Below are 121,066 nucleotides of genomic sequence, written 5' to 3' on the forward strand. Positions count from 1 at the left end.
CTGGTACTAATTAATGAGGGCAACCTATACTGGTACTAATTAATGAGGACAACCTAAACTGGTACTAATTAATGAGGACAACCTAAACTGGTACTAATTAATGAGGACAATATATACTGGTACTAATTAATGAGGGCAACCTATACTGGTACTAATTAATGAGGACAACCTATACTGGTACTAATTAATGAGGACTACCTATACTGGTACTAATTAATGAGGACAACCTATACTGGTACTAATTAATGAGGGCAACCTAAACTGGTACTAATTAATGAGGACACACCTATATACTGGTACTAATTAATGAGGGCAACCTATACTGGTACTAATTAATGAGGACAACCTATACTGGTACTAATTAATGAGGACAATCTATACTGGTACTAATTAATGAGGACAACCTATATTGGTACTAATTAATGACTAAATTATATAATTCATCCTTCTGAATTTATATCTTAAGCTTCAAGATTCCCTGCTGAGTTAGATAGCATATACATGTATGGTGTATCAAAAATGTCTCAAAATGTCCTTTTACACATGTATGATTATTCTTTGACAAAGATTTACCATGCGTTCTATTTGAGGATTCGTACCAGTTGTACTAAAGTGATACAGCACTGCAAAATGGAATGTGTTTGGATTTTTCCATGATGACAGCGCCCATATGAAAGATACACTTCGAATATAAAAGCTTTTTAAAGTTTCTATGGTGTTAACAAGAAAATTGATATAAAATTAATACCTAAATAGTTTTGGAATACATTGAAATAAATAATCCATGTTATTTTATCGGATTTATATGATATCTGTCTTGTTTTCAATAAAGAAACATTTTGATCACAAATGAAAAATCTGGAGTCCGCCATCTTGGATGTAAGCGGTACGATTCTGAAAATAAACCACTTGTACCGATACGGTTCTTTTGGTACGGTGCATTCCATTTGAGATACAACAGATTCGTATTGATACAACTGGTACGAATCTGCAAATGGAACGCACAGTATAAGAACAGTACATGGTTAATATGAGTTATCTCCCCTTTAATTACCTTTCTTTATCAATAGTCTTTGAGACAATGACAGTCAATCAGTTATTGATTATGATAAAAAGAAATTGGTCAAATACTTAAGTCCTGGATAAATAAATATTGTCCTGGATAAATAAAATACTAGTCCTGGATAGATAAATCCTAGTCCTGGATAAATAAATACTAGTCCTGGATAAATAAATACTAGTCCTGGATAGATAAATCCTAGTCCTGGATAAATAAATAGTTGTCCTCATGGATAAATAAATACTGGTCCTGGTTAAATAAATGCTAGTCCTGGATAAATAAATCCTAGTCCTGGATAAATACATTTGTAAAAACTAGTCCTTGGTAAATAAATACTGGTCCTGGAAAAATACATTTGTAAAAACTAGTCCTGGGTAAATAAATACTGGTCCTGGAAAAATACATTTGTAAAAACTAGTCCTAGCTGGGTAAATAAATACTGGTCCTGGAAAAATAAATACTGGTTCTGAATAAATAAATACTAGTCCTGGATAAATAAATAGTAGTGTTGGATAAATAAATACCAGTCCTGGATAAATACTGGTCCTGGATAAATAACTACTAGTCCTGGATAAATAAATACTGGTCCTGGGAAAATAAATGCTGGTCCTGAATGAATAAATACTAGTCCTGAATAAATAAATGCTGGTCCTGAATGAATAAATACTAGTCCTGAATAAATAAATAGTCCTGGATAAATAAATACTAGTCCTGAATAAATAAATAGTCCTGAATAAATAAATAGTCCTGGATAAATAAATACTAGTCTTGAATAAATAAATACTGGTCCTGGATAAATAAATACTAGTCCTGAATAAATAAATAGTCCTGGATAAATAAATACTAGTTCTGGATAAATAAAACAAAATATTCTAGCTAACAGGTAAAAAGGATGTTGTGAAATAGGGAGCATGTGGCTCCCTTGAATAATTGATGAATTGACCTAATTCAGATCACCCTATCACTAGTAGATCCTAGTGGCTTGTTACATATTGTATACATATCTCTACATTAAAACATGGCTGTGATGTCATCTATTGTTATAGCTTGAGGTATAGTTGGAGCAAAAAAATATTTAAAAATATATCACAAAGGCATTTTTAGTTATTTTACCAATAAATAATTCCAAAAATTGGGAATAGTTTTAAAACAACTATGTATGATTGTTTGTTCTTGTGACAGGGCAAAACTAGTGCAATGAGACAATGTACAGCTAGCAGGATGGCCCACCTACATCTTTGTATTTACTATCAAACCCTGTTACCCATGGCAACTTCTCAGAAATGCTGGCCAGTAGAATCTATCATTATTATTATTCGCTTTATGGCTCTCTTTATAAGGTCTTTAAAAAGACACAGGTAGTTGTTGTGTGGCATCTGACAATAGTAAGTTTTAGTTTGAAAGTCCTAAGGCAACAAACCTTTTTCCCAAGATAGGAATTAGCAAAGGTTCTTGAAAAAGAAGGAGGATTTGATTAAGGAGAAATTAGTAAAAACTGGGGGTTCAGGCCTGAGGGATGGGACTCATGGGGAAATTCATTATCATTAAAAACGATTTAAAGTTATATGTGCCGTAACTGGGCGAAAAATTCTGGCATGTTATTTCTTCTTAATAAATCTATTGAAAACTATGAGGTTTGATGAATTTAGTTTGATGAAAATAATTCAAATGGCTTCAGATGCCTAAACGTTAGTTACAACACATAGGGGACGCGGTGGCAGAGTGGTTAAGATGTACCGACATATTACCACATGCCCTCCACCTATGGGCCGCGAGTTCGAGTCCCATGTGGGGCAGTTGCCAGGTACTGACCGCTGGTCGATTGTTTTTTCTCCGGGTGCTCCGGCTTTCCTCCACCAACAAACCTGGTACGTCCTTACATGACCCTGGCTGTTAATAGAACGTTAAACTAATCAAACCAAAAAAAAGTTTCAACACAGAAATTATGTACTGTAGTTATTTTTTTTATGCCTGATGTATGTTAATTAGATGGAAATATTACTGTACTAATAACACTATAAAAATGTGAAATGAAATTGTAGACCACAATTGGGCTTCATGGTCTGACCATAGGTACTTATCTTGCTTCACTATAGATGTACATATAATATCTATGGCAGTACTAAAAACCATTTTCTGCTCTATGTTGTCTTTGTAAAATTAAAACCAATGAATCGAAAGGACTGTAATTTTTAAAATGCTGGAAACTTTTGGTGGTGAATAACATATTAAAAGCTTATCTTGATTCATGAGTATGAAAATACTGCACATATAACTTTAAGAACTAATGAACCTGGAATGAGAGAAATTATTTTGATATAAAGGTTAGGTTTTTGGCCTTGGGACTAAGGAAGGATAGGGCTAAAATAGTGTAGATTCAGATTCAGATTTCTTTATAACGCTCTGACACACTTACTTGTGTAACAAGAGGTCAAATCAGTGTATTACATTTTGACATGACGGACAACAATCAACATAGCATTAGTATAATACAATCAACACAACATAAGTATAATACAGAATATAATGGACTTAATTAATCTAATTATTACAAATAAATTTCTCTTATTTCTCAATAAACCTGCTAAGTTGCGAAAGAATACTTAGTTACACAGTGAGATTAGACCTTTCAGTTTTGTTAGATTAGGGTTCGTAAATAATATTTTGGTATATGTATTTGCCTAATTTGATGAACTGATATGTGAGTACAATTAAATAAGTAATGAAATTCGTCACCAATACCGTCAGAACAAAGGGGACAAATTCCTTCATTGCGTGGTATATTAGCCCATCGTACCGTTTCTATGGGCAAATGTAAATTAGAAGTACGAAATTTAACATTATTTTTTCTATCTTTTTCATTCAATTTCAATAGATAATTTTCCATTTGAAAATCATTTTTAGAAACTGAAATTCATATCATTAGAGATGGTTGGATTTTACCACAGTCAGAAAAGGAAGTCAATATTGTATAGATTCTCCTATAGGACTTTTACCTGTCTGTTTCATTGGTGTTGGAGCGTCTGGGTCACCCTGGGAGGGGTTGAGTTTCAATTTAATAGCGCAATATATTCTTTTGGTAGGCAAAATTTGTTAAACAAAATGAAGAATTGAACCAGTATAAAGATCACATTATTATTTGATAATGGAAAAGGCTATCATTATTTGTGAGTAAAAAGTTTAATCATTTGTGCTAAAATTTCTATACAATATAATAATTTTCATCTGTTGAAATAATTAAGTTACCTAAGTGTGACATTTATAAGAAAAAAACTTCAGTTAGACGGGCACACATATTTTTTTTTTATTTTACAATATAAGACCAAATGTTCTGAATTTTGAATACCCCAATCTCCATGAAAATATTTTAGCAAGAAATCCTACAGGAATGTTAAAGTGAAGCTAGCCCTGCTGTTATACTTAGGGTCTCGGTGAAACACCTGTAGCGCTCATTCTCACCTGTAAGTTTGACGTCTGACTATTGATTAGTACCATACATTGATTCTGCCAATTTTCCACTGAAGCATAAATTATTCAGGCCGATCTGGCCCCACACCTAACATTGTGGTCCAGAATTTCTCCATGTATATTTTATTATTCTGAGTCAACTCACATAATGCTCATCACATTGTTTGGTGCTTACAGTAATTACAATGTATTGATATCTTGATTCCAACACCAATTTTTTGAAGACCTTGAATAGGTACATATGTATTTTGTGATGAAGTATGTAATGAATGACCTATTTTTAGGACTCAAAAGTCAAATGTGTTGAAATATCATACTTAGCCATGTTGCCATTACATATATTAGCCAGTTAGCATACTTTCAGGTGGTTGGCTCAAACTAATAACGTTGATCAAGTTGAAGATGACGATGATCCATTTTTTAATCACATCTAAATACTAGATAATTATATTTCATTGAAACCGTAAGCAACAGGACTACAGACTTGCAAATCCAAAAGGTTTGGAAAAGAAGGTCTGTTATATTGTGTGTCCATAGCCTCATATTAACATGGATGCCCCAATTAAAATAAGATGTGATGAATGTTTGTAAAATGACAAAAAAAGCATGTAATATCAGATATGAAACAGACAAATGTTGGTCCCCAGGACTCTGTTAGAGAAGGTATCCTCCAGTACACAGGAGACTATCCTGGGACTCCAGATATCAAAGCTTGGCATCGAATTCACCTTCAGGAGTGCTGCAGGGGTATCCACAGTGTCACTACAGGAAAACCTACCTCAGAGGACATGGATACACATAGCTATACAGGTATGTATCCAGGTACACCTAGCTATACAGGTATGTATCTAGGTACACATAGCTATACAGGTATGTATCCGGGTACACATAGCTATACAGGTATGTATCCAGGTACACATACTATACAGGTAAGTGTCCAGGTACACATAACTATACAGGTAAGTGTCCAGGTACACATAGCTATACAGGTATGTATCCAGGTACACATAGCTATACAGGTATGTATCCGGGTACACATAGCTATACAGGTATGTATCCAGGTACACATACTATACAGGTAAGTGTCCAGGTACACATAACTATACAGGTAAGTGTCCAGGTACACATAGCTATACATGTATGTATCCAGGTACACATAGCTATACAGGTATGTATCCGGGTATACATAGCTACACATGTATGTATCCAGGTACACATACTATACAGGTATGTATCCAGGTACACATACTATACAGGTAAGTATCCAGGTACACATAGCTATACAGGTATGTATCCAGGTACACCTAGCCATACAGGTAAGTATCCAGGTACACATAGCTATACATGTATGTATCCAGGTACACATAGCTATACAGGTATGTATCCAGGTATACATAGCTACACATGTATGTATCCAGGTACACATACTATACAGGTATGTATCCAGGTACACATACTATACAGGTAAGTATCCAGGTACACATAGCTATACAGGTATGTATCCAGGTACACCTAGCCATACAGGTAAGTGTCCAGGTACACATAGCTATACATGTATGTATCCAGGTACACCTAGCCATACAGGTAAGTGTCCAGGTATACATAACCACACAGGTATGTATCCAGGTACACATAGCCATACAGGTAAGTATCCAGGTACACATAGCCATACAGGTATGTATCCAGGTACACATACTATACATGTATGTATCCAGGTACAAATACTACACAGGTATGTATCCAGGTACACATAGCCAAACAGGTATGTATCCAGGTACACATAGCCACACAGGTATGTATCCAGGTACACATACTATACAGGTATTATCTAGGTACACATAGCTATACAGGTATGTATCCAGGTACACATACTATACAGGTATGTATCCAGGTACACATAGCCACACAGGTATGTATCCAGGTACACATAGCCATACAGGTATGTATCCAGGTACACATACTATACAGGTATGTATCCAGGTACACATAGCTATACAGGTATGTATCCAGGTACACATACTATACAGGTAAGTGTCCAGGTACACATACTATACAGGTATGTATCCAGGTACACATAGCCACACAGGTATGTATCCAGGTACACATAGCCATACAGGTATGTATCCAGGTACACACACTATACAGGTAAGTATCCAGGTACAAATACTATACAGGTATGTATCCAGGTACACATAGCTACACATGTATGTATCCAGGTACACATAGCCATACAGGTATGTATCCAGGTACACATACTATGCAGGTATGTATCCAGGTACACATACTATGCAGGTATGTATCCAGGTACACATACTATACATGTATGTATCCAGGTACAAATACTATACAGGTATGTATCCAGATACACATACTATACAGGTATGTATCCAGGTACACATACTATACTTGTATGTATCCAGGTACACATAGCCATACAGGTATGTATCCAGGTACATATACTATACAGGTATGTATCCAGGTACACATACTATACATGTATGTATCCAGGTACAAATACTATACATGTATGTATCCAGGTACACATAGCCATACAGGTATGTATCCAGGTACACATAGCTATACAGGTATGTATCCAGGTACACATAGCCATACAGGTATGTATCCAGGTACACATACTATGCAGGTATGTATCCAGGTACACATACTATACATGTATGTATCCAGGTACAAATACTATACAGGTATGTATCCAGGTACACATACTATACAGGTATGTATCCAGGTACACATAGCTATACAGGTAAGTATCCAGGTACACATAGCTACACATGTATGTATCCAGGTACACATACTATACATGTATGTATCCAGGTACAAATACTATACAGGTAAGTATCCAGGTACACATAGCTATACATGTATATATCCAGGTACACCTAGCCATACAGGTAAGTGTCCAGGTATACATAACCACACAGATGTATCCAGGTACACATAGCCATACAGGTAAGTACCCAGGTACACATAGCCATACAGGTATGTATCCAGGTACACATACTATACATGTATGTATCCAGGTACAAATACTACACAGGTATGTATCCAGGTACACATAGCCAAACAGGTATGTATCCAGGTACACATAGCCACACAGGTATGTATCCAGGTACACATACTATACAGGTATTATCTAGGTACACATAGCTACACAGGTATGTATCCAGGTACACATACTATACAGGTATGTATCCAGGTACACATAGCCACACAGGTATGTATCCAGGTACACATAGCCATACAGGTATGTATCCAGGTACACATACTATACAGGTATGTATCCAGGTACACATAGCTATACAGGTATGTATCCAGGTACACATACTATACAGGTAAGTGTCCAGGTACACATACTATACAGGTATGTATCCAGGTACACATAGCCACACAGGTATGTATCCAGGTACACATAGCCATACAGGTATGTATCCAGGTACACACACTATACAGGTAAGTATCCAGGTACAAATACTATACAGGTATGTATCCAGGTACACATAGCTACACATGTATGTATCCAGGTACACATAGCCATACAGGTATGTATCCAGGTACACATTCTATGCAGGTATGTATCCAGGTACACATACTATGCAGGTATGTATCCAGGTACACATACTATACTTGTATGTATCCAGGTACACATAGCCATACAGGTATGTATCCAGGTACATATACTATACAGGTATGTATCCAGGTACACATACTATACATGTATGTATCCAGGTACAAATACTATACATGTATGTATCCAGGTACACATAGCCATACAGGTATGTATCCAGGTACACATAGCTATACAGGTATGTATCCAGGTACACATAGCCATACAGGTATGTATCCAGGTACACATACTATGCAGGTATGTATCCAGGTACACATACTATACATGTATGTATCCAGGTACAAATACTATACAGGTATGTATCCAGGTACACATACTATACAGGTATGTATCCAGGTACACATAGCTATACAGGTAAGTATCCAGGTACACATAGCTACACATGTATGTATCCAGGTACACATACTATACATGTATGTATCCAGGTACAAATACTATACAGGTAAGTATCCAGGTACACATAGCCACACAGTGATGTATCCAGGTACACATAGCCACACAGGTATGTATCCAGGTACACATAGCCATACAGGTATGTATCCAGGTACACATACTATTCAGGTAAGTATCCAGGTACACATAGTTATATAGGTATGTATCCAGGTACACATACTATACAGGTAAGTATCCAGGTACACCTAGCTATACAGGTATGTATCCAGGTACACATACTATACAGGTAAGTATCCAGGTACACATAGCTACACATGTATGTATCCAGGTACACATACTATACAGGTATGTATCCAGGTACACATACTATACAGGTAAGTATCCAGGTACACATAGCCATGCAGGTATGTATCCAGGTACACATAGCTATACAGGTAAGTATCCAGGTACACATAGCTATACAGGTATGTATCCAGGTACACATACTATACAGGTAAGTATCCAGGTACACATAGCTATACAGGTATGTATCCAGGTACACATAGCCATACAGGTATGTATCCAGGTACACATACTATGCAGGTATGTATCCAGGTACACATACTATACATGTATGTATCCAGGTACAAATACTATACAGGTATGTATCCAGGTACACATACTATACAGGTATGTATCCAGGTACACATAGCTATACAGGTAAGTATCCAGGTACACATAGCTACACATGTATGTATCCAGGTACACATACTATACATGTATGTATCCAGGTACAAATACTATACAGGTAAGTATCCAGGTACACATAGCCACACAGTAATGTATCCAGGTACACATAGCCACACAGGTATGTATCCAGGTACACATAGCCATACAGGTATGTATCCAGGTACACATACTATTCAGGTAAGTATCCAGGTACACATAGTTATATAGGTATGTATCCAGGTACACATACTATACAGGTAAGTATCCAGGTACACCTAGCTATACAGGTATGTATCCAGGTACACATACTATACAGGTAAGTATCCAGGTACACATAGCTACACATGTATGTATCCAGGTACACATACTATACAGGTATGTATCCAGGTACACATACTATACAGGTAAGTATCCAGGTACACATAGCCATGCAGGTATGTATCCAGTTACACATAGCTATACAGGTAAGTATCCAGGTACACATAGCTATACAGGTATGTATCCAGGTACACATACTATACAGGTAAGTATCCAGGTACACATAGCCATGCAGGTATGTATCCAGGTACACATAGCTATACAGGTAAGTATCCAGGTACACATACTATACAGGTATGTATCCAGGTACACATACTATACAGGTAAGTATCCAGGTACACATAGCCATGCAGGTATGTATCCAGGTACACATAGCTATACAGGTAAGTATCCAGGTACACATAGCTACACATGTATGTATCCAGGTACACATAGCTATACAGGTATGTATCCAGGTACACATACTATACAGGTATGTATCCAGGTACACATACTATACAGGTAAGTATCCAGGTACACCTAGCTATACAGGTATGTATCCAGGTACACATAGCTATACAGGTATGTATCCATGTACACATAACTATACAGGTATGTATCCAGGTACACATAGCCATACAGGTATGTATCCAGGTACACATAGCTATACAGGTATGTATCCATGTACACATACTATACAGGTAAGTATCCAGGTACACATACTATACAGGTAAGTATCCAGGTACATATAGCTATACAGGTATGTATCCAGGTACACATACTATACAGGTAAGTATCCAGGTACACCTATCCATACAGGTAAGTATCCAGGTACACATAGCCATACAGGTATGTATCCAGGTACACATAACTATACAGGTAAGTGTCCAGATACACATAGCCACACAGTTATGTATCCAGGTACACATAGACACACAGGTATGTATCCAGGTACACATACTGTACAGGTATGTATCCAGGTACACATACTATACAGGTAAGTGTCCAGGTACACATAACTATACAGGTATGTATTCAGGTACACATAGCCACACAGGTATGTATCCAGGTACACATAGCCATACAGGTAAGTATCCAGGTACACATAGCTATACATGTATGTATCCAGGTACACATAGCCATCCAGGTGTAACAGGTGTATCTAAATTTTTGTAACAGGTGTATCTAAATTTTTGTAACAGGTGTATCTAACTTTCTGTAACAGGTGTATCTAACAACCATGAGTATCTATCTGAATGGAACAGGACCAGCCTATACTGCAGCAATGACCGTAGATTTGGGTAATGCCATACTGGACGGTCAAGGGAAGGCTAGAATCGGCCAGACTCTCTCAGGTAATTACATTGACCTTGGTCATATCAATTAATTGCTGTCACTTATTTTATCAAATATGGATTTATAAATATCAATCACTTGTTTCAGTTGTGACTTCTTTTCCTTGATACTGTCAGAGATTACTCAAACATAGGTCGCCATAGCTACTTTTCATTTTATATGCTTTCTGTAATTCAGGTAATTTAATTAACCTTTAGTCATGTCAATATGTCATTCAGGTAACCAAATATAGTTCAAATCCAATTTGAGTTTCAAGTGTGTGACTACCTAATCGTTAAATGTTGGTGTGTATTTGTAGGTACAAACCAGTTTTTGGGGAGGATACAGGATTTTGTTTTCTTTGATGTAACCCTAACTAACAGAGAGATTGTACAGTTGTACACAGGAATGTTACCCGACACACGAGCCCAGGACGAATGTCTCTGCCCCCCATCACATCCTCGCATCAAACCAGACCAAGAACACTACTGTATCCCAAACGGTGTGCCTGACAACCTGAGTGACAAAGTACGACGCCTCAACGACCAGTCACACAACCTCCAGTTTATAAATGATGGAGACAGTCGCTCAATCTGGATATCAAAGTTTCAGGATAGCGTCAACATCACAGTGGATCTTGGGGATAAATTCCAGGTAGGGCTTGTCTATTTGGAGCTGACTAAGGAGTTTGGTATGAAATCTAGTTTTGTTGACATTACATCAGGAATTAAGAGATTTTACTGCTGTCGGTCAGTTTATAAATCTAAGAGTGCTCATATGATCTCCTACCTATTGGTCCTGTGGAGGTAAGATAAAGCACGCTGTGGAGCTATCTCACCAGTCACGCCCAGTATCTGTAACGAGAACATGTTAAAACCTTCGTTGAATGATGAAGGATATTTATTTTGCTAGATAATCCCTTCCTGTTACAGGTTTTCTACATTGAGCTCCAGTTCTACAGCCCTATGCCGAAGGCTGTGTCGATAGAACGCCAGCAGAACCTGACCTCCTCTTGGGAGATGTGGCAGATGTATGCTGAGGACTGTTATGCTTACTTCAAACAACCAGACAATGGACCTTTAACTTCGTCTACATCTGTCAACTGTATCAAGTTTGGCTCGTAAGTCTCACAGTACTTAGTACTATCTGATGTTGGTAAGGTTGGTGACCTTAGATATAAATGTGTCGATCGGAACATTACTTTGTGTGTAAATGTTGTGTGTTAATCTGAACATTACTTTGTGTGTAAATGTTGTATGTCGATCTGAACATTACTTTGTGTGTAAATGTTGTGTGTTAATCTGAACATTACTTTGTGTGTAAATGTTGTATGTTAATCTGAACGTTACTTTAAGTATAAATGTTGTATGTTAATCTGAACATTACTTTGAGTGTAAATGTTGTGTGTTAATCTGAACATTACTTTGAGTGTAAATGTTGTATGTTAAATCTGAACATTACTTTGTGTGTAAATGTTGTATGTTAATCTGAACATTACTTTGAGTATAAATGTTGTGTGTTAATCTGAACATTACTTTAAGTATAAATGTTGTATGTTAATCTGAACATTACTTTGAGTGTAAATGTTGTGTGTTAATCTGAACGTTACTTTAAGTATAAATGTTGTATGTTAATCTGAACATTACTTTGAGTGTAAATGTTGTGTGTTAATCTGAACATTACTTTGAGTGTAAATGTTGTATGTTAAATCTGAACATTACTTTGTGTGTAAATGTTGTATGTTAATCTGAACATTACTTTGTGTGTAAATGTTGTGTGTTAATCTGAACATTACTTTGAGTGTAAATGTTGTGTGTCGATCTGAACATTACTTTGTGTGTAAATGTTGTGTGTTAATCAGAACATTACTTTGTGTGTAAATGTTGTATGTTAATCTGAACATTACTTTGAGTGTAAATGTTGTATGTTAAATCTGAACATTACTTTGTGTGTAAATGTTGTATGTTAATCAGAACATTACTTTGAGTGTAAATGTTGTGTGTCGATCTGAACATTACTTTGTGTGTAAATGTTGTGTGTCGATCTGAACATTACTTTGTGTGTAAATGTTGTGTGAATCTGAACATTACTTTGAGTGTAAATGTTGTATGTCGATCTGAACATTAATTTGTGTGTAAATGTTGTGTGTTAATCTGAACATTAATTTGTGTGTAAATGTTGTGTGTTAATCTGAACATTACTTTGAGTGTAAATGTTGTATGTCGATCTGAACATTACTTTGTGTGTAAATGTTGTGTGTCGATCTGAACATTACTTTGAGTGTAAATGTTGTGTGTTAATCTGAACATTACTTTGTGTGTAAATGTTGTATGTCGATCTGAACATTACTTTGTGTGTAAATGTTGTGTGTCGATCTGAACATTACTTTGTGTGTAAATGTTGTATGTCGATCTGAACATTACTTTGAGTGTAAATGTTGTATGTCGATCTGAACATTAATTTGTGTGTAAATGTTGTGTGTCGATCTGAACATTACTTTGAGTGTAAATGTTGTATGTTAATCTGAACATTACTTTGAGTGTAAATGTTGTATGTTAAATCTGAACATTACTTTGTGTGTAAATGTTGTGTGTTAATCTGAACATTACTTTGAGTGTAAATGTTGCGTGTTAATCTGAACATTACTTTGAGTGTAAATGTTGTATGTCGATCTGAACATTACTTTGAGTGTAAATGTTGTATGTTAATCTGAACATTACTTTTGTGTGTAAACATTGTGTGTCGATCTGAACATTACTTTGAGTGTAAATGTTGTATGTCGATCTGAACATTACTTTGTGTGTAAACATTGTGTGTCGATCTGAACATTACTTTGTGTGTAAATGTTGTGTGTTAATCTGAACATTACTTTGTGTGTAAATGTTGTATGTTAATCTGAACATTACTTTGAGTGTAAATGTTGTATGTTAATCTGAACATTACTTTTGTGTGTAAATGTTGTGTGTCGATCTGAACATTACTTTTGTGTGTAAATGTTTATGTCGATCTGAACATTACTTTTGTGTGTAAATGTTTATGTCGATCTGAACATTACTTTGTGTGTAAATGTTGTGTGTCGATCTGAACATTACTTTGAGTGTAAATGTTGTATGTTGATCTGAGTGTAAATGTTGTGTGTCAATCTGAACATTACTTTGAGTATAAATGTTGTATGTCGATCTGAACATTACTTTGAGTGTAAATGTTGTGTGTCGATCTGAACATTACTTTGAGTGTAAATGTTGTATGTTAATCTGAACATTACTTTGAGTGTAAATGTTGTATGTTAATCTGAATATTACTTTGAGTGTAAATGTTGTGTGTCGATCTGAACATTACTTTGAGTGTAAATGTTGTGTGTCGATCTGAACATTACTTTGTGTGTAAACATTGTGTGTCGATCTGAACATTACTTTGAGTGTAAATGTTGTATGTTAATCTGAACATTACTTTGTGTGTAAACATTGTATCTTGATCTGAACATTACTTTTGTGTGTAAATGTTGTGTGTCGATCTGAACATTACTTTGAGTGTAAATGTTGTATGTTAATCTGAATATTACTTTGAGTGTAAATGTTGTATGTCGATCTGAACATTACTTTTTGTGTGTAAATGTTGTGTGTCGATCTGAACATTACTTTGTGTGTAAACATTGTGTGTCGATCTGAACATTACTTTTGTGTGTAAACATTGTGTGTCGATCTGAACATTACTTTGAGTGTAAATGTTGTATGTCGATCTGAACATTACTTTGAGTGTAAATGTTGTATGTTGATCTGAACATTACTTTGTGTGTAAATGTTGTATGTTAATCTGAACACTTTGTTTTTCCTGTTTTGTAGGAGATTAGAAGATGTACCATATTCTAAGGGAAACATCACGATGAGTCTGCTGGCCTCGGAGCCTGTGGCACGACCAGGATATACAGATTTCTACAATACACCAGAACTACAGGACTTTGTGGAGGCCACACGCATACATCTGCATTTCAAGGACCATTACTATGTAGATACACTGAGACACGAGTATTACGGAGTGTATGACTTCAGCGTCACAGCAAGGTCATTTGATATCAGTCATGACAAAAATTTGTAAATCATGATTCTGAGATTTTCAGAACATTAGATAAAATCAAGAACAGTTTTAAATTAATGTTAAATTATATAAAATGTTCGAAAACTTAATATTAGCATAAAATCATGTTAAATAGGTATACAAAGACTATTAGTTCAGTAAATAGGGAACAGTTTTAAATTAATGTTAAATTATATTAAAATGGTGTCCTTGTCACAAACTTCATTATATCTTGTGATTGTAGATGTGAATGTTATAATGAATCTGTGACTTGTTATTGTAGATGTGAATGTAATAATGACTCTGTGACTTGTTATTGTAGATGTGAATGTAATAATGACTCTGTGACTTGTTATTGTAGATGTAAATGTAATAATGACTCTGTGACTTGTTATTGTAGATGTAAATGTAATAATGACTCTGTGACTTGTTATTGTAGATGTAAATGTAATAATGACTCTGTGACTTGTTATTGTAGATGTAAATGTAATAATGACTCTGTGACTTGTTATTGTAGATGTGAATGTAATAATGACTCTGTGACTTGTTATTGTAGATGTAAATGTAATAATGACTCTGTGACTTGTTATTGTAGATGTGAATGTAATAATGACTCTGTGACTTGTTATTGTAGATGTAAATGTAATAATGACTCTGTGACTTGTTATTGTAGATGTGAATGTAATAATGACTCTGTGACTTGTTATTTAGATTGTAGATGTATTAAATGTAATAATGACTCTGTGACTTGTTATTGTAGATGTAAATGTAATAATGACTCTGTGACTTGTTATTGTAGATGTGAATGTAATAATGACTCTGTGACTTGTTATTGTAGATGTAATGTAATGTAATAATGACTCTGTGACTTGTTATTGTAGATGTGAATGTAATAATGACTCTGTGACTTGTTATTGTAGATGTGAATGTAATAATGACTCTGTGATTGTTATTGTAGATGTGAATGTAATAATGACTCTGTGACTTGTTATTGTAGATGTGAATGTAATAATGACTCTGTGACTTGTTATTGTAGATGTGAATGTAATAATGACTCTGTGACTTGTTATTGTAGATGTAATGTAATAATGACTCTGTGACTTGTTATTGTAGATGTAATGTAATAATGACTCTGTGACTTGTTATTGTAGATGTAAATGTAATAATGACTCTGTGACTTGTTATTGTAGATGTAAATGTAATAATGACTCTGTGACTTGTTATTGTAGATGTAAATGTAATAATGACTCTGTGACTTGTTATTGTAGATGTAAATGTAATAATGACTCTGTGACTTGTTATTGTAGATGTAAATGTAATAATGACTCTGTGACTTGTTATTGTAGATGTGAATGTAATAATGACTCTGTGACTTGTTATTGTATGATGTAAGTAATGTAATAATGACTCTGTGACTTGTTATTGTAGATGTAATGTAATAATGACTCTGTGACTTGTTATTGTAGATGTGAATGTAATAATGACTCTGTGACTTGTTATTGTAGATGTAAATGTAATAATGACTCTGTGACTTGTTATTGTAGATGTGAATGTAATAATGACTCTGTGACTTGTTATTGTAGATGTGAAATGTAATAATGACTCTGTGACTTGTTATTGTAGATGTGAATGTAATAATGACTCTGTGACTTGTTATTGTAGATGTAATGTAATAATGACTCTGTGACTTGTTATTGTAGAATGTAATAACTCTCTTGTAATAATGACTCTGTGACTTGTTATTGTAGATGTAAATGTAATAATGACTCTGTGACTTGTTATTGTAGATGTGAATGTAATAATGACTCTGTGACTTGTTATTGTAGATGTAAATGTAATAATGACTCTGTGACTTGTTATTGTAGATGTGAATGTAATAATGACTCTGTGACTTGTTATTGTAGATGTAATGTAATAATGACTCTGTGACTTGTTATTGTAGATGTAATGTAATAATGACTCTGTGACTTGTTATTGTAGATGTGAATGTAATAATGACTCTGTGACTTGTTATTGTAGATGTAATGTAATAATGACTCTGTGACTTGTTATTGTAGATGTGAATGTAATAATGACTCTGTGACTTGTTATTGTAGATGTAATGTAATAATGACTCTGTGACTTGTTATTGTAGATGTAATGTAATAATGACTCTGTGACTTGTTATTGTAGATGTGAATGTAATAATGACTCTGTGACTTGTTATTGTAGATGTGAATGTAATAATGACTCTGTGACTTGTTATTGTAGATGTGAATGTAATAATGACTCTGTGACTTGTTATTGTAGATGTGAATGTAATAATGACTCTGTGACTTGTTATTGTAGATGTGAATGTAATAATGACTCTGTGACTTGTTATTGTAGATGTAAATGTAATAATGACTCTGTGACTTGTTATTGTAGATGTAAATGTAATAATGACTCTGTGACTTGTTATTGTAGATGTAAATGTAATAATGACTCTGTGACTTGTTATTGTAGATGTAAATGTAATAATGACTCTGTGACTTGTTATTGTAGATGTAAATGTAATAATGACTCTGTGACTTGTTATTGTAGATGTAAATGTAATAATGACTCTGTGACTTGTTATTGTAGATGTAAATGTAATAATGACTCTGTGACTTGTTATTGTAGATGTAAATGTAATAATGACTCTGTGACTTGTTATTGTAGATGTGAATGTAATAATGACTCTGTGACTTGTTATTGTAGATGTGAATGTAATAATGACTCTGTGACTTGTTATTGTAGATGTAAATGTAATAATGACTCTGTGACTTGTTATTGTAGATGTGAATGTAATAATGACTCTGTGACTTGTTATTGTAGATGTAAATGTAATAATGACTCTGTGACTTGTTATTGTAGATGTGAATGTAATAATGACTCTGTGACTTGTTATTGTAGATGTGAATGTATTTATGACTCTGTGACTTGTTATTGTAGATGTAAATGTAATAATGACTCTGTGACTTGTTATTGTAGATGTGAATGTAATAATGACTCTGTGACTTGTTGTTGTAGATGTGAATGTAATAATGACTCTGTGACTTGTTATTGTAGATGTAAATGTAATAATGACTCTGTGACTTGTTATTGTAGATGTGAATGTAATAATGATACTCTGTGACTTGTTATTGTAGATGTAAATGTAATAATGACTCTGTGACTTGTTATTGTAGATGTAAATGTAATAATGACTCTACTGTGACTTGTTATTGTAGATGTAAATGTAATAATGACTCTGTGACTTGTTATTGTAGATGTAAATGTAATAATGACTCTGTGACTTGTTATTGTAGATGTGAATGTAATAATGACTCTGTGACTTGTTATTGTAGATGTAAATGTAATAATGACTCTGTGACTTGTTATTGTAGATGTAAATGTAATAATGACTCTGTGACTTGTTATTGTAGATGTGAATGTAATAATGACTCTGTGACTTGTTATTGTAGATGTGAATGTAATAATGACTCTGTGACTTGTTATTGTAGATGTAAATGTAATAATGACTCTGTGACTTGTTATTGTAGATGTGAATGTAATAATGACTCTGTGACTTGTTATTGTAGATGTAAATGTAATAATGACTCTGTGACTTGTTATTGTAGATGTAAATGTAATAATGACTCTGTGACTTGTTATTGTAGATGTAAATGTAATAATGACTCTGTGACTTGTTATTGTAGATGTGAATGTAATAATGACTCTGTGACTTGTTATTGTAGATGTAAATGTAATAATGACTCTGTGACTTGTTATTGTAGATGTGAATGTAATAATGACTCTGTGACTTGTTATTGTAGATGAATGTAATAATGACTCTGTGACTTGTTATTGTAGATGTGAATGTAATAATGACTCTGTGACTTGTTATTGTAGATGTGAATGTAATAATGACTCTGTGACTTGTTATTGTAGATGTGAATGTAATAATGACTCTGTGACTTGTTATTGTAGATGTAAATGTAATAATGACTCTGTGACTTGTTATTGTAGATGTAAATGTAATAATGACTCTGTGACTTGTTATTGTAGATGTAATGTAATAATGACTCTGTGACTTGTTAATAGATGAATGTAATAATGACTCTGTGACTTGTTATTGTAGATGTAAATGTAATAATGACTCTGTGACTTGTTATTGTAGATGTGAAGTGTAATAATGACTCTGTGACTTGTTATTGTAGATGTAAATGTAATAATGACTCTGTGACTTGTTATTGTAGACTCTGTGACTTGTTATTGTAAATGTAATAATAATGACTCTGTGACTTGTTATTGTAGATGTGAATGTAATAATGACTCTGTGACTTGTTATTGTAGATGTAAATGTAATAATGACTCTGTGACTTGTTTATGTATATGACTTGATGTAGATGTAATAATGACTCTGTGACTTGTTATTGTAGATGTAATGTAATAATGACTCTGTGACTTGTTATTGTAGATGTGAATGTAATAATGACTCTGTGACTTGTATGTAATGTAAGTAATATGACTCTGTGACTTGTTATTGTAGATGTGAATGTAATAATGACTCTGTGACTTGTTATTGTAGATGTGAATGTAATAATGACTCTGTGACTTGTTATTGTAGATGTAAATGTAATAATGACTCTGTGACTTGTTATTGTAGATGTGAATGTAATAATGACTCTGTGACTTGTTATTGTAGATGTAAATGTAATAATGACTCTGTGACTTGTTATTGTAGATGTGAATGTAATAATGACTCTGTGACTTGTTATTGTAGATGTAAATGTAATAATGACTCTGTGACTTGTTATTGTAGATGTGAATGTAATAATGACTCTGTGACTTGTTATTGTAGATGTAAATGTAATAATGACTCTGTGACTTGTTATTGTAGATGTAAATGTAATAATGACTCTGTGACTTGTTATTGTAGATGTAAATGTAATAATGACTCTGTGACTTGTTATTGTAGATGTGAATGTAATAATGACTCTGTGACTTGTATTGTAGATGTGATGTAATAATGACTCTGTGACTTGTTATTGTAGATGTAATGTAATAATGACTCTGTGACTTGTTATTGTAGATGTGAATGTAATAATGACTCTGTGACTTGTTATTGTAGATGTAAATGATGTAATAATGACTCTGTGACTTGTTATTGTAGATGTGAATGTAATAATGACTCTGTGACTTGTTATTGTAGATGTGAATGTAATAATGACTCTGTGACTTGTTATTGTAGATGTAAATGTAATAATGACTCTGTGACTTGTTATTGTAGATGTAAATGTAATAATAATGACTCTGTGACTTGTTATTGTAGATGTGAATGTAATAATGACTCTGTGACTTGTTATTGTAGATGTGAATGTAATAATGACTCTGTGACTTGTTATTGTAGATGTGAATGTAATAATGACTCTGTGACTTGTTATTGTAGATGTAAATGTAATAATGACTCTGTGACTTGTTATTGTAGATGTGAATGTAATAATGACTCTGTGACTTGTTATTGTAGATGTGAATGTATTTATGACTCTGTGACTTGTTATTGTAGATGTGAATGTAATAATGACTCTGTGACTTGTTATTGTAGATGTGAATGTAATAATGACTCTGTGACTTGTTATTGTAGATGTAAATGTAATAATGACTCTGTGACTTGTTATTGTAGATGTGAATGTAATAATGACTCTGTGACTTGTTATTGTAGATGTGAATGTAATAATGACTCTGTGACTTGTTATTGTAGATGTGAATGTAATAATGACTCTGTGACTTGTTATTGTAGATGTAAATGTAATAATGACTCTGTGACTTGTTATTGTAGATGTGAATGTAATAATGACTCTGTGACTTGTTATTGTAGATGTGAATGTAATAATGACTCTGTGACTTGTTATTGTAGATGTAATGTAATAATGACTCTGTGACTTGTTATTGTAGATGTAAATGTAATAATGACTCTGTGACTTGTTATTGTAGATGTGAATGTAATAATGACTCTGTGACTTGTTATTGTAGATGTGAATGTAATAATGACTCTGTGACTTGTTATTGTAGATGTAAATGTAATAATGACTCTGTGACTTGTTATTGTAGATGTGAATGTAATAATGACTCTGTGACTTGTTATTGTAGATGTGAATGTAATAATGACTCTGTGACTTGTTATTGTAGATGTAAATGTAATAATGACTCTGTGACTTGTTATTGTAGATGTGAATGTAATAATGACTCTGTGACTTGTTATTGTAGATGTAAATGTAATAATGACTCTGTGACTTGTTATTGTAGATGTGAATGTAATAATGACTCTGTGACTTGTTATTGTAGATGTGAATGTAATAATGACTCTGTGACTTGTTATTGTAGATGTGAATGTAATAATGACTCTGTGACTTGTTATTGTAGATGTAAATGTAATAATGACTCTGTGACTTGTTATTGTAGATGTGAATGTAATAATGACTCTGTGACTTGTTATTGTAGATGTAAATGTAATAATGACTCTGTGACTTGTTATTGTAGATGTAAATGTAATAATGACTCTGTGACTTGTTATTGTAGATGTGAATGTAATAATGACTCTGTGACTTGTTATTGTAGATGTGAATGTAATAATGACTCTGTGACTTGTTATTGTAGATGTAAATGTAATAATGACTCTGTGACTTGTTATTGTAGATGTAAATGTAATAATGACTCTGTGACTTGTTATTGTAGATGTGAATGTAATAATGACTCTGTGACTTGTTATTGTAGATGTGAATGTAATAATGACTCTGTGACTTGTTATTGTAGATGTGAATGTAATAATGACTCTGTGACTTGTTATTGTAGATGTGAATGTAATAATGACTCTGTGACTTGTTATTGTAGATGTGAATGTAATAATGACTCTGTGACTTGTTATTGTAGATGTAAATGTAATAATGACTCTGTGACTTGTTATTGTAGATGTGAATGTAATAATGACTCTGTGACTTGTTATTGTAGATGTGAATGTAATAATGACTCTGTGACTTGTTATTGTAGATGTGAATGTAATAATGACTCTGTGACTTGTTATTGTAGATGTGAATGTAATAATGACTCTGTGACTTGTTATTGTAGATGTAAATGTAATAATGACTCTGTGACTTGTTATTGTAGATGTGAATGTAATAATGACTCTGTGACTTGTTATTGTAGATGTGAATGTAATAATGACTCTGTGACTTGTTATTGTAGATGTAAATGTAATAATGACTCTGTGACTTGTTATTGTAGATGTAAATGTAATAATGACTCTGTGACTTGTTATTGTAGATGTAAATGTAATAATGACTCTGTGACTTGTTATTGTAGATGTAAATGTAATAATGACTCTGTGACTTGTTATTGTAGATGTGAATGTAATAATGACTCTGTGACTTGTTATTGTGAATGTAATAATGACTCTGTGACTTGTTATTGTAGATGTGAATGTAATAATGACTCTGTGACTTGTTATTGTAGATGTAAATGTAATAATGACTCTGTGACTTGTTATTGTAGATGTAAATGTAATAATGACTCTGTGACTTGTTATTGTAGATGTAAATGTAATAATGACTCTGTGACTTGTTATTGTAGATGTGAATGTAATAATGACTCTGTGACTTGTTATTGTAGATGTAAATGTAATAATGACTCTGTGACTTGTTATTGTAGATGTGAATGTAATAATGACTCTGTGACTTGTTATTGTAGATGTGAATGTAATAATGACTCTGTGACTTGTTATTGTAGATGTAAATGTAATAATGACTCTGTGACTTGTTATTGTAGATGTAAATGTAATAATGACTCTGTGACTTGTTATTGTAGATGTAAATGTAATAATGACTCTGTGACTTGTTATTGTAGATGTGAATGTAATAAATGACTCTGTGACTTGTTATTGTAGATGTGAATGTAATAATGACTCTGTGACTTGTTATTGTAGATGTGAATGTAATAATGACTCTGTGACTTGTTATTGTAGAGTTAAATGTAATAATGACTCTGTGACTTGTTATTGTAGATGTAAATGTAATAATGACTCTGTGACTTGTTATTGTAGATGTAAATGTAATAATGACTCTGTGACTTGTTATTGTAGATGTGAATGTAATAATGACTCTGTGACTTGTTATTGTAGATGTGAATGTAATAATGACTCTGTGACTTGTTATTGTAGATGTGAATGTAATAATGACTCTGTGACTTGTTATTGTAGATGTAAATGTAATAATGACTCTGTGACTTGTTATTGTAGATGTAAATGTAATAATGACTCTGTGACTTGTTATTGTAGATGTAAATGTAATAATGACTCTGTGACTTGTTATTGTAGATGTAAATGTAATAATGACTCTGTGACTTGTTATTGTAGATGTAAAATGTAATAATGACTCTGTGACTTGTTATTGTAGATGTGAATGTAATAATGACTCTGTGACTTGTTATTGTAGATGTAAATGTAATAATGACTCTGTGACTTGTTATTGTAGATGTAAATGTAATAATGACTCTGTGACTTGTTATTGTAGATGTAAAATGTAATAATGACTCTGTGACTTGTTATTGTAGATGTAAATGTAATAATGACTCTGTGACTTGTTATTGTAGATGTGAATGTAATAATGACTCTGTGACTTGTTATTGTAGATGTAAATGTAATAATGACTCTGTGACTTGTTATTGTAGATGTAAATGTAATAATGACTCTGTGACTTGTTATTGTAGATGTGAATGTAATAATGACTCTGTGACTTGTTATTGTAGATGTGAATGTAATAATGACTCTGTGACTTGTTATTGTAGATGTAAATGTAATAATGACTCTGTGACTTGTTATTGTAGATGTAAATGTAATAATGACTCTGTGACTTGTTATTGTAGATGTAAAATGTAATAATGACTCTGTGACTTGTTATTGTAGATGTGAATGTAATAATGACTCTGTGACTTGTTATTGTAGATGTGAATGTAATAATGACTCTGTGACTTGTTATTGTAGATGTAAATGTAATAATGACTCTGTGACTTGTTATTGTAGATGTAAATGTAATAATGACTCTGTGACTTGTTATTGTAGATGTAAATGTAATAATGACTCTGTGACTTGTTATTGTAGATGTAAATGTAATAATGACTCTGTGACTTGTTATTGTAGATGTGAATGTAATAATGACTCTGTGACTTGTTATTGTAGATGTGAATGTAATAATGACTCTGTGACTTGTTATTGTAGATGTAAATGTAATAATGACTCTGTGACTTGTTATTGTAGATGTAAATGTAATAATGACTCTGTGACTTGTTATTGTAGATGTGAATGTAATAATGACTCTGTGACTTGTTATTGTAGATGTGAATGTAATAATGACTCTGTGACTTGTTATTGTAGATGTAAATGTAATAATGACTCTGTGACTTGTTATTGTAGATGTGAATGTAATAATGACTCTGTGACTTGTTATTGTAGATGTGAATGTAATAATGACTCTGTGACTTGTTATTGTAGATGTGAATGTAATAATGACTCTGTGACTTGTTATTGTAGATGTAAATGTAATAATGACTCTGTGACTTGTTATTGTAGATGTAATGTAATAATGACTCTGTGACTTGTTATTGTAGATTGTGATGTAATGTAATAATGACTCTGTGACTTGTTATTGTAGATGTGAATGTAATAATGACTCTGTGACTTGTTATTGTAGATGTAAATGTAATAATGACTCTGTGACTTGTTATTGTAGATGTAATGTAATAATGACTCTGTGACTTGTTATTGTAGATGTAAATGTAATAATGACTCTGTGACTTGTTATTGTAGATGTGAATGTAATAATGACTCTTTGACTTTTATTGTAGATGTGAATGTAATAATGACTCTGTGACTTGTTATTGTAGATGTAAATGTAATAATGACTCTGTGACTTGTTATTGTAGATGTAAATGTAATAATGACTCTGTGACTTGTTATTGTAGATGTGAATGTAATAATGACTCTGTGACTTGTTATTGTAGATGTGAATGTATTTATGACTCTGTGACTTGTTATTGTAGATGTTAATGTAATAATGACTCTGTGACTTGTTATTGTAGATGTAAATGTAATAATGACTCTGTGACTTGTTATTGTAGATGTGAATGTAATAATGACTCTGTGACTTGTTATTGTAGATGTGAATGTAATAATGACTCTGTGACTTGTTATTGTAGATGTAAATGTAATAATGACTCTGTGACTTGTTATTGTAGATGTGAATGTAATAATGACTCTGTGACTTGTTATTGTAGATGTGAATGTAATAATGACTCTGTGACTTGTTATTGTAGATGTGAATGTAATAATGACTCTGTGACTTGTTATTGTAGATGTGAATGTAATAATGACTCTGTGACTTGTTATTGTAGATGTGAATGTAATAATGACTCTTGTGAATGTAATAATGACTCTGTGACTTGTTATTGTAGATGTAAATGTAATAATGACTCTTGTGAATGTAATAATGACTCTGTGACTTGTTATTGTAGATGTAAATGTAATAATGACTCTGTGACTTGTTATTGTAGATGTAATGTAATAATGACTCTTGTGAATGTAATAATGACTCTGTGACTTGTTATTGTAGATGTAAATGTAATAATGACTGGACTTGTATTGATGTGAATGTAATAATGACTCTGTGACTTGTTATTGTAGATGTGAATGTAATAATGACTCTGTGACTTGTTATTGTAGATGTGAATGTAATAATGACTCTGTGACTTGTTATTGTAGATGTGAATGTAATAATGACTCTGTGACTTGTTATTGTAGATGTGAATGTAATAATGACTCTGTGACTTGTTATTGTAGATGTGAATGTAATAATGACTCTGTGACTTGTTATTGTAGATGTGAATGTAATAATGACTCTGTGACTTGTTATTGTAGAATGTAAATGTAATAATGACTCTGTGACTTGTTATTGTAGATGTGAATGTAATAATGACTCTGTGACTTGTTATTGTAGATGTGAATGTAATAATGACTCTGTGACTTGTTATTGTAGATGTAAATGTAATAATGACTCTGTGACTTGTTATTGTAGATGTAAATGTAATAATGACTCTGTGACTTGTTATTGTAGATGTAAATGTAAAAATGACTCTGTGACTTGTTATTGTAGATGTGAATGTAATAATGACTCTGTGACTTGTTATTGTAGATGTAAATGTAATAATGACTCTGTGACTTGTTATTGTAGATGTAAATGTAATAATGACTCTGTGACTTGTTATTGTAGATGTGAATGTAATAATGACTCTTGTGAATGTAATAATGACTCTTGTGAATGTAATAATGACTCTGTGACTTGTTATTGTAGATGTGAATGTATTTATGACTCTGTGACTTGTTATTGTAGATGTGAATGCAGTGGACATGCCTTTGACTGTGACACTTCTGTCCTTCCATACAAGTGTAACTGTACAGCAGAGAGTCACACCATGGGAGACAAGGTAAGCATGCAGATCTGATTTTTGTGTCTGACCATTCCCAATATTAGCTATCTGCATGACCATCAATGTGCCTGACCTCTCAGTTTTGGTTCAACATATTGAAGAATAGGAACTGTTAAACATTGTTATGATTCAATTTTGCTTGTTACAAACATTTTCATTGGCTTAAAAATTTACTTTAGCAGCCCATAAAGGAAAAAATGGCGTCTCCGTTTGTAACGTTGCTTCTGATTGGATGAGATGACGGTGTAATGATTTTATAGACAAAAGAGTCCCAAAATGAATTCTGAATATTGAAGAGATTATCTTTAGTGAATTGAATTATATGGATTAATTTGAATAGATTTTAGATGCTATGGAGATATAACACAAAAATCTGAGTGTATACTCTCATCATAAACTGCTTCGCGGTTTATTTAGAGTACATTCAGATTTTTGTGTTATATCTCCATAACATAAAAATCTATTCAAGTTAATCCTTAAATATTTGTATGGTCATATGGGTATAACCTTTAACCTGTATGCAACCTTTGACTTGTGCATAACCTTTGACCTGTGTGTAACCTTTGACCTGTGTGTAACCTTTGACCTGTGTGTAACCTTTGACCTGTGTGTAACCTTTGCCTTTCCAGTGTGACCAATGTGACCCACTCTACAACAGTAAACCCTTTAGGAAGGGAGACCAGATCACCGCCTATAACTGTAAGGCTTGTCAGTGTTACGGTCACGCTGACAGCTGTGTCTACGACAAAAGCCTTGACCTTTTCCCAGCTGACCATGACCTTGGTGGTGGTGGTCTGTGTATCAACTGTCAGCATAATACTGCAGGACGTTTCTGTGACACGTGTCTGCCTCAGTACTACAGACCTGTCGGCAAGAGTATGTTTGACGAGGACGTCTGTACTCTGTGTCTTTGTGATAGAACTGGTATTCTAGGCTTCAACACTGACTGTGAGAAGGTAAGACCTAGCTCTGTAGTATTCACTATAGTGAACTAATGATTGTTCACTTTTCTATTAAAGTGAAGAGGGATGAATGCAAATACGTAATTATTTATCCCCTGCTTACTGAAGAAACAAGGACTATTAAAACAGTAAGAAGTGTATTAAAAAAACTGACCACATTTTCTGATTACTTTTGTTATTGTTTGAACCAGGAGGGTGGCCAGTGCAGTTGTAAGCCCAATGTTGGTGGACGTCGCTGTGATGCTTGTAAAGCAGGATTCTATAGTCTCGATATCTCCGACCCCTACGGCTGTAAAGCCTGTAACTGTGACCTCCAGGGAACGATCGGGGCTAATCAGTCGTGTGACGCTATCACTGGGGACTGTTTCTGTAAACCAAACGTCAGGAGTGAGTTTCTTTATATCATATGTGTACCACATATAGAGACCCATTTATATCATACATGTATCTCATATAGAGACCCATTTATATCATACAGGTACCATATATAGAGACCCATTCATATCACACATGTACCACATATAGAGACCCATTTATATCATACAGGTACCACATATAGAGACCCATTTATATCATACAGGTACCACATATAGAGACCCATTTATATCATACAGGTACCACATATAGAGACCCATTTATATCATACATGTACCACATATAGAGACCCATTTATATTATTCAGGTACCACATATAGAGACCCATTTATATCATACAGGTACCACATATAGAGACCCATTTATATCATATAGGTACCACATATAGAGACCCATTTATATCATATAGGTACCACATATAGAGACCCATTTATATCATACAGGTACCACATATAGAGACCCATTTATATCATACAGGTACCACATATAGAGACCCATTTATATCATACAGGTACCACATATAGAGACCCATTTATATCATACAGGTACCACATATAGAGACCCATTTATATCATACAGGTACCACATATAGAGACCCATTTATATCATATAGGTACCACATATAGAGACCCATTTATATCATACAGGTACCACATATAGAGACCCATTCATATCACACATGTACCACATATAGAGACCCATTTATATCATTCAGGTACCACATATAGAGACCCATTTATATCATACAGGTACCACATATAGAGACCCATTTATATTATACAGGTACCACATATATCATACAGGTACCACATATAGAGACCCATTTATATCATACAGGTACCACATATAGAGACCCATTTATATCATACAGGTACCACATATAGAGACCCATTTATATCATATAGGTACCACATATAGAGACCCATTTATATCATACAGGTACCACATATAGAGACTCATTTATATCATACAGGTACCACATATAGAGACCCATTTATATCATACAGGTACCACATATAGAGACCCATTTATATCATACAGGTACCACATATAGAGACCCATTTATATCATATAGGTACCACATATAGAGACCCATTTATATTATACAGGTACCACATATAGAGACCCATTTATATCATACAGGTACCACATATAGAGACCCATTTATATCATACAGGTACCACATATAGAGACCCATTTATATTATACAGGTACCATATATATCATACAGGTACCATATATGGAGACCCATTTATATCATATAGGTACAACATATAGAGACCCATTTATATCATATAGGTACCACATATAGAGACCCATTTATATCATACAGGTACCATATATAGAGACCCATTTATATCATACAGGTACCACATATAGAGACCCATTTATAGTATACAGGTACCATATATATCATACAGGTACCATATATAGAGACCCATTTATATCATACAGGTACCACATATAGAGACCCATTTATATCATATAGGTACCACATATAGAGACCCATTTATATCATATAGGTACCACATATAGAGACCCATTTATATCATACAGGTACCACATATAGAGACCCATTTATATCATACAGGTACCACATATAGAGACCCATTTATATCATACAGGTACCACATATAGAGACCCATTTATATCATACAGGTACCACATATAGAGACCCATTTATATCATATAGGTACCACATATACAGACCCATTTATATCATATAGGTACAACATATAGAGACCCATTTATATCATATAGGTACCACATATAGAGACCCATTTATATCATACAGGTACCACATATAGAGACCCATTTATATTATACAGGTACCACATATAGAGACCCATTCATATCATACAGGTACCACATATAGAGACCCATTTATATCATATAGGTACCACATATAGAGACCCATTTATATCATATAGGTACCACATATATCATACAGGTACAACATATAGAGACCCATTTATATCATATAGGTACCACATATATCATACAGGTACCACATATAGAGACCCATTTATATCATACAGGTACAACATATAGAGACCCATTTATATCATATAGGTACCACATATATCATACAGGTACCACATATAGAGACCCATTTATATCATATAGGTACCACATATAGAGACCCATTTATATAATATAGGTACCACATATAGAGACCCATTTATATCATACAGGTACCACATATAGAGACCCATTTATATCATACAGGTACCACATATAGAGACCCATTTATATCATACAGGTACCACATATAGAGACCCATTTATATCATACAGGTACCACATATAGAGACCCATTTATATCATACAGGTACCACATATAGAGACCCATTTATATCATATAGGTACCACATATAGAGACCCATTTATATCATACAGGTACCACATATAGAGACCCATTCATATCACACATGTACCACATATAGAGACCCATTTATATCATTCAGGTACCACATATAGAGACCCATTTATATCATACAGGTACCACATATAGAGACCCATTTATATTATACAGGTACCACATATATCATACAGGTACCACATATAGAGACCCATTTATATCATATAGGTACAACATATAGAGACCCATTTATATCATATAGGTACCACATATAGAGACCCATTTATATCATATAGGTACCACATATAGAGACCCATTTATATCATACAGGTACCACATATAGAGACTCATTTATATCATACAGGTACCACATATAGAGACCCATTTATATCATACAGGTACCACATATAGAGACCCATTTATATCATACAGGTACCACATATAGAGACCCATTTATATCATATAGGTACCACATATAGAGACCCATTTATATTATACAGGTACCACATATAGAGACCCATTTATATAATACAGGTACCACATATAGAGACCCATTTATATCATACAGGTACCACATATAGAGACCCATTTATATTATACAGGTACCATATATATCATACAGGTACCATATATGGAGACCCATTTATATCATATAGGTACAACATATAGAGACCCATTTATATCATATAGGTACCACATATAGAGACCCATTTATATCATACAGGTACCATATATAGAGACCCATTTATATCATACAGGTACCACATATAGAGACCCATTTATAGTATACAGGTACCATATATATCATACAGGTACCATATATAGAGACCCATTTATATCATACAGGTACCACATATAGAGACCCATTTATATCATATAGGTACAACATATAGAGACCCATTTATATCATATAGGTACCACATATAGAGACCCATTTATATCATACAGGTACCACATATAGAGACCCATTTATATCATACAGGTACCACATATAGAGACCCATTTATATCATATAGGTACCACATATAGAGACCCATTTATATCATACAGGTACCACATATAGAGACCCATTTATATCATATAGGTACCACATATAGAAACCCATTTATATCATATAGGTACAACATATAGAGACCCATTTATATCATATAGGTACCACATATAGAGACCCATTTATATCATACAGGTACCACATATAGAGACCCATTTATATTATACAGGTACCACATATAGAGACCCATTCATATCATACAGGTACCACATATAGAGACCCATTTATATCATATAGGTACCACATATAGAGACCCATTTATATCATATAGGTACCACATATAGAGACCCATTTATATCATACAGGTACCACATATAGAGACCCATTTATATCATATAGGTACCACATATAGAGACCCATTTATATCATATAGGTACCACATATATCATACAGGTACCACATATAGAGACCCATTTATATCATACAGGTACAACATATAGAGACCCATTTATATCATATAGGTACCACATATATCATACAGGTACCACATATAGAGACCCATTTATATCATACAGGTACAACATATAGAGACCCATTTATATCATATAGGTACCACATATATCATACAGGTACCACATATAGAGACCCATTTATATCATATAGGTACCACATATAGAGACCCATTTATATCATATAGGTACCACATATAGAGACCCATTTATATCCTATAGGTACCACATATAGAGACCCATTTATATCATACAGGTATCACATATAGAGACCCATTTATATCATATAGGTACCACATATATCATACAGGTACCACATATAGAGACCCATTTATATTATACAGGTACCATATATTTCATACAGGTACCATATATAGAGACCCATTTATATCATACAGGTACCACATATAGAGACCCATTTATATTATACAGGTACCATATATATCATACAGGTACCATATATAGAGACCCATTTATATCATACAGGTACCACATATAGAGACCCATTTATATCATATAGGTACCACATATAGAGACCCATTTATATTATTCAGGTACCACATATAGAGACCCATTTATATCATACAGGTACCACATATAGAGACACATATATATTATTCAGGTACCACATATAGAGACCCATTTATATCATACAGGTACCACATATAGAGACCCATTCTTATCACACATGTACCACATATAGAGACCCATTTATATCATTCAGGTACCACATATAGAGACCCATTTATATCATACAGGTACCACATATAGAGACCCATTTATATTATACAGGTACCATATATATCATACAGGTACCATATATAGAGACCCATTTATATCATACAGGTACCACATATAGAGACCCATTTATATTATACAGGTACCATATATATCATACAGGTACCATATATAGAGACCCATTTATATCATACAGGTACCACATATAGAGACCCATTTATATTATACAGGTACCACATATATCATACAGGTACCACATATAGAGACCCATTTATATCATTCAGGTACCACATGTAGAGACCCATTTATATCATACAGGTACCACATATAGAGACCCATTTATATTATTCAGGTACCACATATAGAGACCCATTTATATCATACAGGTACCACATATAGAGACACATATATATTATTCAGGTACCACATATAGAGACCCATTTATATCATACAGGTACCACATATAGAGACCCATTTATATTATTCAGGTACCACATATAGAGACCCATTTATATCATACAGGTACCACATATAGAGACCCATTTATATTATTCAGGTACCACATATAGAGACCCATTTATATCATACAGGTACCACATATAGAGACCCATTTATATCATTCAGGTACCACATATAGAGACCCATTTATATCATACAGGTACCACATATAGAGACCCATTTATATCATTCAGGTACCACATGTAGAGACCCATTTATATCATACAGGTACCACATATAGAGACCCATTTATATTATTCAGGTACCACATATAGAGACCCATTTATATCATACAGGTACCACATATAGAGACCCATTTATATCATACAGGTACCACATATAGAGACCCATTTATATCATACAGGTACCACATATAGAGACCCATTATATTATACAGGTACCACATATAGAGACCCATTTATATCATACAGGTACCACATATAGAGACCCATTTATATCATACAGGTACCACATATAGAGACCCATTCATATCACACATGTACCACATATAGAGACCCATTTATATTATACAGGTACCACATATAGAGACCCATTTATATCATACAGGTACCACATATAGAGACCCATTAATATCATACAGGTACCACATATAGAGACCCATTTATATCATACAGGTACCACATATAGAGACCCATTCATATCACACATGTACCACATATAGAGACCCATTTATATCATACAGGTACCACATATAGAGACTCATTTATATTATACAGGTACCACATATAGAGACCCATTTATATTATTCAGGTACCACATATAGAGACCCATTTATATCATACAGGTACCACATATAGAGACCCATTTATATTATACAGGTACCACATATAGAGACCCATTTATATTATTCAGGTACCACATATAGAGACCCATTTATATCATACAGGTACCACATATATCATACAGGTACCACATATAGAGACCCATTATTATCATACAGGTACCACATATAGAGACCCATTTATATCATACAGGTACCACATATAGAGACCCATTTATATCATACAGGTACCACATATAGAGACTCATTTATATCATATAGAGACCCATTTATATTATTCAGGTACCACATATAGAGACCCATTTATATCATACAGGTACCACATATAGAGACTCATTTACATCATACATGTGCCACATATAGAGACCCATTTATATCACACATGTACCACATATAGAGACCCATTTATATCATACAGGTACCACATATAGAGACCCATTTATATCATACAGGTACCACATATAGAGACCCATTTATATCATACAGGTACCACCTATAGAGACCCATTTATATCATACAGGTACCACATATAGAGACCCATTTACATCATACATGTACCACATATAGAGACCCATTTATATCATACAGGTACCATATATAGAGACCCATTTATATCATACAGGTACCACATATAGAGACCCATTTATATCATACAGGTACCATATATATCATACAGGTACCACCTATAGAGACCCATTTACATCATACATGTGCCACATATAGAGACCCATTTATATCACACATGTACCACATATAGAGACCCATTTATATCATACAGGTACCACCTATAGAGACCCATTCATATCACACATGTACCACATATAGAGACCAATTTATATCACACATGTACCACATATAGAGACCCATTTATATCATACAGGTACCACATATAGAGACCCATTTATATCACATATGTACCACATATAGAGACCCATTTATATCACACATGTTCCACATTTATATAACACATGTACCACATATAGAGACCCATTATATTATACAGGTACCACATATATCATACAGGTACCACATATATCATACAGGTACCACATATAGAGACCCATTTATATTATACAGGTACCACATATAGACCCATTTATATCATACAGGTATCACATATAGAGACCCATTCATATCATACAGGTACCACATATATCATACAGGTACCACATATATCATACAGGTACCACATATAGAGACCCATTTTTATCATACAGGTACCACATATAGAGACCCATTTATATTATACAGGTACCACATATATCATACAGGTACCACATATAGAGACCCATTTATATTATACAGGTACAACATATAGAGACCCATTTATATCACACATGTACCACATACAGAGACCCATTGATATCACACAAGTACCACATAAAGAGACTTGATTACGGTGCAAGAATAGCAAGCATATATGCATAATTATTTGAGGTTGAAGAGAAAAAATGTCATTTTTAGCCACAGAGCCTTTATTAGGTTATTTTGAATATACACTGTTACATCACTTGTTCTATAGTTGAAGTAATTAAATTTTACCATTCTATTATTAAACCTATAATATGAACCTTTTCTGTTGTTTGTACCAGATTTGAAGTGTGATGCCTGTCAGTATGGGTTCTATAACCTGAGCAGTGAGAACCCCCTGGGCTGTACATCCTGTCAGTGTAACCCCCAGGGATCCACGTCCAGTTTCTGTAACCCTCAGACCGGTATGTGTAGCTGTAAGGATAATATAGTGGGAAGACAGTGTGACCAATGTGCCCCCGGTTTCCATGACTTTGCCCAGGGTTGTCCTCCCTGTCAGTGTAACCCCCAGGGCACGGTGGAGGATACCTACTGTGACTCGACGAATGGTCAGTGTGTCTGTAAAGTGAACACCCAGGGTCAGCGATGTAGTGAGTGTCGCGACGGTAGTTTCGGATTTGGAGTGTCATCCGTGAAAGGCTGTTATGACTGTACTTGTAACCTGGCCGGTACACTCAACAGCTCGTTAACCTGCGATAAAACCACAGGTAGCTGTATGTGTAAGAACAATGTAGAAGGTATCAACTGTAATGTGTGTAAAGGTAATACATTCGGGCTCAACATCACCAACCCTGATGGCTGTCAGCCGTGTGATTGTGACCCCTCAGGTACCCAGGGGGGAGCAACAGGGGTCAGCACTGACCTCTCCTGTAACCAGAATACTGGTCAGTGTACATGTTTGGCCAATAGGATTGGGCGTCGCTGTGACAACTGTGATAAAGGTAGGGTTTCTTATTAATAGAGCGATAAACTTATGTGATATGTGGCATTAACAGTTTTATTGATATAATGATAAGCATATGTGTATGTGGCATTAGCAGTTTTATTGATATAATGATAAGCATATGTGTATGTGGCATTAGCAGTTTTATTGATATAATGATAAGAATATGTGTATGTGGCATTAGCAGTTTTATTGATATAATGATAAGCATATGTGTATGTGGCATTAGCAGTTTTATTGATATAATGATAAGCATATGTGGTATGTGGCATTAGCAGTTTTTGTGTCTCCTGCAACTCAAGGGCGACACTTAGGTATCACTATGTCGGCGTCGTCGTCGGCGTCATCGGCGGCGTCCGGTAAACGGTTTCCGTGCGATAACTGAAGTATTTATTGTTCGATTTCAATCAAATTTGGTATATAGCTTTATATCAATGAGATCTCAAATGAGTTCGATAATGGTCAAAATCCGTCAATATTTGCAAGAGTTACGGGACTTTAAAATCGTCAAAACAGAAAAATCCATGGTTTCCGCTCGATAACTTAAATATTTATCGTCCAATTTCAACCAAATTTCATAAATTGTTTTATATCAATGAGTTCTCGGATGAGATCGATAATGGTCAAAATCTGTCAATATTTGCAAGAGTTACGGAACTTTAAAATCGTCAAAACAGAAAAATTCATGGTTTCCGCTCGATAACTTAAATATTTTGATGTATAATCGTCCAATTTCAACCAAATTTCATAAATTGTTTTATATCAATGAGATCTTGGATGAGTTCAATAATGGTCAATATCCGTCAATATTTTCAAGAGTAACGGGACTTTAAAATCATTAAAACAGAAAAATCCATGGTTTCCGCTCGATAACTTAAATATCTATTGTCCAATTTCAACCAAATTTGGTATGTTGCTTTATATTAATGAGATCTTAGATGGGTTCGATACTGGTCAAAATCTGTCAATATTTGCAAGAGTTACGGGACCTTAAAATAGTCGAAACATGGCTTCCGCTTGAAAACATTAGTATTTATTGTCCGATTCCAACCAAATTTGGTATATTGCTTTATATCAATGATATCTTAGATGGGTTCGATACTTTTCAAAATCCATCAATATTTGTAAAAGTTATGGAACTTGATTTCTTCACCTAAATTATTAACAATATTTTCAACTGTAAATAACTATTTTTTGTGATGCTGTACAGGCGACACATCCACTTCCGTGGAATTCTTGTATTGATATAACGATAAGCATATGTGTATGCATCGTCGGTGACCCACGATTGATTGCACTACACTACGCTACACTTATCACCCGTGGGACAGCTCAATCTCAGAGCACTGCTTTCGTCAAGTGTCATCTGATTGGCCCTGACAGATTTTCCTGCTAATGTTTTAGCCAATGAGATTGGAGGTCAGATATGCTTCACAAAAGCTGTACATAAACAACATTATACGGTAGATCAGAATTGAACTAAGGTCAAAGAATCTGAGTGCTGTTTTCTGATTTGACAGGCTATTACTACAACCCTAACCCAGGAGTGGGATGTAACAGTTGTGGATGTAAGTCGTCCGCCACCATCCCTCAAACCTTCTGTGATTCACAGACCGGGCAATGCAAGTGTAAGGGAGATAACTCAGGCGTTACAGGAAGAACCTGCTCTGAATGTAAAGAAGGATATTTTCAGTTTGATGGTGTCTCTGGAACGTAAGCAACTTTCTGACATATAATTTTATCATACCCCATGAAAGTTTATTAACTTTGATCATAAGAAACCATTAAACACTATGAACTTTTTGTAATTGTAGATGTTCATTCTGTGATTGCTCACCTGCTGGGACAGTAAACGGGAATCAGACGTGTGACCCTGTGTCGGGTAACTGTGAGTGTAAGATCTTCGTCACAGAGAGGAGATGTGACACTTGTACCTCTGAAGCCAGCTTCTTAGACGAGGCGAACCCCTACGGCTGTAGTAAAGGTAGGATTAACAAGAGTAGGGATACAACTGTCACTAACTACCATATCATACACTAACCACATCATACACTAACTACCATATCATACACTAACCACATCATACACTAACTACCATATCATACACTAACCACATCATACACTAACTACCACATCATACACTGACTACCACATCATACACTAACTACCATATCATACACTAACCACATCATACACGAACTACCACATCATACACTAACTACCATATCATACACTAACCACATCATACACTAACTACCACATCATACACTGACTACCACATTATACACTAACTACCACATCATACACTGACTACCACATCATACACTAACTACCACATCATACACTGACTACCACATCATACACTAACTACCACATCATACACTGACTACCACATCATACACTGACTACCACATCATACACTAACTACCACATCATACACTAACTACCACATCATACACTGACTACCACATCATACACTAACTACCACATCATACACTAACTACCACATCATACACTAACTACCACATCATACACTAACTACCACATCATACACTGACTACCACATCATACACTAACTACCACATCATACACTAACTACCACATCATACACTAACTACCACATCATACACTAACTACCACATCATACACTGACTACCACATCATACACTAACTACCACATCATACACTAACTACCACATCATACACTAACTACCACATCATACACTAACTACCACATCATATCATACACTGACTACCACATCATACACTAACTACCACATCATACACTAACTACCACATCATACACTGACTACCACATCATACACTGACTACCACATCATACACTAACTACCACATCATACACCAACTACCACATCATACACTAACTACCACATCATACACTAACTACCACATCATACACTGACTACCACATCATACACTAACTACCACATCATACACCAACTACCACATCATACACTAACTACCACATCATACACTGACTACCACATCATACACTGACTACCACATCATACACTAACTACCACATCATACACTAACTACCACATCATACACTAACTACCACATCATACACTAACTACCACATCATACACTGACTACCACATCATACACTGACTACCACATCATACACTAACTACCACATCATACACTGACTACCACATCATACACTAACTACCACATCATACACTAACTACCACATCATACACTAACTACCACATCATACACTAACTACCACATCATACACTAACTACCACATCATACACTAACTACCACATCATACACTAACTACCACATCATACACTAACTACCACATCATACACTAACTACCACATCATACACTAACTACCACATCATATCATACACTGACTACCACATCATACACTAACTACCACATCATACACTAACTACCACATCATACACTGACTAACACATCATACACTAACTACCACATCATACACTAACTACCACATCATACACTGACTACCACATCATACACTGACTACACATCATACACTAACTACCACATCATACACTAACTACCACATCATACACTAACTACCACATCATACACTAACTACCACATCATACACTGACTACCACATCATACACTAACTACCACATCATACACTGACTACCACATCATACACTGACTACCACATCATACACTAACTACCACATCATACACCAACTACCACATCATACACTAACTACCACATCATACACTGACTACCACATCATACACTGACTACCACATCATACACTAACTACCACATCATACACTAACTACCACATCATACACTAACTACCACATCATACACTGACTACCACATCATACACTGACTACCACATCATACACTGACTACCACATCATACACTGACTACCACATCATACACTGACTACCACATCATACACTAACTACCACATCATACACTAACTACCAAATCATACACTAACTACCACATCATACACTGACTACCACATCATACACTGACTACCACATCATACACTAACTACCACATCATACACTAACTACCACATCATTCACTAACTACCACATCATACACTGACTACCACATCATACACTAACTACCACATCTTACACTAACGACCACATCATACACTGACTACCACATCATACACTAACTACCACATCATACACTAACTACCACATCATACACTGACTACCACATCATACACTAACTACCACATCATACACTAACTATGTTGTGTCTTCACTTTATCTAATAATATTTTTGTGTGCTTACCTAATAAGACGAAACTATTGCAAACCTATACAATTTTGATAGTTTTGGTCTTATGCCCAAGCAATTGAAATTAAGACCTCAAAAGGGAGAGGGGCTCTCATAGGGACATGGGCGCTTATTAAGTCGAATACGGTATTTCAGTAAGCTATATCACTGTCGACATGCTATTACATGCATGTTTTATTGGCTTCATGGTATCATGGTTTATTCCGGTTGTCATTCATTCTAGAAGAATAGTATTGAGTACCAACACTATACTGTTTGTATACAGAACCTACCCAGCAGCCACCGCCGTCCCATGATCAGATCAACTCTACCACCCTGAGGCTGATGTGGCAACAACCTGATTACCCTAATGGTATCATTGTACAGTACAAACTCTACAGAAACGGCACCCTTGTGTTTACAGGAAATGGTAGGATTTTGTTATCATATGTAACTTTACAGACACATGGATGACTCTTCTCTGTTGATTCCTAAAGTTACTGTTTCTTGCCATTTGACAAAAATGTTGTTTAGATAAATAATTCATTTTTTGATTGATTAGATGTTTTGTATACCAGACTCCTCTATGAAAATATTTGGCAAGACATATAAGTATATTTCTATTATGTTTATGTAATAGAATTCTATTATGAAGCATGATACTTACAGGTTTTTATCTATTTAGTGTTAAAGCTACAACAATACTTAACCATTCCCTCTTTCTATACAACACATGTAGCCTCAAACTAAATACAGAACATTACTGTTGTAGCTACTGAATATCTGGATGTGAACCTGGCCGCCTATGTACGCTACACCTATGTGGTAGAGGCGACCAACGACTTTGGTAGTGTTCTCAGCTCACCTGTAACTTTCCGCACCCTACCGGGCAGTCCCACAGGTATGGTGATTGTTTACATCACCAATGTCCAGTCTAGAAGTGCCTCCTTCTCCTGGAATCAGCCGGTCAACATGAATGGACCACTGGTCAACTACAGTGTGACCGCGATGAGTCCTAGTCGACCGATGCGTACTGTACACTGGACAGGACTAAGTCGCCAGGCCAACGTTACAGACTTTGTGCCATTCACAAACTACACCATCATTGTAGAGACGTGTACTCCAGGTGGATGTCTAGACAGCTGGCCTGCTCTGTTTGTCACCAAGTCAGACAAACCGTCAGGAATGAAGGATCCGGTCATTACCACTATTAGTGAGACGGAATTATTCATCACATGGTATCCTCCCACTGAGGCTAATGGTAAGGCTATGAATCTACCATATAGGTTAATGGTAAGGCTATGAATCTACCATATAGGTTAATGGTAAGGCTATGAATCTACCATATAGGTTAATGGTAAGGCTATCAATCTACCATATAGGTTAATGGTAAGGCTTTGAATCTACCATATAGGTTAATGGTAAGGCTATGAATCTACCATATAGGTTAATGGTAAGGCTATGAATCTACCATATAGGTTAATGGTAAGGCTATCAATCTACCATATAGGTTAATGGTAAGGCTATCAATCTACCATATAGGTTAATGGTAAGGCTATCAATCTACCATATAGGTTAATGGTAAGGCTTTGAATCTACCATATAGGTTAATGGTAAGGCTATGAATCTATCGTATAGGTTAATGGTAAGGCTATCAATCTACCATATAGGTTAATGGTAAGGCTATGAATCTACCGTATAGGTTAATGGTAAGGCTTTGAATCTACCATATAGGTTAATGGTAAGGCTTTGAATCTACCATATAGGGTAATGGTAAGGCTTTGAATCTACCATATAGGGTAATGGTAAGGCTATGAATCTACCATATAGGTTAATGGTAAGGCTATGAATCTACCATATAGGTTAATGGTAAGGCTTTGAATCTACCATATAGGTTAATGGTAAGGCTTTGAATCTACCATATAGGGTAATGGTAAGGCTTTGAATCTACCATATAGGGTAATGGTAAGGCTATGAATCTACCATATAGGTAATGGTAAGGCTATGAATCTACCATATAGGTTAATGGTAAGGCTATGAATCTATCGTATAGGTTAATGGTAAGGCTATGAATCTACCATATAGGTTAATGGTAAGGCTTTGAATCTACCATATAAGTTAATGGTAAGGCTATGAATCTACCATATAGGTTAATAGTAAGGCTATGAATCTACCGTATAGGTTAATGGTAAGGCTTTGAATCTACCATATAAATTAATGGTAAGGCTATGAATCTACCATATAGGTTAATGGTAAGGCTTTGAATCTACCATATAAGTTAATGGTAAGGCTTTGAATCTACCATATAGGTTAATGGTAAGGCTTTGAATCTACCATATAGGTTAATGGTAAGGCTATGAATCTACTATATAGGTTAATGGTAAGGCTATGAATCTACCATATAGGTTAATGGTAAGGCTTTGAATCTACCATATAGGTTAATGGTAAGGCTTTGAATCTACCATATAGGTTAATGGTAAGGCTTTGAATCTACCATATAGGTTAATGGTAAGGCTATGAATCTACCATATAGGTTAATGGTAAGGCTTTGAATCTACCATATAGGTTAATGGTAAGGCTTTGAATCTACCATATAGGTTAATGGTAAGGCTTTGAATCTACCATATAGGTTAATGGTAAGGCTTTGAATCTACCATATAGGTTAATGGTAAGGCTTTGAATCTACCATATAGGTTAATGGTAAGGCTTTGAATCTACCATATAGGTTAATGGTAAGGCTATGAATCTACCGTATAGGTTAATGGTAAGGCTATGAATCTACCATATAGGTTAATGGTAAGGCTATGAATCTACCATATAGGTTAATGAAGGTTAAGGTTAATGGTAAGGCTTTGAATCTACCATATAGGGTAATGGTAAGGCTTTGAATATACCATATAGGTTAATGGTAAGGCTTTGAATCTACCATATAGGTTAACGGTAAGGCTTTGAATCTACCATATAGGTTAATGGTAAGGCTTTGAATCTACCATATAGGTTAATGGTAAGGCTTTGAATCTACCATATAGGTTAATGGTAAGGCTTTGAATCTACCGTATAGGTTAATGGTAAGGCTATGAATCTACCATATAGGTTAATGGTAAGGCTTTGAATCTACCATATAGTTAATGGTAAGGCTAAGCTATGAATCTACCATATAGGTTAATGGTAAGGCTTTGAATCTACCATATAGGTTAATGGTAAGGCTTTGAATCTACCATATAGGTTAATGGTAAGACTATGAATCTACCATATAGGTTAATGGTAAGGCTTTGAATCTACCATATAGGTTAATGGTAAGGCTTTGAATCTACCATATAGGTTAATGGTAAGGCTTTGAATCTACCATATAAGTTAATGGTAAGGCTTTGAATCTACCATATAGGTTAATGGTAAGGCTTTGAATCTATCATATAGGTTAATGGTAAGGCTTTGAATCTACCATATAGGTTAATGGTAAGGCTATGAATCTACCATATAGGTTAATGGTAAGGCTATCAATCTACCGTATAGGTTAATGGTAAGGCTATGAATCTACCATATAGGTTAATGGTAAGGCTTTGAATCTACCATATAGGTTAATGGTAAGGCTTTGAATCTACCATATAGGTTAATGGTAAGGCTATGAATCTACCATATAGGTTAATGGTAAGGCTATGAATCTACCATATAGGTTAATGGTAAGGCTATCAATCTACCGTATAGATTAATGGTAAGGCTATCAATCTACCATATAGGTTAATGGTAAGGCTTTGAATCTACCATATAGGTTACTGGTAAGGCTATGAATCTACCATATAGGTAAATGGTAAGGCTTTGAATCTACCATATAGGTTAATGGTAAGGCTATCAATCTACCATATAGGTTAATGGTAAGGCTATGAATCTACCATATAGGTTAATGGTAAGGCTATCAATCTACCGTATAGGTTAATGGTAAGGCTATGAATCTACCATATAGGTTAATGGTAAGGCTATGAATCTACCATATAGGTTAATGGTAAGGCTATGAATCTACCATATAGGTTAATGGTAAGGCTTTGAATCTACCATATAGGTTAATGGTAAGGCTATCAATCTACCATATAGGTTAATGGTAAGGCTTTGAATCTACCATATAGGTTAATGGTAAGGCTATCAATCTACCATATAGGTTAATGGTAAGGCTATGAATCTACCATATAGGTTAATGGTAAGGCTATGAATCTACCATATAGGTTAATGGTAAGGCTATCAATCTACCATATAGGTTAATGGTAAGGCTATGAATATACCATATAGGTTAATGGTAAGGCTATCAATCTACCATATAGGTTAATGGTAAGGCTTTGAATCTACCATATAGGTTAATGGTAAGGCTTTGAATCTACCATATAGGTTAATGGTAAGGCTATGAATCTACCATATAGGTTAATGGTAAGGCTATGAATCTACCATATAGGTTAATGGTAAGGCTTTGAATCTACCATATAGGTTAATGGTAAGGCTTTGAATCTACCATATAGGTTAATGGTAAGGCTATGAATCTACCATATAGGTTAATGGTAAGGCTATGAATCTACCATATAGGTTAATGGTAAGGCTATGAATCTACCATATAGATTAATGGTAAGGCTATGAATCTACCATATAGGTTAATGGTAAGGCTATCAATCTAACGTATAGGTTAATGGTAAGGCTATGAATCTACCATATAGGTTAATGGTAAGGCTATGAATCTACCATATAGGTTAATGGTAAGGCCATGAATCTACCATATAGGTTAATGGTAAGGCTATGAATCTACCATATATGTTAATGGTAAGGCTATGAATCTACCATATAGGTTAATGGTAAGACTATATTTACCATATAGATTAATGGTAAGGCTATCAATCTACCGTATAGGTTAATGGTAAGGCTTTGAATCTATCATATAGGTTAATGGTAAGGCTTTGAATCTACCATATAGGTTAATGGTAAGGCTTTGAATCTACCATATAGGTTAATGGTAAGGCTATGAATCTACCATATAGGTTAATGGTAAGGCTTTGAATCTACCATATAGGTTAATGGTAAGGCTTTGAATCTACCATATAGGTTAATGGTAAGGCTTTGAATCTACCATATAGGTTAATGGTAAGGCTTTGAATCTACCATATAGGTTAATGGTAAGGCTATGAATCTACCATATAGGTTAATGGTAAGGCTATGAATCTACCATATAGGTTAATGGTAAGGCTTTGAATCTACCATATAGGTTAATGGTAAGGCTTTGAATCTACCATATAGGTTAATGGTAAGGCTTTGAATCTACCATATAGGTTAATGGTAAGGCTTTGAATCTACCATATAAGTTAATGGTAAGGCTATGAATCTACCATATAGGTTAATGGTAAGGCTTTGAATCTACCATATAGGTTAATGGTAAGGCTTTGAATCTACCATATAGGTTAATGGTAAGGCTATGAATCTACCATATAGGTTAATGGTAAGGCTTTGAATCTACCATATAGGTTAATGGTAAGGCTTTGAATCTACCATATAGGTTAATGGTAAGGCTATGAATCTACCATATAGGTTAATGGTAAGGCTTTGAATCTACCATATAGGTTAATGGTAAGGCTTTGAATCTACCATATAGGTTAATGGTAAGGCTATGAATCTACCATATAGGTTAATGGTAAGGCTTTGAATCTACCATATAAGTTAATGGTAAGGCTATGAATCTACCATATAGGTTAATGGTAAGGCTTTGAATCTACCATATAGGTTAATGGTAAGGCTATGAATCTACCATATAGATTAATGGTAAGGCTTTGAATCTACCATATAGGTTAATGGTAAGGCTATGAATCTACCATATAGGTTAATGATAAGGCTGTGAATCTACCATATAAGTTAATGGTAAGGCTATGAATCTACCATATAGGTTAATGGTAAGGCTATGAATCTACCATATAGATTAATGGTAAGGCTATCAATCTACCGTATAGGTTAATGGTAAGGCTATGAATCTACCATATAGGTTAATGATAAGGCTGTGAATCTACCATATAGGTTAATGGTAAGGCTATGAATCTACCATATAGGTTAATGGTAAGGCTATGAATCTACTGTATAGGTTAATGGTAAGGCTATGAATCTACCATATAGGTTAATGGTAAGGCTTTGAATCTACCATATAGGTTAATGGTAAGGCTATGAATCTACCATATAGGTTAATGGTAAGGCTTTGAATCTACCTGTAAAGTTTACTTTTATATAATCCAGGTGTAATCATATTCTATGAGTTATGGATCCGCGGCTATGCTGTTAATGGGACACGTGACCCCCAGGAGACCAGGATCTTCCACCCTAGTGGGCAGTACAATCCACGTCCTACCCTCTCCCCACAGGAAAACATCCTCCCTCCTCCTGATACATCTTACCTCGTCACCGGACTCAACCCATTCTCCCTCTATGAATTTCAGGTGAGCTTATTTAGAAATAGAGCTAGCCATTTTCTTGTCTGGTATGGAAGTGCAGATGTTAATCAGTGAGTGCACATGTCACCTTATTGGTTCTAGTAGGTTGGAATTTCCCTTTAGTTCAGCCAGTGTCGACCTTGTTAGCAGGCGGACACATATTAGAGTCCCTGCTTTGGTGGGGTTGTTTTTACTACTCTCTCCTATATAGAATTTACAGGCAGGGTTACAGTATTTTTATTGGAGAAATAGTTTGGAACAATGTGCTTTCCTGAGTGGTAATGAATTTGTGTTTTGACGTCTGCTTCTATATATATATATACAGGTGGTGGCTGAGAACAGTATCAGTAAAACAGAGAGTATGTGGGTATTAGCGAGGACAGGGGAGGCTACTCCCCTGTTTACCCCCGCCCCCACCGTCACCCCCATCAGTAGTACAGAGCTGCTGGTAAAGTGGACAGGCCCTACTATGGAGGAATCCCGCGGGACCATCAGCTCCTTTCTGCTATATTACCAGAAGAAAAATGACCTCATCCTGCTGCCGTTTGCTCCGCCATTCACATGGACTGTGAGTTACTATTATACAAATTAATACTAATGATATTTAAAATCTAAAGTTTCATTTAAAGGTCAAAAAGATCTTGAACCTTAAATTCTTATTATCTGTTTTAAATGCTCAGGAGAAATTATTGCACTGTTATGTATATTATCGTAAAACACTGAATTTTATTCAACATTCTTTTGATCTATGACAAGATTTTATCAAATAGAAAAGTGAAAAATATTTATTTCGGCTTATTTTGGAAATATTTCCGATTTTACATTAATTTAATGTGTATTTAGTTGCTGAGTAATACCAGTGGCGATACGATATCTCACCTTGTGGACCAGCTGAAAGCCTACACCAACTACACATTCATGGTCGGGGCCTGTAACAGTATGGGATGCATCAACAGTACCGATGGATATGGATTTACACTTCAAGACGGTAACTCTCTCCATATCATATATATACATGGTTGGGGCCTGTAACAGTATGGGGTATATCAACAGTACTGAGGGATATAGATTTACGCTTCAAGACGGTAACTCTCTCCATATCATATATATACATGGTTGGGGCCTGTAACAGTATGGGGTATATCAACAGTACTGAGGGATATAGATTTACGCTTCAAGATGGTAACTCTCTCTATATCATATATATACATGGTTGGGGCCTTTAACAGTATGGGGTATATCAACAGTACTGAGGGATATAGATTTACACTTCAAGACGGTAACTCTCTCCATATCATATATATACATGGTCGGGGTCTGTAATAGTATGGGGTGTATCAACAGTACTGAGGGATATGGATTTACACTTCAAGACGGTAACTCTCTCCATATCATATATATACATGGTTGGGGCCTGTAACAGTATGGGGTGTATCAACAGTACAGAGGGATATGGATTTACACTTCAAGACGGTAACTCTCTCCATATCATATATATACATGGTTGGGGCCTGTAATAGTATGGGGTGTATCAACAGTACTGAGGGATATGGATTTACACTTCAAGACGGTAACTCTCTCCATATCATATATATACATGGTCGGGGTCTGTAATAGTATGGGGTGTATCAACAGTACTGAGGGATATGGATTTACACTTCAAGACGGTAACTCTCTCCATATCATATATATACATGGTTGGGGCCTGTAACAGTATGGGGTGTATCAACAGTACTGAGGGATATGGATTAACGCTTCAAGACTCTCTCCATATCATATATATACATGGTTGGGGCCTGTAACAGTATGGGGTGCATCAACAGTACTGAGGGATATGGATTTACGCTTCAAGATGGTAACTCTCTCCATATCATATATATACATGGTTGGGGCCTGTAACAGTATGGGGTGTATCAACAGTACTGAGGGATATGGATTAACGCTGCAAGACTCTCTCCATATCATATATATACATGGTTGGGGCCTGTAACAGTATGGGGTGCATCAACAGTACTGAGGGATATGGATTTACGCTTCAAGATGGTAACTCTCTCCATATCATATATATACATGGTTGGGGCCTGTAACAGTATGGGATGCATCAACAGTACTGAGGGATATGGATTTACGCTTCAAGATGGTAACTCTCTCCATATCATATATATACATGGTTGGGGCCTGTAACAGTATGGGGTGCATCAACAGTACTGAGGGATATGGATTAACGCTTCAAGACGGTAACTTTCTCCATATTATATATAAAAACATGGTCGGGGCCTGTAACAGTATGGGATGTATCAACAGTACTTAGCGATATGGATTTACGCTTCAAGATGGTAACTCTCTCCATATCATATATATACATGGTTGGGGCCTGTAACAGTATGGGATGTATCAACAGTACTTAGGGATATGGATTTACACTTCAAGACGGTAACTCTCTCTATATCATATATATACATGGTTGGGGCCTGTAACAGTATGGGGTGCATCAACAGTACTGAGGGATATGGATTTACACTTCAAGACGGTAACTTTCTCCATATTATATACGTGCATGGTTGGGGCCTGTAACAGTATGGGGTGTATCAACAGTACTGAGGGATATGGATTAACGCTTCAAGACGGTATCTCTCTCCATATCATATATATACATGGTTGGGGCCTGTAATAGTATGGGGTGCATCAACAGTACTGAGGGATATGGATTTACGCTTCAAGACGGTAACTCTCTCCATATCATATATATACATGGTTGGGGCCTGTAACAGTATGGGGTGTATCAACAGTACTGAGGGATATGGATTAACGCTTCAAGATGGTAACTCTCTCCATATCATATATATACATGGTTGGGGCCTGTAACAGTATGGGGTGTATCAGCAGTACTGAGGGATATGGATTAACGCTTCAAGACGGTATCTCTCTCCATATTATATATATACATGGTTGGGGCCTGTAACAGTATGGGGTGTATCAACAGTACTTAGGGATATGGATTAACGCTTCAAGACGGTATCTCTCTCCATATCATATATATATACATGGTTGGGGCCTGTAATAGTATGGGGTGCATCAACAGTACTGAGGGATATGGATTAACGCTTCAAGACGGTATCTCTCTCCATATCATATATATACATGGTTGGGGCCTGTAATAGTATGGGGTGCATCAACAGTACTGAGGGATATGGATTTACGCTTCAAGATGGTAACTCTCTCTATGTCATATATATACATGGTTGGGGCCTGTAATAGTATGGGATGCATCAATAGTACTGAGGGATATGGATTTACGCTTCAAGATGGTAACTCTCTCCATATCATATATATACATGGTCGGGGCCTGTAATAGTATGGGGTGCATCAACAGTACTGAGGGATATGGATTTACGCTTCAAGATGGTATCTCTCTCCATATCATATATATACATGGTTGGGGCCTGTAACAGTATGGGGTGCATCAACAGTACTGAGGGATATGGATTTACGCTTCAAGACGGTATCTCTCTCCATATCATATATATACATGGTTGGGGCCTGTAACAGTATGGGGTGCATCAACAGTACTGAGGGATATGGATTTACGCTTCAAGAAGGGAAGTTTCTCCATATTATATATATACATGGTCGGGGCCTGTAACAGTATGGGATGCATCAATAGTACTGAGGGATATGGATTTACGCTTCAAGATGGTAACTCTCTCCATATCATATATATACATGGTCGGGGCCTGTAATAGTATGGGGTGCATCAACAGTACTGAGGGATATGGATTTACGCTTCAAGATGGTATCTCTCTCCATATCATATATATACATGGTTGGGGCCTGTAACAGTATGGGGTGCATCAACAGTACTGAGGGATATGGATTTACGCTTCAAGACAGTATCTCTCTCCATATCATATATATACATGGTTGGGGCCTGTAAAAGTATGGGGTGCATCAACAGTACTGAGGGATATGGATTTACGCTTCAAGAAGGGAAGTTTCTCCATATTATATATACATGGTGCGGGCCTGTAACATTATGTTTATAGTACTTCAAAATAGTAGTGTTTTAAATGCTCAGCTCCTAGAGGGATGACTAAGCCTGCTGTAGCCAGTCTCAACTCTACTGTGATACATGTCGGATGGACCTCGCCTCTCTACCCTAATGGACCCGAACCACAGTACTCTGTACAGAAGACCACACCGGCCCTTAGTTTCCCACCACAGGTGGTGGCAGGCACCAGATTTCCCGGGGGAGGCTACTACAAGTTCCCATCAGAAACCATCCCCTCCAACGTGGGTTTTACAGGTATGTAGCATTGTCCAAACTTAGATCCTCTGTAGAGTAATAAGGATATAGGTGTCTACCTAGTAACTAGAGGATTGATGGCTGTCAGATGCTGAAATAACAGTATCTGATCCAAATATCTCATATAACTTTGTTGTCAATAGTTAAGGATTGATAAACTTATTTTTGATGACTTATCTAGTCTTCTTTACCCCTCAGGGATCCAGCTGTGGTTCCGCACTAGACAGCGAGATGGTCTGCTGCTCTACGCAGCGTCAGCAGGTAAACAGGAGGAATTCCTCGCTCTACAGTTCCGAGCAGGCAGGCCATGGTTCTTGTTTGATCCTCAGGGTAAGTCCATATCTGTTATAAGTGGTAGTAGAGTTACCTCCAGGTTAACCTATTTAACTGTAATTATGTAAGATAATATCATATTTGTGTACGTTTTGTGAACCAGACGAGAAGTTTTGTGTTCTGGGTCAAAGCTTCTGAGATTCTTATGTGAATTTATTTTCACGCACTTCTGATTATATACAGTCAAATTTTTGTTATCTACTTTTTTCAAAATAAATTGAATTTGAATTGAACCTTGTTGAATTAAAGATGTATCTTATAGGTTGAATTGAACATTACTTTCAATCAAATATAGTGAATATATGATGACATCTATTTGGGGTGTTTCTGGCTAGGTTGTGTGTCGTACGTGGAGATAGATCCACAATCTGATAGTGACCGTACCTATAACGACAACATTTGGCATTTCCTGGAAGCTGTACGAGACGATGAATATGCTGATATCAGTATCGATAATCAGTTCAAAGGTTAGCTTGATGACATCATTGATTTGAGTGGTGTGGCTGATGATGTCATCAATTTGTGTGATGGTTTGCTGTGACATTTTAGATATTGCTTCTTGATTGCTTCTAGTTTCTAGATCTGCTTGTCTGCCTGACACTGGTGGAAAGAGTCTTTTTTGTTGTTTTTGCTGTTGTCTTGCTGTTAATGGTGACTCAGTTCTATTCTCTTTCCCACAAAAGAAATAAAATATAAAGAAAACAATTGTCCAAGATTTCAAAGTTCTGATTCTATTTCAAAACTCATAGTATATCTCATGTCCTTTCAATTAAAGGCTATGCTAGTCACATTTGCTTAACAGCAGCACAATATGCATGAGAGTTTGAATGAGAAGCACCAAACTGAAGCCTGCTCTGTTCCTCATTGTCGTGCATGAATATTGACAAATAGCTTAGAAGGCCTAGCCTGGGGTCAGGATTTCCACTACACAACTGGGTTTAGTTAAATGGCTTTCTTACTATATCAGATATATCTGTTTTACTGTTCCTTACTAAATCAAACAAAACAAACATGCTTGGATAGCCATAAGATAACAAATGGGTTCACTGTAGGCTCCAGTTTGGTTTAATTTCTAATTTGAGAATATAGAATCAAGTTTTAGATTCTGATCTTTGTTTCTTCCTATTCCAGATTGTCTGAGGAATATTTGTACCTTGATCCCAGGCTGAGCTAGATAGGCTTTGTGTCTAAATGTACTGTGACATGTAAGGCCTACCTGTCAGCTAATTTATCATGTGATAAACTAGGCTTTGGGTGCATTAATGTAACACAATACACTTGATGATGATATAAATTTTACTGTATAGCACTATACATCTTTTCACTGAAATCCTACTAAAAACCAGCAAAATATTCAGAAATTCATTAATATACCTAGAACAATTAATTGTCAAAAAAAATTATAGGAATCAGTGAATTCCGAAATTTAATCTCTATGAATATGACTCGTCTAGGACACACAAATATTGACCCCCAAAGTGCTTTACAGCAAATCCTATTTCGAGTAGCTGTGGGAATTAGGTGGACAAAAGAGAACATGGTTCAGAAACCAGATTTTGTTTCTATAAAGTAGGAGTTTTCTTTGTGTATTGTAGTTTACTGCTTACAGTTAATGCACTCAAAGTTTTTATCCACAGCTCCTAGAGCAGATACAGGGTTTTAATAATCAATCTAAGGTGCTGTACCAACCACCAGATACAGTCAAACCTCGCTAAGTCGGAGGAGGCTCCATGGGAAAACTTTGTCCCAGTATTCAGTGGACTTTAAGTTTGGGACTAACTACATGACTTCAAGTCTACCAGGTTTAGCTGTATATGTCTGATTTTTATTTTGTAATTTGTCCCTCATACCAGGATGTGCATCGTTCGTCACGCCCACAAATGATGAAGGGCTGCCGTACAATGACTTTACATGGCGCCATATAGTAGCCAAGCGTATTGACAGGATGGCCAACATTTCCATAGACGTGTATTGGTCAGGTTTGCAGTGGTCACTTTATATTTTCTCTGTTGTACCCTCACATCCTCTCAGCACCAGAAATATACTACTCACTCCTGATTCCACCTAACACACTATCTTATCTTCTCAAGAATCTTAATCTACTTAAATCTTCTCAAAGATCATTTCACTGCAGAATAATTATTAACAAATTAATATAAAAAAAGCTTCTTCAATTTTGTTGACAGGCCTCAGCTGTTTCCATTTTATCCCCAACAACCATCCTCCCCATTGTTCTTCACAAACTTTAATCTTCCCATTATTATTAATAACTAAGTTACTGATATTTTATGGTGAGTACAGCGTGAATACTTATTAGTATTGGTATAATTCTTGCCTCTTCAATTTCCTCTGCAATATATCTACAAGTGTGAACATCAGTGCATTACTAAAGATATAAATATACAGATGTTATCAAGGATTTAAATGCCATGTAATTTGAAAAGTGAAAAGTAATTTGAAATTTAAATGTCAATTAGAAAAAAGTTTACCAAGAAAATACTTTGCCTGATGATTTAATCCTTCTTCTAACATCATTACACAATGTCAGGACTATCACTACTGACTTGGGTTAGTTCCATTCTGTGTACTTCTACAACATCACTAATTTGGTTGTTATGGAAAAAATGATTTGAAGACATGCAGTTTCTATTTTCGTTTATTTGAAATATATCCTACATAAAACAATTGTATAATGCCTGAACATATGAAAGTATTTTTGAAAAATCTAAAGTTTAAAAAGGAAGGAAATGATAGCATGATTTTAGATGGAATATATCTATACCAAAAGATATGTAGGGAAGTGATGTCTGTACATATAAATGTTCTGATGATTTGGCTGTATTTTGGTGTCACGTTTCTAGTGATTGTAATCTGTTACCCAGGACGCAGAGAAAACCTGTGTGCCAGTGGTACCATCATTGGGCCTAGTTCTGGGCTGTACGTCGGAGGACTCCCAAACGACTATGTGATACGCCGACAGGATGATGATACTCGAGTACAGGTAAGTTCTGGACTGTACGTCAGAGGACTCCCAAACGACTATTCAAACTCGAGTACAGGTAAGTTCTGGGCTGTCGTCGAAGGACTCTCAAACACCTAATGAAACTCGAGTACAGGTAAGTTCTGGACTGTACATCAGAGGACTCCATAACGACTATTCAAACTCGAGTACAGGTAAGTTCTGGGCTGTCGTCGAAGGACTCCCAAACACCTAATGAAACTCGAGTACAGGTAAGTTCTGGACTGTACATCAGAGGACTCCCAAACGACTATTCAAACTCGAGTACAGGTAAGTTCTGGGTTGTCGTCAAAGGACTCCCAAACGACTATTGAAACTCGAGTACAGGTAAGTTCTGGACTGTACATCAGAGGACTCCCAAACGACTATTCAAACTCAAGTACAGGTAAGTTCTGGGCTGTCGTCAAAGGACTCCCAAACGACTATTCAAACTCGAGTACAGGTAAGTTCTGGGCTGTCGTCAAAGGACTCCCAAACGACTATTCAAACTCGAGTACAGGGAAGTTCTGGACTGTAAGTCAGAGGACTTCCAAACGACTATTCAAACTCGAGTACAGGTAAGTTCTGAGCTGTCGTCGAAGGACTCCCAAACGACTATTGACGGATCGCCAGCTGTCAATCAAACCGCACGTGACTTTGCATTTTGTATTGTATGTGCTACGATGTTTGCTCCGACATTGAATAGAAACACGTGCGTTTGTGAGCGCGAGGCGTGGCTATATTACACCTGGCGATCGGTCAATTGAAACTCAAGTACAGGTAGGCAAAGTTAAATCATCGATGACTGTGGATTTTTTTTGTGTTTTTTTTTTTTAATAATATTGCTTATTCGTTATTTTTGTCAATGAATGGATGCAAAATTAAAATAATCATAATTAATTCAATATAAATATTTTGAAATATTAAAAAAAAAATCCCCAAAAAATAGCGCTGGCATGACAATTGGATCCCTTCGCTTCTGAAAATCTGAAAATGGATATCTTATTAAAAACAAAACTATGTCACTCGCTCACTTCCAATTTTTTTCTTCAGTTCCCGAAAAACAACTGATTTATTTGGTGTGGCCTTAAGGAGGATTTCAGATTGAAACAATTAGAACCAATATTATCATTCTGTTTCCAGATAATCCGGCAGGGGTTCCAGGGATGTATCCGAGACATCCAGATCCTACACCAGGTGTATCCTGTTGAGGTGTGGAAGCCTTTGGACTGGAACACTGCCGAGACAAATGACCTGGCCTACTTCAACTGGCAAGGCTGTCCAATTAACCTTGACCGGGGGTATCATTTCCAAGGTCAAGGTTATCTGACCCTCCCCAACGATTACTGGACTCTGGGCGATAGACAGGAACTTCGATTTGCCTTCCGAACAGACATGCACACAGGGCTTCTGTTCTTTACGTATGGAGGCCCGGGGGTGTATGCTTTTGTTGCACTTATCCAGGGATCTCTGTACTTTGAATTCTCCAATAACGTAGCCACTGGAAGTGTGACTTTGAGACCGACTGGTACTAATTTCTGTGATGGGAGATGGTATGATACCTTGGCTTACAAGAACCACCAAGAAGCAACAATCACCGTATCAAATGGAGGGGGAACAGCAACTCAAGGAGATCCGACCTTCAAGTTGAAGGTCCAGCCCATATCTGATCTGTATGTTGGAGGAGTACCTGTCGATTCTGATGCATACAACTTTATCATACGTCACAAACTCTCAGCACCATTAGAGGGTAAGCTTACTTGTATGTCACAAGCTCTCAGCACCATTCGAGGCTAGGCTTTATCATATGTCACAAGCTCTCAGCACCATTGGAGGGTAAGCTTTATCATATGTCACAAACTATCGGCAACATTGGAGGTTAGGCTTTCTCATACGTCACAAACTCTCGACACCATTGGAGGGTAAGCTTTATCGTATGTCACAAACTCTCGGCACCATTGGAGGGTAAGCTTTATCGTATGTCACAAACTCTCAGCACCATTGGAGGCTAGGCTTTATCATACGTCACAAGCTCTCAGTACCATTGGAGGCTAGGCTTTATCGTACGTCAAAAACCCTCAGCACCATTGGAGGGTAAGCTTTATCATATGTCACAAACTCTCAGTACCATTGGAGGCTAGGCTTTATCATACTTCACAAACTATCAGCAACATTGGCGGGTAAGCTTTATCATATGTCACAAACCCTCAGCACCATTGGAGGCTAGGCTTTATCATACGTCACACGCTCTTAGCACCATTGGAGTTTAAGCTCTATCATGTCACAAGCTCTCGGCACCATTGGAGGGTAAGCTTTATCATATGTCACAAGCTCTCAGCACCATTGAAGGGTAAGCTTTATCATATGTCACAAGCTCTCAGCACCATTGGAGGCTAGGCTTTATCATACTTCACAAACTCTCAGTACCATTGGAAGGTAAGCTCTATCATATGTCACAAGCTCTCAGCACCATTGAAGGGTAAGCTTTATCATATGTCACAAGCTCTCAGTACCATTGGAGGGTAAGCTCTATCATACTTCACAAACTCTCAGTACCATTGAAGGGTAAGTTCAATCATATGTCACAAGCTCTCAGCACCATTGGAGTGTAAGCTTTATCATACATCACAAGCTCTCAGCACCATTGGAGGGTAAGCTCTATCATATGTCATAAGCTCTCAGCACCATTGAAGGGTAAGCTTTATCATATGTCACAAGCTCTCAGCACCATTTAAGGCTAGGCTTTATCATACGTCACAAACCCTCAGCACCATTGGAGGCTAGGCTTTATCATACTTTACAAACTCTCAGTACCATTGGAGGGTAAGCTCTATCATATGTCACAAGCTCTCAGCACCATTGAAGGGTAAGCTTTATCATATGTCACAAGCTCTCAGCACCATTTAAGGCTAGGCTTTATCATAGGTCACAAACCCTCAGCACCATTGGAGGCTAGGCTTTATCATACTTCACAAACTCTCAGTACCATTAAAGGGTAAGCTCTATCATATGTCACAAGCTCTCAGCACCATTGGAGGGTAAGCTTTATCATATGTCACAAGCTCTCAGCGCCATTGAAGGGTAAGCTTTATCATACGTCACAAGCTCTCAGCACCATTGGAGGCTAGGCTTTATCATACTTCACAAACTCTCAGCACCATTGGAGGCTAGGCTTTATCATACTTCACAAACTCTCAGTACCATTGGAGGGTAAGCTTTATCATATGTCACAAGCTCTCAGCACCATTGGAGGCTAGGCTTTATCATACGTCACAAACTCTCAGCACCATTGAAGGGTAAGCTTTAACATATGTCACAAGCTCTCAGCACCATTGGAGGGTAAGCTCTATCATATGTCACAAGCTCTCAGTACCATTGGAGGGTAAGCTTTATCATACTTCACAAGCTCTCAGTACCATTGGAGGGTAAGCTTTATCATATGTCACAAGCTCTCAGTACCATTGGAGGCTAGGCTTTATCATACGTCACAAGCTCTCAGCACCATTGGAGGCTAGGCTTTATCGTACGTCAAAAACCCTCAGCACCATTTGAGGCTAGGCTTTATCATACGTCACAAGTTAGGCCTGTATGATTGATGGGTACAAAATGAAATTTTTAAATAATGTGTTACCGTCCTCTTGGGTATGACATCAAGGTCACATTCAAATCTTTGTATTTTACTACAATGTTGTGTCTGAACCATTCGAAGATATTCTGATAAAACTTTCATATCATTATTGGCTAATAATACATATTTTTGATGATCTATGTTGTTGGATATTTAAATTCTGTGTTGTGTCTATTTATTGTCTGTCCAGAATTTGGTGGCTGTCTGGCTGACCTGAGGATTGGAGAGTTTAGCCCGTACTATCTGGTTTACATGAACGCGATCAGTCTGGTTAAGGTTGTAGAAAATGTCAATCTGGACGGTTGTACACCTTACCACCTTCCTGCTGTCACGTGTCGGGACGATGTCGTCGAATACATCTACAACGGCACGGAAACCACTTATCTCGACGCGGATCTTCACCCTTACTCAGGTCTGGGATGTATGGTTTTTAGATTGGTCAAAAGTTAAAATTCATTGGCTGAAATTAAACACACAAAAACATCAAATTCAGAAAGAAAATGTAAACAAAGATGGGCCACAAGAAAAAAACAGTTTGATCACAAACAAATAAGCCCTACATATAAGCAGTTTTTGTTGTGACATTGTTTACAGATTACCTGTATAGAGTGGTAGCCAGCAATGATGCCGGCTCAGTATCAAGTTCCTGGGGATACGGTCAGACCAAAGAAGGAGGTAGGTTGGCACTTATATACAGAGTTTCTGGCCTAAAGCCATTACAGGAACAGAACGATTTATAGGGGTGATTTACTTCTTACTGACCCTCTATAACTTCGTGGGGGTAATCATTGGCAATGATGAATTGATAAAAACTAAACCTTTTATCAAGACTATGCATCAAACATTGTTCTATAATGTTGGTTGTGTAGTGATCTTTGTGTTTTAGCCCCTATCGGAGTTAAGCCCCCTTATTATATAATGTTAGTTATGTATATAATAATGTAGTGACCTTTATGTTTTAGCCCCTATCGGAGTTAAGCCCCCTTACGACGTTACAGTACTTTCCGGGTATGTGATTACTGCCCGCTGGCGAAGTCCACTCATTACTGCCGGTCTCCTGACCAAATACATCTTGCTGGCTTACGACAGAAACAACCGCACCATCCCGCCAGTGGAGGAGGAATTCACGGTCAATAGGATGTTTGGTATGTATCACGCTTTACCTGCGTACCTAATGGGGAACCAGTGAATCCTGTGTTGTCATTTACCTGTATTGAAAATAGAGTTAACTATATTATACCTGTGTAATGATACAGGTGAGATAACAACAGCAGTCCCTAACACTGACTACTCGGTGAGGGTGGTCACCTGTACTGGGGGGTAACTATATTATACCTGTGTAATGTTACAGGTGAGATAACAACAGCAGTCCCTAACACTGACTACTCGGTGAGGGTGGTCACCTGTACTGGGGGGTAACTATATTATACCTGTGTAATGTTACAGGTGAGATAACAACAGCAGTCCCTAACACTGACTACTCGGTGAGGGTGGTCACCTGTACTGGGGGGTAACTATATTATACCTGTGTAATGTTACAGGTGAGATAACAACAGCAGTCCCTAACACTGACTACTCGGTGAGGGTGGTCACCTGTACTGGGGGGTAACTATATTATACCTGTGTAATGTTACAGGTGAGATAACAACAGCAGTCCCTAACACTGACTACTCGGTTAGGGTGGTCACCTGTACTGGAGGGTAACTATATTATACCTGTGTAATGTTACAGGTGAGATAACAACAGCAGTCCCTAACACTGACTACTCGGTGAGGGTGGTCACCTGTACTGGGGGGGTAACTATATTATACCTGTGTAATGTTACAGGTGAGATAACAACAGCAGTCCCTAACACTGACTACTCGGTGAGGGTGGTCACCTGTACTGGGGGGTAACTATATTATACCTGTGTAATGTTACAGGTGAGATAACAACAGCAGTCCCTAACACTGACTACTCGGTGAGGGTGGTCACCTGTACTGGGGGGTAACTATATTATACCTGTGTAATGTTACAGGTGAGATAACAACAGCAGTCCCTAACACTGACTACTCGGTGAGGGTGGCCGCCTGTACTGGGGGGTAACTATATTATACCTGTGTAATGTTACAGGTGAGATAACAACAGCAGTCCCTAACACTGACTACTCGGTTAGGGTGGCCGCCTGTACTGGGGGGTAACTATATTATACCTGTGTAATGTTACAGGTGAGATAACAACAGCAGTCCCTAACACTGACTACTCGGTGAGGGTGGTCACCTGTACTGGGGGGTAACTATATTATACCTGTGTAATGTTACAGGTGAGATAACAACAGCAGTCCCTAACACTGACTACTCAGTGAGGGTGGCCGCCTGTACTGGGGGGTAACTATATTATACCTGTGTAATGTTACAGGTGAGATAACAACAGCAGTCCCTAACACTGACTACTCGGTGAGGGTGGTCACCTGTACGGGGGTAACTATATTATACCTGTGTAATGTTACAGGTGAGATAACAACAGCAGTCCCTAACACTGACTACTCGGTGAGGGTGGTCACCTGTACTGGGGGGTAACTATATTATACCTGTGTAATGTTACAGGTGAGATAACAACAGCAGTCCCTAACACTGACTACTCGGTGAGGGTGGTCACCTGTACTGGGGGGTAACTATATTATACCTGTGTAATGTTACAGGTGAGATAACAACAGCAGTCCCTAACACTGACTACTCGGTGAGGGTGGTCACCTGTACTGGGGGGTAACTATATTATACCTGTGTAATGTTACAGGTGAGATAACAACAGCAGTCCCTAACACTGACTACTCGGTGAGGGTGGTCACCTGTACTGGGGGGTAACTATATTATACCTGTGTAATGTTACAGGTGAGATAACAACAGCAGTCCCTAACACTGACTACTCGGTGAGGGTGGTCACCTGTACTGGGGGGTAACTATATTATACCTGTGTAATGTTACAGGTGAGATAACAACAGCAGTCCCTAACACTGACTACTCGGTGAGGGTGGTCACCTGTACTGGGGGGTAACTATATTATACCTGTGTAATGTTACAGGTGAGATAACAACAGCAGTCCCTAACACTGACTACTCGGTGAGGGTGGTCACCTGTACTGGGGGGTAACTATATTATACCTGTGTAATGTTACAGGTGAGATAACAACAGCAGTCCCTAACACTGACTACTCGGTGAGGGTGGTCACCTGTACTGGGGGGTAACTATATTATACCTGTGTAATGTTACAGGTGAGATAACAACAGCAGTCCCTAACACTGACTACTCGGTGAGGGTGGTCACCTGTACTGGGGGGTAACTATATTATACCTGTGTAATGTTACAGGTGAGATAACAACAGCAGTCCCTAACACTGACTACTCGGTGAGGGTGGTCACCTGTACTGGGGGGTAACTATATTATACCTGTGTAATGTTACAGGTGAGATAACAACAGCAGTCCCTAACACTGACTACTCGGTTAGGGTGGCCGCCTGTACTGGAGGCGGCTGTAGTGAGAGTGCCACCGGTGTCAACGTAACAACTAAGGAGGAAGGTTAGTTTACACAAGGAGTTTAATATGGCTATGAATAACAAAAAATATTTTGATTACGTAAATGATTAAAGGTGTAAAACTACTGATATTTCTTTGATGGCATTATAAATTTGTTTTCATATTTCTAATGGCTTTCCTTCACATTTAATTCAATATATTAAGCTGCAGTCTTTGGTAAAGAGATTTGCCTGAGATATCTAAGTGTTATGTGTATGGATGATACCTAAGTATTGTGTGTTTGTCCAGCCCCAGAGGAGGTCCCTGTCCCCACAGCTAGAGCAGCCACAACCTTCCTTACCATCTACTGGGACATCCCAGGCCGGCCCAACGGAGTCATCACCGGCTACTTCCTGTACCAAGATGGCCGTCAGATCTACAGTGGTGGTCAGCGAATGTTCAACATCACAGGTCTACGGGTGAGGAAAAAGTTTATTTCCAGAATATACAGGGAACTAGAATTCTTTGCTCGAAGAATGATCTTAATACAAATTATGCATTCAAATACCAAGACAAAATTGTGCAAAATACTTTATGTTTCTGAGTAGTCTGCCTTTATCAAAATGAAGTTTTTCCATATTTTCATTTTAGATTTGCTATGCTGATCAGTAATTTGATTGCTATACCATTTCTCCTTGGTCCAGGTGTACACATCCTACCAGTTCTATGTCCGAGCCTGTACTCAGGTCGGCTGTACCGATGGACCGGCAACTCTCCTCAGTACAGCACAGCTCCCTCCCGAGTTTGTGAAGGCCCCTGTCTTAGTGGCTTTAGGTAAGTTGTTAGACCCTCAACTTGTACAGCACAGCTCCCTCCTGAGTTTGTGAAGGCTCCTGTCTTAGTGGCTTTAGGTAAGTTGTTAGACCCTCAACTTGTACAGTACAGCTCCCTCCTGGGTTTGTGAAGACCCCTGTCTTAGTGGCTTTAGGTAAGTTGTTAGACCCTCAACTTGTACAGTACAGCTCCCTCCTGAGTTTGTGAAGGCCCCTGTCTTAGTGGCTTTAGGTAAGTTGTTAGACCCTCAACTGTTGTTAGACCCTCAACTTGTACAGCACAGCTCCCTCCTGAGTTTGTGAAGGCCCCTGTCTTAGTGGCTTTAGGTAAGTTGTTAGACCCTCAACATGTACAGCACAGCTCCCTCCTGGGTTTGTGAAGGCCCCTGTCTTAGTGGCTTTAGGTAAGTTGTTAGACCCTCAACTTGTACAGCACAGCTCCCTCCTGAGTTTGTGAAGGCCCCTGTCTTAGTGGCTTTAGGTAAGTTGTTAGACCCTCAACATGTACAGCACAGCTCCCTCCTGAGTTTGTGAAGGCCCCTGTCTTAGTGGCTTTAGGTAAGTTGTTAGACCCTCAACATGTACAGCACAGCTCCCTCCTGAGTTTGTGAAGGCCCCTGTCTTAGTGGCTTTAGGTAAGTTGTTAGACCCTCAACTTGTACAGCACAGCTCCCTCCTGAGTTTGTGAAGGCCCCTGTCTTAGTGGCTTTAGGTAAGTTGTTAGACCCTCAACATGTACAGCACAGCTCCCTCCTGAGTTTGTGAAGGCCCCTGTCTTAGTGGCTTTAGGTAAGTTGTTAGACTTTCAACTTGTACAGCACAGCTCCCTCCTGAGTTTGTGAAGGCCCCTGTCTTAGTGGCTTTAGGTAAGTTGTTAGACCCTCAACTTGTACAGCACAGCTCCCTCCTGAGTTTGTGAAGGCCCCTGTCTTAGTGGCTTTAGGTAAGTTGTTAGACCCTCAACTTGTACAGCACAGCTCCCTCCTGAGTTTGTGAAGGCCCCTGTCTTAGTGGCTTTAGGTAAGTTGTTGACCCTCAACTTGTACAGCACAGCTCCCTCCTGAGTTTGTGAAGGCCCCTGTCTTAGTGGCTTTAGGTAAGTTGTTAGACCCTCAACTTGTACAGCACAGCTCCCTCCTGAGTTTGTGAAGGCCCCTGTCTTAGTGGCTTTAGGTAAGTTGTTAGACCCTCAACTTGTACAGTACAGCTCCCTCCTGAGTTTGTGAAGGCCCCTGTCTTAGTGGCTTTAGGTAAGTTGTTAGACCCTCAACTTGTACAGTACAGCTCCCTCCTGAGTTTGTGAAGGCCCCTGTCTTAGTGGCTTTAGGTAAGTTGTTAGTCCCTCAACATGTACAGCACAGCTCCCTCCTGAGTTTGTGAAGGCCCCTGTCTTAGTGGCTTTAGGTAAGTTGTTAGACTTTCAACTTGTACAGCACAGCTCCCTCCTGAGTTTGTGAAGGCCCCTGTCTTAGTGGCTTTAGGTAAGTTGTTAGACCCTCAATTTGTACAACACAGCTCCCTCCCGAGTTTGTGAAAGCCCCTGTCTTAGTGGCTTTAGGTAAGTTGTTAGACCCTCAACTTGTACAGCACAGCTCCCTCCTGAGTTTGTGAAGGCCTCTGTCTTAGTGGCTTTAGGTAAGTTGTTAGACCCTCAATTTGTACAACACAGCTCCCTCCCGAGTTTGTGAAAGCCCCTGTCTTGGTGGCTTTAGGTAAGTTGTTAGACCCTCAACTTGTACAGCACAGCTCCCTCCTGAGTTTGTGAAGGCCCCTGTCTTAGTGGCTTTAGGTAAGTTGTTAGACCCTCAATTTGTACAACACAGCTCCCTCCCGAGTTTGTGAAGGCCCCTGTCTTAGTGGCTTTAGGTAAGTTGTTAGACCCTCAACATGTACAGCACAGCTCCCTCCTGAGTTTGTGAAGGCCCCTGTCTTAGTGGCTTTAGGTAAGTTGTTAGACCCTCAACATGTACAGCACAGCTCCCTCCTGAGTTTGTGAAGGCCCCTGTCTTAGTGGCTTTAGGTAAGTTGTTAGACCCTCAACTTGTACAGCACAGCTCCCTCCTGAGTTTGTGAAGGCCCCTGTCTTAGTGGCTTTAGGTAAGTTGTTAGACCCTCAACTTGTACAGCACAGCTCCCTCCTGAGTTTGTGAAAGCCCCTGTCTTAGTGGCTTTAGGTAAGTTGTTAGACCCTCAATTTGTACAACACAGCTCCCTTCTCAGTTTGTTAAAAAAGTAACCTTGACCTATATTCAAGATCACAGGAATTCTCAGAGTCATCACACCATTTTATTCTTTCAATCTAGAATTTGTCTTTCCCTAAAGGAGATCAACAGAGATAGCCTTGGGGATGATAAGGAGTTCTATAGGAGACAAATCTATCAGCAATTAGATAAAATGATCCTATGAAATCTTTTAGAGGTGAGTCACACACATTTCTAACATTTATACAGGTACAACCCGTGTGGAGGCGCGCTGGGAGAAGCCTGACCAGATGAATGGAGTGTTACAGCGGTACCTGTTGTATCTCTCCACCGACGCTAACTTTATCGGTGAGGTTGTTTATAACACCTCTGACTTCTTCACCAACTTTATCGTCCCGGAGCTGACCGCTGGCACTACCTACTTCATCACACTCTCTGTAAGTTTATCTCTACATGTTGTAAATATCTATCAGAGGAGGATGTAAAGGCCCTGATACTGTATACATTATTTTTTCAGGTGTTTACTAGTGTGCCCAGCTTGTGGCACACTACTCTTGCCCAGCTTGTGGCACACTACTCTTGCTCAGCTTGTGGCACACTACTCTTGCTCAGCTTGTGGCACACTACTCTTGCCCAGCTTGTGGCACACTACTCTTGCCCAGCTTGTGGCACACTACTCTTGCCCAGCTTGTGGCACACTACTCTTGCTCAGCTTGTGGCACACTACTCTTGCCCAGCTTGTGGCACACTACTCTTGCCCAGCTTGTGGCACACTACTCTTGCCCAGCTTGTGGCACACTACTCTTGCCCAGCTGTGGCACACTACTCTTGCCCAGCTTGTGGCACACTACTCTTGCCCAGCTTGTGGCACACTACTCTTGCTCAGCTTGTGGCACACTACTCTTGCTCAGCTTGTGGCACACTACTCTTGCTCAGCTTGTGGCACACTACTCTTGCTCAGCTTGTGGCACACTACTCTTGCTCAGCTTGTGGCACACTACTCTTGCTCAGCTTGTGGCACACTACTCTTGCTCAGCTTGTGGCACACTACTCTTGCTCAGCTTGTGGCACACTACTCTTGCTCAGCTTGTGGCACACTACTCTTGCCCAGCTTGTGGCACACTACTCTTGCCCAGCTTGTGGCACACTACTCTTGCCCAGCTTGTGGCACACTACTCTTGCCCAGCTTGTGGCACACTACTCTTGCCCAGCTTGTGGCACACTACTCTTGCCCAGCTTGTGGCACACTACTCTTGCCCAGCTTGTGGCACACTACTCTTGCCCAGCTTGTGGCACACTACTCTTGCCCAGCTTGTGGCACACTACTCTTGCCCAGCTTGTGGCACACTACTCTTGCTCAGCTTGTGGCACACTGCTCTTGCTCAGCTTGTGGCACACTACTCTTGCTCAGCTTGTGGCACACTACTCTTGCCCAGCTTGTGGCACACTACTCTTGCTCAGCTTGTGGCACACTACTCTTGCTCAGCTTGTGGCACACTACTCTTGCCCTGTTACACATGTATACATTATTATTTCAGGCGTGTACTATGGGAGGATGTACTCTGAGTCAGCCAAGTGAAGTGTTGACGGAGGAAAGTGCTCCTGAGGGAGTGCCTGACCCCGTCTTAACCTCCCCCTCCCCAACAGAACTCATGGTTGAATGGGATGTACCCTCACTGCCCAATGGTAATTCTACATCGACCACTCTTATTTTTAAATTCAACATCTCAATATTGAGTCTAAAAGAAAATTCAATTGTATGAGGCTCAAAATTACTTTGTTACAAACAAAAAAATAGTAAAAATATTTTTTCTGGTAATTACAGAAAAGCAGCTGTTTAAATCATTGTGTAAATAGCTAAGATGATTTAGCAGTAGTTATTTACTGTTGGTGTTGTAACGGAGGTGGTTGATTTACAGGTCACATCATACGGTATGAGCTGTACCACAATGAGGTGCTTGTGTACCAGGGGATGACAATGGTTTACCAGGTGACAGGCCTTCTTCCCTACAGTCTACACACATTTAGGGTCCGCGCCTGTACAATTCAAGGCTGTGGGTCCAGTCTCATGGTCGACGGACGCACCCTGGAGGCTGCTCCACAAGGCTTCATCGTCATGACAATGGAGGTACAAGGTCCACGTACCGTCAAGGTCAACTGGAACCCTCCAAGTGAGGAGAATGGAATTGTGTATTACAGTGTGCTCTTTGTTGGATCTTACTACACAGCTCCAGGTGAGATAGGTGTATTGAGTTTTAGTGTAAAGCCAAGAGGGAGGGTGGGGGTGGTGGGGGTTGGGGGTGAGACTTAAATCTACTGTCATACGTGTGTAGAGTATTTGTCTTTTTACATAAAAAAATCATTTTTTCAGAGAAAAGCTCTTGAAACATCATTTTATAAAATTGTTTTTGCAAATGAAGTTATTTGATCAGATTTGTTGTCCTAAGCAGTGAATTTATGTTAACTTGTACACTGGAATTGCTGGTAACAAAAACAAATGCTTTTATATTAAGTACATTGATTTGTATAGAGATGTTTCTCCCTTACAGAGACTTGGGACTATACAGTAATACAGGATGCCAGGAGTCTGTTCTACGGTACCAACCATTCCCAGTGGATCTCCATCACGGGTCTCATCCCTATGTCCTCATATGACATCCAGGTCAACGCCTCCAACACCGGGGGCTACATCCTATCTAACATTCGCCGAGCTGACCTACCCCAGGGCTGTAAGTAAGACCTACCCCAGGGCTGTAAGTAAGACTTCCCCCAGGGCTGTAAGTAAGACCTACCCCAGGGCTGTATGTAAAACCTCCCTCCCATGGCTGTAAGTAAGACCTACCCCCCGGGCCGTAAGTACCATATACAGACCTACACCTAGGGCTATAAGTAAGGCCTACTGTAGGGCTAACATATCTCTTCAGTATGTCTACATCACACGAACATCTACCCACTCACTCAACCCCAACCCTCAAATATTTTGTCTCTCCTGTTACAGCTCTTGATGGAGGAAAACCTCCTCAAATGATTTGTCACTCCTGTTACAGCCCCTGATGGAGTAAAGCCTCCTCAAATGATTTGTCACTCCTGTTACAGCCCCTGATAGAGTAAAATTTCCTCAAATGATTTGTCACTCCTGTTACAGCCCCTGATGGAGTAAAGCCTCCTCAAATGATTTGTCACTCCTGTTACAGCCCCTGATGGAGTAAAGCCTCCTCAAATGATTTGTCACTCCTGTTACAGCCCCTGATAGAGTAAAATTTCCTCAAATGATTTGTCACTCCTGTTACAGCCCCTGATGGAGTAAAGCCTCCTCAAATGATTTGTCTCTACTGTTACAGCCTCTGATGGAGTAAAGCCTCCTCAAATGATTTGTCACTCCTGTTACAGCCCCTGATGGAGTAAAATTTCCTCAAATGATTTGTCACTCCTGTTACAGCCCCTGATGGAGTAAAGCCTCCTCAATTAATTTGTCTCTCCTGTTACATCCCCTGATGGAGTAAAGCCTCCTCAATTAATTTGTCTCTGCTGTTACAGCCCCTGATGGAGTAAAGCCTCCTCGCTTGGTGTCAGAGTCGCCTTCCTCCATAACAGCAATGTGGGAGACAGTTGGACGTGAGAATGCCCAGGAATCTCCTCAGTTTGTGCTGCAGTTCCGAGATCTCAACAATGACACTATAGTGGAGGAGTAAGTATATCCCACCAGTTAAATAAAACCTCTCAACAACCATGTCTTCCTACATTTCAAACTACTCGTATTCATTTCTTAAAATTATCAAGAAATAAATTGTGTCACGATGTTGTTTCTTTATACCATTTTTGATATGCATTGCATCTTTTCAATTTTGCAAAATAATATAAATTTTATCCCATTGCTTTATCAAACCTTGTTCATTGGTAATTAAAAGAAATAGTATCAGAGTATAAGAGAATTTCTACGATTTTCCAGTGTGTTTGGCCCAACTACTTCTTTCATCTACACGACCCGAGACCTGGTACCATACACAGTGTACGAGTTTAGGATGAAGGCCTTCAACAGTTACGGTTATACTTTGTCAAACTGGATCTCCTATCGTACACTACAGGACAGTAAGTAAATTAATAGGCTCACACACTCAGATACCAATGTTTGGGGATATTCTCAAGTGGTAGATATGTTATTTACTTGTGATTTAAAGGGCCAATATGATATAGCCAGTTTATTTTAATTTCTACACTAAGGCCTTGAGACTTTACATACATCATTAACATGATTCTTCGTTATCATCTGAGCCAAACAGCCAAGATAGCAACCATGGCATCTGATTGTTTTGTGGACACAAAATTCATGAAATTTGGAAGAACTAGTTTTCAATTGTCCAGACATTCGTAGGTTTTCAATTTGATTGTATATGGATATGGCCCCTGATAAATTCTTAGCTATAAAGAAGTAGTAGTTTTACTGATACACATTGATTGTTATAGAGCCAGGAGACTTTGACCCGCCATTGATCGCGGCTGTAGGAGCCAGATACATTGACATCACGTGGCAGCACCCTCTGGAGGCCAACGGTGTTCTCCAGGAGTACAAGATATACCAGAACAGTGTCTACAGACTCTCAGTAAGTACATATGTACCAAAGAGTACAAGATATACCAGAACAGTGTCTACAGACTCTCAGTAAGTACATATGTACCAAAGAGTACAAGATTTACCAGAACAGTGTCTACAGACTCTCAGTAAGTACATATGTACCAAAGAGTACAAGATTTACCAGAACAGTGTCTACAGACTCTCGGTAAGTACATATGTACCAAAGAGTACAAGATATACCAGAACGGTGTCTACAGACTCTCAGTAAGTACATATGTACCAAAGAGTACAAGATATACCAGAACAGTGTCCACAGACTCTCAGTAAGTACATATGTACCAAAGAGTACAAGATATACTAGAACACTGTCTACAGACTCTCAGTAAGTACATATGTACCAAAGAGTACAATATAAACCAGAACAGTGTCTACAGACTCTCAGTAAGTACATATGTACCAAAGAGTACGAGATATACTAGAACACTGTCTACAGACTCTCAGTAAGTACATATGTACCAAAGAGTACAAGATTTACCAGAACAGTGTCTACAGACTCTCTGTAAGTACATATGTACCAAAGAGTACAAGATATATCAGAACGGTGTCTACAGACTCTCTGTAAGTACAAATGTTCTAACTTTAAAAACTTCAGAAATAATAGATTTCCTAGTAATTTTTGAGGATACAACTACATGACCAGCTTGCTAAAGTATTGTTTTTACTCTGATACTCAGGAGTCAGGAAACAGCACTAGTTACCGTGCCATTGACCTTGACCCCTTCACCCTGTATAACTTTGCACTAGAGGCCTGTACCGAGGGTGGCTGTTCCCGTAGTAACGATTCCAGTACTGTACGCACATTGGAGGATGGTTAGTAACGTTGTTGTTAAGTAACAGGAAATTAAGAGACTATGTTTATATGTCACAGATTATGTAGTCGTAAGATACCTTTACCATATATCTGCAGATTTATTGCATTTTTAGTACATTTGAAACAAATTCTTATTAATGATTTATTCTAACTAAACTATGCCTTACACTATAAAGTTACCCAAAGATCTGTCGAGAGAGAAACAAGTCTCTTGGATCTCGGTTTTACAAGGTCTGATTGTCTGTGTATGTTTTCAGTTCCTAATGGTTTGGCCCCACCAACACTGGTCTCCTTGACACCGACATCTGTTGAGATTAAATGGACAGCTCCTCTGTTTCCGAACGGCCTTGTTAGTGCGTACGAATTGGAACGACAGGCTAACGACTCCGAGAACATCTACTCGATCCGGACAATCCTACCAACATCCATTATGGTGTATGTAGACAACGCTGCTGATCTGTCACCGTACACCACATATAACTACAGAGTGAAGGCCGTGAACGGTGCCGGGTCATCGGCTAGTGACTGGTCAACCATTACCACCATGTCCTCCAGTATGTATGACTTTCACCTACAACTTTATCTTAAGTTTGAATAACTCAACTTCCGATTATTGCTGATTAATACAAATATAAGGCAATTCCTACTAAGCAGTAGATAACAGCATTGAAATTATTTACTTCAAAAATAAATGTTATTATGATACACTAAAGCATATTAAGTACATGTCAATTTTGACATCAGGACCAACGGGCATGTTACCACCAAGTGTCCAGATTCTGGGGCCTCGCGCCATGCTCATTACCTGGCAGGCTCCACAAAAGGCCAATGGTCTGCTAGAGATGTATGTGGTACGTCTGCCAGATCCTCGACAAGAAATCAGAAACACAAGTGTGATGTCACTAAATATGACGGACCTACTGCCCTTCAGTTCCTTCTCTGTGACTGTTACAGCATGTACTGGTAAGATGTTTGATCGTATTCTATAGCTCTGAAATCATAACATCCAAGTGAATCATTTGATGTACTCTCCATTAAAGTATTACTGATGTCCATCCTGTGTCTGTTTGGTACAAAGAGATTGGAGCATGTCATGGAGACATTGTTTTTGTAACAGCTGATTGTATAACTGATCTTTGTAACAGCTGATTGTATAACTGATCTTTGTAACAGCTGATTGTATAACTGATCTTTGTAACAGCTGATTGTATAACTGATCTTTGTAACAGCTGATTGTATAACTGATCTTTGTAACAGCTGATTGTATAACTGATCTTTGTAACAGCTGATTGTATAACTGATCTTTGTAACAGCTGATTGTATAACTGATCTTTGTAACAGCTGATTGTATAACTGATCTTTGTAACAGCTGATTGTATAACTGATAATTAAGTCAGTGTTTCCATCACTTGCTCTAATTCATTGTTATATGTGATGTTTTAAATAGTTTAATTGATGATATTGTTCTAAGGAGGATTGTCTTGACTTTATTTACCTGGTAATTCAGTGTTTTATTTACCAATGTGAATATAATCCAGATGGGGGCTGTACAGAGAGCCCTGCAGTCAGTGTTAGAACTGACCCTACCATCCCTGAGGATCAGGAACCGCCTATCCCTCACCCTGTGTCACAGAATATGATCGCTATCGCCTGGCAGGGACCCAGTCTCAATAATGGCCCCAACATCCGGTTTGAGCTGTCGCGTATGAAGATTCTACAACCACTTATTTGTAAGTCATTTCATATGTTGGATATATACAAAGTTCCAATTTTAATATTTAGCATTTAATACACATTTCTTCAAATGCTGTTATGATATAAGCATTTAGTCTATCATCAATAAAATTGCAAATATCTGAAACTTTGGAGACTTCTTATACTTTTAGAAAAAAATGTTATTTGAATGAAAGTTTGATTTTATTGTTATATTTGCAGCTGAGCCTGTAGGATTAAACCTATGGAGCAGTGTATTTATAGGAACGGTGACCTACTTTGAGGACAGAGGTCTACCATTGTTTACAACCTTTAAGTATAGAGTGACTGTCTACAATGATGTTGGTCAGCTGACCAGTGGTGCTTCAAGGGAGGTAACTACGTATGGAGGATTCCCACGGAAGGCAGCCAATGTAACGGTGCTCCCACTGGATCATGTCAATGTCCAAGTGGACTGGCAAACTCCAAGTAAGTGACTTTGTATATGACAGCCTTATCTGCTCTTGTCGGTAGGTATTGTATATTCATTTGTTTGTCCTTTTCTCTGGAAAATATGACAACATAGAATGACTACAGATCTTCATCAATAATTAAGCTGCTTTATGTTTGACTAAATAGAGACTAGTGTTACATAATTAAAGTAACACGATTTTTAAGTCAATTAAAATTTCTGTATTTGCTTCAAGCTACTGGTAAATTATATGGAATTTATGGCAATCATCTTCTTATCTGATACAATATAAATATTCATTTCCCCTTCAATGGCGATCATCTTCTTATCTGATACAATATAAATATTCATTTCCCCTTCAATGGCGATCATCTTCTTATCTGATACAATATAAATATTCATTTCCCCTACAATGGCGATCATCTTCTTATCTGATACAATATAAATATTCATTTCCCCTACAATGGCGATCATCTTCTTATCTGATACAATATAAATATTCATTTCCCCTTCAATGGCGATCATCTTCTTATCTGATACAATATAAATATTCATTTCCCCTACAATGGCGATCATCTTCTTATCTGATACAATATAAATATTCATTTCCCCTTCAATGGCGATCATCTTCTTATCTGATACAATATAAATATTCATTTCCCCTTCAATGGCGATCATCTTCTTATCTGATACAATATAAATATTCATTTCCCCTTCAATGGCGATCATCTTCTTATCTGATACAATATAAATATTCATTTCCCCTACAATGGCGATCATCTTCTTATCTGATACAATATAAATATTCATTTCCCCTACAATGGCGATCATCTTCTTATCTGATACAATATAAATATTCATTTCCCCTACAATGGCGATCATCTTCTTATCTGATACAATATAAATATTCATTTCCCCTTCAATGGCGATCATCTTCTTATCTGATACAATATAAATATTCATTTCCCCCTGTGTAAGTGATCCTCTATTTTTTCATACTGTTAATGTACTTATGGAATTGACAATAATATCTCTTGACTTTTAAATATCATCCTTTTGTCACCAGGTATTGTAGATCTACAGGGGTCTGTAACCTTGTTCACCCTGATAGCGGTCAGCAAGATGAGGACGATCAAACAAGACTATACACCAGACACTCAGGGGACACGACTCCAGAACCTCACCCCCAACACTGAGTACTCTATCACTCTGACCATCACTATTCACGGTGATGCCCAGATCACCAGTCTACCTGTGGTGGCCCAGACCCTGGACGGAGGTAACTGTCCCATTCCATCCTCTTCCCACTCCAATATCATATAGAGGTGGGCACATGTCTTTCAGATAATTCTGGTGTTAAATACCATGTCACTAAATTAATATTCATTTTATTTGACCCGTTTCAGCTCCCGAGGGCCTTGCCAAGCCCAGACTGAGTGTGGTGAATGATACGGCCCTGAGGGTAGCCTGGACCAATCCGGTCAAACCTAATGGGGAGATAACTGGCTTCAACATCATCATCAACAACAACAAACTTCCCACAGGCATGGTAACAGCGGGGTCAAAGGTTGTCACTCAGCTACTACCCTATACTATATACACTGTCCAGGTAGGTCAAAGGTTGTCACTCAGCTACTACCCTATACTATATACACTGTCCAGGTAGGTCAAAGGTTGTCACTCAGCTACTACCCTATACTATATACACTGTCCAGGTAGGTCAAAGGTTATCACCCAGCTAATACCTTATACTTTATACACTGTCCAGGTAGGTCAAAGGTCATCACTCAGCTACTACCCTATACTATATACACTGTCCAGGTAGGTCAAAGGTTGTCACTCAGCTACTACCCTATACTATATACACTGTCCAGGTAGGTCAAAGGTTGTCACTCAGCTACTACCCTATACTATATACACTGTCCAGGTAGGTCAAAGGTTATCACTCAGCTACTACCCTATACTATATACACTGTCCAGGTAGGTCAAAGGTTGTCACTCAGCTACTACCCTATACTATATACACTGTCCAGGTAGGTCAAAGGTTGTCACTCAGCTACTACCCTATACTATATACACTGTCCAGGTAGGTCAAAGGTTATCACTCAGCTACTACCCTATACTATATACACTGTCCAGGTAGGTCAAAGGTTGTCACTCAGCTACTACCCTATACTATATACACTGTCCAGGTAGGTCAAAGGCTGTCACTCAGCTACTACCCTATACTATATACACTGTCCAGGTAGGTCAAAGGTTATCACTCAGCTACTAGCCTATACTATATACACTGTCCAGGTAGGTCAAAGGTTATCACTCAGCTACTACCCTATACTATATACACTGTCCAGGTAGGTCAAAGGTCATCACCCAGCTAATACCTTATACTGTATACACTGTCCAGGTAGGTCAAAGGTCGTCACCCAGCACAGGTAGTCTTGTTTACATGTAGGAATACAGCAAAATAAATGCATCTAATACATGAAAGTTCACAGAGAAATACACATCAATAGTAGGGGATACACTTTAAAGGATTGAATGAGGGAGAGATTGACATTGTTGTATTCCCTGTAATAAAGTTGGGAAGGGTAAAAATTCTCTGCTGATACCAAGAAAATAAAGTACACAGAATGTCAAGCAAGGGTATGTCTCCCCTTATACCTGTGAGTTAAGTTAAGACATATCATGTGTAAATTCTTCCTCTACATACATGATTGATTGACAGAACTGCATTTTAGGGCATATGTAATAATATGAGACTTGTTAATGCCAATGGTTGTACATAAAGAATGAATGTTGTGTAGGTGGAGGTGTGTACAGTATTTGATTGTACGACCAGCGAGTCCCAACTGATCACCACTGCTGAGACCCTCCCCCAGGAGCTGGCCCCGCCCACTGTCACAGCTCACAGCTCCGTCTCTGTTCAGGTAGACTGGACACCTCCTCAGCGTACCAATGGCATTATACTACGCTATGACCTCTTTCGTAGTACTATCAAACAGTGCTCAGAAATGTAAGTATCCAAATATATTGTTATCCATGTGTCCATTCTATAACTCCTGATCATTTTACATTATGCTTATGTACATATGTTTGGCATTGTAGTCCCCCTGCCACCATGAGCCCTGAGGTGACAAAGTGTACCTATATTACGTGTGGTATACTGGAGAATCTGTGTGGACATGTGTGTTACTCTGGCCCCAAAGTGTGCTGTGATGGCGTACTACACGACAGTCAACTGGGCTTCGACTGCTGTGGTCAGCACTACACAGACAAACAGAATCCTGATGACGTCTGCTGTGGGGGGCAGTTCCACAGGAAAATCAGCGATTACAAGTGCTGTAAAGAGAGGTAAGGACGTAAATGAGATACTAAGGACAAAGAAACAAAAAGACAGAAGGACAAAGAAAACAAAAAGACAGAAGGACAAAGAAACAAAAAGACAGAAGGACAAAGAAAACAAAAAGACAGAAGGACAAAGAAACAAAAAGACAGAAGGACAAAGAAAACAAAAAGACAGAAGGACAAAGAAACAAAAAGACATAAGGACAAAGAAAACAAAAAGACAAAAGGACAAAGAAAACAAAAAGACAGAAGGACAAGTACAACAGGTCAGACAGAAGGACAAATAAGACACAAAGACATGTCCCGGCACACGGATGGCCAAGTATAACATGACGCACAATTATTCAGTTCATCTAATAAAAATGGCCATAGAAGAATGCATACTATTAGTTATATAGTCAGTTACTGACCCCCTATAAAGGCATAGAGGGTCAGTAAGATTTATAGGGGGCGAGGGCGTAGCCCGAGCCTCCTATACTTCTTACTGACCCTCTATGCCTTTATAGCGGGTCAGTAACTGACTATATAACGAATTTATCGCATTGAGGACCATTTATTTGTTTTATTAATTCTTTGTTTCCTATTTGTTTGGTCCAGAATCTGAAATCAAACTTAAATCATACTGGCACGAATGATAACAAACAATCGCCACTTTTAAAATAATTGGCCTAGGCTACATATTTATCAATGTATTTCTTTTAACAATTTTCAAATATACTGTATAAGGAATCTGCAGAAGAATAATGAATCATTCATAAATCAACAATAATTTTGACATTCCTACAGTAGGCCTACCTCAATACGACACCAGACCGTCTGTATATTGAAAGCATCACAAACAAGAGTGACACAAACATCCATCTAACATTTTAAGCACAATCTCCCTGATCATCTGTGCATTTTCGCTGAGATAATCACTGAAAAAAATGCCAATAAATTGATTGTAGAGTGAAGATTGATCTGTAGGTACAAACACCTTCATTTGTTTATAATCACAGTCTAGAAAACGCTTGAATTGTTACGTTTGACTTTCGTCGCGTCATCAACTTTCAAACTGGCGTAGGGGAAGGAACTCGTATTTAAAAAATGTATTTCATGTAATATTTGAAGTATTAAAACGATTAAAGTTATTTTTACGCAAAAATTATCCATTAATATATAGTTTTACGGTAATGAAGTGGTATATTTATTTGAAGATAATGTGTTTAAATTTTGAAGCGAGGGCGAGAGCCGCCATATTGCACCATAATAAAATTTACTGACCCCCTATAAAGTGATAGGGGGTCACCACATGACGGCTCTCCGCCAATCATTTGGGGACATTTTTGTCCGAGGTGCGATAAAATTATATGTAACATTTATTTTGTAGATATGTGAGGGTCCAGATGGGAGAGATTTGCTGTGAGGACATGTATGAGGACCGTATCTCTGTAGGGAGCGGGGACAGGTGCTGTGGGTCCATACCCTACTCTAACATGGGGGCTCAAGTGTGTTGTGGAGGTATGTATCATAGATAGTGCTCTGATTTCACCTTTCATTACCATGTCATTTAATGGTATCCAGACAGAGTTTATATAAAAGTCTTGTAGCTTATTAGATTAATTTGTCCTAACAAACCAGCAAATATGATAAATATTGTAAGAGTGCAGAAGGGCAGGGAAGGTCTTTAAAGGCAATAAGTGTGTGGAAACAAAATTAATGTAGTCATTGAACGTTGAAATACTATGCTCTGAAAAACCCAATCTCACACGGAATGGCATGTATGATTGACTCTGTTCCTGAAACTAACGTTTGAACACTAAAGAAATATTGATTTTAAGTGATCGTTTACCTGGAAATATTGTTGTTTGAATGTGTATAATAGAACTGAAATTGAAATAGTTTCCAAATTTTCCATCGTATTTCACAAGGTGACCAGGAAGTAGAAATAAGCATGAAAACAAAACTGGAATCCAGATATATTTCGCTTACCGCGAGATTCTTACCTGGTTTAAAACCAAGCAAAGAATTTTTAAGTAAAAGAACACAACCCATCAAGTGTGTCAACACTGATTTATTTTCTCATGACACTATGTAGATGTATATGGTACACAAATTACGTACATATGTTAGATAAAGAAGATAATTTAGATACTCCAAAAGAAACCACACAAGATTTATCCATGTAAACCTTTTATTCGGGTCTATACAGTAAACAATATGAAGATACATGTAGGAATACGGTATTACCATATAATATAGATGTACTAATAAAAGTAATTACATGAGCTGTGCTCTTACAAGGCTTCGCCTTAATTCATACTGTAAACTGAATGGATAGGTAGAGTTTAATTTTTAGCTCACCTGGCCCTAAGGGCCGGTGAGCTTATGTCATGGCGCGGCGTCCGTCGTCCGTCCGTCCGTCCGTCCGTCTGTCGTCCGTCCGTCGTCGTCCGTCCGTCAACATTTCCTTTAAATCGCTACTAGTCATAGAGTTCTGCATGGATTGTAACCAAATTTGGCCCCAAATATCCTTGGGGGAAGGGGAACAGAACTTGTATAAATTTTGGCTCTGACCCCCCTGGGGCAGCAGGGGCGGGGCCCAATAGGGGAAATAGAGGTAAATCCTTTAAATCGCTACTAGTCATAGAGTTCTGAATGGAATGTAACCAAATTTGGCCACAAACATCCTTGGGGGAAGGGGAACAGAACTGGTATAAATTTTGGCTCTGACCCCCCCGGGGCAGGGGGGGCGGGGCCAAATAGGGGAAATAGAGGTAAATCCTTTAAATCGCTACTAGTCATAGAGTTCTGAATGGAATGTAACCAAATTTGGCCACAAACATCTTGGGGAAGGGGAACAGAACTGTATAAATTTTGGCTCTGACCCCCGGGGCAGGGGGGCGGGGCCAAATAGGGGAAATAGAGGTAAATCCTTTAAATCGCTACTAGTCATAGAGTTCTGAATGGAATGTAACCAAATTTGGCCACAAACATTCTTGGGGGAAGGGGAACAGAACTTGTATAAATTTTGGCTCTGACCCCCCGGGGGCAGGGGGGGCGGGGCCAAATAGGGGAAATAGAGGTAAATCCTTTAAATCGCTACTAGTCATAGAGTTCTGAATGGAATGTAACCAAATTTGGCCACAAACATCCTTGGGGGAAGGGGAACAGAACTTGTATAAATTTTGGCTCTGGTCCCCCGGGGGCAGGAGGGGCGGGGCCCAATAGGGGAAATAGAGGTAAATCCTTTAAATCGCTACTAGTCATAGAGTTCTGAATGGAATGTAACCAAATTTGGCCACAAACATCCTTGGGGGAAGGGGGACAAAACTTGTATAAATTTTGGCTCTGGTCCCCCGGGGGCAGGAGTGGCGGGGCCCAATAGGGGAAATAGAGGTAAATCCTTTAAATCGCTACTAGTCATAGAGTTCTGAATGGAATGTAACCAAATTTGGCCACAAACATCCTTGGGGGAAGGGGAACAGAACTTGTATAAATTTTGGCTCTGGTCCCCCGAGGGCAGGAGGGGCGGGGCCCAATAGGGGAAATAGAGGTAAATCCTTTAAATCGCTACTAGTCATAGAGTTCTACATGGATTGTAACCAAATTTGGCCACAAACATCCTTGGGGGAGGGGAACAGAACTTGTATAAATTTTGGGTCTGACCCTCCGGGGGCAGGAGGAGGGGGGCCCAATAGGGGAAATAGAGGCAAATTCTATAAATCGCTACTTGTCCTAGAGTTCTGCATGGATTGTAACCAAATTTGGCCACAACCATCCTTGGGGGAAGGGGAACAGAACTTGTATAAATTTTGGCTCTGATCCCCCGGGGGCAGGAGGGGCGGGGCCCAATAGGGGAAATAGAGGTAAATCCTTTAAATCGCTACTAGTCATAGAGTTCTGCATGGATTGTAACCAAATTTGGCCACAAACATCCTTGGGGAAAGGGGAACAGAACTTGTATAAATTTTGGCTCTGACACCCTGGGGGCAGGAGAGGTGGGGCCCAATAGAGAAAATAGAGGTAAATCCTTTAAATCGCTACTAGTCAGAGTTCTGCATGGAATGTAACCAAATTTGGCCACAAACATCCTTTTTGGAAAGGGAACAGAACTTGTATAAATTTTGGCTCTGGCCCCCCGGGGGCAGGACGGGTGGGGCCCAATAGGGGAAATAGAGGTAAATCCTATAAATCGCTACTTGTCCTAGAGTTTTGCTTGGATTGTGACCAAATTTGGCCATAAACACCCTTTTTGGAAGGGGAACAGAACTTGTATAAATTTTGGCTCTGACCCCCTGGGCGCAGGAGGGGTGGGGCCCAATAGGGGATTTAGAGGTTAATATTAAAATTCCTTCAGAAAAGAAACAATGAACCTGTATTCAGAACATTACTTGGCATTACAAACCAGGTGAGCGATACAGGCCCTCTGGGCCTCTTGTTATTTACCCCTTTCCTAACAGACCAGCTGTGTGGTAACTATGTAAATACTTTTTATTTACCCCTTTCCTAACAGACCAGCTGTATGACGGCTATAACCAGCAGTGTTGTGGAGGGGAGGTAATCCCCAGTCACATGACTTGTTGTGGGGACGCGGTGGAGGGGAGTGCGTACACGGGGCGCCTGGGTATGGAGTGTTGTGGGCTGAGTTATGTGATCAGTAACCAAACCTTGTGTTGTACTAGCGACACTGGTCACTCCAAGGTAAGGAGCAGCTGTAGTGGTTATTTTATTATTTTTGTTATATTGTAACAAAGATTATTTTATTCATTTAAATGTTTGAAATAAACTACACTGTATCGCATTCTTGTTACCAGATACAAAAATATTCAGTAAACTGTCATTACAGATAACCAATTTATGCGAGAGTTTAAAATACAACATATATGCATATAGTGATGATATATGATTTATAATTCAATATTTAATCTTGATCAGTTTATGCTCAGCTATGTACTTGAAGTTATTTTTTATGTTTGATTTTGTTTCTATGTTTTCTACTGGGGAAAATGTTAACATTGATCAATATATTGTGGTTTAGTGGGTCTTATCTATCTTCCATTGGTATCCTAGGTCCATTCGTACAAAGATGAGGCTATGAAGCTGTCAGCCAATGAGAAGTGCTGTGGCCTTCAGACGATCTCAAACAATCTGGAGTGTTGTAATTTCATTGGCTATAATCCACTGACTCATATCTGTGCTGACTCATCCAATCAGGAGCCAGGTAATAACAAAGTGTATCAAATCTATAAAAATAAAATTGTTTAAAGAGCTGTAAAGGCCAGCTAGTGTTAAGATGTTACTACTGCCTCCCATGTCTAGTCCGAGTTTTAGGTCTGTGAGACATATGATGTAAAGTAAATGTGCTGACTGGTTTTTGGAACTCAAATCACCAAAACATTTAGTTCTTTCTGAAAAGACAATATTTTTGACATGTACCAGCCAATGAAATAAGATATTTAGATTACCTTTATATTGTTGATCTTAAGTATTTCATGTTGATCTCCAAGTATCTTATGTTATGAAATAGATTGATGGTAATTGTTTGAAGGCATGTTTGCCCACCATTATAAGTCATAACTCCACAGAATTACCGTGTATGTACTTTATGATATAACCTCTGTGTTATATATGTCTAGGATGTGGACAGGGAACCATCTGTCCTCTGTCTGTCCAGGATTTTGCCTTCTGTGATGTCTGTAACTTTGACAAAGGCTCAAAGATCTGTGGATCAGTCCCAGGTTACCATGGAAACAATCCGTCCCCTAACCCGACCCCTGACCCCACTTCTGACTGTATAGCTACAGAAGAGAGAATATTCTCTGGCATGGAAATGACTTACACAGGTATGATAATAAGATTACACATGAATTATGGTGGTCAAAGGTCAGAGATCGTTTGTCAGAGGTCAGAGACAGTTGGTCAAAGGGTATGCGTGGAAACCTCATGGGTAAATTATTTGGTACATATTTTCATCACAGTATGTACGTTTATTGGTAGTAGTGTTATTATTCCTAACTACAGAAACAGTTGAAACTCAACATATTGAATATATTAAATTTTATAAAATAGACTTTGAAAATAAATGCTGCATAGTCAATATAAAATACATATGACAACCAATTCGAGTCTCTTTGTGTCTGATTTTGGATATTAGTTTCTGGTTCCATATTTATACAAAATTCACTGTAACTTGTTGTCTTGTTTCATGGATTATTAATTTACTATTTGTTTGATTCAGATAATGGACTAACTCCCTACTCCACCTACGGCTATGCTTTCGCAGCGGTCAATAGTGCTGGGGGCTCCACCAGTAGTTATACCAAGGTCATGACCTTACAGGCCCCTCCACACATGGTCGAACCTCCCAAGGTCAACATCAACCCCTCACAGTTGTATGTCATTGACCTCCACTGGAAATTACCTGAAAGACCAAACGGTAAGTTAAATTACTCAGGATAATCTCAAATACACTGCACAACACTATTAAATCCAAATGGGTTGTTAAAGATACAGGACTCATTATTTCTTAAAATAAAACAGTACTAACTACTGTCTGTTCAAAATGAGATGATTTTATCGTAATTGTTGACTATTTACTATATTTATAAAGAGAAACAAATTAACCAGGTTTTGTGTTGGTATAGGTATTATAACCCGGTTCATCCTGACTCGGGACGGGATAGAGCTGTATCGTGGTCTGGCCCAGCGGTATACAGACGACACAACTGTACTACCGTATAGGTCCTATACCTATATCCTTACAGCCTGTAACATAGCCGGCTGTACAGCTAGTGACAAGGTAAGATTACTGTAAAAATCAACATTTACAAACACTTGTTTACATTGCCTTTTCAGATATTTTTCACATATATATTTATAATCTATAATTGGTGCTTCACAAAAATCGAAGTAAAAAAAAAATTTATAGACCAGGTAAATGAATTGATTTCAGTATTGAAGACTAATTAGTAAATTGCATAAGGTTTTAGACCTATTTTCCACAATAAAGTTTTAGTGCAAATACAAAATACAAAATGTACTGTAAAATATTATTTATTTAGCATGGATATAACAGTTCGGTGATTCATTACCAGAAATACTCTTTTTACAAAAATTGCACTGTACAATGAATTCCTTAACTTTTTTGTCAGGTTACTGTGGCAACAGCAGAAGGAAAACCAGAGGATGTGCTGCCACCTAGTGTCAACATACTAAGTTCATTGTCCTTGGAGGTCACATGGTCTCCGCCAGTAAAACCAAACGGTATCATATCTCACTACAAAGTCAAGTTTGAAATGGAGAATGGCTATACTTGGTCAAACACAACAACTGGAGTGTCTCTGATAGTCACAGGTAAATACATTACACAGGTGTGTCTGTGAAAGTCACAGGTAAATACATTACACAGGTGTGTCTGTGATAGTCACAGGTAAATTACATTACACAGGTGTGTCTCTGATAGTCACAGGTAAATACATTACACAGGTGTATCTGTGAAAGTCACAGGTTAATACATTACACAGGTGTGTCTGTGAAAGTCACAGGTAAATTACATTACACAGGTGTGTCTCTGATAGTCACAGGTAAATACATTACACAGGTGTGTCTCTGATAGTCACAGGTAAATACATTACACAGGTGTGTCTCTGATAGTCACAGGTAAATACATTACACAGGTGTGTCTCTGATAGTCACTGGTAAATACATTACACAGATGTGTCTGTGATAGTCACAGGTAAATACATTACACAGGTGTGTCTGTGATAGTCACAGGTAAATACATTACACAGGTGTGTCTCTGATAGTCACAGGTAAATACATTACACAGGTGTGTCTCTGATAGTCACAGGTAAATACATTACACAGGTGTGTCTCTGATAGTCACAGGTAAATACATTACACAGGTGTGTCTCTGATAGTCACAGGTAAATACATTACACAGGTGTGTCTCTGATAGTCACTGGTAAATACATTACACAGATGTGTCTGTGATAGTCACAGGTAAATACATTACACAGGTGTGTCTGTGATAGTCACAGGTAAATACATTACACAGGTGTGTCTCTGATAGTCACAGGTAAATACATTACACAGGTGTGTCTCTGATAGTCACAGGTAAATACATTACACAGGTGTGTCTCTGATAGTCACAGGTAAATACATTACACAGATGTGTCTGTGAAAGTCACAGGTAAATACATTACACAGGTGTGTCTCTGATAGTCACAGGTAAATACATTACACAGGTGTGTCTCTGATAGTCACAGGTAAATACATTACACAGGTGTGTCTCTGATAGTCACAGGTTAATACATTACACATGTGTGTCTGTAATAGTCACAGGTAAATATAATAATGGAGAGGGCTAGTCTTTGAGCAATGACCATTTTGTTGCATTGATTCCTATTTATTAGGTCATCTGACCTATTGTCATCATGCACCGTCTGTCGTCGTGCGCCGTCCGTAAACTTTCCATTCAAACGACTTCTTCTCAATAACCGGAAGACCCAGGGTACTCATATTTGGCCTGTGACATGCTGGGATGAAGGGCTACCAAGTTTGTTCAAATGAATGACCTTGACCTTCATTCAAGGTCACAGGGGTCAAAAAGGCTAAAATCTTTAAATGACTTCTTCTCAAGAACCAGAAGGCCCAGGATACTGATATTGGGCCTGTAGGATGCTGGGATGAAGGGCTACCAAGTTTGTTCAAATAAATGACCTTGACCTTCATTGAAGGTCACAGGGGTCAAATAGGCTAAAATCCTTTAAACAACTTCTTGTGAATAACTAGGAGGCCTAGAGACCTGATATTAGGCCTGTGGCATGCTGGGATGAAGGCCTACCTAGTTTGTTCAAATAAATGACCTTGACTTTCATTCAAGGTCACAGGGTTCAAAAAGGCTAAACCATTTAAACGACTTCTTCTCAAGAACCAGAAGGCCCAGGGTACTGATATTAGGCCTGTGACATGCTGGGATGAAGGGCTACCAAGTTTGTTCAAATGAATGACCTTGACCTTCATTCAAGGTCACAGTAGTCAAAAAGGCTAAAAATTTTAAACGAATTCTTCTCAAGAACCAGAAGGCCCAGGCTACTGATATTAGGCCTGTGACATGCTGGGATGAAGGGCTACCAAGTTTGTTCAAATGAATGACCTTGACCTTCATTCAAGGTCACAGTAGTCAAAAAGGCTAAAATCTTTAAACGACTTCTTCTCAAGAACCAGAAGGCCCAGGGTACTGATATTAGGCCTGTGACATGCTGGGATGAAGGGCTACCAAGTTTGTTCAAATGAATGACCTTGACCTTCATTCAAGGTCACAGTAGTCAAAAAGGCTAAAATCTTTAAACGACTTCTTCTCAAGAACCAGAAGGCCCAGGGTACTGATATTAGGCCTGTGACATGCTGAGATAAAGGGCTACCAAATTTGTTAAAATGAATGACCTTGACCTTCATTCAAGGTCACAGGGGTCAAATAGGCTAAAATCCTTTAAACAACTTCTTGTGAATAACTAAGAGGCCTAGAGACCTGATATTGGGCCCATGACATGCTTGGATGAAGGGCTATCAAGTTTGTTCAAATGAATGACCTTGACCTTCATTCAAGGTCACAGTAGTCAAAAAGGCTAAAATCTTTAAACGACTTCTTCTCAAGAACCAGAAGGCCCAGGGTACTGATATTAGGCCTGTGACATGCTGGGATGAAGGGCTACCAAGTTTGTTCAAATGAATGACCTTGACCTTCATTCAAGGTCACAGTAGTCAAAAAGGCTAAAATCTTTAAACGACTTCTTCTCAAGAACCAGAAGGCCCAGGGTACTGATATTAGGCCTGTGACATGCTGAGATAAAGGGCTACCAAATTTGTTAAAATGAATGACCTTGACCTTCATTCAAGGTCACAGGGGTCAAATAGGCTAAAATCCTTTAAACAACTTCTTGTGAATAACTAAGAGGCCTAGAGACCTGATATTGGGCCCATGACATGCTTGGATGAAGGGCTATCAAGTTTGTTCAAATGAATGACCTTGACCTTCATTCAAGGTCACAGTAGTCAAAAAGGCTAAAATCTTTAAACGACTTCTTCTCAAGAACCAGAAGGCCCAGGGTACTGATATTAGGCCTGTGACATGCTGGGATGAAGGGCTACCAAGTTTGTTCAAATGAATGACCTTGACCTTCATTCAAGGTCACAGGGGTCAAATAGGCTAAAATCCTTTAAACAACTTCTTGTGAATAACTAAGAGGCCTAGAGACCTGATATTGGGCACATGACATGCATGGATGAAGTGCTATCAAGTTTGTTCAAATGAATGACCTTGACCTTCATTCAAGGTCACGGAGGTCAAATAGGCTAAAAAAATTTTAACGACTTCTTCTCAAGAACCAGAAGGCCCAGGGTACTGATATTAGGCCTGTAGGATGCTGGGATGAAGGGCTACCAAGTTTGTCCAAATGAAGGACCTTGACCTTCATTCAAGGTCAAAGGGGTCAAATAGGCTAAAATCTTTAAACGACTTCTTCTAAAGAACCAAAAGGCCCAGGATACTCATTTTGGGCCTGCAGCATGCTTGAATGAAGGGCTACCAAGTTTGTTCGAATGAAGGACATTGACCTTCATTCAAGGTCACAGGGGTCAAATAGGCTAAAATCCTTTAAACAACTTCTTGTGAATAACTAAGAGGCCTAGAGACCTGATATTGGGCCCGTGACATGCTTGGATGAAGGGCTATCAAGTTTGTTCAAATGAATGACCTTGACCTTCATTAAAGGTCACGGAGGTCAAATAGGCTAAAAAAATTTTAACGACTTCTTCTCAAGAACCAGAAGGTCCAGGGTACTGATATTAGGCCTGTAGGATGCTGGGATGAAGGGCTACCAAGTTTGTCCAAATGAAGGACCTTGACCTTCATTCAAGGTCACAGTAGTCAAAAAGGCTAAAATCTTTAAACAACTTATTCTCAAAAACCAAAAGGCCCAGGATACTCATTTTGGGCCTGCAGCATGCTTGAATGAAGGGCTACCAAGTTTGTTCAAATGAAGGACCTTGACCTTCATTCAAGGTCACAGGGGTCAAATAGGCTAAAATCCTTTAAACAACTTCTTGTGAATAACTAAGAGGCCTAGAGACCTGATATTGGGCCCGTGACATGCTTGGATGAAGGGCTATTAAGTTTGTTCAAATGAATGACCTTGACCTTCATTCAAGGTCATGGGGGTCAAATATGCTAAAATCTTTAAAACGACTTCTTCTCAAGAACCAGAAGGCCCAGGGTACTGATATTAGGCCTGTGACATGCTGGGATGAAGGGCTACCAAGTTTGTTCAAATGAAGGACCTTGACATTCATTCAAGGTCACAGGGGTCAAATATGATAAGATCTTTAAACGACTTCTTCTCAAGAACCAAAAGGCCAAGGATACTCATATTGGGCCTGCATCATGCTGGGATGAAGGGCTACCAAAGGACCTTGACCTTCATTCAAGGTCACATGGGTTAAGTAGGCTAAAATTTTTAAATGACTTCTTCTCAAGAACCGAAAGGCCCAGGATACTCATATTTGGCGTGCAGCATGTTTGGATGAAGGGCTACCAAGTTTGTTCAAATAATGACCTTGACCTTCTTCAAGGTCACAGGGGTCAAATAGGCTAAAAATTTTTAAATGACTTCTTCTGAAGAACCAGAAAGGCCCGGGGTACTGATATTAGGCATATAGCATGCTGGGATAAAGGGCTACGAAGTTTGTTCAAATGAATTATCTTGACCTTCATTCAAGGTCACAGGGGTCAAATAGGCTAAAATCTTTAAGCGACTTCTTCTCAAGAACCAGAAGGCCCAGGGTACTGATATTAGGCCTGTGACATGCTGGGATGAAGGGCTACCAAGTTTGTTCAAATGAAGGACCTTGACATTATTGAAGGTCACAGGGGTCAAATATGATAAGATCTTTAAACGACTTCTTCTCAAGAACCAAAAGGCCCAGGATACTCATATTGGGCCTGCATCATGCTGGGATGAAGGGCTACCAAATTTGTTCAAATGAAGGACCTTGACCTTCATTCAAGGTCACATGGGTTAAGTAGGCTAAAATTTTTAAATGACTTCTTCTCAAGAACCAGAAAGGCCCAGGGTACTGATATTAGGCATGTAGCATGCTGGGATGAAGGGCTACGAAGTTTGTTCAAATGAATGATCTTGACCTTCATTCAAGGTCACAGGGGTCAAATAGGCTAAAATCTTTAAAAAGACTTCTTCTCAAGAACCAAAAGGCCCAGGATACTCATATTTGGCGTGCAGCATGTTTGGATGAAGGGCTACCAAGTTTGTTCAAATAATGACCTTGACCTTCTTCAAGGTCACAGGGGTCAAATAGGCTAAAATTTTTAAATGACTTCTTCTCAAGAACCAGAAAGGCCCAGGGTACTGATATTAGGCATGTAGCATGCTGGGATGAAGGGCTACCAAGTTTGTTCAAATGAAGGACCTTGACCTTCATTCACGGTCACAGGGGTCAAATAGGCTAAAATCTTTAAACGACTATGTTGTATTGTACTAATAGTCAGATGACCGTTAAGGCCCATGGGCCTCTTGTTTTTGATGAAGTAGCATATGATCATGGTTCTGTTGTAGGTCTTACTGCCTATACCCAGTACAGTGTGAGCCTAGAGGTGTGTACCCAGGGAGGCTGTACCGTCAGTCCAACAGTTCTCTCACGTACCCTGGAGGATCTACCAAAGGGTAAGTATACAGGGAGGCTGTACCGTCAGTCCAACAGTTCTCTCACGTACCCTGGAGGATCTACCAAAGGGTAAGTATACAGGGAGGCTGTACCATCAGTCCAACAGTTCTCTCACGTACCCTAGAGGATCTACCAAAGGGTAAATATACAGGGTGGCTGTACCATCAGTCCAACAGTTCTCTCACGTACCCTAGAGGATCTACCACAGGGTAAATATACAGGGAGGCTGTACCATCAGTCCAACATTTCTCTCATGTACCCTAGAGGATCTACCAAAGGGTAAATATACAGGGAGGCTGTACCGTCAGTCCAACAGTTCTCTCACGTACCCTAGAGGATCTACCAAAGGGTAAGTATACAGGGTGGCTGTACCATCAGTCCAACAGTTCTCTCACGTACCCTAGAGGATCTACCACAGGGTAAGTATACAGTTCTAATAGTTTTATTCTTCTTTTCTTGTTGGTATATCATTATTACAGCTCAGGTGTTATCTCATACTTCAACTCCATACTTGTTTGTTTACTTCCTTCATCATCACCACTACCTGGGGAATTACATCTTACTATCCATTGTCTCTGTTACTCTGTCATTCTGACCTGATGTTCTGCTCTCTTCTCTCTGACCTGTTCTCACTGACCACCTTCTCCCTCTGTTCACATGTTCTCTCTGTCCACCTTCTATTTCTGTCTATCTCTTTCCTATTCATATTATATCTGTCATTAATCTATCTATCTAAATTCTCAAATTCTATTGGTTAATTACATCTTTAGGAGGTGTGGCTACATTTCACTTCACAAGTCTTTTGATGACCCTACTGTCCTGTCTCAGGACCAAGATTACATGTACACTGAATTATTCTAAATGACCCTTGCATCCTCACACTATTGTCCATAGACACCTCACAGACACTTTCTCACACTCCTGACCCCTTTGAGTCCTAATGACCCTATGTGTGGTCCTGGTCATCTAAACTGCTTTAACAATTAACTATAGCCTATATCAATTCTAATTGCTCTTTCTCTAGTTTCCCAATCTTTCTTACAAGCCACATTTTTCAACTGTCATATATGCCTTCTCTCCCTTAAGTTTGTTCCACAAACTGAATAATTGATGTCAAATAGATAAAACCAATAATGAGATGATAATTTCACATGCACATTTTCAACAGTTCTTTCTTTAGCAAATGTCTGTAGGATTGTTCTCTTATTCATTTATTGTCCTTCGATATATTGTGTCTGTTGTCTCGATACTCTAGGATTTCCAAGATACACATCACAGTTTCCTGGTTAATTCTCAAAAACATTCACAACACACACTTGTGAATAACCATGAATGTTTGAGTCACTTCTATTCAATTGTCCATTTCGTTATCTCTGTGACTACTAGCATATTGCACATGCAGTATATGTAGGTTCCATATGACACAATTAAGCAAAGTAGACTTATAATGATAAAAACAAAGACTATGTCATAAGAAAAATTTTCCTTTGACTTCCTCCTAACATGGAGGCACATGTTTATCGTCTAATGAATAAGGTGTCACATGCCAGCCAATTTCAAATATTGGTCTGTTTTTCCTCGAACTTCTTTTGTAGTTTCCTACCTTACAAGTATCTTTTAGAAAGTTTAAACTTCCTATACTCAAGACTTAACTTGCCCATGAGACAATAACTGTAGTAATTTATCTTTTCTCAATTTGGTTCATGCATGAATTCTTAATTTCTCTTTGCTTATAATAAGCTTTCCATTGCACATCAGTATGCTTATGAGAAGTAGCTATCTACCTGATAACTACCAATACCTAACCTATCCTCTAGGTTACAGTATTCCTTGAGAAAAAGATTCATATCAAGTACAGTTTTTAATACTAAATGTACCGTTCAAGGGGCTCTCATTGTCGTAATCTCTCTTTATGGACCATAAACTATATTCTTAGCAAATAATTACATGTTCCTAGAAAAAAAAAAAAAATACCAAAGTTCCTAATAGTGCGGCCTAATTTATTATCGACTAGACTAGAGAACATAAATGATCTACCAAAAAGATAAGTTTATAATACTCAATCAGAAAAGAAAAGGACTGAAGTCTTTAGAAGCTCTGTATTATTTACTGTACATAAATGTACAACCTACATTCCTTCTCTATTCACTTACTGCATTGCCTTTCAATTTGTGTATCACTCTAATCGTAATAATACAATCATTTACATGAGTCTTTCTTTTATTTTCTACCTTATTCACAAACATTTTCTAGAACTGGATTTTGTTTTCTTTTACTATTTTTTTTTTTTTTTTTTTTTATACTTTTTATTTAGCTTTCCTAGTTTTTTATTTTGACCTTGCAGATTTTTTCCTTAGTAATTGGTGGTATACTCTTATTCATGATTAGGGACTAGTTACTCTTGCTTTTACAAATGACTGATGGTCTTGACCTTGTTTGATTCTATCCTTTAATTTATATATAATTATTCTTTCTCCACTACATTTACAATGATGTCCTAATATTTAGTAAATTACATTGATTTCTATCACTTTGCCTATCTAGATTTTGGATTTCTATGTTACAGGTTTTCTAAACTGGCTTTAATGTGACCCTTCTATTACTGATAACACGTACAAAGTTTCTGGAACCTACATTTTCTCGCAACATGCCAGTACTCACCACAAAGGCGACCTGGTTCCATCTCATTGTATCATCCTGGGTCTTGTCTTTTTTCACAATGTTCCCTTTTTATGTCCATACAATTCAATTTTGTACATTTCCCGTCTGCTCCATTTTGAGCTGCCAGTTCCTGTTGTAGAGCTTTGATGGTCACAGCTTGCATCCTCCTTTTCGTGAGTTTGGGCACTTCATGTTTTGGCCATATTGTCCCATATTTCCTGATAATTTTTAACATCTAACATCCTTTTGTGTTAAGGTTTCTTTACCAACATGATGTCTAGTCCATTGACATTGATCACAATTTTGAATATTCGTTTCTTCCTTAATATCTCTGCAGTCCTTTTAAGTTGTATTCAAATGTTTCTCCTGTCTTCATCTTTTGTCTCTGCTGTTTTTAAACTAAGGAAAGTTTGCTTCCTCCTTGGCAGTCAATATTTCAGATACTGACATGTTCATCTTCTATCCCCTTCTTAACTTTATGACATTTTCATATTTTTGTTAACTGTGTCCTGGTGTTCATCTCTTCCTTAAATTTCTCCATCACTGGTCAAATGTTTGCTATAGTACTTTTGACCCTACCCGGATTCTCGCACCAAATATGACCGATTCGTTTGTTGGTGTTCTGGCCTGATTTGATGGTGATTGTCTACTTGTTGTACTAGGGAGGAAGACTCCGGAGTCGTAAATCCAGTTCTAATAGTTTTATTCTTCTTTTCTTGTTGGTATATCATTATTACAGCTCAGGTGTTATCTCATACTTCAACTCCATACTTGTTTGTTTACTTCCTTCATCATCACCACTACCTGGGGAATTATATCTTACTATCCATTGTCTCTGTTACTCTGTCATTCTGACCTGATGTTCTGCTCTCTTCTCTCTGACCTGTTCTCACTGACCACCTTCTCCCTCTGTTCACATGTTCTCTCTGTCCACCTACTATTTCTGTCTATCTCTTTCCTATTCATATTATATCTGTCATTAATCTATCTATCTAAATTCTCAAATTCTATTGGTTAATTACATCTTTAGGAGGTGTGGCTACATTTCACTTCACAAGTCTTTTGATGACCCTACTGTCCTGTCTCAGGACCAAGATTACATGTACACTGAATTATTCTAAATGAACCTTGCATCCTCACACTATTGTCCATAGACACCTCACAGACACTTTCTCACACTCCTGACCCCTTTGAGTCCTAATGACCCTATGTGTGGTCCTGGTCATCTAAACTGCTTTAACAATCAACTATAGCCTATATCAATTCTAATTGCTCTTTCTCTAGTTTCCCAATCTTTCTTACAAGCCATATTTTTCAACTGTCATAGATCTACTAAAGGGTAAATATACAGGGAGGCTGTACCATCAGTCCAACAGTTCTCTCACGTACCCTAGAGGATCTACCAAAGGGTAAGTATACAGGGAGGCTGTACCGTCAGTCCAACAGTTCTCTCACGTACCCTAGAGGATCTACCAAAGGGTAAGTATACAGGGAGGCTGTACCGTCAGTCCAACAGTTCTCTCACGTACCCTAGAGGATCTACCAAAGGGTAAATATACAGGGAGGCTGTACCGTCAGTCCAACAGTTCTCTCACGTACCCTAGAGGATCTACCACAGGGTAAGTATACAGGGAGGCTGTACCATCAGTTCAACAGTTCTCTCACGTACCCTAGAGGATCTACCAAAGGGTAAGTATACAGGGAGGCTGTACCGTCAGTCCAACAGTTCTCTCACGTACCCTGGAGGATCTACCAAAGGGTAAGTATACAGGGAGGCTGTACCATCAGTCCAACAGTTCTCTCACGTACCCTAGAGGATCTACCAAAGGGTAAGTATACAGGGAGGCTGTACCGTCAGTCCAACAGTTCTCTCACGTACCCTAGAGGATCTACCTAAGGGTAAGTATACAGGGAGGCTGTACCGTCAGTCCAACAGTTCTCTCACGTACCCTAGAGGATCTACCAAAGGGTAAGTATACAGGGAGGCTGTACCGTCAGTCCAACAGTTCTCTCACGTACCCTGGAGGATCTACCAAAGGGTAAATATACAGGGTGGCTGTACCATCAGTCCAACAGTTCTCTCACGTACCCTGGAGGATCTACCAAAGGGTAAATATACAGGGTGGCTGTACCATCAGTCCAACAGTTCTCTCACGTACCCTAGAGGATCTACCACAGGGTAAGTATACAGGGAGGCTGTACCATCAGTCCAACAGTTCTCTCACGTACCCTAGAGGATCTACCAAAGGGTAAGTATACAGGGAGGCTGTACCGTCAGTCCAACAGCTCTCTCACGTACCCTAGAGGATCTACCAAAGGGTAAGTATACAGGGAGGCTGTACCATCAGTCCAACAGTTCTTTCACGTACCCTAGAGGATCTACCAAAGGGTAAGTATACAGGGAGGCTGTACCATCAGTCCAACAGTTCTCTCACGTACCCTGGAGGATCTACCAAAGGGTAAATACACAGGGAGGCTGTACCATCAGTCCAACAGTTCTCTCACGTACCCTAGAGGATCTACCACAGGGTAAGTATACAGGGAGGCTGTACCGTCAGTCCAACAGTTCTCTCACGTACCCTAGAGGATCTACCAAAGGGTAAATATACAGGGAGGCTGTACCATCAGTCCAACAGTTCTCTCACGTACCCTGGAGGATCTACCAAAGGGTAAGTATACAGGGAGGCTGTACCGTCAGTCCAACAGTTCTCTCATGTACCCTAGAGGATCTACCAAAGGGTAAATATACAGGGAGGCTGTACCGTCAGTCCAACAGTTCTCTCACATACCCTAGAGGATCTACCAAAGGGTAAGTATACAGGGAGGCTGTACCGTCAGTCCAACAGTTCTCTCACGTACCCTAGAGGATCTACCTAAGGGTAAGTATACAGGGAGGCTGTACCATCAGTCCAACAGTTCTCTCACGTACCCTAGAGGATCTACCAAAGGGTAAGTATACAGGGAGGCTGTACCGTCAGTCCAACAGTTCTCTCACGTACCCTCGAGGATCTACCAAAGGGTAAGTATACAGGGAGGCTGTACCATCAGTCCAACAGTTCTCTCACGTACCCTGGAGGATCTACCAAAGGGTAAATATACAGGGAGGCTGTACCGTCAGTCCAACAGTTCTCTCACGTACCCTGGAGGATCTACCAAAGGGTAAATATACAGGGAGGCTGTACCATCAGTCCAACAGTTCTCTCACGTACCCTGGAGGATCTACCAAAGGGTAAATATACAGGGAGGCTGTACCATCAGTCCAACAGTTCTCTCACGTACCCTAGAGGATCTACCAAAGGGTAAGTATACAGGGAGGCTGTACCGTCAGTCCAACAGTTCTCTCACATACCCTGGAGGATCTACCAAAGGGTAAGTATACAGGGAGGCTGTACCGTCAGTCCAACAGTTCTCTCACGTACCCTAGAGGATCTACCACAGGGTAAGTATACGGGGAGGCTGTATGGTCAGTCCAACAGTTCTCTCACGTACCCTCGAGGATCTACCACAGGGTAAGTATACAGGGTGGCTGTACCATCAGTCCAACAGTTCTCTCACGTACCCTATAGGATCTACCACAGGGTAAGTATACAGGGAGACTGTACCGTCAGTCCAACAGTTCTCTCACGTACCCTCGAGGATCTACCACAGGGTAAGTATACAGGGTGGCTGTACCATCAGTCCAACAGTTCTCTCACGTACCCTAGAGGATCTACCAAAGGGTAAATATACAGGGTGGCTGTACCATCAGTCCAACAGTTCTCTCACGTACCCTAGAGGATCTACCAAAGGGTAAGTATACAGGGAGGCTGTACCGTCAGTCCAACAGTTCTCTCACGTACCCTGGAGGATCTACCAAAGGGTAAATATACAGGGTGGCTGTACCATCAGTCCAACAGTTCTCTCACGTACCCTCGAGGATCTACCAAAGGGTAAGTATACAGGGAGGCTGTACCATCAGTCCAACAGTTCTCTCACGTACCCTCGAGGATCTACCAAAGGGTAAGTATACAGGGTGGCTGTACCATCAGTCCAACAGTTCTCTCACATACCCTAAAGGATCTACCAAAGGGTAAGTATACAGGGAGGCTGTACCATCAGTCCAACAGTTCTCTCACGTACCCTAGAGGATCTACCAAAGGGTAAGTATACAGGGTGGCTGTACCATCAGTCCAACAGTTCTCTCACGTACCCTAGAGGATCTACCAAAGGGTAAGTATACAGGGTGGCTGTACCATCAGTCCAACAGTTCTCTCACGTACCCTCGAGGATCTACCAAAGGGTAAGTATACAGGGTGGCTGTACCATCAGTCCAACAGTTCTCTCACGTACCCTGGAGGATCTACCAAAGGGTAAATATACAGGGAGACTGTACCATCAGTCCAACAGTTCTCTCACATACCCTGGAGGATCTACCAAAGTGTAAGTATACAGGGAGGCTGTACCGTCAGTCCAACAGTTCTCTCATGTACCCTCGAGGATCTACCAAAGGGTAAGTATACAGGGAGGTTGTACCATCAGTCCAACAGTTCTCTCACGTACCCTCGAGGATCTACCAAAGGGTAAGTATACAGGAAGACTGTACCGTCAGTCCAACAGTTCTCTCACGTACCCTAGAGGATCTACCAAAGGGTAAGTATACAGGGAGGCTGTACCATCAGTCCAACAGTTCTCTCACGTACCCTAGAGGATCTACCAAAGGGTAAGTATACAGGGAGGCTGTACCATCAGTCCAACAGTTCTCTCACGTACCCTCGAGGATCTACTAAAGGGTAAGTATACAGGGTGGCTGTACCATCAGTCCAACAGTTCTCTCACGTACCCTCGAGGATCTACCAAACGGTCTCAGCTTCATGAATCTTTGTTGTATTTAGACTAAAATTGGAAAGATCTCTGACAAATTCGAAAATCAACCTGATCAGATCTTAACTTACGAAGTTATTGCCCTTTGAAATTATAATTATTGAATCGTGTGAACACGGTAATGTGAGTAAATATACACCAAGCCTAAAGAAACTTTGTGTGTATACCTGTTAGATGTATGTTCCTGTTTTGTGAACAAAAGACATAGGTTGGCTAGTAAATTACATAACTAATTTGTATCAAATATCAGATGACCATTAAGGTCCATGGGCCTCTTGTTTATAAAGGAACCCATATATGTGTTTTCATTATAACCTCCTTCAACAGCATGTTTTCATTCATCTTTTGTTGTATACAATGTAGTAGATGAACTGTCCTATTTTCCAGGTGTCATACCTCCTAGAGTGGTTGTCCTCAGCTCCATGTCAACACTGGTCTTCTGGAACCCTCCTAGATCCCCAAATGGTATTATCAAGTTCTATTCCATAATGAGAAGGTGGGCCACAGGGGCTATGTATATCTACTTTGGTCCGGGACTGTTTACCACAGATGATTTCCTGATACCGGGAGAGACGTATGACTATTTCCTCATCAGTGGCAACAATGCAGGAAACACCAGCAGCCACCCGACAACTCTGACCATGCCACCGACAGCCCTGGTCAATGTTCCGGCCGCGCGAGAGGTCACTGTTCTCAGTGCCACCAGTGTGTACATAGCCTGGGATGCTATAGTGTCTGGTCAGATTCCTATTGACCAGTACAGAGTGCTGTTAAACGCTGGTCAGGACACCGAGGTGGACAAGGGGGTGGGGCTGGACTTGTCTACAACAGTGACTGGACTAAAGCCCAACTTTGAGTACCAGGTCCGTGTGACTGCCTGTCTAGAGGGAGTATCTAACGGGTGTGCTACAGGTCCTGCAGTCGTAGTTAACACTCTGGAGGCACCCCCGGAGAACCTCGCCTCGCCCCGCCTCAAGGCCACAGCGTCTAATGTAGTGGATGTGATGTGGACGGCCCCTCTGCAGCCTAACGGTGTGATTACTCAGTACCTGATATACTACAGGGAGGCTGGAACCTCAGTAAGTCTGCTCATCAACAGGGTGATGGGGGATGTGATGACGATCAGACATGCCGGCCAGGACCTTCAACCCTACACCAACTACGAATATAAAGTGGTGGCTGGAAACTCTAAAGGAGATGTATCCAGTACATGGGCAAACGTACGAACTTTAGAGAGTATCCCAGCTGGAATGAACAAGCCCTTCATCAACTCTACAGGGGCTTTTGGCTTCCATATAACCTGGCAGCCACCGGCTAATCCTAATGGTGTCATCACTATGTATACAATCCACTATCGCATTCTAACCAACGACCCTACACAGGAGGCGCCGCTTCAGATCGTCAAGGTATCGGCGAACATTCTGTCGACGTCAATCAGTGGACTTGAACCGTTCTCTAACTACCACGTCCACATGCTAGCCTACAACAATGTAGGGAACACCAGCTCAGACAAAGTACTGGTACAGACGGCACAGTCGTCCCCCTCAGGGCTGGCCGGGTTTATGGTGGAGAAGATCAGTACAGGCACCTCTGTTATACTGAAATGGGACGTCCCAGGAAAACCTAACGGAGTCATCTCCATCTATAACATTTATGAGGTGGGATCTGTCAATGCTTTGTACAAAGGTCTCAATAGAGAATTTGAGTTTCGCCGACTTCAGCCATATACAGATTATCATGTCCAAATGGAGGCGTGTACAGTGGCAGGCTGTACCATGGGTCCGCCTTATACTTTTACCACTGCCGAGACCCCGCCCGCTGACCAGTCCTCACCGACTATTGGTAATATCACATCTCAAAGTGTGGTCATAACATGGACAAAGCCTGTCAGTCCTAATGGGAAGATTTCTATGTATGAGGTGTTGCGACGCTCACAGACTCGAGTGGTGCGGCGGAGTCTGTCTGCTCCTGAGGTGGTGTATACAACGACAAATGTTGATCATGACAAATATGAGTATATTGACACTGGCCTTGCCGCTTTCACAGAGTTTCAGTACAGTATCCGCTCCAGTAACTCAAAGGGCTTTATCCAGAGTTCCTGGACCTCTGTGTTTACTACACAAGCCGCCCCTGAGTGGCTAGCCCCACCAACGGTGTCCTTGGTTAGTGGACATCTGGACAGCCTCAATATAAAGTGGGTCCCACCCTCCCAGCCCAACGGTATCCTACAGAGTTATCAGCTACAGAGGAACAATAGTGTCCCTCTCAGCTTCACGGTCAGTGACCCAATGGAGTTCACGGATACTGGCCTGCTGGCCTACACCTGGTACAGTTACAGAGTGACGGCGTGCACGGCCGGGGGCTGTACCACTAGTGATCCTACCCACTACCGCACCAAAGAAACAGCACCACTGTTAGTCTCCCCACCCACCACCAACACGTGGAACTCCACCACCCTCCGGCTGGAGTGGCAGAAACCACTCACCACTAATGGTGAGATCAGTCTGTTTGAACTTCGGATGGACAATGTGATGGTGTACTCTGGACTAGCGACTGTTCACATTCAGACCGGCCTAACACCATATACAGAGTACTCGTTTATACTGACAGCATGTACAACTGGAGGATGTACCGACAGTGGGGAGGTCAAAGGTCGACCTGATGATGACCTACCATTAGGTCTGAATGCCCCCATACTCAAGGTGATCAGTTCCAAGTCCATAGAGATCACATGGCGACCTCCACAATTCCCCAATGGTATAATCAGCTCGTACGATCTGCGGAGAGATGGAGATTTGATATATACCGAGAGTATCAGTGTTACAGGTTCTCTAAGGACTAGCTACGTGGACTACAACCTGGAGCCCGGCACAGACTACTCTTATGTCGTAATCGCCCGTAATAGGAAGGGCAGTGTAGAGAGCCTCGTCTCCAGGGCAACCACATACTCTGCCTCACCCAGTGGTCTTGACCCTCCTATTTTAATGGCTCTCTCATCCACTTCTGTCCAAGTTACATGGCAACTACCTGCACAACCAAATGGACCAATCAGAAACTACACTGTGTTTGAGAACAATAATGTTGTATTTTCTGCTGGACCTGAAATACTAAGTTATGTTGTGCCAGGTTTAGAGTTCTGGACGGAATATTCCTTTCGTGTGAAAGCCTGTACAGACAGAGGCTGTGAACTGAGTGGAGTTACATCTGTCCGCACCCTGGAGGCCCCGCCGGAGGAACAAATGCCCCCGAAACTACTGGCCCTGGCAGATCAGGATGGTGCTCATTCTGGAGTACTTATTAACTGGGAGCCCCCATTGAAGCCAAACGGTATTGTTGTATCGTACGAGGTTTACCGACGACACGTGATCAAGGAGCTTACAGGTCAGTAACATATGATGAAGCAAATTACTATCATATAGTCATAAGGTTAAGATTCTATATTCATCAAATTACCTAGAAACAAAAAGACATGACATTGTACGATAAAGGTAATAAGGTATCTTGTACATGTATATCCAGTGTGCATGTTGTTACAGGTACCTCGTATGGAAAGATAGCCTTGGTATACAACTCCAGCTTACTGCGGTACCCGGATCTCGATGACTCCTTACTGGCCTTCACAGATTACCAGTACATGGTCACTGTGGTTAATCGTGCGGGGAAGGTCAGTAGTGTATGGTCAGTGGTCACCACCAAGGAAGGACCTCCAGAAGGCCTCAACCCACCAATCATCAATGTATGTATTGTCACCAGGGGTTTGGTGTGGCCTGATTTTAATTTGACTCCTATTATGCCTTATGTGTGTAACAATTCACTTGGACTAGGTTGGTTCTTTCTGGCAAGCTCTTGTAAAATGCCTTTTGTGTGTAACAATTCAGTGGACTAGTTTGACAATCAGTACCCTCTCACAGGAGCAGATAACACTGTTATTTAAGATTAATTACTTCTGCTTCTCATCCTGAAAGTTAAACTTCTTATAAAGATCCATCAAATCGCTATAAATGGAGAATATACAGTCTACTTCTTATAAAGTTCCATTCTATATCAAATCACTATAAATGGAGAATATACAGTCTACTTCTTATAAAGTTCCATTCTATATCAAATCACTATAAATGGAGAATATACAGTCTACTTCTTATAAAGTTCCATTCCATATCAAATCACTATAAATGGAGAATATACAGTCTACTTCTTATAAAGTTCCATTCCATATCAAATCACTATAAATGGAGAATATACAGTCTACTTCTTATAAAGTTCCATTCCATATCAAATCACTATAAATGGAGAATATACAGTCTTCTTCTTATAAAGTTCCATTCTTCATAACCAAAAAATTATGCTAACTCAGGTAGATTGAAAACTGAAAACTTCAGATTTCTGAAGTAAAGTTGTTACTTTATAAACAGTTTTAGTGTTATTTTCCTAGTCGACCACAGCTACCAGTATTACCATGACGATTATTCCTCCGACACAACCCAATGGAGTGATCCGCTACTACGCTGTGATAGTCAACGGCACATTAGTGAGTATCACATGACCTTACACTTCCAATATACCTGGTATATCAGTAATGTTGTTATCCACCTTAATTATATCAACCTGTGAGCCATTCTTGAGGAGAGACTATTTTGCTGTATAGAGGAAACTTCCCGTACAGAACCTTATCATGTATAACTGAACAATGTAGTTAGTGATGTACACATTGTTGTCTGCCAGTGTTAATGTGTTGTTATTTACCAGGGAAGTAGCAGTCAGACCCTAACACAGACCGTCGGGGAGAATGTGGCCCTTATGCCTTTTACACACTACGCCCTACAGTCCCAGGCCTGTACTGGAGGGGGCTGTGCTACCAGTGGTCCGGCCATAGCTAAGACACAGGCCGCCAAACCGACGGGATTAGGGGCTATCCGTGTGGTGGACACCAACAGCTCAACCGTCCGACTTGGATGGTCCTATCCCACAAGTCCTAACGGCCACATAATCAGGTAACACATGTCTACAGTCATTAAATATCTGGCAAATTATGTCAATATGTAGTGAATTTAGATTACTAAAACATTTTGTTTTCTTTATACATCGTATGATCTGTATGAGTGACGACTGTTTATTTGTACTGATAGGTTCCTGATTTACCAGAGAAGTGCGTGTCCCCCGACAGACCAGCCGTTTGTCCAGACATGTGTGGTGGGCGACCCCTCTATAGCCTTTGATGGCCTAGCTATAGAGAAGGACCATTGTGGGCCTGCTGCCCTACACAGCCTACGAGTTCACATGACCTTTACACTTCCAATATACCTGGTATATCAGTAATGTTGTTATCCACCTTAATTATATCAACCTGTGAGCCATTCTTGAGGAGAGACTATTTTGCTGTATAGAGGAAACTTCCCGTACAGAACCTTATCATGTATAACTGAACAATGTAGTTAGTGATGTACACATTGTTGTCTGCCGAGTTCCAGATACAGACACAGACCGTCGGGGAGAATGTGGCCCTTATGCCTTTTACACACTACGCCCTACGTGGCCCACCAACTGAGGCGGTCCTACCATGGTCCCCATAGCTAAACATCAGCCGCCAAGAGTCTGGGAGTAGGGCTATCCGACTTGTGGACATGTACTGCGCAACCGTATCCTCGCCCACTTGAGAGGTCCGATTCCTCAAGTCGAGGCGCACCATATATCATGCGTATAACATTGTTCTACATGCAGTATATAGTAACTGGCCAATATTTTGTCACATATGTAGGTGTATTGATAGATTACTACCAGAACAGTGGTGGTTTATTCTTTATTACGCTTCGGTCGTGATATACTGGTGATGAGTGACGAATGTTTATTTTGTACATGATACGGATCAATGAGTTTTACCAGAGAAGTGCGTGGCCCCGCACCAGACCAGCAGTGTGTTCCAGACGATGTGTGGTTAGGGCGTCACACCTCGTTATTCCGTGCTGGATGGCCTAGCGTATAGACGAGGACCATTGTTGGGCCTGCTGCCCCTACACAGCCTAGACGAGTTCCAGATAACAGACAGATGCAATGGGGCCGGATACGTAGACTTTCCAACCTGGGTCCGTGCAGAGACAAAACCAACAGGTTAGGCAATAATACATCTTTTATAATAGAAAGTTCTTCATTGTCGACAGCATTTCAGGATTAATGCAATAAGCCTGATTGAATTAGGATACATTTTCATAATTTGAAAATCTCAAAATAAATATATCTATAATAAGATTACCAGCTTTACTGAAATGGCTATTTCATCAATAATTTGATATTGAATAGTATATATTCTATTTTGTTGCTATTAGTGTATAAGTTATAACCTTTCTCTCCTCAGCCCCGCAGTATGTAAAGTTCCCTCTACTCTACATGAATGGGACAACAGCAGTGTTTGATTGGCTACTTAGTTTTAATCTCCAGGGGGAGCTTCGGGAGTTTATCCTGTTGGTTCGATGGACGTGTGGTTATTCCGTGGTGTTAGCTTCCTCCATCACCTCCCCAACATAGGCCAAGACCAAAGTAAGCACTGATAAATGTTAACTTAAACTATTGTAAAATAAATTCAATGGTTAAAATCATCTGATATAAACAGAATCTGATCCTTTCCTCCCGGTATATTTCTGATATAAACAGAATCTGATCCTTTCCTCCCGATATATTTCTGATATAAACAGAATCTGTTCCTTTCCTCCCGATATATTTCTGATATAAACAGAACCTGATCCTTTCCTCCCGATATATTTCTGATATAAACAGAATCTGATCCTTTCCTCCCGATATATTTCTGATATAAACAGAAATCTGATCCTTTCCTCCCGATATATTTTCTGATATAAACAGAATCTCTGATCCCTTTCCTCCCGATATATTTCTGATATAAACAGAATCTGATCCTTTCCTCCCGATATATTTCTGATATAAACAGAATGTGATCCTCATTACAGCCATGGAGTTTGTGATAGCGGCCATTACTGAGACTGGACAGGTAGAATCGCCATCGATCATCTTTGACCCCAATGCTATAGACAACATTGGTACTACCCCTAAAACCGACCTCCACTCCGGTACTCCTTGTACAGAAGATGTTCTACCAGGAAGTCTGGTTTATTGTACTGCTTGTTCTCATCACCGTCCTCCTCATCTTCATCATCATCGCTCTCTGTCTCCGACACATCCACGGTCGCCGTCCCTACATTCGAGAGCGCACACCACTCCGCCCACGTCACAGGAAAGAGTCCCAACCTTTCACATTTAGCAGTAGTGATGACAGCATATTTGAAACAGTAAGTGTGTATAGCAATAACAGTAGATCAAAGCTATAGTTAGAAACCACTGGTCCCGAGACCATGAAATAATCTTAGAAGTATTTGCTGTGCCAATTAAAAGGTACATATGTATGTACTGTATTTTTGTTACGTCATATGTGATTGACTAAGTCAAAACTTCTAAGATTTAGACTTTTAGACTTAAGACAGTTTCATGATCCTGGCGTCTCGACATACTATTAGGAATTAACCAATCATGGATGATGTTATATAAAGCTGCTTCATGTGTTGGGTAGCCAATCATAGGTAATATTATATAAAATTTGATCATTGCTTGGCTAAGCAGAATCTGCAGTCTAAGATTGTATTGCAATGTTTATTGTGTGTTTAATAGTTATCAATATAAGGTAACTCCTTCTATGAATAAGGCTATAAGTTTTTATCTAAGTTAACTACGTCCTTATACTAACAGTGATCTGTTTGGTTAACTACGTCCTCATCCTAACAATGATCTGTTTGGTTAACTACGTCCTCATCCTAACAGTGATCTGTTTGGTTTAACTACGTCCTCATCCTAACAGTGATCTGTTTGGTTAGCTACGTCCTCGTCCTAACAGTGATCTGTTTGGTTAACTACGTCCTCGTCCTAACAGTGATCTGTTTGGTTAACTACGTCCTCGTCCTAACAGTGATCTGTTTGGTTAACTACGTCCTCGTCCTAACAGTGATCTGTTTGGTTAACTACGTCCTCGTCCTAACAGTGATCTGTCTGGTTAACTACGTCCTCGTCCTAACAGTGATCTGTCTGGTTAACATACATCCTCGTCCTAACAGTGATCTGTCTGGTTTAACTACGTCCTCGCCTAACAGTGATCTGTCTGGTTAACTACGTCCCTCGACCTAACAGTGATCTGTCTGGTTAACTACGTCCTCGTCCTAACAGTGATCTGTCTGGTTAACTACGTCCTCGTCCTAACAGTGATCTGTCTGGTTAACTACGTCCTCGTCCTAACAGTGATCTGTCTGGTTAACTACGTCCTCGTCCTAACAGTGATCTGTCTGGTTAACTAACGTCCTCGTCCTAACAGTGATCTGTCTGGTTAACTACGTCCTCGTCCTAACAGTGATCTGTTTGGTTAACTACGTTCCTCGTCCTAACAGTGATCTGTTTGGTTAACTACGTCCCTCATCCTAACACGTCATTTGTTTGGTTAACTACGTCCTCATCCTAACAGTGATATGTTTGGTTAACTACGTCCTTATCCCTATAATTGTCTTGTCCTTTCTAGGAAATGTCGGGTAGACCATTACCATCCCAGTAAGCCGGGTCACATGTATAACTCCCGAGGAGAGGCATCACCAATCCTGCCTACAGTAATAACAGACGTATGATGCATCTCAACTCCAGTCCAGAATCCTCATCATGCCAGATCTAAATACGATGACCAATTTTGATTGATCAACTAGATGATGATGATATAAGATTATCTTTGGAAAAAGGGAAGAGAAAGCACTCTGGTAAGATTGTACACAGGTGGAATTAAAATGGTGTCTCATCTGTTTCACTTTATTTGGTAATTTATGTTGTTCACAAGATATGTATGTGGTTTTATTTGCCTTCTTTGCAGATAATAATTGTCTGTTTTGAAGGATGAGATACCTGACAGAGGGCTGTTATTGGGTTGTATACAGTACTTGTAAGCTTAGCTACGATAATGTAAATGTAGTTCTGTTTGAAGGATGAGATACCTGACAGAGGGCTGTTATTGGGTTGTATACAGTACTTGTAAGCTTAGCTACGATAATGTAAATGTAGTTCTGTTTGAAGGATGAGATACCTGACAGAGGGCTGTTATTGGGTTGTTATACAGTACTTGTAAGCTTAGCTACGATAATGTAAATGTAGTTCTGTTTGAAGGATGAGATACCTGACAGAGGGCTGTTATTGGGTTGTATACAGTACTTGTAAGCTTAGCTACGATAATGTAAATGTAGTTCTGTTTGAAGGATGAGATACCTGACAGAGGGCTGTTATTGGGTTGTATACAGTACTTGTAAGCTTAGCTACGATAATGTAAATGTAGTTCTGTTTGAAGGATGAGATACCTGACAGAGGGCTGTTATTGGGTTGTATACAGTACTTGTAAGCTTAGCTACGATAATGTAAATGTAGTTCTGTTTGAAGGATGAGATACCTGACAGAGGGCTGTTATTGGGTTGTATACAGTACTTGTAAGCTTAGCTACGATAATGTAAATGTAGTTCTGTTTGAAGGATGAGATACCTGACAGAGGGCTGTTATTGGGTTGTATACAGTACTTGTAAGCTTAGCTACGATAATGTAAATGTAGTTCTGTTTGAAGGATGAGATACCTGACAGAGGGCTGTTATTGGGTTGTATACAGTACTTGTAAGCTTAGCTACGATAATGTAAATGTAGTTCTGTTTGAAGGATGAGATACCTGACAGAGGGCTGTTATTGGGTTGTATACAGTACTTGTAAGCTTAGCTACGATAATGTAAATGTAGTTCTGTTTGAAGGATGAGATACCTGACAGAGGGCTGTTATTGGGTTGTATACAGTACTTGTAAGCTTAGCTACGATAATGTAAATGTAGTTCTGTTTGAAGGATGAGATACCTGACAGAGGGCTGTTATTGGGTTTGTATACAGTACTTGTAAGCTTAGCTAGCTACGATAATGTAGTTCTGTTTGAAGGATGAGATACCTGACAGAGGGCTGTTATTGGGTTGTATACAGTACTTGTAAGCTTAGCTACGATAATGTAAATGTAGTTCTGTTTGAAGGATGAGATACCTGACAGAGGGCTGTTATTGGGTTGTATACAGTACTTGTAAGCTTAGCTACGATAATGTAAATGTAGTTCTGTTTGAAGGATGAGATACCTGACAGAGGGCTGTTATTGGGTTGTATACAGTACTTGTAAGCTTAGCTACGATAATGTAAATGTAGTTCTGTTTGAAGGATGAGATACCTGACAGAGGGCTGTTATTGGGTTGTATACAGTACTTGTAAGCTTAGCTACGATAATGTAAATGTAGTTCTGTTTGAAGGATGAGATACCTGACAGAGGGCTGTTATTGGGTTGTATACAGTACTTGTAAGCTTAGCTACGATAATGTAAATGTAGTTCTGTTTGAAGGATGAGATACCTGACAGAGGGCTGTTATTGGGTTGTATACAGTACTTGTAAGCTTAGCTACGATAATGTAAATGTAGTTCTGTTTGAAGGATGAGATACCTGACAGAGGGCTGTTATTGGGTTGTATACAGTACTTGTAAGCTTAGCTACGATAATGTAAATGTAGTTCTGTTTGAAGGATGAGATACCTGACAGAGGGCTGTTATTGGGTTGTATACAGTACTTGTAAGCTTAGCTACGATAATGTAAATGTAGTTCTGTTTGAAGGATGAGATACCTGACAGAGGGCTGTTATTGGGTTGTATACAGTACTTGTAAGCTTAGCTACGATAATGTAAATGTAGTTCTGTTTGAAGGATGAGATACCTGACAGAGGGCTGTTATTGGGTTGTATACAGTACTTGTAAGCTTAGCTACGATAATGTAAATGTAGTTCTGTTTGAAGGATGAGATACCTGACAGAGGGCTGTTATTGGGTTGTATACAGTACTTGTAAGCTTAGCTACGATAATGTAAATGTAGTTCTGTTTGAAGGATGAGATACCTGACAGAGGGCTGTTATTGGGTTGTATACAGTACTTGTAAGCTTAGCTACGATAATGTAAATGTAGTTCTGTTTGAAGGATGAGATACCTGACAGAGGGCTGTTATTGGGTTGTATACAGTACTTGTAAGCTTAGCTACGATAATGTAAATGTAGTTCTGTTTGAAGGATGAGATACCTGACAGAGGGCTGTTATTGGGTTGTATACAGTACTTGTAAGCTTAGCTACGATAATGTAAATGTAGTTCTGTTTGAAGGATGAGATACCTGACAGAGGGCTGTTATTGGGTTGTATACAGTACTTGTAAGCTTAGCTACGATAATGTAAATGTAGTTCTGTTTGAAGGATGAGATACCTGACAGAGGGCTGTTATTGGGTTGTATACAGTACTTGTAAGCTTAGCTACGATAATGTAAATGTAGTTCTGTTTGAAGGATGAGATACCTGACAGAGGGCTGTTATTGGGTTGTATACAGTACTTGTAAGCTTAGCTACGATAATGTAAATGTAGTTCTGTTTGAAGGATGAGATACCTGACAGAGGGCTGTTATTGGGTTGTATACAGTACTTGTAAGCTTAGCTACGATAATGTAAATGTAGTTCTGTTTGAAGGATGAGATACCTGACAGAGGGCTGTTATTGGGTTGTATACAGTACTTGTAAGCTTAGCTACGATAATGTAAATGTAGTTCTGTTTGAAGGATGAGATACCTGACAGAGGGCTGTTATTGGGTTGTATACAGTACTTGTAAGCTTAGAGCTACGATAATGTAAATGTAGTTCTGTTTGAAGGATGAGATATACCTGACAGAGGGCTGTTATTGGGTTGTATACAGTACTTGTAAGCTTAGCTACGATAACGTAAATGTAATGTAGTTCTGTTTGAAGGATGAGATACCTGACAGAGGGCTGTTATTGGGTTGTATACAGTACTTGTAAGCTTAGCTACGATAATGTAAATGTAGTTCTGTTTGAAGGATGAGATACCTGACAGAGGGCTGTTATTGGGTTGTATACAGTACTTGTAAGCTTAGCTACGATAATGTAAAATGTAGTTCTGTTTGAAGGATGAGATACCTGACAGAGGGCTGTTATTGGGTTGTATACAGTACTTGTAAGCTTAGCTACGATAATGTAAATGTAGTTCTGTTTGAAGGATGAGATACCTGACAGAGGGCTGTTATTGGGTTGTATACAGTACTTGTAAGCTTAGCTACGATAATGTAAATGTAGTTCTGTTTGAAGGATGAGATACCTGACAGAGGGCTGTTATTGGGTTGTATACAGTACTTGTAAGCTTAGCTACGATAATGTAAATGTAGTTCTGTTTGAAGGATGAGATACCTGACAGAGGGCTGTTATTGGGTTGTATACAGTACTTGTAAGCTTAGCTACGATAATGTAAATGTAGTTCTGTTTGAAGGATGAGATACCTGACAGAGGGCTGTTATTGGGTTGTATACAGTACTTGTAAGCTTAGCTACGATAATGTAAATGTAGTTCTGTTTGAAGGATGAGATACCTGACAGAGGGCTGTTATTGGGTTGTATACAGTACTTGTAAGCTTAGCTACGATAATGTAAATGTAGTTCTGTTTGAAGGATGAGATACCTGACAGAGGGCTGTTATTGGGTTGTATACAGTACTTGTAAGCTTAGCTACGATAATGTAAATGTAGTTCTGTTTGAAGGATGAGATACCTGACAGAGGCTGTTATTGGGTTGTATACAGTACTTGTAAGCTTAGCTACGATAATGTAAATGTAGTTCTGTTTGAAGGATGAGATACCTGACAGAGGGCTGTTATTGGGTTGTATACAGTACTTGTAAGCTTAGCTACGATAATGTAAATGTAGTTCTGTTTGAAGGATGAGATACCTGACAGAGGGCTGTTATTGGGTTGTATACAGTACTTGTAAGCTTAGCTACGATAATGTAAATGTAGTTTTGTTTGAAGGATGAGATACCTGACAGAGGGCTGTTATTGGGTTGTATACAGTACTTGTAAGCTTAGCTACGATAATGTAAATGTAGTTCTGTTTGAAGGATGAGATACCTGACAGAGGGCTGTTATTGGGTTGTATACAGTACTTGTAAGCTTAGCTACGATAATGTAAATGTAGTTCTGTTTGAAGGATGAGATACCTGACAGAGGGCTGTTATTGGGTTGTATACAGTACTTGTAAGCTTAGCTACGATAATGTAAATGTAGTTCTGTTTGAAGGATGAGATACCTGACAGAGGGCTGTTATTGGGTTGTATACAGTACTTGTAAGCTTAGCTACGATAATGTAAATGTAGTTCTGTTTGAAGGATGAGATACCTGACAGAGGGCTGTTATTGGGTTGTATACAGTACTTGTAAGCTTAGCTACGATAATGTAAATGTAGTTCTGTTTGAAGGATGAGATACCTGACAGAGGGCTGTTATTGGGTTGTATACAGTACTTGTAAGCTTAGCTACGATAATGTAAATGTAGTTCTGTTTGAAGGATGAGATACCTGACAGAGGGCTGTTATTGGGTTGTATACAGTACTTGTAAGCTTAGCTACGATAATGTAAATGTAGTTCTGTTTGAAGGATGAGATACCTGACAGAGGGCTGTTATTGGGTTGTATACAGTACTTGTAAGCTTAGCTACGATAATGTAAATGTAGTTCTGTTTGAAGGATGAGATACCTGACAGAGGGCTGTTATTGGGTTGTATACAGTACTTGTAAGCTTAGCTACGATAATGTAAATGTAGTTCTGTTTGAAGGATGAGATACCTGACAGAGGGCTGTTATTGGGTTGTATACAGTACTTGTAAGCTTAGCTACGATAATGTAAATGTAGTTCTGTTTGAAGGATGAGATACCTGACAGAGGGCTGTTATTGGGTTGTATACAGTACTTGTAAGCTTAGCTACGATAATGTAAATGTAGTTCTGTTTGAAGGATGAGATACCTGACAGAGGGCTGTTATTGGGTTGTATACAGTACTTGTAAGCTTAGCTACGATAAAGTAAATGTAGTTCTGTTTGAAGGATGAGATACCTGACAGAGGGCTGTTATTGGGTTGTATACAGTACTTGTAAGCTTAGCTACGATAATGTAAATGTAGTTCTGTTTGAAGGATGAGATACCTGACAGAGGGCTGTTATTGGGTTGTATACAGTACTTGTAAGCTTAGCTACGATAATGTAAATGTAGTTCTGTTTGAAGGATGAGATACCTGACAGAGGGCTGTTATTGGGTTGTATACAGTACTTGTAAGCTTAGCTACGATAATGTAAATGTAGTTCTGTTTGAAGGATGAATACCTGACAGAGGGCTGTTATTGGGTTGTATACAGTACTTGTAAGCTTAGCTACGATAATGTAAATGTAGTTCTGTTTGAAGGATGAGATACCTGACAGAGGGCTGTTATTGGGTTGTATACAGTACTTGTAAGCTTAGCTACGATAATGTAAATGTAGTTCTGTTTGAAGGATGAGATACCTGACAGAGGGCTGTTATTGGGTTGTATACAGTACTTGTAAGCTTAGCTACGATAATGTAAATGTAGTTCTGTTTGAAGGATGAGATACCTGACAGAGGGCTGTTATTGGGTTGTATACAGTACTTGTAAGCTTAGCTACGATAATGTAAATGTAGTTCTGTTTGAAGGATGAGATACCTGACAGAGGGCTGTTATTGGGTTGTATACAGTACTTGTAAGCTTAGCTACGATAATGTAAATGTAGTTCTGTTTGAAGGATGAGATACCTGACAGAGGGCTGTTATTGGGTTGTATACAGTACTTGTAAGCTTAGCTACGATAATGTAAATGTAGTTCTGTTTGAAGGATGAGATACCTGACAGAGGGCTGTTATTGGGTTGTATACAGTACTTGTAAGCTTAGCTACGATAATGTAAATGTAGTTCTGTTTGAAGGATGAGATACCTGACAGAGGGCTGTTATTGGGTTGTATACAGTACTTGTAAGCTTAGCTACGATAATGTAAATGTAGTTCTGTTTGAAGGATGAGATACCTGACAGAGGGCTGTTATTGGGTTGTATACAGTACTTGTAAGCTTAGCTACGATAATGTAAATGTAGTTCTGTTTGAAGGATGAGATACCTGACAGAGGGCTGTTATTGGGTTGTATACAGTACTTGTAAGCTTAGCTACGATAATGTAAATGTAGTTCTGTTTGAAGGATGAGATACCTGACAGAGGGCTGTTATTGGGTTGTATACAGTACTTGTAAGCTTAGCTACGATAATGTAAATGTAGTTCTGTTTGAAGGATGAGATACCTGACAGAGGGCTGTTATTGGGTTGTATACAGTACTTGTAAGCTTAGCTACGATAATGTAAATGTAGTTCTGTTTGAAGGATGAGATACCTGACAGAGGGCTGTTATTGGGTTGTATACAGTACTTGTAAGCTTAGCTACGATAATGTAAATGTAGTTCTGTTTGAAGGATGAGATACCTGACAGAGGGCTGTTATTGGGTTGTATACAGTACTTGTAAGCTTAGCTACGATAATGTAAATGTAGTTCTGTTTGAAGGATGAGATACCTGACAGAGGGCTGTTATTGGGTTGTATACAGTACTTGTAAGCTTAGCTACGATAATGTAAATGTAGTTCTGTTTGAAGGATGAGATACCTGACAGAGGGCTGTTATTGGGTTGTATACAGTACTTGTAAGCTTAGCTACGATAATGTAAATGTAGTTCTGTTTGAAGGATGAGATACCTGACAGAGGGCTGTTATTGGGTTGTATACAGTACTTGTAAGCTTAGCTACGATAATGTAAATGTAGTTCTGTTTGAAGGATGAGATACCTGACAGAGGGCTGTTATTGGGTTGTATACAGTACTTGTAAGCTTAGCTACGATAATGTAAATGTAGTTCTGTTTGAAGGATGAGATACCTGACAGAGGGCTGTTATTGGGTTGTATACAGTACTTGTAAGCTTAGCTACGATAATGTAAATGTAGTTCTGTTTGAAGGATGAGATACCTGACAGAGGGCTGTTATTGGGTTGTATACAGTACTTGTAAGCTTAGCTACGATAATGTAAATGTAGTTCTGTTTGAAGGATGAGATACCTGACAGATGGCTGTTATTGGGTTGTATACAGTACTTGTAAGCTTAGCTACGATAATGTAAATGTAGTTCTGTTTGAAGGATGAGATACCTGACAGAGGGCTGTTATTGGGTTGTATACAGTACTTGTAAGCTTAGCTACGATAATGTAAATGTAGTTCTGTTTGAAGGATGAGATACCTGACAGAGGGCTGTTATTGGGTTGTATACAGTACTTGTAAGCTTAGCTACGATAATGTAAATGTAGTTCTGTTTGAAGGATGAGATACCTGACAGAGGGCTGTTATTGGGTTGTATACAGTACTTGTAAGCTTAGCTACGATAATGTAAATGTAGTTCTGTTTGAAGGATGAGATACCTGACAGAGGGCTGTTATTGGGTTGTATACAGTACTTGTAAGCTTAGCTACGATAATGTAAATGTAGTTCTGTTTGAAGGATGAGATACCTGACAGAGGGCTGTTATTGGGTTGTATACAGTACTTGTAAGCTTAGCTACGATAATGTAAATGTAGTTCTGTTTGAAGGATGAGATACCTGACAGAGGCTGTTATTGGGTTGTATACAGTACTTGTAAGCTTAGCTACGATAATGTAAATGTAGTTCTGTTTGAAGGATGAGATACCTGACAGAGGGCTGTTATTGGGTTGTATACAGTACTTGTAAGCTTAGCTACGATAATGTAAATGTAGTTCTGTTTGAAGGATGAGATACCTGACAGAGGGCTGTTATTGGGTTGTATACAGTACTTGTAAGCTTAGCTACGATAATGTAAATGTAGTTCTGTTTGAAGGATGAGATACCTGACAGAGGGCTGTTATTGGGTTGTATACAGTACTTGTAAGCTTAGCTACGATAATGTAAATGTAGTTCTGTTTGAAGGATGAGATACCTGACAGAGGGCTGTTATTGGGTTGTATACAGTACTTGTAAGCTTAGCTACGATAATGTAAATGTAGTTCTGTTTGAAGGATGAGATACCTGACAGAGGGCTGTTATTGGGTTGTATACAGTACTTGTAAGCTTAGCTACGATAATGTAAATGTAGTTCTGTTTGAAGGATGAGATACCTGACAGAGGGCTGTTATTGGGTTGTATACAGTACTTGTAAGCTTAGCTACGATAATGTAAATGTAGTTCTGTTTGAAGGATGAGATACCTGACAGAGGGCTGTTATTGGGTTGTATACAGTACTTGTAAGCTTACTAGCTTAGCTACGATAATGTAAATGTAGTTCTGTTTGAAGGATGAGATACCTGACAGAGGGCTGTTATTGGGTTGTATACAGTACTTGTAAGCTTAGCTACGATAACGTAGTTCTGTTTGAAGGATGAGATACCTGACAGAGGGCTGTTATTGGGTTGTATACAGTACTTGTAAGCTTAGCTACGATAATGTAAATGTAGTTCTGTTTGAAGGATGAGATACCTGACAGAGGGCTGTTATTGGGTTGTATACAGTACTTGTAAGCTTAGCTACGATAATGTAAATGTAGTTCTGTTTGAAGGATGAGATACCTGACAGAGGGCTGTTATTGGGTTGTATACAGTACTTGTAAGCTTAGCTACGATAATGTAAATGTAGTTCTGTTTGAAGGATGAGATATCTGACAGAGGGCTGTTATTGGGTTGTATACAGTACTTGTAAGCTTAGCTACGATAATGTAAATGTAGTTCTGTTTGAAGGATGAGATACCTGACAGAGGGCTGTTATTGGGTTGTATACAGTACTTGTAAGCTTAGCTACGATAATGTAAATGTAGTTCTGTTTGAAGGATGAGATACCTGACAGAGGGCTGTGTTATTGGGTTGTATACAGTACTTGTAAGCTTAGCTACGATAATGTAAATGTAGTTCTGATTGAAGGATGAGATACCTGACAGAGGGCTGTTATTGGGTTGTATACAGTACTTGTAAGCTTAGCTACGATAATGTAAATGGTAGTTCTGTTTGAAGGATGAGATACCTGACAGAGGGCTGTTATTGGGTTGTATACAGTACTTGTAAGCTTAGCTACGATAATGTAAATGTAGTTCTGTTTGAAGGATGAGATACCTGACAGAGGGCTGTTATTGGGTTGTATACAGTACTTGTAAGCTTAGCTACGATAATGTAAATGTAGTTCTGTTTGAAGGATGAGATACCTGACAGAGGGCTGTTATTGGGTTGTATACAGTACTTGTAAGCTTAGCTACGATAATGTAAATGTAGTTCTGTTTGAAGGATGAGATACCTGACAGAGGGCTGTTATTGGGTTGTATACAGTACTTGTAAGCTTAGCTACGATAATGTAAATGTAGTTCTGTTTGAAGGATGAGATACCTGACAGAGGGCTGTTATTGGGTTGTATACAGTACTTGTAAGCTTAGCTACGATAATGTAAATGTAGTTCTGTTTGAAGGATGAGATACCTGACAGAGGGCTGTTATTGGGTTGTATACAGTACTTGTAAGCTTAGCTACGATAATGTAAATGTAGTTCTGTTTGAAGGATGAGATACCTGACAGAGGGCTGTTATTGGGTTGTATACAGTACTTGTAAGCTTAGCTACGATAATGTAAATGTAGTTCTGTTTGAAGGATGAGATACCTGACAGAGGGCTGTTATTGGGTTGTATACAGTACTTGTAAGCTTAGCTACGATAATGTAAATGTAGTTCTGTTTGAAGGATGAGATACCTGACAGATGGCTGTTATTGGGTTGTATACAGTACTTGTAAGCTTAGCTACGATAATGTAAATGTAGTTCTGTTTGAAGGATGAGATACCTGACAGAGGGCTGTTATTGGGTTGTATACAGTACTTGTAAGCTTAGCTACGATAATGTAAATGTAGTTCTGTTTGAAGGATGAGATACCTGACAGAGGGCTGTTATTGGGTTGTATACAGTACTTGTAAGCTTAGCTACGATAATGTAAATGTAGTTCTGTTTGAAGGATGAGATACCTGACAGAGGGCTGTTATTGGGTTGTATACAGTACTTGTAAGCTTAGCTACGATAATGTAAATGTAGTTCTGTTTGAAGGATGAGATACCTGACAGAGGGCTGTTATTGGGTTGTATACAGTACTTGTAAGCTTAGCTACGATAATGTAAATGTAGTTCTGTTTGAAGGATGAGATACCTGACAGAGGGCTGTTATTGGGTTGTATACAGTACTTGTAAGCTTAGCTACGATAATGTAAATGTAGTTCTGTTTGAAGGATGAGATACCTGACAGAGGGCTGTTATTGGGTTGTATACAGTACTTGTAAGCTTAGCTACGATAATGTAAATGTAGTTCTGTTTGAAGGATGAGATACCTGACAGAGGGCTGTTATTGGGTTGTATACAGTACTTGTAAGCTTAGCTACGATAATGTAAATGTAGTTCTGTTTGAAGGATGAGATACCTGACAGAGGGCTGTTATTGGGTTGTATACAGTACTTGTAAGCTTAGCTACGATAATGTAAATGTAGTTCTGTTTGAAGGATGAGATACCTGACAGAGGGCTGTTATTGGGTTGTATACAGTACTTGTAAGCTTAGCTACGATAATGTAAATGTAGTTCTGTTTGAAGGATGAGATACCTGACAGAGGGCTGTTATTGGGTTGTATACAGTACTTGTAAGCTTAGCTACGATAATGTAAATGTAGTTCTGTTTGAAGGATGAGATACCTGACAGAGGGCTGTTATTGGGTTGTATACAGTACTTGTAAGCTTAGCTACGATAATGTAAATGTAGTTCTGTTTGAAGGATGAGATACCTGACAGATGGCTGTTATTGGGTTGTATACAGTACTTGTAAGCTTAGCTACGATAATGTAAATGTAGTTCTGTTTGAAGGATGAGATACCTGACAGAGGGCTGTTATTGGGTTTGTATACAGTACTTGTAAGCTTAGCTACGATAATGTAAATGTAGTTCTGTTTGAAGGATGAGATACCTGACAGAGGGCTGTTATTGGGTTGTATACAGTACTTGTAAGCTTAGCTACGATAATGTAAATGTAGTTCTGTTTGAAGGATGAGATACCTGACAGAGGGCTGTTATTGGGTTGTATACAGTACTTGTAAGCTTAGCTACGATAATGTAAATGTAGTTCTGTTTGAAGGATGAGATACCTGACAGAGGGCTGTTATTGGGTTGTATACAGTACTTGTAAGCTTAGCTACGATAATGTAAATGTAGTTCTGTTTGAAGGATGAGATACCTGACAGAGGGCTGTTATTGGGTTGTATACAGTACTTGTAAGCTTAGCTACGATAATGTAAATGTAGTTCTGTTTGAAGGATGAGATACCTGACAGAGGGCTGTTATTGGGTTGTATACAGTACTTGTAAGCTTAGCTACGATAATGTAAATGTAGTTCTGTTTGAAGGATGAGATACCTGACAGATGGCTGTTATTGGGTTGTATACAGTACTTGTAAGCTTAGCTACGATAATGTAAATGTAGTTCTGTTTGAAGGATGAGATACCTGACAGAGGGCTGTTATTGGGTTGTATACAGTACTTGTAAGCTTAGCTACGATAATGTAAATGTAGTTCTGTTTGAAGGATGAGATACCTGACAGAGGGCTGTTATTGGGTTGTATACAGTACTTGTAAGCTTAGCTACGATAATGTAAATGTAGTTCTGTTTGAAGGATGAGATACCTGACAGAGGGCTGTTATTGGGTTGTATACAGTACTTGTAAGCTTAGCTACGATAATGTAAATGTAGTTCTGTTTGAAGGATGAGATACCTGACAGAGGGCTGTTATTGGGTTGTATACAGTACTTGTAAGCTTAGCTACGATAATGTAAATGTAGTTCTGTTTGAAGGATGAGATACCTGACAGAGGGCTGTTATTGGGTTGTATACAGTACTTGTAAGCTTAGCTACGATAATGTAAATGTAGTTCTGTTTGAAGGATGAGATACCTGACAGAGGGCTGTTATTGGGTTGTATACAGTACTTGTAAGCTTAGCTACGATAATGTAAATGTAGTTCTGTTTGAAGGATGAGATACCTGACAGAGGGCTGTTATTGGGTTGTATACAGTACTTGTAAGCTTAGCTACGATAATGTAAATGTAGTTCTGTTTGAAGGATGAGATACCTGACAGAGGGCTGTTATTGGGTTGTATACAGTACTTGTAAGCTTAGCTACGATAATGTAAATGTAGTTCTGTTTGAAGGATGAGATACCTGACAGAGGGCTGTTATTGGGTTGTATACAGTACTTGTAAGCTTAGCTACGATAATGTAAATGTAGTTCTGTTTGAAGGATGAGATACCTGACAGAGGGCTGTTATTGGGTTGTATACAGTACTTGTAAGCTTAGCTACGATAATGTAAATGTAGTTCTGTTTGAAGGATGAGATACCTGACAGAGGGCTGTTATTGGGTTGTATACAGTACTTGTAAGCTTAGCTACGATAATGTAAATGTAGTTCTGTTTGAAGGATGAGATACCTGACAGAGGGCTGTTATTGGGTTGTATACAGTACTTGTAAGCTTAGCTACGATAATGTAAATGTAGTTCTGTTTGAAGGATGAGATACCTGACAGAGGGCTGTTATTGGGTTGTATACAGTACTTGTAAGCTTAGCTACGATAATGTAAATGTAGTTCTGTTTGAAGGATGAGATACCTGACAGAGGGCTGTTATTGGGTTGTATACAGTACTTGTAAGCTTAGCTACGATAATGTAAATGTAGTTCTGTTTGAAGGATGAGATACCTGACAGAGGGCTGTTATTGGGTTGTATACAGTACTTGTAAGCTTAGCTACGATAATGTAAATGTAGTTCTGTTTGAAGGATGAGATACCTGACAGAGGGCTGTTATTGGGTTGTATACAGTACTTGTAAGCTTAGCTACGATAATGTAAATGTAGTTCTGTTTGAAGGATGAGATACCTGACAGAGGGCTGTTATTGGGTTGTATACAGTACTTGTAAGCTTAGCTACGATAATGTAAATGTAGTTCTGTTTGAAGGATGAGATACCTGACAGAGGGCTGTTATTGGGTTGTATACAGTACTTGTAAGCTTAGCTACGATAATGTAAATGTAGTTCTGTTTGAAGGATGAGATACCTGACAGAGGGCTGTTATTGGGTTGTATACAGTACTTGTAAGCTTAGCTACGATAATGTAAATGTAGTTCTGTTTGAAGGATGAGATACCTGACAGAGGGCTGTTATTGGGTTGTATACAGTACTTGTAAGCTTAGCTACGATAATGTAAATGTAGTTCTGTTTGAAGGATGAGATACCTGACAGATGGCTGTTATTGGGTTGTATACAGTACTTGTAAGCTTAGCTACGATAATGTAAATGTAGTTCTGTTTGAAGGATGAGATACCTGACAGAGGGCTGTTATTGGGTTGTATACAGTACTTGTAAGCTTAGCTACGATAATGTAAATGTAGTTCTGTTTGAAGGATGAGATACCTGACAGAGGGCTGTTATTGGGTTGTATACAGTACTTGTAAGCTTAGCTACGATAATGTAAATGTAGTTCTGTTTGAAGGATGAGATACCTGACAGAGGGCTGTTATTGGGTTGTATACAGTACTTGTAAGCTTAGCTACGATAATGTAAATGTAGTTCTGTTTGAAGGATGAGATACCTGACAGAGGGCTGTTATTGGGTTGTATACAGTACTTGTAAGCTTAGCTACGATAATGTAAATGTAGTTCTGTTTGAAGGATGAGATACCTGACAGAGGGCTGTTATTGGGTTGTATACAGTACTTGTAAGCTTAGCTACGATAATGTAAATGTAGTTCTGTTTGAAGGATGAGATACCTGACAGAGGGCTGTTATTGGGTTGTATACAGTACTTGTAAGCTTAGCTACGATAATGTAAATGTAGTTCTGTTTGAAGGATGAGATACCTGACAGAGGGCTGTTATTGGGTTGTATACAGTACTTGTAAGCTTAGCTACGATAATGTAAATGTAGTTCTGTTTGAAGGATGAGATACCTGACAGAGGGCTGTTATTGGGTTGTATACAGTACTTGTAAGCTTAGCTACGATAATGTAAATGTAGTTCTGTTTGAAGGATGAGATACCTGACAGAGGGCTGTTATTGGGTTGATACAGTACTTGTAAGCTTAGCTACGATAATGTAAATGTAGTTCTGTTTGAAGGATGAGATACCTGACAGAGGGCTGTTATTGGGTTGTATACAGTACTTGTAAGCTTAGCTACGATAATGTAAATGTAGTTCTGTTTGAAGGATGAGATACCTGACAGAGGGCTGTTATTGGGTTGTATACAGTACTTGTAAGCTTAGCTACGATAATGTAAATGTAGTTCTGTTTGAAGGATGAGATACCTGACAGAGGGCTGTTATTGGGTTGTATACAGTACTTGTAAGCTTAGCTACGATAATGTAAATGTAGTTCTGTTTGAAGGATGAGATACCTGACAGAGGGCTGTTATTGGGTTGTATACAGTACTTGTAAGCTTAGCTACGATAATGTAAATGTAGTTCTGTTTGAAGGATGAGATACCTGACAGAGGGCTGTTATTGGGTTGTATACAGTACTTGTAAGCTTAGCTACGATAATGTAAATGTAGTTCTGTTTGAAGGATGAGATACCTGACAGAGGGCTGTTATTGGGTTGTATACAGTACTTGTAAGCTTACTAGCTTAGCTACGATAATGTAAATGTAGTTCTGTTTGAAGGATGAGATACCTGACAGAGGGCTGTTATTGGGTTGTATACAGTACTTGTAAGCTTAGCTACGATAATGTAAATGTAGTTCTGTTTGAAGGATGAGATACCTGACAGAGGGCTGTTATTGGGTTGTATACAGTACTTGTAAGCTTAGCTACGATAATGTAAATGTAGTTCTGTTTGAAGGATGAGATACCTGACAGAGGGCTGTTATTGGGTTGTATACAGTACTTGTAAGCTTAGCTACGATAATGTAAATGTAGTTCTGTTTGAAGGATGAGATACCTGACAGAGGGCTGTTATTGGGTTGTATACAGTACTTGTAAGCTTAGCTACGATAATGTAAATGTAGTTCTGTTTGAAGGATGAGATACCTGACAGAGGGCTGTTATTGGGTTGTATACAGTACTTGTAAGCTTAGCTACGATAATGTAAATGTAGTTCTGTTTGAAGGATGAGATACCTGACAGAGGGCTGTTATTGGGTTGTATACAGTACTTGTAAGCTTAGCTACGATAATGTAAATGTAGTTCTGTTTGAAGGATGAGATACCTGACAGAGGGCTGTTATTGGGTTGTATACAGTACTTGTAAGCTTAGCTACGATAATGTAAATGTAGTTCTGTTTGAAGGATGAGATACCTGACAGATGGCTGTTATTGGGTTGTATACAGTACTTGTAAGCTTAGCTACGATAATGTAAATGTAGTTCTGTTTGAAGGATGAGATACCTGACAGAGGGCTGTTATTGGGTTGTATACAGTACTTGTAAGCTTAGCTACGATAATGTAAATGTAGTTCTGTTTGAAGGATGAGATACCTGACAGATGGCTGTTATTGGGTTGTATACAGTACTTGTAAGCTTAGCTACGATAATGTAAATGTAGTTCTGTTTGAAGGATGAGATACCTGACAGAGGGCTGTTATTGGGTTGTATACAGTACTTGTAAGCTTAGCTACGATAATGTAAATGTAGTTCTGTTTGAAGGATGAGATACCTGACAGAGGGCTGTTATTGGGTTGTATACAGTACTTGTAAGCTTAGCTACGATAATGTAAATGTAGTTCTGTTTGAAGGATGAGATACCTGACAGAGGGCTGTTATTGGGTTGTATACAGTACTTGTAAGCTTAGCTACGATAATGTAAATGTAGTTCTGTTTGAAGGATGAGATACCTGACAGAGGGCTGTTATTGGGTTGTATACAGTACTTGTAAGCTTAGCTACGATAATGTAAATGTAGTTCTGTTTGAAGGATGAGATACCTGACAGAGGGCTGTTATTGGGTTGTATACAGTACTTGTAAGCTTAGCTACGATAATGTAAATGTAGTTCTGTTTGAAGGATGAGATACCTGACAGATGGCTGTTATTGGGTTGTATACAGTACTTGTAAGCTTAGCTACGATAATGTAAATGTAGTTCTGTTTGAAGGATGAGATACCTGACAGAGGGCTGTTATTGGGTTGTATACAGTACTTGTAAGCTTAGCTACGATAATGTAAATGTAGTTCTGTTTGAAGGATGAGATACCTGACAGAGGGCTGTTATTGGGTTGTATACAGTACTTGTAAGCTTAGCTACGATAATGTAAATGTAGTTCTGTTTGAAGGATGAGATACCTGACAGAGGGCTGTTATTGGGTTGTATACAGTACTTGTAAGCTTAGCTACG

General features: G+C 38.5%; 1 protein-coding gene and 1 long non-coding RNA gene across 2 annotated transcripts; both read left to right on the forward strand.

Moving 5' to 3' along the window:
* The first annotated feature begins 5,194 nt into the window (after window positions 1-5,194).
* Window positions 5,195-101,251, forward strand: LOC138319797 (usherin-like). Its single transcript, XM_069262930.1, has 57 exons — window positions 5,195-5,338; window positions 10,795-10,924; window positions 11,224-11,558; window positions 11,837-12,024; window positions 14,747-14,965; window positions 26,396-26,489; window positions 27,122-27,448; window positions 27,646-27,841; window positions 35,321-35,980; window positions 37,503-37,695; window positions 37,797-37,966; window positions 40,538-40,681; window positions 41,024-41,512; window positions 46,504-46,703; window positions 47,023-47,265; window positions 47,541-47,685; window positions 50,773-51,000; window positions 51,199-51,330; window positions 51,669-51,800; window positions 54,216-54,334; window positions 55,475-56,081; window positions 58,150-58,371; window positions 58,554-58,634; window positions 58,922-59,104; window positions 61,400-61,513; window positions 61,760-61,929; window positions 62,155-62,284; window positions 64,734-64,921; window positions 66,023-66,170; window positions 66,404-66,718; window positions 67,034-67,213; window positions 68,022-68,172; window positions 68,434-68,573; window positions 68,949-69,085; window positions 69,792-69,927; window positions 70,186-70,482; window positions 70,673-70,891; window positions 71,467-71,658; window positions 71,864-72,109; window positions 73,159-73,371; window positions 73,499-73,701; window positions 74,897-75,105; window positions 75,198-75,443; window positions 76,807-76,937; window positions 79,933-80,120; window positions 80,490-80,640; window positions 81,056-81,262; window positions 81,658-81,855; window positions 82,064-82,218; window positions 82,571-82,772; window positions 88,052-88,159; window positions 96,069-99,062; window positions 99,218-99,417; window positions 100,114-100,209; window positions 100,428-100,672; window positions 100,808-100,985; window positions 101,114-101,251. The coding sequence occupies exons 2-57, from the start codon at window positions 10,810-10,812 to the stop codon at window positions 101,249-101,251; spliced, it is 14,247 nt and encodes a 4,748-aa protein (XP_069119031.1). The 5' UTR covers window positions 5,195-5,338; window positions 10,795-10,809.
* Window positions 101,252-101,728: 477 nt separating this feature from the next.
* LOC138319376 (uncharacterized) lies at window positions 101,729-102,778 on the forward strand. The gene is made up of 3 exons (XR_011208006.1): window positions 101,729-101,786; window positions 102,031-102,212; window positions 102,638-102,778. It is a non-coding gene; the product is annotated as an uncharacterized lncRNA (long non-coding RNA).
* Window positions 102,779-121,066: the final 18,288 nt, after the last annotated feature.

The sequence above is a fragment of the Argopecten irradians genome, chromosome 3 (genome assembly GCF_041381155.1).
Source record: "Argopecten irradians isolate NY chromosome 3, Ai_NY, whole genome shotgun sequence".
Classification (NCBI taxonomy): Eukaryota; Metazoa; Mollusca; class Bivalvia; order Pectinida; family Pectinidae; genus Argopecten; species Argopecten irradians.

Coding starts and splice junctions, on each gene's coding strand:
- LOC138319797 (XM_069262930.1), top strand. CDS start 10,810: ATGAGTATCTATCTGAATGGAACAGGACCAGCCTATACTGCAGCAATG. Junction 80,121..80,489: donor GCGACACTGGTCACTCCAAG/GTAAGGAGCAGC, acceptor TTGGTATCCTAG/GTCCATTCGTACAAAGATGA. Junction 81,263..81,657: donor CATGGAAATGACTTACACAG/GTATGATAATAA, acceptor TGTTTGATTCAG/ATAATGGACTAACTCCCTAC.